The following is a 123931-nucleotide window of genomic DNA, read 5'->3' on the forward strand; positions in this document are numbered from 1 at the left end:
TGGAAAATTGGAAACAAAGCACCTACATTATCCACCTTGTTTCTGCTGGCAGAAGTTGTGTAGTTCAATTCAGAATTTGATAACACTTCTGTCTACATGCACAGGAGGCGAACAAGGCTTTGAATGATTTGCGACAAATTGCTGTGGACTTCTGCATGCAAGGCGTATGTGAATGGTCATGTGATATGCGTTTTCAGGCATGTTAGTATTGTCAGGGGCTATTTCTGACACAGTGCTTGGAATTCATACGGATGGAGATTGTTTCCATTTTAAAAAGTATCAGTGAGGGCACAGCCCGAAATGCAGTTTATCAAATGTTGATGATTACGCGGACAATCTCCTCCTATAGCAATCATAATGTTGTATTCATTCACAAGCTTTACATATGGCATACATTGTTTTGCAAAGATTTTTTTCTTCTCACTTTGTCAAAGCTATTTTTTACAGAATTTGTTCGATACAGCCACATTTCAGAAAGATCTCAGGTCTCCAGGCTTCAGATACTGTTAAGTCCTATTGATAGTCCATTAAGTAGCTTCAGCATTGCTACAGTGAAGATTGTTGATCTGACCTTAAAGAAACCCTCTCTAGTCTTCTTCTTTTTGATAGAACACTTCTCGTAAAGAGGTGATAATGTAATGTTTCCACTATAAACCTCTGCTTCCCATCGTAGCTGCTGTCTCGCTGTGAATAAATGTAATAATAGTCATAATAGTCTCCTATTTTGACGATGAGATACATGAATTAACTCAATTTCTACGAGAACATTAATAGTCCTCTATCACAAAATGTATAATGTATTTAAACTTTGTGGAATAAAATAAAGCAGAGTATGTCATGTGCGATATATCTGGCCAGTGTTTGGGATGGTGCTATGAACATCTGATAACTGACACTGAACTTTAAATCAAAACCTACACCCTTCATAGCCATAGCAGGACGTCTGCTCAAATATAAATCCAGCTTCAGATGTTCTGACAAGCGGGTTTCTACTGGCACCTTAGTTGGTTTGAGGAGCATTTCCTCAGCCTGATGATAGAATTTTGGCAGAGCAAATACTTGGGGTAAGTTGGGGTAAACCTGCAGCAGCAGCGGGGAGAGACACTGTATGAGAGAGGAAGTAAGTTCTCTCCCTCCCACCCAAACATGTCTCGGCTATCAGCTGTTGGGGTGAGTCCCAGCTGCCTTGTGTGTTGACTCTGGGGTGATAGCCATCAGCATTTGCTACATGAAAGGAGAGTAGACTGGTGTTCCTAAAAAAGCAGATGAGAAATAAAGATGGGGAGGCCATGTTAGGATGTTGGCTGCATTTCAAATCCAGATAAAGGCACTGATTTATTAAGTGTGTTTTTTCTGACCATATCAGACAGTATATAAATAAAGTCCTTTCCTGGTAAGACGTGAAAACGTTCTCGTAGGATAAGATCCTTTGAGGCCGGACAACTCTCTTGCATACCTCAGATAGGCTCCCAGCCTTCAGGGGAACATGTATTTACAATATTGCTCTTCCTGTGCTTTGATAGAGACAAAAACCTCAATACGCTTATGCATATTTGGGAAGGGAGTAAACCTGTTTGCCTCACTGTCTAAAATTACCAAGTCGGGGCTCTCTGTGCATGCCAGGAGTCCACGGAGGCAATGCTATCTGTGGTATGTCCCCCTCAAGCCGGCCTCAATGCTTTTATTCAGTCCACTAATGGCATTTTAAAAGTTCACTGCAGGTCGGAGAACAGTTTATTGGGGAATAGGGAGGGACTGGACCCAAACCAGCTGACCCTATTCTTTCGCTGCAATGAGCACAGGACACTGTCACTTAAGGCTCCCTTCTAAAATGTAGGGGACAGGCCATAAGTACAGCCTGAGTTGTAATGGATATACTTGAGTTTGTAAAGGAGAATGTGATTATATGTTTTTATGTATCAGATTAAGACTTGGCCAGATTGGTTGCGTTTGAGAGGAGAATTCAGGGCAGAAGCACGGCTTTCGTTAAAAATAAAAGCAGAAGAGCTGGAGCTACAGCACCTGAAAGGGGAAAGGAGGCTGCAGTGCTGTCCTAAAAAAAAAACTTTGGATCGTTAAGTCCATTTTCAGTGGAAGAAAAACTAATTTATGTAGCTTTAAAAAAATTATATTAATGCATCTTTTTACTTTCTGCATATCTTTTATTTCATCTACTTTTTGCCCAACAGGCAGCAATGGTGCAAATGGCCAATAACAAACAGCAATCTCTCATTAATTGCACTAACCCACTTCCATGCTATCCATCCTACATATTGCCTTTTAAAATCTGTTTGCCAAAAAGCACTTCTACCACTCACAGAAGGAATAAGAGAGGAGCGATCTCAGTGTGGAATTTGTAGCCAAGCGAGTGTTTCAGAGATGTAGAAGAACCAGAAGGTGACAATCTATAAGAGCTGCTGTTGGTAATCGTTGAGCTAACGGACTCCACGGTCATGTCAGTAAATCAATCCCTTGCTTTAATTTCCTTGTTGTCTACTGGGTTTTAATCAGCAGCATTTGGTCAGTGGAAGATATAAAACTAGAGGAGAGACAGATGCAGCATCGTCTATTCTATTACTTTGAACTTAATTAGTGTTAATGTTATAACAATTAAATATAAGCGTTAAATGACTGTAGTCTACTTCAGTCATTAAATCATGGACATGGGTGCCCTGGAGAATACATTTGTTTTTGATTTGGTGGCTTTTCATTGGTCTGTAATGCCTTTGTCCTTTCAGTAAGTGCGTTTCTTATGTTAAACAGCACTGTTGTGTTTACAGGGATCCACCTCCCCATTTCCCCACGCAGGTCAGCAACCCTTTCTCCCGCATGCTCTCTCACTCTCTCTATCTCTCTCTTTCGCTCTATCCCCCCCCCCCCTCTCTCTCTTACTCACTTTCTTGCCAATGGCCAGTTGATTCAGGGAAGTGGTTTGATTCACATGCAAATCCTGCCAGAGCTCCAGTCATTCACACAGCTAATTACACCAGTGTTGAGATGCTGACTTCGTGACATCACACCAGGACGTGTGTGCGTGTGTGCGCGCGCGTGTGTTTGTGTCAAGCCATCCAGGAAGAACTCAGAATAAGACAGGAAGTCAAGAACCTTGCCTTCAAACAAAAGGTTTAAATACATATCCACTGTATCGAAGTGAACAGACGCATGTAAGGTCAAAAGATAAATAACAATCTAATGTTTTTGTTTGGTTGTGTATATGTCAAATATACAAAATCGCAAGTAAAAATTATGTATAGTTATTCAACAGTAACAATAGTATATAACAGATATAATGTAAAAAATATCGTGATATTCCTTAGCCGGTTGAGCTTTTTCCCTTATCAACAAACACATTTTCAGTTGAAGGATATGCCAGTTTATTTGTCATATATATATATATACACACTGTATATACACTGTATACATGACTTGCTTTATTTTGAAAGTCCCAACCGGAGGTGGCCGTGTTATTATTCTGACTTGAAAATGAAGCGCAGATCGTCTGTCGGTCGGTCAGCAGCGAGCGGAGCCGCAAGAGGAGCAGCTCCAGTGCGCAGCGCCTTTACGCACAGAAAGTCCGCACGGATCCTCAGACTCGGAGTTTAGCGCAGCCACGCACGGAAGGTTTCTCTTTTATTCCCTGGGATTGAAAACATTTCCGTGGACTCTTGTTTGGACCTGCGATTAAACGAGGACCTGTTTTCACGCACTTTCTTAAATCGGCTCTCCCTCTAAGCTCCGCTCCTCGTTTGCAGAAGTGCTGAGTGTGTTTGCTGAGGACAGGGGGTCGACAGAAGGCTTTTGAACCGGAGGGGATACATGTAGCAGAGGGGTGCCGACACAAACCGAGGGTGAGAGGCTTGGACCGGAGCGTGGGGGGGGGGGATTCCGTCGTGAATGCTGTGGTGTTACGTGAGGAGTTGGGTGACAACATTCTGCGATGAGGAAGACGTATCATAAAACTTGCTCCACCGCAACCAGCACCGAGGTCCGGGCTGTGGCTCCAGCCCCCCGCAGTCTGTAGGAAGGTAAGCAGCACGGTATATGCTCCTTGTAGATGTTGGTTCGGAGCTGTTTTCTCTGCGCGACGCACGGTCACCGCCGGGCGCTTTAAATGCGTAATGAGCGTAATGGCAATGTGTCACAATGAAGTCGTGTACGGTTCTGACTTTAACCGCTTTCTCTTTGTTACGGAGGCGCAAACTAGTGTCATCTGCACTCTTTAAAGTCCTTGACCTTAAAGGGGCTGTTCTGCCCACTTCGTTATTGGCTGAAATGGCCAGGTTCCTCACGGTCTACTCGGCGGTACACCGATGGGAGTTCGAGAGTTGCCGTACTTGCACTGTAGCTCTCCCTCTACGAACGTGTTCTCACTGTTTTCTACCCCCCACCCCACCCCCTGTAGCGTGAATGCTCCGGCTACCACTGTGCGCCTGCCATCCACAACGTCTTTGTTGTGCGGCCTCTGTGCCATATGGACTGTGGACATCCTTGTGAATGAACAGATATAGGAGAATGGCCTCTGTGAAATTTTTTACAAATGTTTATTATATCCCGTGCCGTCTTAATCAACTTGTGTCACGTTGTTTCTGCGTAAATTGTGATTATTTACATCATCCCAGTTCATGAAAAAGCTCTAATTGTGTCCTGTAATTTACTGTTTTGGAAACATGTGGGATAATCACATCGCCATGGCAGTTGTCTGAAGGAGACCATTACAAGACTCCATTCAGAGCGATTGACCCGTTAAGATGGCTACTTTTTTTTTTGGCAGTGTACGGGGTCACCGGATTAGCACATGAATGTACAGAGAGAGAGAGAGAGCGGGGAGGGGGTTGAACTGAATAATGTGGCTGCAGGATCACTGGTCTGAGAGCAGCCCAAACAGTAACTGAGCTGACAGGAGCCAGACCGACATTATTTCTGACGTCCACAACTGCCTCTGGAAACATGTCAGAGCCTCACTGGTTGCGGCGTTTTCCCACTGACACATTAAAAGGAAAGTCAATGTAATATTCTGCAAAGTTCCTGGCAGATTGGTTGAGATATTTTCTCCCACAACGTATCATAAGTCAATCAGCAAGTGTTTGATAAATCTGCACTGGGTTACTGGTGTGAGAATGGTTTTAAAGTCTGTACTGAGGTGGTCTTGGAAGCATGGCTCTCCCATGAGTCCCCCTCTCCGGGTCCAAAGCAGTGTCACTTTATGGAACAAGTCACCAGTGAATGAATAAGTAATGTGATCCACTCTCAAGTGTAGTTGGGCTGGAGCTGAAAGCGTCCCAGTCTGATGTTACATAAATATCTCTTTCTCCCCTTTGCTCTCTCCTTCCCACTCTACACAAATCCTGTCAACCACTGTTTACTCCTTAAAAAGACAAGAGAGAATGGAAGTGATGTTGCCCACGTTTTTTTTTTTTTTTCAGTTAAACATTAAAAAGTTGTGTGACTATTTATTTAGACTTTTGAGTAAACCAGTTTGTGTCCTCTGCAGTCGGTGAAACTACAATAGGTACAACAGATTTTACAGTTGAAATTTAAGGGGTTAGTCCCTGTTCTATTAGCATTTGGCTAATTCTGGCAGCAGAAATTCTTCCTTTTTCGCTGGACCGTAAGACTAAACACTGCCTGTTTGTATACTTTTTTTTATTTCAACCAAGTTCAGATAGTGATCAGCATTTAACCTATGTCTGGTCTTGCGTGCACAATTAAATTCCAGCAATTCACATGAGACGGATGAACACAAACGTAGAACCAGCAAAGACTAAGCTATTCTGACTTTTGCTCTTTAGTGTTGCTAAAGCTCCAGAAACACTTATTTTTTCACTCAATAGCACACCTATCATTATAACCCTTAATGACGTTGTACGGTTAATTTGAAGAAAGAAAAATGTAAACATCCAGAGCCACGAAAGACATCATAACAATTTCACAAGCAGAGTAGGACTCCTTGTGTACTTAAAAAGTTTTGGGGGTTAAGCTTGATATTTTTGCCAGCTGTTGTTGTCATCTTCACCGGCCGTGCACCTGCCGACCTTTTTTATTTCCTAGCACGTAACTTATCATTTTGGAGAAAGCTGCATCGAGTAATTGCGCCTCAAGTGCAAGAATGAAAGGCGTTGTGTTGATGTAACAGTTGGCATAGGCTTGATTAATCTGTCAGGCATATCCAAACTGTTAGAACAACATTACAACATTCTTGAAATTTCTTGTCAGTTACACTTGTGCATATACGTCACTGCCTTTTACAGTAAAAGCTCCACTGTCCAGTTGAGGCTAGTGGACAGGAGGCTAGTTGGAAAGAAAGCATGACAAATTACCACTGTAATTTGTTAGGTCAGCTGGATGCAGGTTGAATCTTTGTTCGCAGAATGTTGCATCTGCTTTGTTACTAATTTGTCAATCCTGATTCTGAACCCCTCCAGTCATGATTAGCTGTGATTAAGTCCGAATGGCTCTGACGTCAACCCGACTTTGTATATTGCTGTATAAATAATTCATGAAAGTGGGGACAATAGCTTCAAACCACTAAGTGGAAATGTCATATGAACCAAACAAAAGGCTGTTAAATAGAAGCGTCTGTCCCAGTCCCCTACACGTCTTCCATAGAGCACAAAGGGAGGAAAAGAGGGGGAAAGAATCCAAGATGTGGCTGCAGTGTGCACCCAGCTGATCTCTCCTCTGCTCTCTCCTCGCTTGACAACCGACCTCAGCCTTTCTGCAGAGCTGCCATTGCAAGATGGGATTTTAATCTGACCATCAAGACTAGTGATGCCATGGAAAGGCTGCAGTGGTTTTGAGAGCTTCTCAGGAATGAGAGTGGAATGAGACTTCTGCTTCAAACTCGGCAAGGCCGTACTTTCTGAAATTGCTTCTGGAAACAGTTAAGTCAGATGACTCTTTAAAGTTTGTGTTGAACAGTCTCTTAATTCTAACCCTAGCCCTGGGGATAGAACCATATAGCTGTGAAGCCCATTTGCTTGTGGGCTGGTAAATCCATTCTAAAAACAAAGGATTGAAGCAGGGCTGTACATCTAACAGAGTACCCTATCAGGTCCTAGTTACGCAAGGAAACAACCCCCGTTGCCAGTGTTACAAAGCTAATCTAGAAAACTGTGACGATAATTAACCTGAAATGGTGAATCATTGTCCACTGACATCATGGTCTCCGGGATCACTAACCAACAGCATACCCCCCAGGTCTTAAACAAACTTCACAAATGATTCGTCAGCATTTATATCTCCCAGGGGACGAAGTGCCTGTCTCTTCTGAATAAAGAACCAGCATTTTAACCTCCCGCTATTTACCCCTGAGTCGTTTATGAGGCGTCTGTGATGTACTTGACTTGTATGACCAAAGTCCCCAAATCTCCCCTAATTGAAATGGTGTAGGTTACAAGGGGAAGTCAGGGGATTTAGTTACAGAGAAGGGGAAATCCCAGGCATGTGCATGAACCTTGTTGTAAATCATGAGGATAGACGAGGAGGGAAGGAGCAACGGGCCCCTGTGGGCTTACCGTATCTCTGCCAGCACTGATGTAGAGAGATCAGGATGTTTGCGAGGTGAATCACTCGAGGAAGGTCATCATCACACATCTGGTCCGACAGTGTGGGTCAGAAAGGTGCATTGCTCCAAAGGTCGCAAGCTGACTTTACCTCCAAGTTTAACTCTAGGCAGACTGTAGCAAGACGATTGTGGAGCTGGGATGTTGTGATGTGTCCTGTCAGAAGGAATGCAGTGTGAAATGCTTTCCTTCAGGTCTGTTCTGCTCCTTCTGGCTATTTGTACGCTTGTATCTCCAAGTGTCTCTCCCCATCCTAAGGCAGAGATAACTTGTAATCAGCTGGCAGGATGTCAGAAGAATAGTCCTCATGTGTTTTTTGTCTTCATGTTAAGTGCCTTTGTCTTGCTCTTTCTACCATTACCCTTGAGTTTGTGTGTCCTTATAGTTGCATGCATTTTTTTGTGCATGTCAATTGACTAATCTGCCTTACATCTGCGAAGGTAGGGAAGCTGTGTTGCCCCTGGCTAGAGTATCAAGCTGGATAAAAGGGATTTTCCAAACAACCTTTTGCCAGTCTGCTTGCTTGACAGCTACTTGATGAGTTCATCTGCCTGAGCTGCATCACTCCTCTATTTATCATAAGCTTCACTCGTCGTGGCAGAGATATCTCACCCCTCTGTGCGTTTTGCTAATGTTTATGGAGTCATTTCCTGAAGTCGTCCACCATGACAGCAGAATTTACAGAGGTCTGGCTTTTCTGCTCGGGGCGGTGTTGAAAGCTTGAGCAGACAGTAATAGGTTGTAAAGTCTCCTGGTGCGGGGCAAGGATTCTCAAGTGGTGACGGAAAATTTGTCAGACTTTAGACCTATAGATTTGTGAGTTTTTCTTTGTCAGGATTGCTCATGTAACCAGTTACGGCACGTCAGTGAGGTTTGGATAGACGACTCGAAAGTGGTTTTCAAGTCTTTCCAATGTCTGATCTGTCATCATAATCCATCAGTGCTGAGCCAAATAGAATAAGGTGCTTTGTTTACCAAAACTCAACCCTTGGTCAAGAAGTGCTACTCTAAGCAAATACAAAGAGAGACCCGGCCGGCTCTCCGCACAGTGCTGTTTGTGCTTCAAGCACTTTAAACTAACAGATCTGTTGCCAGTCGGGTTGTCAGGCTGTCAAACAGTGTCCTTAGTGTCCTTAAGCTCCTCCGCATAGGGCTGTCTGTCAGACAGGCAGGCGTCCGTCTGGGAAGCTAATGGGATTGTCTCCCTTGTTTGGCCGCCTGAGGGGCACCAAGGGTTAGAGGGATGTGACATTCTGGCCACCCAGAGTTTCTTCATAATGCAGTGGCTTAGACTTGTCAAGGACACAGGAATTTATATGAATGCAACGTCTGCTCCCTTTGGATCAAAGTACAGACCAAGTGACGGTGGCCTATATTTTAGTTTGAATCCATGCACTCAGGTGTTCAACCAAATCCTGTTCTACTTTTTGTGAGATGTTTCACAGGTTCTGTTTCCTTATCGTAATCATCGACTGTTAATCCCAAGAATTTTGCAAGACAACACTCAAGAGCAGTTGTTCGAGTCTATCATATATAATAACTCTTCTCATTGCTCTCTGGACACAACTGAAAATGAAAGAGCAGGTAGGAGGAGTATCGGTGTCAAGCACCCAGGCTTCCTTCGCTGAGGAAACTCACACATGAACACTTTCCATTTTGAAGCTGGGTGGGTCCGTTTGACTAATGAGTGTGGAGCACTGTCCTGGCTAAGCATCTGTTAGTGTTTCTCGCCAGCCTTGTTCATAGGGAAGTGTGTGTATTGGTGTGTTTGTACAGTACTGCTTTCCATCACTGTCATTGGTTCAATATTCTGCTAATTTCCATCGCCTGTTTGTGATTATACCTTCATACTTGATTCACCCAAGAGGATTGTTGAGCCTTGCAGTTGTGGCACCGACATTTTAGTGTGAGAGCTGCAGCAGAAAGCCTTGACCTTTAAACATGCTTTATGGGTAGAGGGTCTGCGAACATGCACAGGCCTTATGTGCTTTTGTAAAAAAGTCAACGGTGGTTTGCAGAACTTTAAAGGAGTTGCATGACAGATGTTCATTTTGTTCTCGGCTATTTGGGTTATGTATTTATTTATTTGATTAATGGCAAGTTTGATTGGCCCAAACAGTCTCTACATTATGATATCTTTGTTGATGGTAAAACCCTATCACCCGAGATGCAGTTCTATTTACAAAGCGATTTATTAAACTTGTTTTCACTCTAATGATTGTGTATTCTGAATTATTGTGAGTTCAAGGCACAAAAGTTACTTTCAAACCACAAATCACACTTTTATTGAGACGGTCGAATAACCACTGCTTCGGTACGTAATTGGAGACTCTTGTTCCATGAAATCTGTGCGTGTTAAACATAAGTGTAGTCCACACACAACTTTGGCCTAACAGATGTTTTGTCTTATTCCTCTGTAGGAAGATCTGTGTGCACTGTAAGTGTCGTCGTGAGGAGCATGCAATACCAACCATGCCTGTAGAGATGGAGAAGACGGTCACCAAGCTGATGTACGACTTCCAGAGGAACTCTACCTCAGACGACGACTCTGGCTGTGCCCTGGAGGAGTATGCCTGGGTACCGCCCGGACTCAAACCTGAACAGGTACCAGCATGGTTTCATTCCCTGCAATCTTAGGCCATGTTGTTTACACCAGACAGCACCAGGACCAATGACGCCTTTCTGTAAAACTGAAGGTTTTCTACGCAGTTCTGTCCGCACTGAGTCACACATGATTGTGAAGACTACACATTGGCCAAATCCCAAAATATTTTCTAAACATGCAGGAAGTGTCAAAGTGTCAAAAGTTGTCACCCACACCATAAAACTTGACTGTCCAAACACAACCTAAAATAATGAAAGCATGTAGGCATTTCATCCTATATCTCAGTGCTGTACTGAGATAGGCTCTGATCCTATTTATAATATTGTTGTGTTGTTTCTGAAGCAGGTGTTGAGAACAGACGTGCGCTACATGTCAGGTCTCTTAAAAGAGATAAAATGACAATGAAAGTCCAGGAATCTAATAACAGACACTCATTGCTTGCAGAAGCTCTGATTTCAATCCTAACGATATGATATGTTATATTTTAAATCCACATACCAAGATCAGAATTACAAAATATTATGGTGACAGGTTTCAGTTAGAAAATTAAATTAATTTAATTACATTCCAATACAGTATAAACCTACTAAAAATTCCAGGCACCAAACTGCTTGTAGTGTTCTATATTTTTTAACCCTTCATTTAGAGCTCAACCTCACTATATGATATTTCACGATTTATGCAGACAGGGCTTTCTACAGGATAATGGTTAACAAGGATTATAAAGCTCCCGCAGTCAAATTAATCTCCCTTTCATTCTGCCTGCAAACACATTTACAGTAGGTTTCATTGCCCTCACGAAGGCTCAGCTAAGCACGCATTAAATGACCCCACGCTTGTTGAAGAAAATCCCCTCTACAATGCTCATGTGGGAGGGTTTCCAGTTTTATGGGTTAATAGACACATTTATGGGGGGCTGGTTTCATTTTGGTGGTGTGTTAAAAGCAGTGAATTGGTCAATACGCGGTGTTGGCACAGCCCCCCTGTTTTCACCTCGGAGGACTAAACGCAGCTATTTTTCATCCCCCAACAGGGTTACACGTCTGACCCCGAAGTCAATTAGGTTCTCGTCCAGGGTTGATATGACCTCTGGAACATCAGGTTATAATGGAAACTGGGCTGTGCTGTACTGTAGCGGCACAATGCTCCACAAATATGAAAACAAATTGTATTGTGATAATAACAATAAGACCTGGTGGACAAATTGTGCCATTTAAGAGCATTACAGGAAATCTGTCCACAGCTATAACAATTTCTAGTTTCTCAACCTGATATGCAAGTCATTCAAGCTGTGAAAACCTGCTGTGTGACTCATCACAGAGGAGTGCACCTGATGTGCAGCTTTTCAAAGCCCGGATTTCCTGTGCATGCAGTAATAAAAGAGCGTGAATTGAGAGCAATAGAAAACACAGAGCGAATCTCCAGGATTCTTAACAGTGGGTTTAAATTTCCCCTTAGGGAGCCGGTGCCTTGGACGAGCCCTATTCAGCCATCAGTGGTGTAAAGTCACCGCTCAGTAACGGGAGATTTCTGAGCAGAATTGAGGTATTCAGTCAGAGATATCTGAGGATTATGGGGGATAACTCTGCACTTAGTTTGGACCGGTCAACTCTCCAGCGTGAGTTGTATTTCTGTCAACAGTGGCTGAATACATGAATCTTTATCACCAAACAAAGCCATTACAGAGTGTGCTGGCAATGTTATTGAGCTGCAGTATGGACGAGCCTGCCAGTATTCTCTCTCTCACTGTCTCCTCTCGCCCTCGTCCCTCCATCCATCTCAATATAAAATCTTGCATGTTGCCAAGTTACAGCTTGTTAAGTCCAAGAATGTTACTTAGCAGTGGCACTTTACTGTTTTTTGTAAATCACATAGCAATAGATTAGGTTCAGTCAAATGTGCAGACTCGTGGATCTGATTTTAATTTGCAGTTGAACATGAAGTATGTGTTTTTCAGACTGCTCACATGTGGGATATTTAAATAGAAATCAAGTGTTTTGTGCAAACTATAGCTATTTCCAGACTCTATGATGGATCCTGAGTTCGGATGTGGATAAATTAACTTTCAGAAGACAAAGGATGTCAAAGAAGGACATGAGGCTAGGTTTTGGTGTTCAAAAATGGACATCAGGACAATTAGACCCCCTTTATTCAATGCTAATGAAAACTGGCCGCTACTGACCTGGCCTCATTACAACCTGCAGCTTTGAATGAGAGATAAAAGGACAAGGCTATCCTAAGAGGTTTGTTCGGTGCATTGATTGTTTTAGGCCCCGTTCATACCTGGTATTATCTGGGATGATCCTATACTAAGTGGACAGTAAGTACTGTTCATGGCTGGCCTTCTGACGTTGTTTTTAACCAGCAGGAGGGAGCAGTGCACCTCCCTCGGGTCTAGTCTGCTGGAAATTAAGAGAAGAGGGAGAAAATTACACCAATTAAAGCTGTGTCTCAATTCAGGGGCCACCTTCTTCAGAGGCTGCATTTAAAGACAGATTACTCACTGCAGTGCGACTAGGCTGTTTCATTTCAAAGGTTCCTCCAAATGGAGCCGATTAATGCGTACTGACACCCGTCAGAAACAAAGGCTACAACAAGTGGATCCTTCCCAGGCCAACCTATCCCAGGATTCATTGCTCTTCTTTGAAAAACCTGTTACAAAGGGACCGACAGAGAGACTAAAGTGTTCAAAGCTTAACTCTTTTAAATGAAAGTGAAACTGGAAGACTGGATTTTTAGACGGATGCTGCTCCTGAACTGGGACACAGCAGACTGGATCTTTTCTGGGTCATATTCAAGGCAAACCAAATCTCTGAAGATGTTTGACACACTTGTAATCTATCTATATCTGCTCATCGTTGACAAAGCAAGTTTATGTGATTTGAACACCATTTGAATTAGTAAGTACTTCCTCGTGCTCGAAGGTTGTACGTTGAACATGGAGTTTGGCAGATTTCATTCTGACGAACACACCAAAATTAGAATGTGGCCAAACCACCTCAGAATATGATAAACGATCAGATCTCAGTGCATCACCTTTCACTTGTGATCAGATCATCCGAAATGTTAATGCTAAATGAGGAGATCTCTTGAAAAAAAAGAAATAAGTCATACTTTTGTAAATTTTGATATTTATTTTTCCTGGAAGATCAAGCCTGCTTATTTACTCACTATTTTTTTCTTACAACCAATGGTTAACAACTGTCACCAGGCTAACAAGCTAAGTTGTGGATGATGGTTAACATTTCACCAGCTAAACAAGAGCATATCCTCGTTGTAATTGTGACAACCCAGCTACGATCTTTTTTCACTTTCAAAACGTAGATTTGATCCAAAATCTGAGCTGCAGTGCTGAGCCGAACTCAAGCATCTCACTAAAGCAGAAGAGAACAGGACAAAGACTGAAAACACTGCTCTGTTCGCTGTGAAAACACCATCGTTCCCACCATGTTTGACTGTTTCTGCCATTGTTTTCTCGACAGTATAGTGTCTATGTCCACTAACCACTGTAAAGTGGCTTGCTGAGGGAATGTCCGTCCCAGTCCCTGGTGGTATCTTTACCTCTGGCTATCTGGCCATTAACAGCAATAGAAACCATCTGTGGGAAACCATTGCTCTTGTCACTCAGTTGCAAAATCCTACCATTCGCCTTCGCCTTTAAAAACACTGCTTTCAGTACAGTTCCAAATTCTGCCCTGTCTTTAGCTGTCTGCTTTCGATTACAGTTATTATCACAAGCTGCTCCTCCTGGCTCTTGCTGCAACTGTGTGTCCATTGTGTGTGTGAGTGTGTCTGTGTGTGTGTGTGTGTGTGTGTGTGTGTTATCTGTCTTTAGATCTTTCCCCTGGGGCAATGAGCCTTTCACCTCCAGATTGCAACCCTGTTGTTGATGAAAGCATGTTTCGTAATTTATCATTAGCAGTGTGTGTTTGCACGTGTCTATGTGTGCATATCTGGTAGCATGTGCATGTGTTTCTCCATAAGTGCATAAAGGTGTTCTGGGATTTATCAATCCTTGACCAAAGTCAGTCTCCTTTTCATGAACTATCCTGAGACACTCCACACCTCCTGGCGTCCTGAGGTGTGCTGCAGGACACGTAGTCCTCGTGCCTCGTCAACACTGGTGAAAACCGACCAAAGCAGGAGGCTCTCAGGAGGCTACACTAAGAACAACTCCTCTTACAAGTTCATCCCAACAATAAAATATCAAATAAGGCTTCTGTATCCACTCTGCCTTTGATACAGAGGAGAGTTTTAGAAACCAGTCGGCTCTTAGTTTTGGTCATTGGCACTGATCCTTGGTTTATCCAAGTTAATTTGTTTGTGTGTGACAAATCCTATTGCCAAGGACAAAGCTGGTGGCTTCTGCTCAGTAGATCCAATCAGGAGACAGACAGGTGATTAAAACAGGTCTTGACCTAGTCAGCAGGTATCGATCATGTTGTCTCTTTGTAAGTCTTCACGCTGCTGTATTGTGTGTCCCTCAAATAATCAAAGATTGTCATGTTTCTTAAGTACACACTTTGTTCACCCATCTAACACTTTCATTCTGTCCCGTATAACCTCTCCACACCTCCTCTCCCCCACCTCTTCTTCTCTCTGTCTTTGACCTCTGTTCCTAATTCTCCCTTGAAAACCCTGTGGCTTTCGTGGTTGGCACCCCCCCCCACTCCCCAGCCCTCACTCACATTCATATATGACTGCCTGACCTCTGATACACCCCAGCCCCCTGTTACAGTGTAATAAAAAAGACTGCAATAAATAACCCTGAGATGACGTTCATTGTCTGCCGCTGTAATGCAAAGAATGTCCAAGTGATTTGGAATGACCAGATTAGCATTAATCTTGCTGTATGCACGTGCACTGCATACATGCATACGTGTTACTCACTTATTTGTGTGTGCACGTAGACATGGGGGGAGGGGCTGCATATTTGAGATCAGTAACATATTCCCATGTCAGTGTGCAAAGATGGAGCGGTGTGGTTCCATTAAGTTTCAATGGGTGGGCCATAAATCTGTGATTCTAGTGTGTGTGTGTGTGTGTGTGTGTGTGGGGGGGGTCAAATAATATCAAACATTTGCAGGTCCCAGCTTCTCCTATTGACGACTTAACAGCTCCTTATTTTGTGTCATTGAATAGACAAAATCGATAAATGAAAAACAATAAATCAAGAGTTAAATCAATAATGAAATGAATCACTTGCTGTTCTTAAGTGTATTTTTGTTTAGTCATCCAGTCTATGTGTTGTATTTAGGTTATTGTTCTTCATCTCCTACCCTCTCTGTGCCTCTGTCTCCTACTCAGGTCCATCAGTACTACAGCTCCCTGCCCGAGGACAAGGTGCCCTATGTGAACAGCCCAGGAGAGAAATACCGCATCAAACAGCTGCTCCATCAGCTCCCGCCCCACGACAATGAGGTGAGTCCAAAACAACCAGCCCTCCCCCACCACCACCTTCATCCATCCATCTTTATCCACCCATCAATCCCCTCCCTTTCCTCTCCTCCTTCGGGGCAAAGCAGAGATAAGAGGGGGCTACGGGATGAGACAGACCAAGGAAAAATGGAGTCTGTCCTCTTAATGAGTGGGAATGAGATAGTAAGGAGTGTGCGCGACTTTGTGTGTGTGCGTGTGTGTTAAGCTGCCTCTAATTATTTTTCATCAATAAGTCATCACAGTTAATTGCGTTTTATTTAATTATTCTGTCTAAAGTCAGGTTCATGTTACCCAGTTCTGTTTGGGAGATGGGGTTATTGAGTCTTGTGGTGAATTAAAAGCTAAACAATTGCTGCAATCTCTCCCATGCTTGATGCCATTTTGTGACCATTTTCTGTCTTGCACGAGTGTAGCTTGCAGCCAACAATGTAGGAAGACTCTTAATCCTTAAACTCTGATTGGTGGATAACTGTCAACGGGCACTGCACCAAGCCTATTTGTGTCTGTAAACAAATCTGAGATGGCGGCTGTGATTTGTGTTAGCATGGAACAAGGCCGCCTCTGCACTGCATTGTTCTTTGAAATTATTAAATATTATTTTGCAGTAAATCTTGAGGATAGATCCCTCCACGACTTCAAGTTTCTGGTGCACAAACATGGCTGAAGATCTCTCTTTCTTGGAATGGAAAAGGATAGAACTAATGAAATTGAATAATCACTTCCAGCATGTTGCTCCTCCGTCCTAAACCCAGTGGGGAATATATTGAGCTGATACAGCGTATTTCCACTTGTGATGGAAACACAAAGAGGGGAAGACTCTTTAAGACTTAAAACTTAGAATGACATATTATGCCCATTTTACCACAGGGCAACATGTGTGCACGTGTGAGTGCATTGCCGCTATCGTTATCCACCCATTTATCCGGATCCACTCCAAAATGTAATGCCTTCTTCTTCGGGCCACGTCCCATCCCTTCATTCGAAATCGAAATTTGAGTGATTTTGATGTAATCCTGCTGAATAACAAGCAACATAGATTAAAACATAACCCCCTTGGCTGAGGTGGTAATGTGGAAATCCATTTACTGCTTCATTGTCAGAGTCCTGGTGTCGTGCCAGCTGACTCAGTGTCACACTATTATGACTCACAGGGATACTTGAATCAAACAGAACCATTGTAAAAGTCATTTTTAACATCTCTGCTTGTTCAGTCATGACAGACCTCTATGTCTGCTGTGGATCATCAACACCAACGTTTGACAATACATAACAGATCAAACTTGACACATGTATGTTTATGTGACGTGTTTGTGTGCAGCTACGCTACTGCAACAGCCTGGACGACGAGGAGAAGCGAGAGCTGAAGCTCTTCAGTAACCAGCGTAAGCGGGAGAACCTGGGCCGTGGCAATGTGCGTCCGTTCCCCGTGACGATGACCGGGGCGATCTGCGAACAGGTAACCACACAAAAATGTCTGATATATCATTTTTACATCATGTCCCTGTAGCAGTGAAATCTATGACAAGATCAGAGATGCTGTGAAAGCAAACAATCATTTTCACGTCTAAATGTCATTTTTTGCGCCGCGTCCTGACACACGAGTGAGTGAAATGTGACAGGAGCAAAGGTGGCTCATGAGGCCGGTGGAATGTAAGCGATAGATGGTACCAGAGATTTACTGGACGGCCGGCTGACATATCAAGTTTTGTTATGATGTACGCGAGGTGCTTGAGGATGACATATGAAGGACAGGGACACAACAGTTGTCTCCTTTTTATAACAATGCAGCGACCTTGTCAAATATATCCTCAAAAGTGTTGAACAAGAATGCTCAGGTGTCGCATGTGTGTGTATATTGTGTACTATTACGCGTCTCATTCCACAAAACAGCTGTCACACTCAGACATTCACAGTATTTGCCTCTGAGATGAAGTTACAGTTCCAGCTGAAGATTTATCACAGTGGTACCAAGTGTGCCATCAAATATTTAATGTGTTTACTTCCTGTGCTCTTGTAGTGGCCTTATGGGAACCTCGGAGTGCAATGAAGTGTTCTTTTAACAACAAACTAGCACACTTCTTCATCCGCTCGACATTTGTTACAGAGTGCATAACAGGCTTTAGCAAAGTAGAGCTTCTCTCTGTGGTGCTGCTGCCCCGGGTGGATAGGTGCTTTACAGCTTGTGCTTCTCATTCACTCGGCAGACACACACACACACACACTTTATGTGAGGGAACAGATTGTTGGGAGAGTGTGTATTGATTGAATTCCCCCACCCCCCTTTGGCTTCCTTGCAGCAGCAGGCTTTGTGCCAGTTAGATAACCTGATTGTAACTCCCCCCCCAGTCTCCCTCTTCCAGTCCCCCCCTCTAAATCTGCTTTGCCTACCTGATCCCTCACCCCTGTCTCGTTAGCACTCCCCATTGTTTATAGCGCCAGCCTCTCTACCTCTTCACCTCCATGCCGACCCGGCTCTCCCTATTATCCTCCCGTAGGCAGCATCTCTCCATTTTCATTCCTCCCCTTTGCCCCATCCTTCAACATTCTCCGAGAGTCACTTAATTTCCTCTCCCTGCCCGTGCCCTAGCAGAAACAGCGCATGCATACAAACTCAAAACACTCGTGCTCTGTTTTAGTCCAGGTTTCATGCAAAATGTTGGTAAAGACATTGACGCACTAGTCTGACAAGCTGCATCAGTGTCAGCATTGACGTTGACCCTGATAAGGATCCTGCGAAAGGAATTTTCTTTGGAAAAGGTGCATCTTCAGAGAAAAATCTCCTTTAGAGTTGAAACGATTAGTAGATCAATTTGTCACGAGAAAATGCTCCTGATTCAGCCTATCAGTGAAGACGGGATGTTTTGCTTTTGAGTCTCATGTGACAGTAAACAGAAGCGTTGAGCGGTTGATAAGATAAAACAAGATATCTGCAGACGATATCAGCCTTAAGGAAATTGTCACAGGTATTTTTGCCTGTGCTGTGACATTTAAAAGATCAAACGATCAATCATTTAAAAACATAACTAAACTAAGAAGGAGTTATTACCTTGACTGTGTGTGTAGATAAAACCTCAAACCAATAGAATAACACTTGTTTAAGACCACGCTACAGTGACTTTTGTCTTCTTTACTGATGTTTCAAGACTGTTTCGTTCACGGTGTTATATCCCAACAACCTGAAAATAATTGCTTTCCATACGTGTCAACATGGTGCCTCGCCTCCTCATTCTGTAGGGATGCTAAACAGGTGCACATTCAGAAAAAGTTTCCAGGATTTGTTTGCTTACAAACAAACATACTTACAAACAAATACCAAAGTATCATCCCACTGGCTGATGTTTATATGAAAAAGTACATAATCACAACTGCAGAAGCCTCACATTTTTTAAAGTGGTTAACAGTGTCATGTTATATTATCGCTTTCATTGCTCAACAGTGTGTTAGAAAACAAAATAACAGGGTGGTTATTATATTGCTACTCGGTATTGTCACTTCCCAAACCTGGCAAAGAAACAGTGGGATACAATAGTGACAAATACCAATAGATAGTACGTACTTGCAACCTGTTTCTCTAAACATTCTTCTTCCTCTGTCTGTTTTTTAGTGCGGGGGCCAGATAAACGGAGGCGACATTGCTGTGTTTGCGTCTCGGGCGGGTCACAGCGTGTGTTGGCACCCCGCCTGCTTTGTGTGCAGCATGTGCAATGAGCTCCTGGTGGACCTCATCTACTTTCACCAGGACGGGAAGATCTACTGCGGCCGGCACCATGCCGAGAGGCTGAAGCCGCGCTGCACCGCCTGCGATGAGGTAGATGCCCGTCTCTCACACACACACAAACACACACACGTCTGTATGGAGGTTCATTTGTTAACAGATACACTTGTCACCCTTATATATTCATTTGTAAACATTGTGCACATATATGCACATGTATATACCTTATATAAACCAAACTGCTGTGAGATGATGCTCACATGCTTCCCCACCAAGGTTGTCACAGTTTAACACGTGCAGGTTTTTTTAAAACTCTAATGGGGTCAGCTCTCAATATCCTGATCTCCAAACCATTAACACAGACTTACTCCCTCTGTAAATGGGGACGAGGACACTTTAAGTACTTCAAAAAGCACCCCGGTAATACACCAGCAGCATAATTACAACTAAATGCACCACCTTGTCCCCGCACACATTAGCCTCCTACACAAGTCAGTGAAAAATAGGATTATCTGAGGAGGTGAAAGTAGTGTGTGTGGAGGAGGGCGAGAGGGCGAAACCAGGCTTTGTGCTGTCATTCAACACACGGTGATAACCCAATTGAGCTTTATACCTCTGAGGACCCGTGATAAACGTTACTCTGTGTCTTATCTCTCCTTTCTTAGATCATCTTTGCGGATGAGTGCACAGAGGCAGAGGGGCGTCACTGGCACATGAAGCACTTCTGCTGCTTCGAGTGTGAGACGGTGCTGGGGGGGCAGCGCTACATCATGAAGGAGGGACGGCCCTACTGCTGCTCCTGCTTTGAGTCCCTCTACGCAGAGTACTGCGACTCCTGCGGGGAACATATTGGTATGCTACAGAAGCGCCCGGCATCTATCACTGTTCACACAAACTTCATTAATCACCTGTGGGTCATTGTAAGGAGCCCTTACAAAAAACATTGTAATATGCTACGATGGAGACATGGAAAAATAGAGTGGACGATAGAGTGACCTCATTTATTTTAGCAACTAACACAGATGAGAAAGTTACGACCTCAAGCACTGTTTATCACAGAATGATGTCATCCATTGCCAGAGACCTCAGTTTACAGAGCACACATATTTATACAATATACACCATACAGTGTGGAAACCTGACTCGGGTAAAGGCCGACCATAGTGATCACTTTTTACCCCCATGATCACAGATTTGTACAACAAAAAATAAACAAACCAAACTCTTAAGAACTGCAGTGTTAGAGGCAAAGCCACAGGGGCAAGGAACTGGGGGATTTTTCAGCAGGAAACCTTTATATTAGCACCTCTTGGCCCAATGCCATCTCCTGTTAAGAACTATGTGTGTGTATATATGGGTGCATATGCGTGCTTCCCCTGAAAGGATGCCCAGGTGTGATTTTGGCACATACCTCTCAACAAATTTGCTCTGTAATTATTTGTCAGGCAGGATACAGGAAAAAACGTATTTGGCCAAAAAGCACAACTGATTATAAATTGAAACCATCAGAAAACTTGCTCAAACCAGATGGCAGCCATTAGCAAATAGCTGGTTTTCTTTCCCTCTGAGACAACTTGAAACGTAGTCGAAATGCGATGTGTTTATATACTGCTGGGCAAGCTCTGTAATGAGTTTGCCCCCAAGTCTTGTGTTCATGCACAGTCATGTATTACAGCCTTTGGCTCCATATTCTCACTTAACAAGCATCTCACTTAATATGCGTCTATTATCGCATGTAGACATTTTAAATGAACGAAAGAAAAGTTATGTTTTCTTGTCGTTATGTTTATTAATTGTCTACCAAAATCTGCTGTTTTACCTAAACCCTGTGGATTCCTGTGTTTGTCTTTGCTGCAGGAATTGATCAAGGCCAGATGACGTACGATGGGCAGCACTGGCACGCCATCGAAGGCTGCTTCTGCTGTGCCCGCTGTAAACGCTCCCTGCTTGGTCGGCCCTTCTTGCCCAAGCAGGGCCAAATCTTCTGCTCGCGCTCCTGCAGTCTCGGGGAGGAACCTAACGGCTCGGACTCCTCTGACTCTGCCTTCCAGAGCGCTCGCTCCACCAGAGAGTCCAGACGTAACTCGAAAATGGGGAAGAGTGGAGGAGGTGGTGTGCAGACGGAGAGGTTTTCCGGTGAGGTGGACCCACTATCTTTACAAATGGATCTTCTGAGTCTCTCCAGCCAAACGCCTAGCTTGACTCGCGAGCCGCCGGCCTGGCAGAACCAGGAGCGAGCAGGTGACGGATATAATTATGAATCCCAGTCAAACCCAACTGCCAGCCCCACCCCTCTCCAGCTTCTCAGCCAGTGCAATGTCAGGACTTCCTATACCCCCGCCTGCTCCGGACAGAATAATCAACAGCAGGATCACAGGATCAAGGACAATGCAGCTTTAAAGAGACCCCCCATCTCAGCCTTGAAGGGCCACTCTCTGAATGAGGCGTGGTTCCAGCAGCCAGCTCCAGAGGAGTACTATCCCCCCAAACCGAGGATGCAAAAGAGTTTCACTGAGGTGTCCCATTGCTCTCAGCAGCACAACAGCTTCTCCCCCGACAAGCGCTCCATCAGTTTGCATGGCTTTCAGAGGGACAGGGACAGAGACCTAGGGCCTCCAGCAGCAGCCCAGGTGGCAAGAAGCAGGAACCCCATCAATGCACTTAACTTCCCAGAGCAACTGACCCCTCTCGAGCAGACCCCAAGAGGATCCATGGAGTCGCTGGCTTTCTCCAACGGAACAGGTGGGTGTCGTAGTCATTAGGCTTTAGTGTAGAATCAAACCTGTTGTTGTTGAATATTAAGATATTTTCTCTAACAATGGTGGGATAACAATCAAAGTTAACTTTTTGTTCGTTGCTGTTGTTCTTCAGGAAACTCAGCAGACGGAGCAGGAAGGCGTCAGGAGCACCTTTCTCGTTTCTCCATGCCAGACCTGAGCAAAGACTCTGGAATGAACGTGTCAGAGAAAAGCAACATGGGCACCCTCAACTCCTCAGGGCAGTTTCGTAGCTCTGACTCCATCCACAGCCTCACCGCCAGTCAGCCCTACATGGAAATGGATCCCCATAGGTCCTCCCAATACAAAATGCAGTACAGTGACTCTCCTGGCATGGGTAGGGGTATGAGCACGACTCACTTACCGCCTGGCTTCACCTTCCAGGAGGAAGACAGGGTAAGTTTGGTGAGCAGTGCCAATGCTGCCCGTCTGCCACCCATCAGTGAGCGTATGGTAGGTGGCGTTGGTGTTGGAGGTGTTGGAGGTGGGGGAGGAGGAGGTGTCAGGGGAGCAAGTGTCCGGATAAATGCCCCTGAAGAAACTCCCCAGAGGCGAAGGCATCACCACCACCGCTCCCGCAGATCCCGTCGCTCTCGCTCAGAGAACGCTCTCAACTTGGTGGCAGAAAGAAGAACAAGACCCCAAGAGAGACCACAGTTGTGTGTCCGAGAGGATTATGATCGTTTCCCGCCACCGAGGAGCGCCAGGGACCAGTTTGGAATCGGAAGAGGCGGAGGAGGAGGAGGGGACCGATATCAAGCTCCATTCTTTAGGCAGTGCCCCAGGACCACGTCAGACCTGACGCTGCAGAACCCTGGAGCCAGCCGACGCACTGGCTTGAACCAATACTCCTGGGATGATTATGACGACGATTGGTGCTCCACCTGCTCCTCATCCTCCGAATCAGAGGATGAAGGATACTTTCTGGGCGAGCCGATCCCCAGACCCATCCAGCTGCGCTACCTCAGCAACCAGGAGCTTGTGCACAAGTACAACCCAGGGACGGGAGGACCCAACCGCACTGGGCAGTTATACACCCACAAACGCAGGAAAAGCAAAAACTGCATCATCTCCTAACATCCTCCTAACAATGACTCTTCCTCCAGCTGGTGAACACTAACATCCTCCATCTGGAACAAGGAGAAATCTAAACTCACAGTCCATTTATTCAGTGTTGTTGAGTGTTGAATATTATGTAATTGAGAGTCAGTGATGAATTACAGTGGAAAAGCAATAGTGTTTGCATGTTTGTTCATTTAATGTCTCTCCTGAGTATTACGGCTGCTAGAGTCACATGTGCAGTTCCATCGAATCACAAAGTTAAAAGCTGATGTGCAATCTTTGATGTCAACAGCACGCGAGTGTGCAAGCTAGTCGGGTCGGTACAGTTGAGCTTTTTTCATGCAATGTGATTTGGATTTAGGATATACTGTACTATTGTATTCAGTTCATAGTGTGTACATAGAGAAAAATAATTAATAATTTCACTTTAACTTAAGGAAGTCCATGTAAATATGGTTGTAAATGAGGCCTCACATATTTTTATATTTTGTATGGATAGAATCATGTATGTATTAAATATCTATAATGTAGAGATAGAAAATGTCAACAACAAACGTATGCATGTTTTATTTGGCTGACCTGGTCCTTCATTTGGAATAAAGGAGTATTTCTGTGATTTCTTTTGAATTGATTGATGATTGGTGTTTCTCTCCAAATGTTGTCTTCTCCATCTGCTTAAAGCATAAATACATCACACTGTAGTGTAGAGGTTGATGAGTCACCCTCCACTGCCATGTTAATACTGTATATGTAATTAGGCTGTATTATGGGTGCAGTCACATTCAGACACACTGAGCTCCATTGTCCTGGAAACAGATGCAACTTCAGCTCTGGTTTAGTGCATCAGCATATTCATGTTGGAAAGTGCTGACAATGGTCTAGGGATTAATGAAATCTGGTGATGCTTTGTTCATTATCAGCCATGCACACATACACACACACAGGGCCGGCCCTGGCAATGTTAAAGCCTTAAGTGAGATCCCCCCCCCCACACACACACACACAAATTTACAGACACAGACGTTGCTCTGAGGATGGCTCTGTCATGCTGCTTTCCGACAATAACTGAACTCCAAACATTCTCCTGAAAATATCCGGAGGTGCTGTATGAGAGAACGCAAACGTCTCCGTCAATTTCTCAGCACATTCTCAAAAACAGTTTCCTGCCAGTTTCTGGTGAAACATCCAGAGAGGCCAGTGAGAGTATCCATGATGTTTCTAAAGCGAAAACAAAAGAAGAATACAAATATCTCAGGATAAAAAGGATGTGCCATACATTTAGAGGACAAAGATGTATACTGGGAGAGAACTGAGAGCTCTTTCCATTAAGAGCAAATTACAGTGTTGTTTTGCTGTAAACAAAAACACTTTGCCTTTCACAGCCTAATTCAAACCTGCGCTCTAACCAGACCTTATCCATCGCCTAAATGTTCCCAACATTTTCCTATTGTTTTGAATGTGTCTGCTTCAAATTTGAAAGTCAAAATCTGGAAAATGTCCAGATCAAATTGTCTGGTTATTTTCTATCTAAAAACAGCTTTGGTCTTGGTTTGCTACTTCCAGACTGTAATAACACATTAGCTTGTGGATGGATTGCTATGACATTCAGCAGAGACATTTTTGTCACCCTCAGAAAAATGATCCCCTGACTTTTTGTATATCACAACCATTAAGTCTTAATTTAAATTTGTGCCATAGTTTGCTTCATAACTCAATAAAATAACTGTAACTTTAAGGGTGACGTTAGCATTTATCTGCCTGCCCACACGATATCTCCTAGCATGGCTGTGGCCTGTTAATCATAACAAATATTTGCATTCACTGTATAACAGGTTGTTTCTGCAAGTGTTAAGCAGTGTCATATTGTAAATTGGATTGCCTCTGACGTCCATGTGGTCAGGGGATTATCCACACTAGCCCCCATAATCCACACATATGTTTGGAGCAAGGTGTGTGAACGCCAATCTCTTGATTAGAGGCGTCGAGGCACTAATGCTGTTGACATGATTGGCACATTAGTGTGATTACTTCACCTAACCTCAACCTTCGAGGCGTGCGCCCCAGTTTTTTTCGTGTTTACTCTGGGACGCTCCATAGATAGCTTCCAGACGCTGGAGGAAAGGAATCCTAATTTAGTCGGCTATGATACGACAACGGCAGCTGCATAAACATGTGAGATGCATTATGTCAGGCTGCTGATGGCCTGCTCCCTAAGTGTAGACTTCCCCCTGCTTTTGGTAAGTCCTCAAACCGCGGCTGCAGACTGTGCTTCACATCAGCAGAGGTTCAGAGCGTGTATCACCGTAATCATTGTCTCCAGGAGTAATGAGCCTCACCGTGAAACACACACCAGCCTCTGTCTTCAGTGTAGTAGCTCCCATTGTTCCTGACACATGAGCTTCCCTAACATCCTCATTACCGTTAACCCATATCGGTTTGTTTCCTTGTTAGTCTCTTGCCGGGGGGGGGGGGGGGGGGGGGGTATCTCCAGTGTGTAATTAAAAGTAAATGGAGGGGTGCCAAAGATCGCTGACAGCGGCGAGATAATCCTGAGACGGTGGCATTTTCAGCCAAACTCTTACTGCCCGTAAATTAGAGCCATGAGAGGTTAGGGCCTGCTGCCGCTGCTCGAAGGCTCTTCAGAAACAATGATGTTGATATGAAACATGTGGATAAAAGACAATCGCATTTACCAAGACATTTTGCCAATAATCCTGATTATAAAATGGCAAAGCATCTGGGACGACAAATCTTAGGACAAAAGTGTCAGTGCAAAGTCTAATTTCTGCTTCTGATCTCCCTCGTCTGGACTCTTCCTGTATATGACCTCTGTTTCATTTATATTCAAATTTAAAAGCAATAGTATTTTTTTACGGAATCTTGTGCTGCCTGCAATCAAGACGTCGTACGCATTTTATTATCAAAACTGAAATAACAACTGAGATTTGTAGCAGAGCTGAAGCTTTGTAAAGTCACAGAATGATCTATTCATGATTTATTCTATAATCAGTTGAAGCAGTCGTCTGTTTAGACTAGAGGTGTCAACTCAGGGTCAATTCAGAATTCAGGAAAATTCCACCACCATGACTTTAATTAGTTTCTTCTGCAGGTTGTTACATAAACTAGGATTTGTGCAAATGTCTATTTTTATTCTATCGAATTGAATTCCCTGCACTCTGCTTCCCTGAGGTCTGACAGAGTAGCTGGTGTCTGGAGAAATGACAACCATCCTTTCCTTAACTCTGAGGTATGTGTCTGTGCTGAATACACAACAACCACATCAGGTGACAGCATGAAAATAGAATAGAGGGTTCTGTAAGCTCCACTCATAACGTGTTTTCTGCTGTTACAATCTCCTGACTGCAAATGTAAGAACACTTCCAGGCACTTATAATAGTAGCAAAATGCCTAGAAATGTCCCAACCAATCAGAATGAGCCGGACACTTCTAGGCACTTTACATTAAAGCAAAATGCCTTGAAATGTCCCACACTAGTTGTTACGGAAGTGCAATACTTTGGACATTTCTAGGCACTTATCATAGTAGCAAAATGCCTACAAATGTCCCGACCAATCAGGATGAGCCGGACACTTCCAGGCACTTATCACTGAGGCAAAATTCTTGAATTGTCCCACTCTTGGTGTTAGGGAAGTACAATATGTGGGACACTTGTAGGCACTTTACATTAAAGCAAAAGGCCTACAAATGTCCCACACTAGTTGTTATGGAAGTGCAATACTTGGGACACTTCTAGACACTTATCATAGAGGACAAAGGGATCATCATCTTTCCTAGAGGTTAGCGATTAAATGAGTTGTTCATTTGTTGTGTGCATTTTATGACAACAGAGGGGTAAAACATTACTTATATATAAATAAATAAATCTCTGACTGCCCCTATGTGCTCTACCCGTGTGTAATACCTGTGATTGTAATCCACTTCATTCGCAAAATGCACCAGTTTAATTAACAACCACACATTGGTGCATACTGTGTGTGTGTGTGTATGAAGTCCAGATGTACAGCTGTCATGAGTTGAAGCCATTTGAGATGTTTTGGGAAACTCTAAAAGCCATAATTACCCGTCTTTAAGAGCAGAACGGCTGCAAATTACAGCTGCGCTCTGAGCAAACTAAGATAGCCTGATTCAATTATTCACAAATGAGGAATGCCAATGGTGTGTAATCACACACAAACACACACACACACTGACTGGGCTAGCTTGGTAAATAGAAGACCCATGACAAGACTGACTGGGGCCTTACAAGCAGTCTTCCTTCCATGTGTGTTCAATTACCATGGGAAGAATGTACCAGAACAAAACCAATGCACAAATACAGGATCACAGTTTACAACAGTCTGACTTGACACGTATGAGCCACACTGGACCAGAAAGAACGGCCAATCACCTAAAGTTGAAATTCAGGGATTTTTCAACATTTCATTACCTGCGTTTTCGGACATTTCTTTCTCGCCCCCTGAGGTGTGAATCCCCAGTTTTTAACCAGGTATCCCGATATGCCCAGGATAGTCATCCTATATGGATTCTAATCTGTCCAGGTCATAAGGGCAGTGGGGGATTTTCTGGATTTTCCTCCCTGATCGCCCGCTCACAGAATCCCTTCGGTTTAGCAATTTAGTACTATTGTGCTGTCTGGCAGGCTCACTCCTCTCCTGAGGTGGACGGGTTAATATTGTGTGACACTAACTCCACTGTCCATCTGGTCTACTCCTCTCCTTCCTCTCATCCGTTCTCCTCTCCTCTCCTCTCCTCTCCTCTCCTCTCCTTTTCTCTCCGCTCCTCTCCTCTCCTCTCCTTTTCTCTCCGCTCCTCTCCTCTCCTCTGCACAGAGGAAGGACAGTGAAAGACAGTTAAGTAGCTGTGAACAGTATTAGAATGACAGACCTTATACCCACTAATCTCAAAATGCATTTTCACCCACTTAATCGTGGCCTCTGCCCTTCCTCCTTCCTCAATGTGACCGGTCAACTATTTGTGTCCGATTCAGCTTCATTTCTCAGTCTAATCCCTGTTTCAATAGGCTTATCCTCAAGTTTCTGCAAAGTTTTACTAGAGTAATTAAAGTAGATAAGTAGGATACACAATCAGCACTATTAGTTAGAATGGATTTGACATCTTTAGAAGCCTTAATTTGGCCTGATTGTTGTCCTTCAGCCAGAGTGAGAGGAAACGACAGCATTTGCAATGTTTCTGACACGTGGTGAAATCCTGCCAGGTCTGGGTTAATCTGCCGGGTGTACCTTGGTATACCTCGACTCTGCGCTGCCAGAGGGCTCCGTCTGGTTCAGGATACAGCTCTCGCCCCCCCCCCACCCGGCAGTACGTCATTCACAGGCTCAGGTCCCAGGAGGGGTCCGTTCTGTATCACCTGTGCACAACCCCCGCAGCTAGCAGCATTTAATCCTGGACATTTGTGTCCCTTGAGCACATGACTTAAGTGCCTGTTGTGTTTATTCACTTATTCCCAGTCTTTTCATCTTTCTCCCTCTCTCCTCCCACCGCTCTCTGACTGTCTGCTTAGCAGAAGTGATGGATGGATCAATTAGTCCTGCAGCTGGAAACGAGGCATAGTGAGACCGTGATGTTGATTTTACAGCAACACATTTTCCCCTGAAGTGCCAAGACCTGCAATTATAGATGAAATAAACAATATGAAGATGTTTAGTTGATAAGTTTATTCGGCAAAGGTTTTACTTTAGCATAATATCCTTACTGATTTGCAAATAGGTTCTTTATGTGTCACGCACCATTTATGAGGCATCCAAAAAACAGGCGAACACTGTGGTAAAGATCATAACTTCAGTGTTACGATGATTTCAACAACTAGTGGGGGAGGCCACATACAGGAAAAAATATGTTAAGGATTTTAACTGACTAAGAGACCAATAAAAAGTACCACAATAAAGTCAAGCTGAACAATATAGTGCTGCTGTGAACAACAGCTAAATGTAACCGAACATGTCCAAACAGAGAGGAGAGAAGCCACTTTCACACATGGAGTCTGACCCATTCCTGGCCTCATCTCAACACAATCAGTCAAACCGGGGCAGATGGAGTCTGATGATCTGACTCCAGCCTCCAGGTAGATGCCCCTCCACATGGTTTTCAACTTTTCAAACAACGTTTAAGTGGTCGTTCAAGCCAGTTCAAGCTGTCAAGTGATGCGAACAGAGGCCTGACTGCATTTATAAACTGTGGAGAGAGTCTATTAACTCAGGAGGTTAAATGCTTTCATTGGAATTTGTTTGTTAGTCAGCAGGATTACGCAAAACTACTGGATGGATGTCCGTGAGACTTGGTGAAAGGATGAGAAAAGGTAAGAACACATTTAATTTTCGATTCCTTTAACATGGCGAGATGGGGCATTTTTTTATCACTTTCCTCGATTTATCAAAAAATACGAATAGAACTCGATGAAAAAATCGGACATGTTCAGATCAATACCTAGTGCTGGTCTGTTCCTCACATCCCACTCACACAGGGTCGGGTCAGGGCCATTTTAACCTGCGATTCCCATCGGACGTCTGCGACTCATTCTCCTCCTCTTAGACAAAGAAGAGCCTCTTTAGAAACAATGGACATTTTAAGCACGTGGCCTTTTTGTACAGCTTGTCCTCTGACACTGTTTCAGTTAATCATCATCTTCACATGGCCGACGCAGAACAGCACATGTAGAACTATTCACTGGAGAAATCAGCACAGCTCTTACATATCCAGAAATAGTCAGAGTTGACGAGGAACAACTTGAGACTTGTTAAACAGTGACTCATTAAATCTGAAACACAGCCAACGGAGTTCTCCCTTCTCTGATTTGCAGAGATTCTTCTGAGCTCAGTGTCTCCAGGTGGACAGACAAAATGTTTGAGGCCTTCGTTTCACCTTTTCTTTGCTATGCATGCGTTCAACCCTGCAGGAGGATTTCACTTTCTGCTGGATTTATATAAATACCATTATGCATTTAAAAACGCTGTTCTTATAGTATAATAATAATACAATTAATATGAGTTTTGTACAGTTACACAAGAATTGAAGGCAAACAATGGAAGCCATTAAAAGTAGTTTGAAGATCACACATTAAGACAGAAAAATGTGAAAACAAAAATTACAGATGAGAAAAAGTAAACTAAATAAAACATCATAAAAAAGATTTAAATAGTCTGTAAGATTGACGTAGGTTAAAAACTATGCAAAGTTCAGAGGGAATTTAGAGCCCAAATCCTGAGGAATCACATTTCTAAAAATGTTTATTTTTAGAGATTTTAAAAAGGATGTTAAATAGACAAAAATCTGTACGAAGTATAACCCACAAGAGACGTAAAAAAATAATGACAAATGTTGCGAGTCAGGTTGTCTTTGTTTGTGAATGTGTAGTGTATTAAAACGACAGTCTAAAGTAGATGTTCAAAACTAAGATAAATACTGATGTTAAAAGGTTTAAAATAACTGAAACTGTTTCAATTTACTACGTTTTGAGAAATTGATAGAATTTTACATAATACTAATGGAAGGTCATAAAAACGCCATGTAATTTTATAATCAAAGTTTAAATGCACCTAACAACAGTGATAACAGTAAAATGTTTACATTAGTGTCTGCTTCTTTCTGATGCGTGTCGTCAGAGGATTAACATCGCCATCTGCTGGTGTCACTTTATCATTACAGCTATTTACCAAACCCACAGAGACCCCTGCATGTTAACGCCACACAACAGAATATCAGTTACACATCATTGTGAGCAGGTGTTAAGGTGGATGAATATATACTAGTATTACCATAATATACACATTAATATTTCCCATTAAAACACAGAATGGAGGAAGGGAGTCACCAGGTCTGCAGCACCACATCATTAATGATGCTTCCTACAGTAACTCCTTCAGTTGGTCCTCCTCTGGTCAACAGAATGATCAGCACAGCTAAGATACGGCCAATCACAGCTCACATCCCCACAACGCTGAACTGTGGGCCTTGTGGATTTGGCCGCTAATGAAGCCCCTGTAGCTTCCTGCAGCTGACAGCCAGTGATAAGGAAGAGGAGACCTTCAAAGGTTTAAATGTACATCATTATAGGCAGGGAGCTACTCAAAGAGCCGACCGGGAGAGGAGGAGGACTCGCAGGCCGTGGTTTGCAGCATTCACATTTATTAGTGAGGAAAGGCGGGTCCCGGGATAGATGTGCAACAGGCAATTTGAATTATTTTTTTTTTTTAAGTATTTGAGATTATTCACAAGGCAAAACCAATTTCAATGGCTCGGTCTAAGGCTAAGCAAGTTGGTGATGACAACACAGGCGAGTCTGCCAACGCATTAAAGTTGAGTGAAAGTTGAATGCCGGAGGAATTTGGCCGTCACTGTCTAGCACAGTGCAAATCCATGGTTAATGCAGATTATGTCAAGTTGTTTTTGTTGTGGAAATAAGAATGAAGACTTGACAAGAATTGAGCTTTCCTGATTGTTTTAATACAGTAAACAGTAAAAATCACATGTCTTCCTTCACTCTCTGTAGGCAGTCATCTCCTCATTGATGACGTTTCATAAATACAAATTTGTAAGGTCAAATAAACTAAAGCTGTTACTTCAGTTTCATCTTTTTGGAATACAAAATCCTCTTAAGCATGTGTCTACTACGTTATACCGGTTTCTTTCAGTGTTTTTTTTTTTTTTGTGCTACGTGTTAAAGTTGGGTCTGCAAGAGTGGGAAGAATCACAAGTAAGAATCCTCCCTCGGGAAAGAAACCGTTAAGCTGTGCAATAAAGATGCACTCATAATGTTTATCATATAGTTTAACCCATTTGTGGGCAACAAAAAGTCAAACTCTTGCATCTCTACAGTCTGTAGCCTCTTGTATCTGCTCTGTATTATAACCTGGTCTCCTTACTCTTCTTCCCTACGAAGGATTTCCCACAGACAGTGATGGCTTCAAACTCCTCAGAGATCTCCAGCAGGGTCTTTCCTTTGGTCTCTGGCAGGACGAAGAAGATGAAGAGACAGCCCAGCAGGCAAATGCAAGCGAACAGCACAAAGCAGTAAGAGTGGAGGGTCTCCTGGGACGCAGGAAGAGAAAAGCGTCACAATGAGGTTCGTGTTCACAAGGAAACAACTCAATTGAGTCCAAAAAGCAACATTGTTATGCCTTGTATGTTGCACTGTCGTGTTTTTGTCGTCATTGAACTTGTGTGCACTTTGTATTTCTATGTACACATGTGCAGATGTTTGTCTGAGGTCGCTTGGGCCGCACCTATATGTTGGTTTGAATACTACTTGCTTGTATATGACAAATGCATCCTATACAAATAATGAATTGGCCTCAAGTGTATCTGTAAGCACAAGTTCTTTTTCTTTTCTCTGCATGAAATTCCTTTTTTCTTCACACAGTGACTTGTATACTTGTGTGGCTTGATGTCAGGTTGTACTCACAATGAGGAATGGAAAGACGAAACCCATCACAGCGAAGATAGACCAGCGCTGGATTCCCATGAGGACCAGCGCTGTCACTCGATTGGACTGAATAAACAACTCACTGTTGAGAGTTGTTGTCGCTCCCCCTGGAGGAACCAGAACCACAGAGAGGACAGGGTTCAGTGTCTGATGCCCTGAATTTAGTTTCATTTTCAACACTGTAAAACACGTACCAGGTCCTCCACAAAAGAAGATGATGAAGATGAAGATCAAACCAGTAGTAACGTAAGGAACCCAGTAACTGGAGTCCTGGAGGAAATACAAACTTGTGTATGTGAATAATTATAAAAAATTCTAGATTAATATGTTTTAGAGAAATTATTACATCGCTGATATCAAAACTAATATAGCTTTTTCCTACATGTGAGTAGGTCAGTTTTAGGTTTAATATATTTTTCAAAAAGCATTAAAAAACCATGCAGATAATTTCAATTTTGAACTGTATATGTGTAGTTGTCCTGTTTCTATCCTCAGCCCAGGACGATGGAGAACAATGACAAATTATTTGACCCTAAAAACTGTTCACCGTGACATCTGGGCATTATCAAGAGTTTTGGTGAAGACATTTTGTGGTTTGAAGTTTGTTTAAGTAAATTTTTTGTCACACTCTGATCAGCACGAAGATTCTGTTCCACTTCATTGTATCGATTCAGCTAAGAGGCAGAACTCTCACAGATGGATATGCAAACTGAATCTGTCTGCATAGTGGTCATGGATTTTTCTACAACTTGTGTGATGTGTCCCTTTTAAAACACAATGAGCATCTTCTATTCCCACATCTGGATCAGTATCTGAGGCGAGAGGGTTACCTTCAGGTTCATTGTGACAGTAACAAACACCAAGCAGGCCGACATGACTCCATAGCCCCCCCACAGCAACGGCCTCCTGCCTGTGCGCTCAATTATCAGACCCTGAGAGGGAAAAGGGGGGAAATGTGAATATATGTCGGTGAATGCACAGACATTGGTCACAGTCAGCGTGGTCACACACATACTGAGAGAGGGACTCACACAGGAGATTGAGGTGAGGATCTCACAAACTCCGAGACTAAGACTGACGTAGCGGATCTTGTCTGCCGGTATCCCGGCCTCCACGAAGATGTCAAAGGAGAAGATGCTGATCTGTGAGGGAGAGAAGCACGGATTAATTATTTTTTCAATCAACCTTTATATCATATAGGGAGGCCCTCATGTACAATGATGTTGAGTGACAGGATACAATAACATACAGTTATAGTGAATTAATTAACATAGTATATAGATATGATGCATACAAACACAGAATATAAAGCAATTGAATCTAGTTAAAGAAGATGAAGCTAAATGGCATGCAACCATGGACTTAAATTCCCAAGGGAGTGCAGGCATGAATATCCCACAGCAAAGGGGTTGCAGGTTCTCCATAGTAGCTCAGCAGTGCAATACAATAATGTATCATCTGTGTATAAATGGATGAAGTTATGTAAATAATATAGATTGTAAAAAGTTTCTTCGAGGCTTTAAACTTTATTGATCGTAAAAAGGCCAATCTAAGTTCCCTGCTCACAGCAGACATGCCGGACAGCTGGTTGCAGGTGTAGATGAGGGACATGGTGATGAGCTGCCAGCGGACCGTCCTGTCACTCAGCAGCTGCAGGGAGCTCTTTGGTGGAGCGGCTTCAATGGCAGCCTGCTCCATCAACATCTCATCCATATCGTCTTTGTAGTCAGCTGGACCCCACAGGCTCACGAGGGCTGGATTAAAAAAGAGTACAGATGTTTAACTTAACATCTGCTGTATTAGACATTTATCAAACTACGGAACCTCTGGTTAGTGGGTAACCCGCTCTACCTCCCGAGGCACACACTCCCACATTGATAGATAGCCTGTATGTTCAGGTACTCTAAAACTATAGGGAAACATACCAACCTTTTTTGCATGCCTTATCATCACCCTTCTCTATAAGTAAATATCTGGGAGCGTCAGGAAGAAAAGGCAGCGCCACGATATTAACCAGAGAGAAAACTGCAGGGACACTGAGGACGATGTTCCACAGCTCCTCACGTCCAAGGATCTCACTGAAAAAAAAAAAATGTATGTGTCTTTACTCTAGAAAATTAAATCTTTTGACATTTTCTAACACTGGTTTGAAGCAACCCCTTTTGCACAACCCATTTAATGTGGCTTCAGGAAGTTTATATACTGGAATGAGTCCTCCTGCTTATACTCAACTGAACTGACATGAAATCCAAGGAACTTTATCCAGGCCAGTTAAGAAGCTTAGAATTTGCACTGCCACAGTGACCTCAACGACATTTTATAATTGTGGATAACCGTCCACATGGTGAAGCACATGGCACAGCCACAGCTCTGACCCCACAGACCGTCTGTGGACAGACCTGAAGATGGATACATCCCATCTGATCTAGAGATGAAATCCTCCAGAAGCCACTGTATGTTATGATTGTAGCTTCAGTGCAAGTTTAGCTTTTCATCCACAGATTTTGACATCTCACACAAATTCACAATAAGCATGTACCTTAATCCAAAAAACTGTCCTGAGAGTTTGCCAAGTGACGAGAAGGTTGCTGAGGTGAGAGTGACTGTGCCTCTAATCTTTCTGGGAGCAATCTCTCCGAGGTACATCACATGTAAGCTCACTCCCAAACCTGCAAGAAATTAAGACGGTTTTGATAAACAGGCTAAAACATAATCTACCTACTAATTCCCAAAAAGTCATTTTGACATTCTGATTATTTTAAATTTCTTCATATCGGACTGACACAGACATTCATGGGAGTCAAAGGTGCTGATCTCTTTCATGGCAGCAACATTCCTAGAATAACTTCTTATTTTGTCTTCGTAATAAAAGCACTGCATTTGTTTAATTTCTGTAAAGCTGAATTACAGAGCTTCTATTTTGAAAAGTTGTGAGCTGGGGTCCGAAGATCGTGCCGGTTGCTTAACAGACTGAAATAGCCGACATGTAATGAATGAAAACATGACAGCAAAAAAATGAAAAAAATGGCTCAACTCAAACTTAAACATGAACCACACGTATGAACAGCATTAAAGCAATTTAAGTTTCAGTGATCTTTATGGCAGATAAACCAGGTAGGACAGGGTTCTCAAACTTTTGCAAGCTGGGCCCCCCCAAAGCTGGTTAGGTGTAGTTGATTTGTTTGTGTTAGTCCAGCTCCTAGCATTTTGCCACTGAGGGAGCTTTCACTAACCAGTGAAAGGTCGTCTGTCTTTTTTTTTGTTTTTTTGTCTGTGACATTGTGCCCCCCCTGGAGAGTGCTCCCCACTTTGAGAACAACTGAGGTAGGAGGAACACAATATTTTCTTACTTCATTCTGCATCATAGTCTGCACATTAAAAAAACTCTGCACACAATTTCCAGCACACAAACAATAAAAAGTGACAATATGTTTTAGAACTGTTTGAGGAGAACTCCCTAATGACTAGAAATAACTTTGAAGGGGCTGCAGAACATTCCAAACTGGCAGGTCTAAACAGACACTGCACTGGTGCACATTAATACAGTTTGACATGCTTGCGACGGAGTACATCCTGTTTTCTTACCCGATGAGAAGCCGTACAGGATCCTTGCCACAATGATCATTTCAAAGGAGTTGGCCATTTTGCTAGTCAGCATGATCCCTGCTGCAACCATGGAAAGGAAGCTGTTGAAGATCACTGCCTTTTTTCTGATGAGGGAGCACACACCCCTTCATGTCTCATAAGGACAGTCAAAAAGACGACTACATGCTGCATTAACTCTCTTTTACTCACCTCTCCATCCTGCCTGAGATGAATTCGACACAGACAGTACCACAGAGTCCCCCGACAGCATACAAGGAGACGATAAGGGACCAGATCATGGTGACGGTCTGAGCAGGCAGAGGCTCACCATGTCTGTCATACCAGCTGCTGTTGATGAAGCGCTGTATAAACTGCAGAGAGGAAGAAACAGTTTGTAGCCCGAGCTCACGGAGAGATGACAACTGACGATACTGGGGGGTACATTTGTGGAGGATTGTTGAAGCGAGAGGTGGGATGTTAGAAACCACAGAGTCAAAAGAAAAGATGTGTGTGATGGATGCAGCTCACCGGTGAGGGAGAACTTAGCTCAGTCAAGTGGTAACCAGACTGAAAACTTCCTCCAGCTCCCAGAATAATGATGAGCAAAAAACCATTGCCACGAGTCTGCAGGGGATCACAAATACAGCCGGTCACAGTGGTGATTAAACATGGAAATAATATCTGTTATTATTAACTGCTATACTAGGTGTTAAAGTTATGGTTGTTAAGATAAGATAACACATGATAAGATAAGAGAAGACAAGAGAAGAAAATGTAAGATAAGATAAGAAATGATAAGATAAGAGAAAAGAAGAAGAAGAGAAGAGAAGAGAAGAGAAGAGAAGAGAAGAGAAGAGAAGAGAAGAGAAGAGAAGAGAAAATTAGATAAAACAAGAATTTGTCCCACTATGGAAATATTAGTGTAATATTAGTTTAATACAACATTTTTTAGAACATAGTAACCATAGTACTGTAGCCTATACTTGATACTAACATGTAGCTTTCAAATTGAATAGTTAAAATAATACTGTCAACATCATTAATAATATATAAGAGAGTAACTGTGTTTTGGCCTGATATAAGGACAACTCAGTATGTATATGTCTGATTGCATATAACAATAATTGATAAACTGACGTAACATGAGGAAATCACAGCTGTTTTGGAACATGTGTTCACAGATGAGGGGTTTTCTGAGCAGGTTGTCTGCGGCACTGTGACTGAGCAGCTTACAAAATAACTGAGAAGCTGACAAAGTGCAATGATTCAGCTAAAAACGGAGGCCAGCTCAGACAAACTCACAAATGGATTTTGCCTGTTCAAAACAATTCCGTTTCCTCTGAAGATCAGTCAGAGCTACAGCATAATGATTGGTTGATAAAGGACACAATAGTTTGGTTTGGTTTATAAGACACTTTGCCTAAAAAAAATTGTTCTCACTTTTTTAAATTTCCATTGAAAGTATGTAAACATACATATATGTGACAATTATAGAAGTATTCAGAAAATGGAGAAGAGTTGAGTAAAAGCTCACCAGTTGCTGTAGAAAGGATTTCATTGTGTCTTCTCTGGTAGAGACACAGGCCCGGACTGCATAGTGGAGTCAGTTAAGTAAGTCAGGCTGGTTATCATTAACTTTTCAGTCCTACACAGAAATAATGGAACCTGCACCCTAACAGTGACTCCTCATCCGTCTATCAAATATCTGTTTTCTGCTCGGATATTATTATGCTGGACCATCAATCTGATTCAGTTTGACTTAATTAGAAACCAACATAATGTATATTGTATATATGGTGTAATGGTGCAGTAATATAATGGAGTACAAAGTTTAAGATTTTATTTGTCACATAAATTTAACACAGGGTCAAAAGTAAAATGTGTTGGACAAGAATTAAGGGACAATTAAATAAAAGCAAGTTAAAAAGAGCGATTAGTGAGAGTCAAAAACAGAACAATAAAAAACTAAGACTATACACATTCAAAGTTGCATTGACTTTAACTGTATGGAGCTTGTATGGCAGTTATTGCACCGTGTTAGTATATAAGTTCATATTTCTAAATAAATTGCAAACAGACAGGAAGAAGATGTTAAGAGGGTTGCTGGTGGTGACTCTCATGTTTGGAAGGGGAGGATGAGGTGAGGGGTATTTAGCTGCAACATCCAACTTCACCACTAGATGTCACTAAATCCTACACACTGACACTTTAAACATGTCTTCGCCTTAAAATGTAATTATTTACATCATGAGGACTTACTTTGTGTCCCCACAAGGCAGACACGGGGGCGGTGTGGCCTAGTGGTTAGAGTGGTGGCTCTCCAACAAGAAGGTTGCCGGTTCAAACCCCACTCTCTCTCATCTGCATGCCGAAGTGTCCTTGGCAAGATACTGAACCCCTAAATGGCCCCTCATAAATGTTGAGTGTACTAATTGTAAGTCGCTTTGGACAAAAGCGTCAGCCAAATGACCTGACATGACATGACACGGTCCCCATAGCGTGTAGTAATGAACATGTTTGAAGCACATGAGCTGAGCCTCTTCACTCAGACAGAAGGTGATGTTCGCCCTCTTGTCCAGTAGGTGGCAGTATATTTTAGCTTGGTGGTTCAACGCTCCGCTCTTGTTTCCTCTCGTTGACGGACACTCCGGCGGAAGCAACACGGTCCAGTGTTTCCCGGAGTCATCGTTCATTAGCAGTTACCATCGAGTAGTGGATCCCTCCTGCACAAAGAAAAGCTTCCGCTCGTGATTGCTTATACCTCTTCGACTCAAAATGCCGATGGAAAACCTGGAGGAGGAGGGTCTGCCCAAGAACCCCGACCTGCGGATAGCGCAGCTCAAGTTCCTGCTGACGATGGACGGCCACCGACAGGATGTCAAAGTGAAGACTGAGCTCATGGACGCTATCAAAGCTAACAGTGAGTTAGCATTTCCACTCCACAGTAACGGCAGCTTCAAAAAGTCTGCTCTCAACACGCTCTTTGACCTGAATGATCGCACACAAAGTTGTCTCCTGGTTGTATGATGTATTTGTAAAACGGCCGCTATAATTGACCCTCCAGCATTATGCTCGTTAGCATCGCTAGATAACGCTGCTAGCAAACGTCAATTAGCCGATAGAGCTGTTTGTCAAACTTCGTGCAACAACATTAAGTTGTTCTTCCGTATGTATAATGTACTCTAGCTGTTCGTTGAATAACTATGAAGGTGTTGATGGTGGTTCTCTCTGTGCAGACATGGCTCCGTATTATGAGACTCTGTGTAAGGACCTGAAGTGGCCGCTGGAAGCAGATCTGCTGAGCAAAATGAAGAAGGCGAACGAGGAAGAGCTGAAGCGTCTGGACGACGTGCTGGAGGACGCAGAGACGAACCTGGGAGAGAGCGAGATACGAGACGCCATGATGGCCAAAGCTGAATATCTGATCCGAATTGGAGACAAGGTACGAGCTTTCTCCAGCTGTTATTGAAGTGAAGTTCCTTAAATCAACTGACGTTGCGTGTAGATCCCCCCACTATGGGACCAGACTATAGGGAAGTGGTTGACGCTTCCTTTCTGATATAGTACAGTTGTATTTGTCAAAACAATAGTTTTCACACCATTCTGTCTTTGATAAGACACAGTTGATCACTTACATGAAATGTACGCAAGTTGAAGTAGGCGACAAATCATTGACAGTGTCTGCCTTTTTGTTGGTGTCCACAGGAGGGCGCCCTAACAGCCTTCAGGAAGACCTATGACAAGACAGTTGCTCTGGGTCACCGACTAGACATCGTCTTCTACCTGCTGAGGATCGGACTCTTCTACATGGATAGTGACCTCATCACACGCAACTCTGAGAAAGCAAAGAGGTGAAGAATCTCAAGTGTTTGGTTGGCACCATCTCCGCAAATGGCCTCCTCAGTACTTATGGAGCTTTGTTCTTTCTCTGCAGCCTCATTGAGGAGGGGGGCGACTGGGACCGAAGGAATCGCCTGAAGGTCTACCAGGGTCTTTACTGTGTGGCCATCAGGGACTTCAAGCAAGCTGCTGAGCTCTTCCTCGACACAGTGTCCACCTTCACCTCCTACGAGCTCATGGACTACAAGACATTTGTCACCTACACCGTTTACGTCTGCATGATCGCCCTCAAAAGGCCTGATCTACGTGAAAAGGTAAAAGGAGCAGTGTATGTAATCAGAAGATGCTATTGAGGAAATCTCTGTATGACACATTTTGAGGAACGTGTGTGAAATATCTGCTCAGCTGCTGTTAACTAATGTGTTCAAAACATTTCTCTGTAGGTCATAAAGGGAGCAGAGATCTTGGAGGTGCTGCACAGTCTGCCCACTATCCGCCAGTATCTTTTCTCGCTCTACGAGTGCCGCTACTCTGTTTTCTTCCAGTCCCTGGGTGAGGACCATTTTTCTTTTACCAGTGGAAATAAAATCCACATCTTGTGACTGATGTTTCACTCGCTATCGCATACATTAGTGTCTGAATGTTTGACCTTTTAGGTAGAAAAGTTCCTCAGTCTTATTTTCAAATGTACCACATGCCGCTGTTTATTTCCTGCCAAGTCACTTGACTAATCTGAATCTGTTTTATTTTTTACCACAGCCACGGTGGAGCAGGAGATGAAGAAGGACTGGCTCTTTGCGCCACATTACCGCTACTATGTGAGGGAGATGAGGATCCAGGCCTACAGCCAGCTCCTGGAGTCCTACCGCTCCCTCACCCTGGGCTACATGGCTGAGGCCTTCGGTGTCAGCACTGAATTCATCGACCAGTGAGTTACAGTGCACTACATTTATTTGCCACATTTTGAAAATTTTACAAAAGGTTAGCTTCAGGGTCACAACAGAAGTCCTAGTGTTTTCAGCACTTAAGTTAAGGCCGGCAATGCTTCTGCAACTGCGTCTGCAGCTTTTCACGCCGCTGTGGCGTAGGACTCGTCATTCATGCTTATCCAAGCGTTTCGCGTTATAACGCAATTCCCCTCCAGAACACTAGGCGGACTAACATGTTTTGTTGGAGACGACCTTAGAGACGCCTTCTTTCTTCTTCGTCGACTGTTTATTTACATCGCCACAGCGGCTCCTCATAGCCCTTTTCTGGCGGACAGATCCGCCAGTCAGTGAAGAATTATACAAGTGGTCATACTTTCTGATCTCTTCTGCCAACCGCTCTTCTATTTGGTCCATATTCTTTCTTCTAAATCTTCCGTTGTTTCTGCCGCTATTACGGGGCATGAAACAGGAAATGCGACTCCGGACGGGATGCGGTTAGCAGACCAATCACAGCCTTGCGAGCTGCATGAGGCTCTCATAGCTTCGCCTTCTAGTTAAAAAAATTGGGCGACGCACGCAAGCACATAAGAGGCTCGGAAAGGCTCTTCCGCTTGCAGGCCCGTGAAAACGCAGAAGCATCCGCCGGCTTAATTTACTTCAATAGCAGAAGACTTGAAAGATGCGTAAATCCGCCTGTCTCACTCTGATGCAGCATTTTCAGGTTGGAAATTCAGATGCAAAGATCATGACCAAATATGGTCAGTGGCCTGGTTTCAATTGGTTAAACTTCAGCTCAATACACTGGAACCAATGATCAGTTTTCTTGTTTTGTCTTTTATTCAGTCACCATCAAATAGTGTTCAAGTAAAGCATTAACATTTAAGGATTTGTTTGACATTTTGGGAAGTATAATTATTGATTTTTAGACTTATGACTACACCAACAAGCTATCATGTGTAATTGGTGAGCATTAGTTGCTTGTTATCTTTTGACAGTCAGGTGACACACTGACCTGTTTGAGGCGGTGGACTAGTGGCAGAAACTTGGATTATGGGCAGAAAAGGTCTCTGGTTCGACTCTACGGAGAAACAACAAAAAGACGAACCTGGATCTGCCCAAATATCCTAGAGGATTCTCCCTACCCTGTCTAGTGCCCCTGAGCAAGGCACCTTACTCCCCAAACATCTGCTCCCTGTGCGCCGTACATGGCTGTTCACTGCTTTGTGTGTCCTGCACCAGATGGGTTAAAAGAAGAGGTTACATTTCCCTACATGCCTGTGTTTGGGACAAATAAAATGTATCTTAATCTTTTATGACAAGCAGCGGCTGCCTGCAGTATAACATTTAAGATATTAGAGTACAGTAGTGTCTTAGTTTCGTATCTCACTCTCTGTAAATGAAATAGAATGTTTCCCAAAATGTTGAACTGGTCCTTTGAGTTGTATTTATAAATAATAAACTATCAATATATAAGTATATATGCTTAGGCCCTGCAATGGCAACAGGCACAACTTGAGATGTACTGTTTTCAGGTTGTCTAATTCATGTGACCATGATATCTGTTAGTAATTAGTTATTACCAACTAATTACTAATTTAGTGCAAATATGTACTTGACCTCAAGGTCGAACTGATGAACAGCATTTTTTTTCAAAGGTCGTTCTGACTTGAGAATGAATGTACAAATGTGTAATGGATCAAATTAAATATCTAGAGGTGGTGATATTATACATTCAAAGGTCAACTTCACTGTGACATCCTTGTTGCAAATCTCCGGTCATTGTTTAACACTATCATTAACTTTTGTTTCCTCTTCTCAGGGAACTGTCTCGGTTCATTGCGGCCGGCCGTCTTCACTGTAAGATTGATAAAGTGAATGAGATTGTGGAAACAAATAGGTATTTGACCATTCTTCTCAATACATCCACGTCGTCGCTCAGTAACCGGTACAGAACACTGAACTTTCCTGTTCTTCTTTTCAGACCTGATAGTAAAAACTGGCAGTACCAGGAAACCATCAAGAAGGGCGACCTGCTCCTCAACAGAGTCCAGAAGCTGTCGAGAGTCATCAACATGTAAACAGAGGCCATCTTCTCTCATCACAGCAAGGAGGAGTTTTTCTTGGTATACTCAAACCTGTTGTTTGTCTGACAAAGTGACTTATTACATTGTGTATATAAATAAAATTTGTTTAACTGTTTACCCTGAAGTTAGTTTTTTTTTTTCTCAAAGGAAAGACGCAGAGACATGATTTCATATAAATAGCAGTATAAATTATTTTATTTACAGAAACTTGTTACAAAACAAATATACTATACAATCTTTTTTCTTTAAATATTAATTCTAACCTATGTTTTGTTCATGAATTACATAGCAGCCAATACAAGTCCAGCTGAATATGATTCTGATAATGTATATAAAAAAAAAAAAATCTATACACACTTTTACATCGTATGAATGGTGGCTTTATATTTTTCCTCCCAGACACGAGCTGTAGTCTCACTGTCACATTCCAAGTCTATGGTGCTGATAAAAATAAAACATCCTTGCAAACGTTTCCATGTACAGGAAACAACGGTCAAGATGTCAGTGGAGATGGAGGGTAAACAAAACACTTGATTGAAGGTTCTCGTGTACAAATCCCAGTAAACGGGGGATTGGAGCCACACACTGAGGCAAACTGAAAACCTCAACGTCGCGTCTGGAAAACTTTGATTAAAAACAAAAAACACTCAGTGTTTTGTACTGGGCAGCTGATAAGCTCAGGTTTTACCACATTTAGGGTTCTTAGGCAGATTTAAAAGCAAACTCCTAAACACTTCCAACATTCAAGTAAGGTAAAACAACCCAAAGAATACTGTCCTCAAACAGACTTGGTGAAACAAATTCAGGCACTTTTCTTAAATTTGATGTTTTGTTTAAAAGCTGTGATTCAAATTACTTGTTTGGCAACAATGATGTGAGCAGCTGGACTGTCCTCCTCCTTGCAGTGACGGCTGAAAGTCCCTTCAGCCTTTATAAAAACAACACAAGTGTTTCAATCATGGTCTACAAAGTGTCTAGAGTACATGGAAACTAGTCAGCTGACGGGCACAGATTCAAGCCTGCAGGACATTTGAAAATCACAGGCGAACTGGGTCACAGAGCAAATTGTTTTTTTTCCCTTGTTGATTCATAGGCAACGTAAAATGTCTTGTAAAAGCACATGTGATTGAGACCTTGAAAAGTGAATAAAGGTTTCCTCTGTCATACAGACACATGCTACAGTGGCGACACTTCACCGCTGTTCCTTAAAGGATCTCAGTACAGGATTCATGAGATGCTTCAGCTTCTACATATAGGCGTATTGCATTATATAGACTTGGCAGTGAACCACTTCAAATAGTCCTCCGTCTTCTCCTCTGGTTTTTCTTCCTAAATAAATAACAACTTTCTCTTTTTTTCTATTGTTTTAAATTGTACCAAAAATTTTGCGTGTACGAAAAATGCCTGTGCAAAAATACATATTTCACTATTTACAATTTGTTAACAAAATATGTATTCTCAAATAGGGATACTTCAATACTTGTTTGATACAGAGGCTACGAGGAAAAAATAATCTAAATTAAGATATAAAGAAAATGGTCTCTACTTTTCCACACTATCTTGACATCAGTGGAGCTTCCATAAAAACGAGTGATGCCAAAAGTTGAAATAATATATCCTGTGAAGCCATCTCCATGAATCTCGCACCTTAAAACCAACTGGAGACCATGCGAAAATAAGAAAACATCCCAAACGTGGAATCAGGCAGGTATTGCCTCAAGACTCCGTTTTGACAAAAGGAATAGAGTATAACGCCCGCCTTTCTGTTCCACTGGGACTAATCTCTTCTCAGATCACGCTGACGTAGTTTTCGCGGCGAGGCGTCGAAACCTTTTAACATCCAGAGTTTAGGGTAGTGGTTACACAGGAGGGACAATCGTACCCACAGAAGACAAGTGATGTGCATTAAGTTTGTTCCAGTTAAGATGTACCATACCTGATTCCCTATATGGGGAAAATAAGAAAACGTTACAATTCACATCTTGCCGACAGCAGCTGTGGATGTTACACGGCTGTTTGGGTTAAAAAAAAAAAAAAAAAAGAGTAGGTAAGCTGGCTATGCACCATCACCGCACTTCATGAGCAAGCCTGGCCGACCTTTTTGTAATAAAGTAGTTGGCAAAGCTGGTAGCAGCTTTTGGCGAGCCTTGTGGACAACTAAGCAGTGCCTGTGGAGAAAGCAGTTATTTAGTGCTGTTCACAGTTGGGGGTAGGTCTGCTGTGGCTATCATTCTGCACAATGAAAAGATTCAGACAATTAACAGGTGTCCTCAATACCAACCTCGCTCTGTCTCTGACAAAAGGTTCAATCGATCGGGCACATCAGGCATCCTTTTCACATTTGAAAGCACAGCTGTCTTCATCACGTCTACAAAGACTCTTTGTAGTTCAGTGTAAAAAGCTCATAAGAAATCATAAAAAAAGTAACACTTGCATAATTACTCTGGGTTAATAAAAAGAATTGACCAGATCGTCCTTACAGGTTTCGTCTCAGGCTACTGCGTGTTACCCCGAGGTTACTCGACGTGTCGCCGCCAGAGAGGGTCCGACTGATGATAGTGAAACAACAAGGTGATTGTGTGTTGTTCAAGGTGTTGCAAGTAACAGTTTGCTGCTCCTCCTGCTCTTGTTCCAAAGGCTTCTGAGATCAGGCGCTGGGGGTGTCATTAAGTTGGATATTCCAGTAGTCCAGCAGAATCTGACATGAGAAAAATACTCCTACACACTCACGCACATTCATACACATCCTAGCGGAAGAGGCCGGTTTGCCCCCCCCCCCCCCGACCCCAGCTGCTCGGCATTGTTGACAGCTTGTTGCTCCAGCCCTTAACCTGAACCAATGAGCTTTACAGCCCCGTTCAAGAGACCCATGGCTGCTGCTGTCGTTTCTCTTATGTCCAACCAGACAGGAAGACCTCTCAGAATACTGGGACAACACTCACATGGAGAAGGGGGTGGGGGGGGTGGGGTCGCTTGGCTCGCTCATTAGACCCCTTTTGCACCATGCTGCTATCCTAACCTTATACAGTGCAACCATGCCTGACACACACACGCACACATACAAACACGCATGGCTTTGGGAGAATTAGTAAGGACCACATGACTTCACTGGGCAGTCCAGATCATCTCCACCCTGAGGATTGTGGGAAGCTGAGAGTAATGTGGGTTTGACTTTAAAAGGCCTCGTTCAGTCCAGAGCAGCGTGCCGACCGCTCCGGACTCTTCCCTGTCTGTGTGCCGGGTCCATACACTGGAGCCAGGCACCGCTGTCAGGGACGAGCCTTTGGCTGAGGAGGAAGGAGAAAAAAGGACATGATTAAAATGCTTTTAATCAGCAAAACATAATCTAGACAAATAGAAATTGGCTGTGGTGGTGCCATTCACCACTTTATACGTCAGTGGAGTTATTCTACTGGAAAAACCTTGAACGTACTCAAATGTGTTTATTTGCCACCACGCTCGATTTGTTTGATGTGGTTCCCATCTTGATTAATTTGCATCAACAGGCTAGCTCCACGTAACATTTCATAGTACGTTTAAGAACTATTTCTGTGCTGCACTTGAAATTTGGACCCAAATGATTTACTCTCTTTAGCCATGACATGTCTCCTGCTACTTTAACTGAGACTTAGGGCACGATTTTTGAATCTCAGCTCAAGGGCCGGACCAAATCCACTTTTGCTAGGTTAAAGGAGGAATACAAGGTCCAGCTCCGGGTTTCTACTATAATAAACAAACCACAGTGCAATCTCTCATTCCCTTTAATATCCAGATGCATTTGAATCTTAGTATATGAATTGACTGTCTATGTAGTTGCATATCACTGACTTGAGTATGTGCTTTGAAACGTGATTTTATTATCAGGTTTTAGTAAAGTTCACCTCCGTTAATCTCTGGAGACTGATTGTCTGAATATACAGGCTGAACCAAAGTGGTGAGTGAACATATCTACAGTGCAAGCTCTAGCACAGCACCAGTAGTACATAAAAACAATAGCAGATCATTAATCGCATAGATTTGTCTGTATAAAATAACAAAACACAAAGTTCCCATAGCCCAAGGCGACATCAAATTGCTTGTGTGGCATGACAGTTGAACTGCTGAACAGCCAAATGAAGCAGAAAAGCTGGAGATAATGAAAGTCTGGCACTGTTGATTGAATAATGATTTAACGATTATTGGGATTTCCCAGACAATTTGTTTTCGGTCCAACAAGGAACTGTTGTCTCATCAACACCATCACATACTGTGAAATGTGAAAAATCGTTTATTTCATTTAAACAGATTAATCCTCCATGGAATAGAAAGTACTGCTCTGTAGTGAATTAAAACACATCCTGGATGGTGCAGGAAACTGAACGCACCTGATGTAGATGTGAGTTGTTTGGCAGCCCTGGCGTCCCTGGAATGCTCCGACCATGTTTCCCATGGATGTTGTTAATGGCAGGTGACTTGGCCACTTTGGGTCTACCAGGTCCAGGTCCCCCTCCTCCTACTCCCAGCCCTCCTCCACTATTAATGCTGCTGGAGACAGGAGAGCTTTTGCGCTTCTTGCCCTCCAGGCGCCCGTCTGAGGAGTGATGGCTGAAGCTGGTGTGGTGGTCAGATGAGGACTGGTGGTGGACAAAGGGCCCCAGGGAAAGGGTGGAGTCACTGCTGTTCATTACCACACTCATACGCTTGATGGACTCTGCCGGGCTGCCCGAGGGAGGCCCTCGTGCAGGGGGCCCCGAAGAGCCACCTACTGAACCTCCAGGAGGCTCGGCCTTGAGGCTGAGTGAGTTGGTCCGCACAGTGGGGCCACAGTTAAGCCCCACGCTGTGGACTCCGCTGTGGGAGGAGGATAATGACGATGAGGATGAAGAGCCTAATGAACTGTGGTGGTAGGTGCTCCCTGAGCTGCTGACATTTGCACAGTTCTTCTTGAAAGAGGAGGAGGCAGAGTAGTTGGCATTGGAGGAGGAGGATTCGGAGGAGCAATGGGACGAAGAGAGGAGAGAACTGTTCTTCCTTTTCTTCCCAGCGCTGATGCTAGTGCTGCTTATGTTACTGTTAGTTCCACTGCTGCCCCCACCAGTGGCGTTGGGGACGACAGAAGCGGAGGAGACAGGAGAGATCTCCTTGGGCCTGAAGGACGATGACGACTTGGTAGTGCTGCTGCTGGAGGAGCGGGACTTGAGCGCCCGGCCTGAGGCTAGGGAAGAAACTGAAGAAGAAGATGAGGACGAGTGGGCTGAAGGCATCTGCGGCAACGAAGACACTTGTCGGGCCTGCGTAGTGCCGTAGGCCGGGTGCTCAGCCCCACCCTGTGGGGAGCTACGGGCGTTTAAGGTGGTCCCATAGGAGAGCACAGATTTGCCCTCATATGATTGGCTATAAGGAGTCTGGGGCAAGGTGGCAGGGGGGCCCAGGAAGCCTGAGGAGGGAGTGCTACCATGGGAATTTGTGCTTGTCCTATGGGTAGGTGCAACGGAGGAGGAGTTCTCCAAGGCCAATGGGATTTTCCTGCATAGAAAAAAATTTCTTACATTAGATATTCCTGTAAACAAGTCAAAATTCTGACCACAAGAGATAAGATTAATTATTTTCTCCATCTGAGTAAACATATTTTATTAGATAAGGTATTACTCTGAAGAATCTGAGCCGAGCAGACTTACTTCCACATCTGAGAGTTCACATGCTTGTCCATCATTGTGGTAATTGCACATCGAGCTTTGTCCCATCGCCGGTCAAACGAATAGAAGCCTCTTCCACACAGTCGACTTCCAAAGGTACAGTACTGGGAAAAGAGAGGTGGCACAGATCGATTCATGAATCCTTGATAGCAGTTACTGTGACAAAAAAGAAAAGATGTCTATGACACATATCAGCGATGGTAGGGATCTCTTACAGCTGCCGGTCGAGGGTGATAACCTGAATAATGACAGTCCAGTTTGTCAGTGTTTTCCTCCCGCTCCTCGTTCTCGCCCTCATCACTCGAGGGTCGGGAAATCCCATCGGGGGTAGTTTGGGGATGGTGTGGTGAGTCGTGGACTACCGCAGGGTCTCCGGGGGTGCCAACTCCGTGACTGCTGTTTAGTCTGATAGTAGAAGTGGGAAGATCATTTTCAACTGTGAAAAACTGAGAGATTTAACTGCTAAGATGCCAAAATTGTTACCATGTTTGTCTGATGCCACTATACACCATACAAGCATATACTAAAATACAGGAGCATGTGTGGTGTAAAACTTACCGTGGAAGACCAGGGCTGTTAAATTTGGGCTTGCAGAGTGGCAAAGGCTTAGTGGCGTCTGGGGCAGGGCCGTTGCCATGAGCCACCTGGTGCAGGTCATGGGCAGTGGCGAGGTGGGAGGGGGGGTGTGGGTCCCTGAGAGGGGGGTTTTGCTGGGAATGAGGGGGGTGGATTTCTCTGTCCCTTGCTCTGTTCTTGTGCTCCGCCAACAATGTGTCAAAGCGCTTCCTCCGCCCTGGCACCGCCCTTCGCTGGCTTAAGGAATGTGTCTGTTGTGACATTGGAAAGGTCAAAGGTCACTATTGTTTTCAGAGTAGAGGGTTGTTTTGGTTGGAAAAATGAGGGCCTCTGTTTTGATACATGTGATGTTTATAACTTTGCTGAAAACGATCATAACCATTCTAACATCAAGGATATGACCATGTGTATTAATAATCCTGACATAACATTGACATATACCATCATTACGTCCGCTGTATAGGGGCCGGGTGGTGATGCAGTCAGTACTGCACCACAGCAGTATGCATCTAAAGCTGATTTCAGACATGAACACCAGAAAATAGCATTTTCTGGAAGCTTTAGAAACACTGATCTTTAATTTTCTCTAACAAAGAGAGCACCTATAAAGAGGCTTGATGCTTACATGCTATTTGAAAAATGGGAAAATATTAGCATAGACTCCAGTATCACCATTTCTCTACGGCTCCTTATAGAAATAGTGAAGACATTCAAATTTATTAGATCCCACTTCAGGGATTTGTACCTTTACTAGATTTGTTTATAACAAGAAATGTAGATTACTGCCAGCTTTAGGTTTTAAATAATGAAATAATGAACAGTTACTTCAAGACTTCAATACACAGAAAATCGACTAGTTACCTTGCATGTTAGAGATCTTGTGCATGTTTTCCGAGCTGTTATATCCACAACGCCACAGTGGATATCTGCATTGAACTCACGTTCTGAAGGCAGAGCAGAAGAATGAAGAAGAACTGTTACTTACATTTTGTCAAATCAGGGGTTGGGTAGGTTAAGTTGTGTTATCATCCGTGCTTATACAAGATATAAACCATAATCTAAATAGAATTTATAACAGTACAAAACAACAATAGTGTTTATGAAACTTCTCGCTCACCGTTTACTTTCTTGCCCGGGTGGCGTCTGCTACTGGCACTGCTGCTGTCCTGCTTCTTGTCTGAGAGGACCGAGAGGTGGCCCTTTCCGTTTGGGATCTGACCCACGGTCAGTGACGGAGGCTTTGGTATGGAGGGACAGTTAAGGCCTGGTTTAAGGGCTGATGATGAGGAGGAGGAGGGGATGGTGGTAGTGTTGGAGCTCACAGTGGTGCTAGAGGAGGATGTGGAGGAGGATGAGGAGGTGGTGGTGGGGGCAGGTGGGGCCTGCACCAGCTTAGCTGACGAGTCCACCCTCAGGTGCATCTTCTCCACCTTGACAGCCGGGGTGAGGCTGGAAGAGAAGGTTACAGAGATGAAGAGGGCAGCGAGGAGGAAGCTGAGAGTTAGAAACACTGAGCCGGTGAGAAACGCATGGTAAGAGACGGAAGCACACGTATGAATGGAGCTGGGAGGACAAAACATGAAACTAATAAGATCAATTATTAATCCCAAAAATGTGTTCACATTTATATTACTTTGTCAGAAATACAGATTTTTGTAATAAATGACATCATACAGGTCTTTACCACAGCAGTAGCTATATTGTATTTAATCTGCATCTGAATGTCGATAAAGCTGTAGGGCGACGTGAACACAACCTTTAGGAGTTGGGGGAGTTCAGAGTTTTAAAAATGATCGATCTACTGTATATCAGAAAAATAACATAGAGGCCACAACAGGAGTGTGGTGATGTGTGAACCCTCGTGTTTCAATGTGTATGCTTGCACATGTAAACAAGATCCTATTGGTATATGTATCACGCACACCCATTCAATAGAGACGTTCCAAAACCATTTTTACCTTTCCGATACATGGACTTTGTGTATCAGTCGATACAGAGTACTGGTCCGGTACCAGGGAAAATACAAAAATATATAGCTGTATGCTACTAACCCAGTATGAAAGTGGTGATGCTATTATTGTAGTATGGCCTATTGCTAATGTTGGAACTGGCAACACTAGTATCACCCCTCGAAACTGAAGTCTTGCATTCGATACACGTAGCCCTTTTACTTGTGGACAGTTCAAGAATATAATATTGTCAAATAGCTGACATTTTAGCTAGCCGTGGCTAATGTTACACTACTGGAAATCACTTCTTCTTTGCTGCCCTAAAACATGTGCTTGCCAGTTACAGTACAGTGCAGCTGCTGTTTTGGAGCGTTGAAGAAGAAGTGATATTCGGGAAAGAAAACTGAAGTTTTATCAAGCTGAAATGAATAATAAAAACATGAACAGACATACAGTCATTTACTAAATAGCACATTATAAGAGATAATGGTCATTTAATGAGCGTAGCCCATCAGTGGGAAAAATTCATAATACTACACTGTATACTATATAAAGGATATATACATCACAATATCGTAAAACCCTGGCAAAACACAGAATGTAATATAGGGGTGTCACGATATCAACAATTCAGTAGTCGGTGCCAATACCAGTAAAATAACACAACTCTTGATGCCAATTTCGATACCACGGTAAAAAAACGCTTCACGTCATCCTCAAGAGCAGGGGTCGGCAACCTGCGGCTCTTCAGCCCCTCTGCAGTGGCTCCCTGTGCAGTGTTGTGCATATTTTCGCGAACGGCGAACTTAACGAATCAGTTTTCATATGTTGAACGTGAGTGAAAGTCACGTTCACGTTCATTTTTTAAATCATCATCGTATCAGGCCGTCATGAAATACTAGGAGCGGGCGATGTGTGCGTGTGTGTGTGTGCACGCGCGTTCCGAGATTGAGACTGTGTCTCTGAGTGAGTGAGCGGGGCGGGGAGCGGAGTAGTCGCTCACTGACTGACCGGCTGCTTCTTATCAGTGGAAACAGTGAAAACACAGAGTTTCTCTGGTCCCAGCTGCTCAGAGATCAGCGCTGCAGCTCCAGAAGAGGCGCAGCACCGATGCTTACAGCTGGCATCGGCGCTCACGGTTCTTACGGTGCTTCAAAAAAATGGCCATCGTCTGTGTTTTGTTATTTTAGTATCGAAAGGTATCGTAAGTATCAGTTCTCGTGACATCCCTAATGTAATAACAGTGAAACTTACTGAGTCTTGTCTGGCGGGACCATTCTGAAGGGTGGAAAGGGGGTTCTTCGCTGAGTGCCTGGCAGCTTCTCTTTGGCTGGTTTGGGGAGTTTGGGATTAGAGGTTGAGGAGGAAGTCGAAGAGGAGGACAAGCTGGATCCAGCAGTTGAGGGTCGGCCAAGGATGCCTCCAGTCGTCACCCCAGCTACAGACCCCGAGCCCAGCCCAGGCCCAAGCCCACTGCTGCTCCGGTTCCTGGCTGTCACAGGGAAGGGCGAGGTGGAGGCTGGCTTGCTGGCGGAACTATGTCTTCTCTCTGCAGTGTAGTATAAACCAGGCCGTTATTAAAACATAGTTATAGATAGATAATTGAATTCTACAAATCTAGATGATCAGCATCAGTTGTCGCAAAGCTCTGATCAAACGCTGTAACAGACGAGTCTGTGTGGGTAGATGTAGAAGTAAATGGGACACTAGTATGGAGACACAGGAAAACACGAGTACATAGAAAAGACAGTAGTGAGTAGTTTAACTAGACAACAAATAAGTAGCATTTGTGATTCATGCCAACTCGGACGGGAATAGAAACAGCTAACAGGTCAAGAGCTTAATTTCCTGCCTGAGCTTCTTGCAACAGTTGCTGTGCAGACTGATGCAAAGCAGGATGAGAGCAGAAAAGGTTAGGGTGAAACTGACATGTAGATAGAAAGACAAAAATGTATAAATAAACGCATATCACCAAGTGCTTGCCTTCAAAATGAATTATCTCACATCAAATCAAAGGTCTTATGTATTGCTCTTTAAGTAAGAGCAATGAAAATTGCACAATGAAAATAATTGAATTGACACTTCCACTACTGTTCCACAATAAGAATTATTTCAGAGTCAGGGTTTTACCTACATTGAGAATTGCGAGACGGTGCCGCCGTAAAATGTCATGCCGCCTCCTGACAAAATTCTAGTACAATGGAAAAAGCTTGTGGTGATCACGTTTGTCCTGGGCCAAATACATCAATATAAGGAGTTGATTGCTATAAAAAAGCATTGAATAGCTAGTGAATGATAGTCTCGGACTTTGAAGGGGGGTAGCGGACACCCGCACACAGGCACGCACATGATACCAGAATGCCAGAGGACACAACCTCAGGAGCACTAACTGGTTTTGAAAGTTACCATGGCGAAGTGTGGGCCTAGTTGGCAAACCTTTTACTGAGCTAACTCTGTGGTGTAGCTGGAAAGTAGGTGGGCATCCAAAGTTCAGTCTCAGCAGGTGATCTGCTGACAAGCTTGTTGCTGCAGACACAGTAAAGGGGATCCGAATACACATGCACACAGAGAGCCATCAGTCCCCAATCTCCCTCAGCCACAAAAACACACACACCTTCATCCTGCTTAGCTTTCCTCCAATTTCCCTTTTCAGGGAGGAAAAGAAAATAATGGCCCTCAGGTGCCCTCTTGTCACCTGAGTGCTTCTCTTGACACACTGATTCATGACACAGTCATCACACAACACCAGTTTTCCCTCTCACTTCTTAGTAGCAAAATACCCCCTAATGATTATTATGCCCTTATTCTGTAGTCTATGCTTTATTCTTTAAATGACTGTAACCGGAAGTGTCCCTCACATCCGGTTCAGGTAAACACCAATGACGGCTGCATGTCTTATTCCTCCGTGAAACCAGGATATTGTTGCCTGGTTATTCAAACCCTTAATGATTGCAACCCTAACACTCTCCAAAAAAAACACTCACTTAACTGAGAACTTTGAAATAATTAAATGTCCCCATCAGCCTACACAAAAACTCACACCAGGATACCCCAGCACGACACTCAGTTAGGTTCAGAGAGGCGAGCAGACACCAACGGCACCAAAAGACGAAAAAAAAAAGATCTCAAGTAAAATGTTCTGGTGGGATAAGACAGACACAAGGAATAGGGGGAGCCTTAATGTCCTGTTTCACACTCTCAAACTGTTATCATGGTGCTAAGGGGAATCCCTGCCTCTGGGAGTCAACATCAACATGTAATTGGCCTTACTGCAGTCTCTAAAGACACAATGTTCAAGCCACAGCACAGTCGAGCTGAGCTATTTATATTAAATAATAACAATGTTCTTATCGCAAAAATAATAAATAAACTGTGGTTAGTTCCTCTTTATTTAAGCTCAAGGTACATGATTCAAGCCATAGTGTTTGTTTAGCAAAGGCATCGTGTCTTAGCAGAGCAGTAAGGAGACGAGTCTTTGTTCAACATGTTCATAAATGAATGCATAAAACGGCAGCCGAGCGTCTGGCTTCCCGTTCTGCGGTGAGTGTCACCCCTGCTGGGATCAGCCGCAGCCGAAGAGCGCAAACACCTAACGGGAGACATCTGTGCTCAAAGAAGCCTGCTCAAGTCATATCGAGACCTTCTCCACAGTGCTGAGATCAGTGCCTTTGCCCTGAGTTAACGCCACATGTGGTCTTCCCATAATGACATCAGAAAGAGGAAGACCAGAGGGAAATCACAGCAAGAGCCCTGCTGCTCTGCTCGGCCACATAGAGCAGAATCACCACTGAATTTAACTTAGAGTTTCACTGTTCCAATTTGGAGCTGAATCTTTAGTTCATCCAAACAAAATGTATCTATCCAACTTCTTTGATAATTTATAAAGATTCAAAAACATTAACAAACAAAAAATGTCATTTCAAAGCAGAGAACAACTTTATCTTGTCTTATCAACCTCTCAAATGTACGCATCATCTGCTTTTCAAATATTTCTATCAATAAATTACTTGTTTACAACTTCAGCTTGAATGAGAAGTCAAGGGACCCTCATCAATCATTAGATTCAAATGTGTCACAAGAACTACTACTTATGCATAGAATAGTTTAATATTTTAAATCAGGCAACTGTTAGTTGTAACGGTAATGTAACAAAGATTAACCTTTTAATACAATACATCTATCCCTTTTTATATGCCATTTTATCTTGAAAATCAATCTTGAAGGATTTTATTTCAAATTTACAGAAGAATAACAGGTCAAATTGGTTTAGAACCAGTTAGTGTAGAAGAAGCTTTGCCTTTGAGTTTGTACATCCATCCTTTTGTATTTATCTTTAATAAGAGCTGGAAAGATACGTGTACAGCCTTTTGGCCTTGGCAGAGGTGAGCCAAATGCTGAGTGCCACTTGACTTCTTATGTATTGTTACATGACAGAAAAAGAGGAAACACGTGGTTGTTGTGCATGAGCAAATTACAAAAATAGAGGAAACAATTGTCTATAAACAGACTGTCAGATCACTATTTATCCTGGGTGCTTGTACTGCATGGATCAGATTGTGTACAGTCTGCATCAACTATACCTTGCTGTGCAAGATGAACTCGGCCACCTACTGTGACATTGTCATTATTGTTTTACTTCGAGGAACTGTAATGCCTTCCAGTATTTGTCTAAGTCTCATTTAAAATCCGCAGGCAGGTAAGAAAACTCAACTGGAAGTTGTAGTACACAATTAATAGTCTAGTCCAGACTGTACTTGTCTATATTGTTCAGCATTGTGGGAGGAGTCCTATTCTTTTGAGTGTTGACACATGTGTAAGAACAGTTCCTCTTCAAGCCATGTGCTGTTATACCTCCCTCTTGTGGCTGACTTTGACAACTGTACTTGCTGTCTAACCGGTAGGAAAAAATGCACCACTGAGATGAGTTCAGTGTCTAAAGATCAATCAATTGAATCTGAAACCGATTAAGATTTCAGATTCAGACGCTGAAAGTGAAAGATCAATAAACGATTGTAATAAGAGCTGAAATCACCAGATGTTGGTCATAATTGTGTCATGTGAAACGAATAACAATTCCTGTCCACTTGACTTTCAACGACAAACAAATCTTTATATTAAACACAAGAGGTGTCACTCCAACATTCAGCCTTACATTGACAAGGCAGCTCCTTTCTTGATGTGACTTGGGAGGTTTGTGAACACAGTCCAATTCAACGCGATTCGCAGTCATGCAATCACTACATTCAAAAATCAAGAATTCATCGCTTTACTTAACCACTTGGGTCAAAGATCCAGCTGAACTATCTCCGCAGTGGAAATGCACAGACTGAGAGGCTAACATGCACATCCCTGATTCGAAAATCTGATCTTAGCTGTAGCTGCAAAAAAAAAAAACTACTGGTAAGACTGAGAGAGCCACATCAAATATTGACAGGGAAATTGTAAACAGTGAGTCAAATAAATAAATAAATCAAAATCTGTAGAGTCCCCTCTCAGGTTGCAGTGTGGAGAAGGAGAAGTGGTGAGGGAATACACAGGTAGAAGGAAACGTTATACCACAGGGTGTGGTATTGTGGGAAATAACACCACCAGCCTTGTAGTGGTGTACAGGATGAGTATAGGGTTTCTACACATGGAACATACTTCATGTTACATCTAGGGCTTTTGTTAGGCTCCCCTAATTAAACAGGGGGTTAACCGGAGGATTCCGCACAGAGGACTGGGAGCATTGATGACCACAAATAATACAAGTATCTCAGGCATCACCGGTAGAGGATAGACAATTATGTCAACTTGGAAAGACAATGAATTTTCGTGACCTTCCGCTGATAAGGGCTGACGCCAGTGCCGATTTGCTTTAAGCAGAAACATGTGATCTCCACAGAGGAATTTAAACGTCATATCCTGCCTCCTGCATGCTTTCCCCGGATGCCACCCTTTGCCTCAACCCCTTCTGAGATTAATCTGGTGTGAGCGCGTCTGCCCGAAGAATCCCCATTGAGTCCATATCTGATAACGGCTTTACTCTCTAATGATCTATAATATTCTCAAACTATTAAAGCAAAGTTTGTTTGTTGTCAGCATGAAGTATGAATGAATATATACATGCATGTGTTTGTGTGCCTGGGATTGATGCTTACCGTAGTGTGCTTGGAAGGCTTGGGGCTTGACTACTTGACCACAGTGGCTGCACATCACCAGGTAGAAGTCGTCCTGTGCAGGACACTGGCCGAATATGGGCATATCTGTAGACAGGGGAAGAAAAAAGCAGATAGGGCACAAGTCATGAAAGGGCAAATAAAATAGACCTGTGTTCACCTAGTGCCACAGTTGGAATTTGCATCTACACCTAAGCATTTGTCATTAGCTGACCTAACACTGTAACAGCACAAGTGAGTGTAATGACAGCGTGATGGCACATTTTTTTTCAGAATCAAAAAAAAAGAAGAAAAATAGCAATGTCTCATTGTAATACAATATATGCACATAAATGTGTTAATATCCATGTAAAGAACAGTTAAAAACCAAACAGCTCATACAAGGCAAGCAAAGTCTGAATATGCAAGTGTGTATCACTCCCCAGTCTCCATTCACCGCAGAAAACATGTCCTAGTGATAAGAAACAGGAAAGGGCCAAGCCAGCAATCCAAAGGTTACTCACTGTCAAAAAGCCAGTGTCTCTCCCACACACAAATAACCACAGCCCTTACAAAATATACATAGCATGGGTATTTGTGAATATAAACATTTTCGGAAATGTCACTGAGGAAGGGATAGGGTAAGGGTTAGGGTTAGGCTAACCCCAAATGACCCATAATTTCAGAAATCTTCTATTTTTTTTCAAAGGGGAAAAAAATGTACTATCACATTGAGATGGGTATTCAGACCTTTCTATAAATGTCTTAGTTGGCGCACCTTTGACAGGGATTACAGTCTCTTCTTTTTTGGAAATGATGCAACAAGCTTTGCACACCTGGATTAGGGGATTTTCTGTCACTCTTCTCTACAGATCCTCCCTAGCTTTGTTAGGCTGGATGAGGACTGTTGTTGGACAGCCATTTCCAGGTCTCTACAGAGAAGTCTAACTAGGTTCAAGTCAGGTTTCTGCGTGCGCCACTCAAGAATATTCAAATCGTTTCCCTAAAATACTCCTGTGCTATCGTGGCTGTATGATAAGGGTCACTGTCCTGAAAGGTGAACCTTCAGTTCAGTCTGATGCCCTGAGTGTACCGTACTTTGCTCCGTTCAACTTTTCCTCAAGCCTGACCAATCACCATGTCTCTACCAATACTATTGGGCAGGTGATGAGTGGCACCTGGCTTCCTCAAGACATGACACTTAGAATCAGGGGTGTGTTTTATCAATTAATTGTTAATGGTGTTAATTAAACTTATGCAACTTCACAACACAGGAAAAAACTGAATTACCTTATTTACAAAATGTATCTATTCTATTATTTATGGCAGAATGAACGAAAACACCCCCCCCCCCCCCCCCGATTCTAAGTGTCATGTCTTGAGGAAGCCAGGTACCACTCATCACCTGCCCAACAGTATTGGTAGAGACATAATCGTTAGAGACGACAACATTTGCAACAGTGAAGGGATCAGAATACTTTCTGAACATAGTAGATTGCATATCTTTGGGTTTGGGATTGTTGGACAGACATACAAGCAATTTGAAGATATAATCACCTCACTTTTTTCCTAATATTTATTCACTATGGAAATAATTCGCTTCAGCTCTACAATCAAAACAAGACCTGTTAGTGCTTATCCTAGTTCGTCAAGTTATGAAAGTTGTACATCCGAGTGAGAATTATAGCACTGTTTTAAATATTGATTTCTAATACAATAATGCTGAGCATGGTGACCTAAAACGCCCTCCCCTTAAACCAGCTTATGCTCAACAAAAGACATGAGGTAACAGATAATTTGTGAAAATAAAAGGTCATAGCCCCCTTAACAGTCAACTCACTAATTAAAGCATGATAGCAATGATCGCTTAGAAATGGGAGGATATGGCTGATTTAATGTCTCATCTTTCTGTCAGGGGAACACAAAACCCTGTAGGTATTGCAGTTTTAGACAGATGATCCTAAAAAGCACAGGGATCAAGAACAGCAAGGTACAAAAATGTAATGTGTACAGCTCCAGCATGGCTTGATCCCCAGTGGTATGAGCCAAGCCACGCACTTCTCAAGCCACTCTATGGTAAATCAGAGGGAAGTGCCGCTCCTCGCCAGGATGTGATCAAAATTTACTCTGGCGCACAGAACCAGAAAGCGGCTAATTAAGGAGGCTAATTAAGAGAATGCCTGGGGTGTTATGAGATGAGCAGAGGAGAGGATACAAGAGGAAAGAAGTGGAGCCCTTCTCCAGGACGTACTCTACAAGGGCCTTCAAGGGTTCTTCACACATCGCTAGCAGAATCTGGAAGGATTGAGTGCCATTAAGCAAAGACCATATAAAAGGGTCTATCTGGCGGGTTCCCTCTCAGGGAGATCAGTGGCAGTCTTGTGTGGAAGATTTGACAGACCTGGTACGATTTAATGTGCTTCAATTGGCTGAAGCCACTCAGCTAAGTGTCTCCTTCAACAGCAGTGGAATGAAAAGACTTCACAGTGGCTGGGGTCCGCCACAGAGAATAGGCGAATGTCTTCACTTAATGGACAAAGGCATGTTGATGATATAGAACCTAAGTAGTAAAGCACTGCTGATGTGCACAATAATGGGTCTGATTGATATGTACAGAAAACAAATGCAGAGATGTGGTAAGGAAGGTAGTATCCACTGGTTGCCAGTTGCAGAAGCATTAGCCACTAAAGCAACGGTTGGAAGCCGCCCTCAAATTTCTTGGCAAATTATTTTCTACTCAGCATGTCCTTTTTACATCTTATTCGCTCTGTGAGCTTTCTTTTGTACAGCTGGAAAATTTAGGTTATAATGAAAGAGCCAACATATTAGCCAACTTCACATGTATTCTCTATTAAAAGTCTACCTTCTCCAGAGACAGGTCTAAAACACCAGAGTCCAATAGCCCAACTGCAATTCCTCATTAGATCACTTGCAAGGTCAAACAACTCTTATTCCCAAACTGCTGCCGTTGTTCAAGTGGAGCATTCTACAAACAGGTTGCTCGACTATAAAAGAAACCCGGCTAGATCACCTTGCCACTCTGCATTCAACACACTGGCACCAACTGAACTGGAAGAATAAAACAGCCGGTCTTAAAAAGTGGTCAAACGCCAGTGTGCCTGACCGATTCTCCGTCTCCATTTAATCTTGTGCAAGAAGCAGATGAAAAGGAGCGAGAAAGAAATGAAGTTACCATGGAGGAGAAACAAGAGATGGAGGAAAGCAAAGAAACAAGCGTGACAGAGAAAAAACACAGAGAAGCAGGCTGAGGCCTCAGCAAGACAAAGAGGAAGCGAGCAGTGGACCTGCGCTTGAGGAGGAGAAAGAGAGCCTGTGAGCACGAGACAGAGGAAGAGAGCTAGAGTCCAGTTAATTTCAGCATCCTCATCCATGGCAGTGATGAATGATCTAGATAGAACCGCAGCATCTCTGACTGCATCTGAGCAGCGCACACACACACACACACACACAAGCTGAACTGTGACACTGGGACTACACTTCCGAGCTTCCTGACTGTACAGATTAAACTGTGAAATTAAAAAGAAAAATACAAGGCGACATGATGAGTAGAATCATCAGTCTTTAATTTCAAAGCCTTTTTTCAATGTGTGTATTAGGATGGCAGTTGCATCACAGGAGGAATCTGGTGGTGAGTCATGGAGAGGTGTAGTCATACCCTTGTAATACCCCCACTAGACAGACACACACATGCAGAACAACATGCTTTGAAAACACACAGCAAGTGTTTATCAGCCCTGTGAGACAAACAACAGTCACTGATAGATGTTAAACATGATAGAGGCATGTTTTGAGCCAGTTGCGAGGCAAGTGGCATAACAACCTTGAAATGAATATGTCCACTCCATCTCTCTGCCTGCCTCTGACACCCTACTTTCATTCAAACAGTATTGATTCTGACGGCATCTCTTCGGTCAATCAACAACGAAAAATAAGTGTAGTCCAATAACCATTACCCTATTTTAAATAGTGTTCTGAGCCATGCCTACAAGACGTGATAGGACATTTGTTGCTGAAATTGTGCATCGATCTTCAGAGTGTGCATGCAAGGAAACACTGACCAATGCAAATTCTAAATTACGTACACTAAGTACCCCGACAAGGAGCCTGCTCACAAGCCTTTTCCTTTAAGGTGGCATCCTGCGTCCATTCGCAGCATCGGTTGTGCACATGCTCCGAAATCAACGCAACGCGTTTGCCAGATGCAGTAGGCACTTGACCGGTAGGGGCAGTGTAGCAGGAGTATAGGGAATGTGTGGTGTCTCAACAGAGTGCTAATCCGGCAGAGCAAATCATTAAAGGTTCTGGTGGACATTTGAAGATACTGTTTTTCATCATCAATTTCTCGCATTGGCAGAACGAGAGAAACATACTGGCCATTGTCTCGCCGTGCATGATTTATGGGCCTGACAGACCATCTATGATGGCGCCGCTGTCTCTTTTTCTGCCTTGATCTCAGAAAGAACAAAAATGTAACCTCCTTGAGTGTCACTATGTTTATTGTTTACATCATACAAATCAGGAAGTTCTACTCAGTTAGATCTGTCTGCTGTGACCTCTAGTGTTATCCTCCAGGTAACACGCGTAGAACATCGGCAAGTATGTGAACAACTACTTTTACGACGCAGATGGTTGTCTACGCGAACACGTGTTCAAACACCAAGTATATCTCCGGCCTTAGACCAACACACTGAGTCCCACAAGGCCAGTTCACACTTGACATTATAATGTTTTTCATTTGATCTGATCACAAGTGGACAGACCTAGGTACAGGTGTGTGTGCCAACTCAAGATGCATTAAGGATGAATCAGACTACACCTGGAGATGGTCTGGGCCCCACATGGCCACATACTTTATGTGTGTGAACGTTTGTGGTGTCCCGCCAAGATATCAACAATGATAAAAAAATAATTAAATAGGTAAAATGTTGTTTCATTGAAGATCTTCTCCCAGTGCACTGATTCCCTCGGCCACTCCTTGGCTAGCCCTTTTTCTCACCATCACATTGACAACAGATCTGTTTGTCATTGTTGGACGAGCTAAAAACAACACAGCACGTTGTCTTTGCAAAGAGAAATGATGTTGTTTCTTGCTTATTTACATATAGAGCAGCAAAGAGAGATCTGATCACAAGTGGTCACTGGAGACAAACGTGATGTGGAGACGCATTCTAGTGTTAGGTGTGAACTGACGTACTTAGAGCTGTGCACTTGTGATGGGTTAACCCGAGATGCATTATAAAGTGAGAACAGTTGAACAGGGCCTGAGAGAAAGAAGGAAATGATAAAGCTGGGCACACACTGATGATATTGTAGGTGTGAGCCGAAATCATGTGACCAGAAATGAAAAGTGACACCTTTCATGATGAACCATCCATTGTAAAATAAAATAATGTTTTGCCTCAATTCCTTGTCACAGCAACACTCAAAGTGACCTACGTCAATAACATCTACTCTTGTAAAATTATTTTATATGTACATGCATTCAGATTATCTGAGCACTGCCGATGTCTTTTAAAAAATCCTCGTTGTTAGTAGTGATAGTCTCTTCTTTATTGAGGTGGCCACAGCATGGTAAGTTGTAAAAGAGAGTAAAAAGAAAAAGAGGCATCTTAATCTTAGTGTCCAAATCCTCACTGCAAACAGATTGTAAGAAGCTGTGTGTGTGTTGCTGAAACATATAAAAAGCAGAAATAAACACATGTTTGGTGGTAAAGACAGTAGTCCTGTTAACTACTTGTGAACATTGGCGAAGCACGAAACGTTTCTTTGAACAAGCTGGGCTTCTATATACAAATCGCTCTATCATTATAGTAAGAAAACAGATTCATCATTCATTCATTTGAATCTGACTTAAATGAAGAAATCAGTCGTTGACTCATCCTGTCAACTGACTCATATCATCAGTCTCAGTGCTTGGCGAGCCTGGAAAATGCCTGCACGATTGTTGATACGTAATTTAACAAGGTGCCATTTTATTGTTGTAACAGATTTACCTATGTGGTGAAGCTTGCTGCAAATCCAGGCCTATCAGCAGGACAAATCAGCTAATGCTAATGGTGGTGTCTCCAAAAATAATATTGCAGCACAACGTGCTTTCAAATATCATTGTGTGGCTGAGGAGCCAGGTGATATGCACTTCTGTGAGATGTGGTCCTTTCTCTTTATTATACCATGAATGAACATTACAACTCTACAATATGTCTCAGCTTTAGAGAGAAACTGGATATGATAGAAAATACGAGGAACATAATCATCCTATCAGTTTGTTTTCAGAGTAGTCGGATTGTTTTCTTTCTTGGGTTTTTGTCCTTGATGTTTCGTTGAAGATTCTATATTTGTATGACCTGAATACATTTTATGTTGATATATCAGTTTTGTTGGTGAATACTTTGAAAAGTAATTTTAACAATTATTGATCTAAATATGTGATACAAATATTACAGCTCCTTTGTTTTTAATAAGGCAGAATGTGATATAGGAGCGTAACTTCACCAAGCATAAGACGGGGCTTTTACAGAGAAGAGTTTTAACAGTCAATTTCCATTTGGGGATCAAGTTTTTCACAAAATGTACAAGGTATTACTTATTAACATTTGAAAACTTGATGGTATCTTACAATTCTTCGGGTAACATTGTTGTTGTCTTTCAGTGTGGGGGCGCACATGGCATATGGTGGAAGGTTTCACATGTAAAATGGCAGAAATGTGTATGCTGAACAGTCAAGTCCATACCATGCAGTCTCCACACAGATTATGATTTTGTAAGTGCCATGTCTGGGCCTGCACTCACCTACAGAGACTCTAAGTTGTTAACCGTTAAGTTATTTTAGGGGCAGATGTTAATGTCTGCTGCCACACTAGACGCTGATTATATCCGGTTGTCCAGTCAATTCACAGCGCGCATGGTTTGCAGTAAGTGTGCTTTTTGACCTGACCACCCGTGTAAACTGTTTGGGTGCATATGTATATGTGAAAACCCCAGAACCAAAATACACCTTTGGCCCTGGAGTAGAAAAAACAACACTCACCTTCTCTGCACAGACGCATGGCTTCGCGATTTTTCCCGAAGTCTTTGAAACTTTCCTCCGATTCAGCACCTGAAAACGAGGCGATCCGACACACAGACAAATAAATAGTTGCACTTGCTCGCCTGCCCGTGCTGTTGCTACCAGTATCGTTTCTTCATATTCCACCAGAAAAACTGCATGCAATCCGGCCAAAAAACAGGTCGGGACTGGCAACTGTCGCGCTCCGCCTCGCCTCCCCGCGCACATTTCGGACGCCGGAGGGACTCACCGTCGTTGCCGTGGAGTTTGGTGGCGTCGACCCAGCTGCTCCAAGGCTGCCCCAGCATTATTTCTGGACTAGGCAGGGATCTCCGCTCCGCAACCGTCGCCATTGCTGTGGAGCCTTCTCCCCGCTGGAGCTGCTGCTGCTTCAGCTGCTGCCTGGCCGCTCGGCGCTGCTCCCCCCTGACGTCATCCTCGGCCCTTTCCGACATTCTTTCCGCTACAATGTAACAACACAAGAGTCAGCGGTGGTCGCGCTCTGGATAGGAGGACTTTCTCACCGAGCGACACCTCGGAGCCGTGTGGGGCCATCACACAGACAACACGTACAAATACCCCATATACACGGACTAAAGCGCTCTAAGTTCCTGGGTAGTTGGCATCTCCTACAGTGCATGCGGTGCTCTGCTACTTAGCTCGGTGGCTCATTTAAATACGCACGAATGCATAATGAACTCTGCTTCATTCAATTTGCAATAGTACTAAGTTTATATTAAAAGATATGCACATCACATACAAATATGTCATAAATACTGTAACTAGTGTGCATTGCTCCAACGAGGCCCAACAGTCCCACATTTTAATTAATTTGGTGCAGATTTTTTTTTTGGATCCGCACCATATTGCACATTACTCATTACTATGGTAAATTATCTGTATTTATCTAGAGCTTTTCTAGTCTTGATGGCCCCTCAAAGCGCTTTACTATACAGCTTTTGCCATTCACCTATTTACACGCATCATACAGTACATCAATCCCACCAGCAGCCAGTAATTTGGGAGTTTGGATTTTTCGCAAACGCAACAATTATTATTTTGTGCAATGTCAATAGATAAAATAGCTGGTAATTAATTTTGAGATTTTCCACAGTGCATGCAGTGTCAGCTTACTTAAACACGTATGTAGGCGTGATTACTATGGAAGTGAGATTACAGTCTAAGCATTGTGCTCATCCAAATACTGTCTATGAAATTGTGACGCAAAACAGTCAAGAATTTTTCAAGCAAGAAAAGTAAGCATTTAAAAATGAAAACATATCCATCAGAAGAAACAACAAAAGACAAACCACAAATTGTTTCATATCTTGAGTCCTGGAAGATGTTTCATATGCAACCAACTTATTATTACAACAAATTTTTTTACTGATTTGATCATCGATAAGAATAACTTACTGTCAGACTGAAACTGATATACAGAATGTGGCTTTCTCTATGCATGTTTATGGTGTTTACATAGATGTTTGTCCTCATACAGCACACAACTTAGGTGAAACATATTTAATGATAAAAAATGACTTGCTCTTCAAGGATGTTGAATCAGTAACTGCTATTTTGCAAGTGAAATGAAGACAGACTAAAGTTATGATGTGTAGCTTGTTTCTGTTAATCAGAATAATGTAACAATCAATGTGATTTGACTGTTGTGAACAAATTCCTCTTTTGTTTCTGTATTTTTCTAATGTGTAAAGACACAAGCTGGTGTCACAGCCTGGTTTTCTTTACTTTCACTTTCAAAATCAAAAGGTGTCATCTGCAAGAATGCTGCACATTCTAAACTGATAAAAACTGGCATGCAATAAATAAATAAATACAATTTTAACTCAACATACTAACAGGACTAAGTAGTGTCCTTGATTATGTGAATGCCATTGTGCTGACTGATCCGTTTCTGATGGCAACTCATCTGAACTTCTTAAGATATGATCAACTGTCTACTTGACAGAATAACAACGACTGTTGGAGCATGTGTGCTGTTCTTCTGATACCAAAAGAGGATGTTTAAAAACATCTCCTCCTAATAAATGTCAGAGAAGTTGAATGTATTCCCATTTGGCACGTACACTGAAGAACCTTGAGCAAAAAATGAACTTGGCCCTCTGCTGGTAGTTTCCAGTGTACAAACTTGGCTTTGACTTTAGATAAACTCTAAATTTAGAAATACAAATTAAGAAGCTTATCCCGAAGATTCCCCCAGTGATATTTGGTTAGAATATAAGTTGTTTTCGATCTGATAATGTCTTTACTTACTGCATATACATGAACCTTTGTCACAAATGATCAAATTGAGCAATAACATGTGAACAACCTTTGGTGAATTTGAAAGTCTTGCTGCATACGGTTACGACAATTAGGATGTTGAGTTTCAGAATTTAGCAAAGTTAGGCAACACTCAGGGGGACAAGCTAAACTTCTCTATATAGCTGTGCATTGACAATGAGGGGCGTTCTTTTCTATTCTAAGACTGGCTTCCGTAGGAACTGTTAAAATTGTAAATATTGTTGACATATACTTCAATAGAAACAATATTAACATAAAAAGGCAAACATAAATTTGTAACTTTTGCCAGTCAAACTAGTCACTAGAGACGGAACATCACAGGCTGGTTGTGCATTCGATCACAATAAATAAGTTCTCTGTACAATATAAGGTAGTCCAAAGGTTAAGTCTTTTAATTACTGCTTTTCAGAAACTTGTAGCAGTACTCGTTTCCTCAGGTTCTAGTGTTGTATTGGATTACATTTCAGTCACAGTTGTTATCGTTTAACAATGTCTAATAAACACATAACCATCACCTAGGCTTCAATATATCCATCCCCTTCCTCACAATATCTGAATGTTTCTGCTGATGTGTCCGAAAAACTGCATGCAATATTCCTTCAAAGACTGTTTGATAGTAGTACTACATTTACAGTTTTTTAAGTAAGACTTCATTCACAGTGAGAGTGCATTAACAGTAAAATATTGTAAATACTCAGTATAACGTTTATGGGCTGTTCCTCCACCCGTCCATCTGTGCACCCATCCGTCAAGGTCAATGAAACTAACTTCATTTTATTGCATCTGTTAAAAGCAGCCACCTGGACTAAAGATAAAGAAATTACATATTTTGATGGTCAAATTATATTATTTGGTTGTAATGAATGTAATTAATTTTTTTATTTCTTTTCTTCTCTATATGCATTTTTGAGTCTTCACAGACATTGATGCAAAATGCCACTTGAGTGTTTGGTGGAGGTTTACAACTGCCAATCAGTACTTCTCCTTTATGCCTTTTTTCATAACCACACACCAGCGTAGATATATGTTTGTTGCATACTCGTTGAAAATCAATTCCAAAGTAAGCTGGCTGAAACCAAAATGAAACCAGGAACCAAAATAAGAGTCAGTTTGGGGAAACTACAGGGCTGAGCATTTGTGGAAAACAATTACTCTATTGAACTCTAATATGTTTATAAATAAGTCAATTATAAAAAACTGTTAGCACTTCTTAAGCATTTGTGATTGTTGTAATGTATTGTATTAGAAAACAGTAAATGCCAATAGAGTGAAATAATGAGTAGTTGTGAGTCCTTACCTTGACAAAATAAGAAAAAAAGGAACTTCTTTTTAACCCTATCAGTTGATCCTCATCGGTATGGGTGATCGCTGGCTGCCACACACACTGGAGAGGAAGACTGGAAACACACACAATCACACACACGCACATACATATACATACACGCAAGCATGGAAGAAAGATGAATCAGTATCAGGTTTTTTGTTTTGCTGTATTTGGATAAAGTTTTTCAGTGAACCAGGGATTATAAGACTGTCTGGAAGGTAACATTGTCCTCCATGGACCTTATCACACTCTTCTTCACCACTGTGCACTAATCCAATCCATTAAGCAGCATCCCTAACCACCTATCCAGCCCCACATTAATCCCTTTTAAAGACTGAGACCATACCCTTTCGTCATTATTATTTTTTGTCTTAACTGATGGAATAACATACAGCAATTAATTCACAGAGGTAACCAGTGGCTTGTTTAAACAGACCACAAAGCCATACAGTATTAAGTGTTGTGTATATTTTACGACACCTTATTTTAGTTTGGATTAAATCTGCATAATACCTCTAATGTTGTTTGCCAAAAGCTTTTTCTGAAGCCATTCAAGCCCAGGAGCAAATAAACTAACTTCTCAATAAGCATCAATTCTGCAAATATTTATGTCTTGCTTAATCCAAGTGAATTTAGCGTTCCAATGGATTCTTGACCTTTACCATAACATATAACAACACAGCAAATATGTAGCTATATATGAATGCTTTTTGTATTTTGTGTTATGTTGGTTTTGTCTTGATGTCTTATCCATTTTAAGTATGTGATATCTATAGAAATGAACATGGCTTGCAAAACAACCATTTTAAAATAAACATTTATCTCCCCCTTGCTAACACTACTGCGAGTTACACAAGAAAGTAGAGCAGTAGTTTCACCCTTGCCTCAAAAATATATTTAAAGTATGCAATAGCTCAGAAATAATGTAAACAATATATACAATACTATATCCAAAAACAACTTCAAACATCTCCAAGTCGAAGACTCAATTATGTCAAGGGGTGTTTAAATGGAAAGGTTTAAAGTGTTAACCTCAAAAAGGGCAATGTATGTTATAACCAGTCACCATGTAAATGCTAAAAACTATGTAGAGCAGGGTCAGCAAAAGGCTAAAATGAAATGAGGTACATTATATTATGTCGAGAACCAAATTCTTCATACGTGCAGTCGACAGCACTGGCACGGCAGACATTTTGACTTCTCATACTTAAGAAGGGAAAAGTTCCTGTGTTACTTGTAAAATTCCTCTGCTCCATGTCGCATGCATAAGCTAAATGCAGCAGTAATTAATGTTAATAGCAGCAGAGTCAAATTCTAACTGCAGTTATATAGCACTATTAGCCTTTAGGCTGGATGCCCTAAAAACTGAATCATTATCTGCAGCTCAAAATCTAGAGAGATAATGGTTTGCACATCGCCTTTAGAGTCCATAGACAGTAAATGTGTCTATAGTGTAGTTGTGCTGCCTGGTCAAAGTCTCCATTAGAGATTGGTGTAGAGAGTGTGTCCCAAACACATAACATCTGCTCTGGATAACTGTTCAGACATGGCTCACCTAAAAGCCTGGAGTATAATAACGCATATATGTTATACTGTAAAGTCTGACATATTGTACTATAAACATGTCAGTAAGTCATAGTTTAACCTAAAGTCAGTTGTGGTTTGGGCTCTATGAAAGCTTCCAGTTGACATTCACAACTTTACAGTAGTTAGCTAACAGTATCTAGCATTGACCACCAGAAGCCAGCAGTTTGATTGGCTAGCGTTGCCCCCACCTCTGCTGCACACTGCTCTCATTAACGTACATTAACTTTGATTCAAATAGAAAATGTGTTCATCAGCTAAATATGATGTGTGAAAAAGCCAGTAAGTCCATCGGGAGCTGTGTCATGGTGACTGTGAGTCTGTGACAGGTACAGACATTACTGAGGAGCAGTGGCGGCTACATTAGCCTGCTAGCTGCAGCCTGTAGCCAGCAAGCCATGACTAGCGTTAGCAAGGAAGCTGGCAGCAGCCTGACAGCCCAGCAGAAGTCATTCACCGCCGCCACACACAGACAGTAACTTCGCTCTTACCCGGGCTGTGGATGCTGTGGACGCGACTGTGGCACCGGGCGGACGTGTATCAGCTGGATGCGCTGAGCGCAGGAGACAGAAGACGGTTGCAAAGAGCGAGGGCAGAGCTCAGCCTCTGTGGAGGTCTTCACCTGGTGCTTCCATGTCTGTTTACCAGACTGCATTCTGGGACAGATACGTCACTGCGTCACGATGCACGCGCACTCACGCACATGCGTCTCCATAATCAAATATATATATTTCCCTTAATTTTCCTGAACATTACCAAAAATGTAAATCATCGGCTATATATATACAACGCTAGGGCTATAAACAAAGCTTCTCACTGATAATGATAAAGTTGAGAGATAATATGTATACGTAAAATAAAGACATCATATATATTTTACAGATAATATAAATACATAATATATAATATAAGTAATATAAGGAGATGAACTATAATATAGCTAAGTTAATAGTCATTGCTATTATATATATATATATATATATGAACTATAGATGTTACTTTTCAAGAAAATAATAATTCATTTTTTCTTCAGGGGAGCTTTCAACAGACCTGAGGTCCTTCTCTGTGTTGTTGTTTTATTTTATTTTGAGAAAAACAACGCAGACTAATAGATATCCGCCTGTAAAGTGTATGTCAATTGTTAATTGTAAGCAATAACAACTTGTAACATTTAAGTTGAATTTTTTAGGATTTATTACAGAAGCAAGTTAAATAGTTTATTATGTTGTCATGGCATACTTTTTCTTTACTTTATATCGTCTTTTTACTGTTGAAGTTTCCCCAAAAAATGTTGTTGCTGTATTTTCATTATTCACATAAGTGAAATGAAAGCTACTGACTTGGTTTTGGCTAAAATCCATCAAAGAAAACCTTAAACAATATAAAATAATAAGGCACCATATGATGGCTTCAGCTTAAACTATTCTTAAAGTGCTTTGCAAAGTCACCACATTGACTCAAATTTATAATAGCTTATAATGATTATGAATTTTAATTTCAACCATTTAAAACATGTATATATTATTTCATTGTAAAATTTACAAAATTATCCTCGTGTATATTTATGGTTCCCATTATTTTCTTTAAACCGTCATTCATTCAGTTTTGTTAGAATAAACTAGGTATTAATAGGTAGAACCGAATACTACCCTAGATAAACTGTAAATAATTTCCTTCGAAAAGTTTCAAATAAGTAATCTGATTGAAAGGATTTTTTTTTTTTATTGTGAATTGAGACATTTTGAGCCATACTCCATATCAGCTGGTGGCGGTAATGACCCAACTTGAATGCCAACTGCCAATAAACACCGAAGAAAAAACAGACCAATCACCGCCGCAGTGTGCTTTGTTCACTTCCGGCTATTCAATAAAGTTTATCAAGCTGCTGTAGACATGGGCGCAGTTACAGATGGTAAGTTACTGTTTTATTTGTGGATTTCAGCTTTGCTAAAAGCCACCAGTAGAAACGTGTACATTTTCAAAGTAAGATCATGCATAACCAAAGTCACCCTATACACATACGTGTTAGCATGCTTTAAAAACAGCTAATAGAACAGTAGCCACGTTAGCTAGCTAACAGTTAGCCGGTGGCTGTCTAGCAAAGCTGCTGTTTATGGAAGGCTGCCTGACCCCCTCTCTCTCGGCGCTATCCCAGATGAAGTGATTCGGAAACGTCTTCTCATCGACGGGGACGGAGCTGGTGATGATCGTCGAATCAATGTGCTGCTTAAGAGTTTCACAAAATGGTGCAACTCGCCTGGGACCCCAGAGGAAGGGTAAATGAGCTCCTTGGAAGACGACTGGACATCAGCCGTGGACTTTGTCGCCTAGTATATTGATATTCATGTTTAAAACTGTGGTGAACAGCTGCTTTGCTCCGAGGCTCACAGCATCTTATTATTCTGTGTAGCTTCACGCAGAGGATGCAGAGCACACTGGCCCAGTGCGAGTTCTCCATGGGGAAGACGTTGATGGTGTATGACATGAATCTTCGGGAAATGGAGAACTATGAGAAAATCTACACTAACATAGGTATGAACTGTTATGACTCTTATCAGGAATATTTAGAACATGAACCATTATTGAAGTTTAAAAATAAGTATCACCTAAATATATATTTAATCCTCCATCACATTAATAATACCCCCCCCCCCCCCCTGCATACCCCGGGACCCCAGTTTGAGTCTGGCACTTGTCCACAACACCCCATCTCTGGACACTTTTAAAAACTCTTCAAAGTCCACCTGTTCACATAAGCCTTAATGCGCGAGTTTCACTATCCCCAAGCTAGTGTTTCTACTGTTATTTTTTGTACTTGATTTGTTTTATGTTTTACTAACTCTGCAGTGGCTTTGGGTACCTTGAGTTATTATTATCATTGTTATTGTGCAATACAAATTCTCTTAATTTTAATATTATCTGTTTCGTAATTAGAAAAACTGTAACAGCAAAATAACGTAAATGTGTGTGTTTCAAATGCGTCCCACAATGACCTCATAACAAGCTCTTTGCTCCCCATGCAGAACAAAACATCACATCGGCACATGAGAAGATAGCAGAATGCAAAAAGGAAATACAGAGGGCAAAGAGGATACGAAAAAATCGGCAGGGTAAGAATATTTTCAGGACTCTAGACTTTAAAAAATGTATGCATTTGCTATTGCCTAAACTGCTTTCGCTCCTTATAAACAGTATTGTATAGCCATTGTAAGACCCAACCACATGGAGGTGAAATCACTACTATTAAATTTTGATAGTAAAGAAGGTAGTAAAAATGTTTCTACATCTTTTTTTTGTAAGTTAAAAAACATATCTTTAAACTCGGATGTAGACATAAATATCAGTCAGTGATGGACTAGCAACCATGATCGAAGTTATTGGCAGTGATGATGAAAAATAAGTTTGTGGTATTTCAAAGTGGAAATGGAGAGATTGTTCTGAGGGCATTTAACAAAGGTTGAAATTGCAACGCTACTTTGATTATTTATTTTTTTAGCACAGAATGATGGCAACGAGGATCATTAAAATTTAGCAAAAATGTTGCATGTCCTTTATTTCTTCTTCCTCTTCAGAGTATGATGCATTAGCCAAAGTTATCCAGCAGCACCCAGACCGACACGAGACATTAAAGTAAGTCGGCCTATGTCTTGATTCATTCAAATATTGTTTAATTTGTGTCATACATCCACATAGTATGTGGTGATAATAATAATGCATAACTCCCTTTCCTTTGAACACCTACAGACAGTTGGAGGCACTTGACAAAGAACTCCAGCAACTGTCTCAAATCAAGGAGAATGTGGATGATAAGGTAAAAACAAATACAAATATGCTCTCTTCTTTTCCACCTCCGCCTTCAATCAACAGTATTATTTTACTTCAATTGTATTAAACCTCTTTTGTTTCACTCAGTTGGAGTTAAGGAAGAAGCAGTTCCACGTGCTACTGAGTACCATACAGGAACTACAGCAGACTCTTGAGAGTGAGTACACAAGGGCATGCGTGGGTACCATGTTTGTGTTGTCTTTATGTACTCTATTCTCAGTAGCTGTTGTGCTGTACAACAAACCCAGACATGTTTAATCTGTTAAGGTCACTAGGCCCTGCTAATCTTCTTTATCTTTCCTAGATGATGAAAAATCAGACAATGACGACAACAGCCAGGAGAGCCCAACAGAGAATGGTGAATGAACGTTTCGAGCTCCTGAGTAGAATGAATGCAGCGGATCGCTTTTCAATGATTTTGTAATTGTTCCCTGAATCTTTTTGTATGTATTGTTCAATAAAGTTGGCTTGTCTACGTTTTTGTTGTTCAGTTTAGTTATTTATTGATATATGCTGCATATTTCACATAGAACTGAAATTGTCTATCTCCCTTTGTTGAGAATGATTTACCAAGGTGTCCAGACCAACAAGGATTTCATGTACGCAAGACATCAAGCACATTAGACTGATGTCAATAACAAATACAAGCAATTGATAAAAAGGTAATTGGTAAAATCCAGAATGGGTTAATAGTTAACAAGTAGGATGTCATTGAATCAACTTTCCACTAATATCATCCCCTCTAGATGGTATTTTGTTTTTACAAGTTCCTATGTGAAACCACCAGGAGTAGTCAAAGTACATGTTTTTTAATTGAGTATAGTCCTGAGTAAGTTTCAAGTCCAAAGTTAACCACATCCATCAAGAAGACAGTAACAGGCATTTCTTTTACAGTAACACAAACTAAAAGTGTTTCACTGGATTGTAGTTAGGTTGAAACACATTTCTTCTGTGACAACAATTCAGTTGAGCATGAATTGATCAGTGTTTTCTTTAAGGCAGCTCTAAGAAGCATTTTGATGCAATTAAAAATGTATTAAAAGACTGGAATGTGTCGCTCGTAGTGATAAACAGAGTTATCACTTGCATCCGCATCTCCCCTTAGGTTTGGGTAATTAGTGATAAGTCACAGCTAAAGGGACCGATGTTTCTCTTAAAAAATTATGAATACTCAACTTACATTGAGAACTGAAACATTATTCTGAAAAAATTTAATATTTCTACTTTTGGATGTCTAAATAAGCTGCATACACAATAACAAAATATATTTTTTGACGATACATAACTAGAAAAAACAGATTGTCTGAGATTACCTGTAAAAGCAAGTTGTGAAATATTTTCTTTAAACAAACACTAACAAATATGAATATGTTGCTTTTGGATATGTTCCAAGAATATACGTAAATTAAGCAACATTCATATCCTGTTTCATAAAGAAAATGCATATTTTTCTGGGAATTTCGTGACCTTTCCTTGTGTATCAATATAGTGCACATTACAGGACATTAATCACAACCTGTCCACTCTACACTTCTCTGGCAACTAATTTGCAGCATTTTTCAAATGAATGTTGAAAAGTAGAGTAATACAGGCTTAACCTGCATGCTTTAAAAATTCACCAGGTACGCTCGGGCCTTCATGAGGCGTTTCTGGCGACTCTGCAAAGCATCTCTCTTGGAACCAATGTCGTGGTCCTCCTTCAGCAACAGCTCCCAATTCTCCTTATCCTGAAGCATCTGCAGCATCTCACTCTGCAGCTGGACGGCAGACTGCTGCAACATCTGGTAGCGAATAACCAGTGGTATCTGGTCAGCGAGACGCTGGCTGGCAATCTGAAATATAATAGACATATATGAGAAAAGTTTGACGGACAAAAACCGTTGGGAAAAAACTGACCTCTATCTAAACCTTACTCATCGTACACATTAACCCTCAATGAAAACTTACTCTGTAATATGATCTAAGGTGTAAGAGCAACTCCTGAAGTGTTGCATGATTATCCATGTACAACCTAGGAGCACTCTTTTTAGAACGTTTTTCTTCTTCCTCGTTCTCCTCTCTCTTTCTGTCACTCAAACTGCTGCTGTAGGTTCTGTCCTGGGAGTAAACCAACATTTCCATCTTGAACTGGGTTCTCAGCATGGACTCTGCAATGGACTCTTTTTCTTGCTTTATGGTTTCAATCCTTGCCTGGAAAATTAGATTATTAACATGCAGCATGTTACTGACGATGAAGATCAAATTATAAGAATGTCAATATGGAAGTTATAAAACACCTTGGCTGATTTTATGAGGTTAGGAAATCCAGTGAAGCTACTGCTGGCCAGCTGCAAGAACACCCTCCTAACAGCATCTGGAGGAAATGGAAATGCAGCAGCCTGATTTCCACTGAGGCAAACAGAATGCAGAAAAACACCATGCATTTGTCTTACAGTATATTCAATTATTTACCTCCAATATCCTTGAGTTTCTTAACAGCTGGTTCTTCCAGCTGTTTCATCTGCTCACTGACCATGACCTCAAACGTCTTGTAGTTGATGAAGCCTGGCAGTTCTCTTCCACGGTACCTCTCTTCATAGGCCTCCACCTTTTTCTCGATCTTAATGTTAACTATGACACATTAACAGATATTTATTTCTGAGTCCTGCTGATGGGCTATTCACCAGACAGAAATAAAACACTCACAGTTGTATCCTGTTTTGTCCAGGTGGATGCTCCACTTCCCAAACTCTCTTCTGAGCATTGAATAGACATTGAGATGGTCTCCACATCTGAGTTCCTCCCCTGCAGCCAGACTGATGGCATCCTGAGTGAAGGCTGTTACTTTCTAGAATCCACGTAAGACAGCAGAATCAGCTGTTAACAAGTTGTTCAGAAATAGTGGCTGTAAGTATTTGTGTTGCCTGGTAAATATTATGAAGCATAAGGAAGCTCGCACATCAATCAGGAATGCGATTCTCTCAGCTGGGTCGGATGGGGGTCCACTGCCGTATCTCTCCAGCTCTACCTGCGTTTGTGCCAGTTTCTCCTCGATCTGTTCTTCCAGCCGAGGGAGAGATCTCTGAAAATAACAAAGCAGGGTTAAAATGATTGTCACCAAATTAGAAAAATCATAATTTGTACTATAATTGTAACAAAACTATAAAAAAGATTCACCTCAATGTGTTTCACCAGCTGAATTGTGAGTTCCTCAGCCAGTTTAGGAACTGTGGCCTTGCCTTCATCGTACAGGGTGCTGCAGCAGGAATTAACAGAGACTGAGTACATGGTACAGAACCTGTCAACACATTACCATATAAATATTTTGTAGATTACCCCAAAAAACGTACTTACTGGAAATGTGCATGTTCTGTAAAGAAGGTTTTCTCTCTTTCTAATGCTTCCGTCAGAGACACTTTGTCTGTGATCTCCTGCTGACCCCTGCACCTGACGATCATGTAGCCCTTCTTCAGGTGGATGACCTCATTATGAACAATGTCAATCACAGACTCCTCCGATCCTTTGTCAACCTGATCAGGCTTGGTCAAAATACCTGAAAGAGACAAGAGTGAAATAACTGAGAGCTGAGTAACTTCCCCTGGAGTTGGATCAACGTAAAAAAAAAAAAAAATTGTGTTTACCCAAAGTTCTCTCTCCATCAGGATCCACCTCCTGGGCCATCTTCAAGGCCTCTGTGGTTGCAATGTCCACGATACATGGAACAACCACCAGGCTGATGGTTTCTTGTTTTGTGATGAACTTGCGGATCAGGCTCTTTATCTGAAAGTATTGATTCATGTTGTTTTTCAACCAACTACGTTGTTGTGCTTGAGAATGTTTTTATCACATAATGAATGAATATTACAGAACTACATCCACACTAATATGTTTTTGTTTGAAAACTCTGCTAGGAGCAAGCCTGGCATCCACACGGTTCTCGGAGTAACTTCAGCACGACAAACATTAACTAAGTTACAAAGTCTGTTATTTTTATCCAGATTGAGTTTTGATTGAGTCAATGGAGGTCGACCGTGTGTGAGAGCGAGGAGGAGATTAAGGGGGTTATTAATTTAACTCAGTATTAAAATATTTATCATTATTTGATGATCAGTGTTGATATTGTGACGACAAACAAATGAACTGTAGCAAGTCAGAGACATCAGCTGAGAGAGAGAAAGAGAGAGAGAGAGAGAGAGAGCGAGAGAGACACACACACATACCTTTCCCTCAGGTTCTGGTATCATAAAGAAGCTTCGCACCTCTTTTATATAATATATAATCAACTGCTCATAGCAAAGAATCTGACCTGGGTCAAATGTGATTACTAGAAGTTTCAACAGTAGAATTAAGCCCGAGGAGGTGGAGCGAGGCAAATCTCTGTATGCTCTCTATTCTCTTCTTGCGACAATGATTCACTGATGGAAAAACCCATCAATGATCTGAATGGCTTTTATATATCATCTAGGGCGGCAAGGCTCCATCTGATTGGCCAAATATATTGACATGAAGAGCGTTAATGCATGGCGCATGAAACACCATTTATAGCATTTTGCCGTCTTTTGAGATACGTCTATTGCACGGGTTGATATTGCAGTGACAATAGATTTTCAGTATATCGTGCAGCCCTGGTACAGAGATTGTTTTAGTTTAAAAATACCATTTACTTACAATGGATGTAGCCTTAAACTCTATGAGAAGTAATTTCTGAGATGTAGTATGGGGCCAAAGGTTTTAGCCTGGTTCAGCTGGATAATTCAGAGACAACAATCAGGATTCAACAAGAGTTTGTCCCTGTGAGACGTGTTGACAGAGTTTTTGTGGACCGGGTATACCTGGTGTTCAATGTTCTCTGGTTGTCCCAATACAGCCACCCTGGTGATTCCAGGCAGGTCAATGAGCGTCAGGTCTGGAACATCAGGAGAGGCGATCTCCAGGCTGATCAGGTCATCACTGATGCCCACACCGACCCCAGCCATTTTATCCTGAGCTGGAGAGAAAGGATGTGATAAATTAAAAAACTGAAGGGATGGACAATGTGATGAAAGATGAAACCTTAGAAAAGGCAATAGCTCCTTCAATTATTTGTTGTTATTAGTAACATAAAAAAGCGTGGTATACTGTACCTTCTCGAATCATTTTCTCCACATCTGCTGGGTCATCTATCTCTTCCTCGTAGTCCCTGTAGCTAATCTTTCCGTACCACACGTCTCCTGATCTCTTTCTCTTCATCTTCAGCTCAAGAGGACATCTTGTCACTATGCCTGAGTTATTAATGAGTGAATAACGAGAGAGGGGTAATGGATACATTGAAGTCCACTGGACTTGGTGAAAGTCCGATGCCACCTCAGATGACATAGACACAAATTACTTTTCGTTTACCATGATAATCTAGTCAAACTTGAAATTGCCATAGTAAATATAATAAATAAGGGTTAGGGTTAGAGAGATAGTTCACAAAAAAATTAGCCATGACATTAAAATTCGACTCGAAATGAAATGAAGTTTGACACTACTCACTTCTTCTTAATATATAACCATATAACACTTATAAACCAACTCAACAAACATTAACAACTCCGATTATTGTGGACCTAGATGATGTGGGTGGTTTGTTTCTCTCCAGCCTGCTCTTCAGGTGAGTCCATCCTTTGATTGTGCGCTGCCTCTTTCCTCATGATGCACTTTGCGGAAGTCGACATATTTACGTAATCAATGACCTCGATTTCGTCAACGCCCTGCCCCAGGCTTATATGTCTAGGTGTACAATTGTACAGGTACAATAATTACGAGCCCTTTCATGTAAAATTGGTTTATGTCCATTGTAAATCCACCAATCGACATGACTTACCATTAACAACCATTGAATAAAAAAAACGAGCATTTCCTTATATACACTAAAACCAATAACCTACACTAAACTTAATTAATACAAGCTTGTGAAGTTGATTTTTCCTGAAGCGCCCTGCCGCTCGGAGAAGGTAACTGAACATCCAACCGCTCTGCAGGTCCACGTTTCTCAAATAATGAATGAATTATCATTTTTAAGTGAACTATCCCTCCAAGTTACCAAATCAAAAGCTTCGATGTGGTGTGTGCAGAGTTATGTCACCCTTCAAACAAATGCATTATTTTGTGACACATGAGCAAACAATTGCGTTGTTCTCCAGGGATTATACGGCACCTTTTCCTCTTGGCAGGGACACCCCTGAGAGCGCCTCCAGCACTGAGCTCTTCCCCGAGCTCTGGTCTCCTATGACGGCGATGGCCGGCAGCGCCAGGTCCTTCTCTACACCCAGAGAGCGGAGCGAGTCGATGAGGTCGATGCAGGGACGCACCTTCTCCTCATACTGTTCGTTCAGACTGTTCATGGTCGGGACTCCTCGTCTGTGGCGGAGACAGAACTAAAGAAGGATACAGAGGCAGCAGCTGGTCGTGCGATGCGGATAAAGACAGAGGCTCTGCTGCTTCCGTCACATACAGTCTTTTATGTGTTGGCAGAGAGGCGGAATCACAGACTTGTAAAGTTAAGTTTCGTTTCCTTAACTTTCATAAACCTGCAACGGATGCAGGAGGTGCGTTCACATAGAAGGAAAATGATCACTCATGATATATTTACTCTGCGTTAATCTGGTCTTTATAGTATGGAAGCCCTTTCCCGCCACTGTGATGAAGAAAATACAAATCCTTTATCTCATGATTTATGACTCAGTATCTCATAATTATGTACCTGTACAATTGTACACTTAGACATAATTATCTCATAATTATGTCTGTGCGTAACGTGACGCGCACAGACAGGACATCAGGGTTAAAGTGACGGAACGATCCTGAGTTTTGATCCGTCATCATCGATTCATAACTAAATACATGCGATTATCAGTTTGTGTGAAAAGGAACACGGACGAACACACACACACACACACACACACACACATACTCTCTCACACACAAACACGCACACACACACACACACACACACACACAAACAGAAGTGATGTCTTTTGTTAGGATAGGCTTTGACCTTTTGACATAGTATGATTAAAAACATAAACAGTTTGGAAACGTCATAGTATTTGTGGCAGTAGGCTAACTAGTAGTCCAACAATATCAGCTCCATGAAGATAATATGGTAAAAAAGCTTTATATCCTGCAGCAAATATAGCAGATGAGGTTCATTCTTGTTTTGTGGAGGGAACTTTGACACAGGATTACTCAAAAACGACACATTACCAGTACTTTGAGGAAAAAACATGACAGCACATAATGACACGTTCCAAACCTGATCTGGTTGGGTTTGACTGTATATATCATCACCCAATTATGTTTAACCTTTTAGTTAATGTAATTCAACTCATTCCCACAAGGTTTACACTTCTGAACTACTTGTCTATTGGTAAAAAATTGTTTTGATTATCAAAGGAAATAAACTGTTACTTTAAAGATTATGTCATAATGTATTCGGAGAGAAAATGAAAGTTTATTTAGGTCTCATTTCCTTGACTTTCATTTCTCTTCCTTTGTGTTGGAGCTACTTTCACTTTTCATGAGACAGATGCCCAAAGCTTGAGGCCAAGCCTGCAACATGCCCGTCTATTTGATATCATGTAAAATAACGACCACTGCACTGTCATTGTTATTTTAAAGAAATTAACAAATAATCCACTGACTATTGGTAAACACAAAATACCACCAGCAAGACAACATTAATAAAGCGTTAACTAATGAATGTATTCGTGCTGCAACCAGCCTTACAAATGGATCATGAACATGTAGGTGGATCCTACTTTTTGAAATTGTAATTATTTGTAAGTGGAGAACAAGATCCTCTGTTAACTATCAACTAGAGTGATAAGTGAAAGGGCAGGAAGAGACAAAGACACGTGTCATATAACAATATCAGAAAGATGACTGACTGAAGTTATTGTGAAGTCAACTTTTTGTCATTCATCCACATACACAGTATACGGCTGAACAAAATTACGTTTAAGAAGCAGTGCAGTTTTAAACACAACATATAAAAAAAAAACACACGATATATAAACATAACAAAAATGTAACACAGGACAGAGCTATAAGTGTTTCAAGAGTATTCTAAAGGATACATATACGTAGTATATTACTGAAATACCATATTAACAAGGTCTGTCGAGGTTGGGGTAGTGGTGTGTGTAGTGGATCAGAGGCTGCAAAACCTTCTACCTGATTGCATTGGGTCAAAACATCTGTGGGAGGGGTCCTTCATGATGGAAGGATATACAACGTGTTTTGAAAAAGGATGGTGGGGAAAGAGACTGGGAGGATCCTCTCAGCTGTCTTCACTATGCATTGTAGGGTCTTGCTTTCTGCTGATTTGCAATTCCCGAACCACACAGTGATGCAGCTGGACAGGATGCTCTCCACGGTGCCTCTGCAGAAGGTGGTGAGGATGAGTGGTGGTTTATTACTATTACTATATTACTATTAATGTCATAAAAATTACCTGAGTCAACAGAAACCATCTTTCAGAAAAATCTGCTTAACCTGAACTTGGATTTTTAGTTTGGCCCATAAAATACAAATACATGACAAATACACAGTAATGTTATGCCTTCATTATCAATGTCTTGACACCCTTTTGACACAGCTTGAAATGAATGACTAATGACATTTCCTGTTGCCATCAGGGGGCTCTAGAATCTTAAGTCCTTTAATCATGTCCAGGCCCTGAAAAAGCCCCAAAAGGGAAATACAAGTTCTTCAAAATACAATAGGGCCTCCCACCGGAGGTGCTCGGGCCCTAATGAAGCAAAGAAAAGAATCTGGAGAGGAGGACAGGTGACAACATGCAGTGACGGGAGGAGGGCTCTAAGTCCCCTGTTGAAGTGTCCCATGGCAAATACAGTCATTTAGTCCAGTTGGGAACATTCCTCTTCCCCCGCTTGCCCCGCTTCCTATTCTTCCCCTAGACGGAAACACAAACAAATAGACTTTTCAACTGATCAGCTGATAAGAATCGTTGCATCATTTAGCGTGATGATGTGAACATGTACGCGTTGTATGTGAGCATACATACATAGTTATCACTGGATGACCACTCAGGGTGCAGCTGATTATGGAGTGTCCTCTCCATCTCAGCTAGGTTGTAGTATTTGGCCTGCTGGTCTTTTGACAGGGCCTTCCACTGTTGACACACAACACACATGTAACTACATAACAACTTATTAACAGCCAAACAAAGATCCCATAGTGAATTTGTGAATACTGTTAAACCAGTGTTAAAAATTCAGAAGAACAAAACTTGTCAAGATGTGAAGCATCGAAGCTGGAGGAACGTTTTTAAATGATGTCACACACGCTGCTTGATGAATGATGGCAGAAAACATTTAAATCTTACTCTCTGTCCAAGGATGGTGTTCACAGAGGCAGAGTCACCTTGTTGTAGCTCGGCCGCAACAACGGGACTCTGCTCCTTCCTGAAGATCATGAACGCGTTGGATGGCTTCTTGATATATGGCTGACTGTAGTCATGATCATGCATCCTCCTTATATGGGAAAACAGAACAAGAGAATGAACTGCCACTCTGTAAAGCTGTGGGGTAAGAAAAGTACAATGAAGTGAGCTGGGTCATGAGCCTTGCTTTGTTTTGGTCTTCCAGTTGAAAGATCTCTGCCACAGAGGATGAACCCTGTCAGACGGACTTACTGTGAAATGTTCGGAGGAGGATCAGCAGCAGTATCAGGAGCAGTATTGGTTTGAGTCCCATTAACAGCCTCTGTATTCCTACATAAACACAATCAGACAGATACATTAGATCAGCGGTCCCGAACCTTTTTTGCGTGCGACCGGTTGGATGTCAGACAATATTTCCACGGACCGGCCTTTAAGGTGTGGGTACAGAGCCTCACTACGGAGGCCCTCTGGTACAGCCTCTGGTGACATCGGTAGATATTTTGTATTTTACGAATTTTACGAATTTGTTAATATGCGACCTCAAATTAATTATGCGTAGTAAGTTACCAGCAAGACGGAGACGGACGGATACCAAAGCTCCGTCACGCACACACTGCGTTTCTGTGCACTTTGGAGAGTTTTTTTATATTCAAATAAAGAATTAATTCGTTAATTAAAAAAAATTCCACCTATGTCACTACAGATATGATGTCGGAAATGGGAACAGAGTTTTTAGTGCTGTTGTGGCAATCTCAGGGTATTCTTCCATGACTTTAATCCAGAACACCGGCAGAGTTCTTTTCTAGAACATACTTTTAAGGCCGATTTGTTGACAAATGGGTCAGAAAAATACTGTGTGGGTTTGTGTTAAGTGGAAAAAGTCAAGTGACCGAGACAAGCGTCTTGACATGCGTAAAGCATGAGTCGTAACGGAGAAGATACGGTCATTTTCAAAATAAAACACTGTTCAGAATCAGATAATAAATAAAACAGAAAAAATGTAAGTTGTTTACTCTTTGCCCGGGGTTTGGGGACCACTGCATTAGATGACCAAACAAGTGTGGTTAAACATGCAAACAGAAGCTCACAGTTGTGTGTTAATTTGAATTCATGTGTGCGATACATACACCAATCCAACAGCTTTGTTGTTGAGATGCAGACATGATGGTACGGCAGGGGCCTTAAATGGTTGCACCAGGCTGATAGGAGCTGCTACCTCCCCAGGAACTCTACATCTCTGAGACCGAAGGGTCGTGGCAGGGACAGTAGGTAAAGGTGCAGTTGAAGGGTTTGGTATCTCTGGAAACGTTTCCCCCAACATCTCCAGGGCCACACCCATCTCCTCAAGTGAAGTGGGAGGGTTGGGAGAGTTTTCAAACAATTCCTTCATCATCCTGAAGGCTGTGTCCATAACTTCCTGCCACTCCCTATCTGACATCATACTTCGGAGGTCTGCCTCAAGGTCCATCTTCGGTTGCCCTGTCTGACATTGAGTCACTGCGCTCCTGTGACAAAATGACTCATATTCCTTTCCTGTGTTATTTCATTCATGGATGGATGTTCCTATGCTATGATCTCCTCTAGTTTAGATTCCTCATCAATGTCATCAAAGGAGCCTTCCTCTCTCAAACAAGCCAGTCTCTCTCTCTCTCTCTCTCTCTCTCTCTCTCTCTCTCTCTCTCTCTCTCTCTCTCTCTCTCTCTCTCCACCAGACGGTTCAGTTCAGTGAAGATCTTCTCACTGTCCTCCACTGCTTTATCAGCATTGCCATTGATGGCCTCCTCCTCCTGCTGAAGCAGCTTCACATCTTTATCTCTGTCCTGGAGTCTCTGCTGGTTTGTTTTTCTCCTCAGCCCGAGCTCTCTCTGCCTCTCAGTCCTTTCTGTTGCAGCTTTATTTTCATCCACAAAGCAGAGATAATAGATACACTGCTGATCAGTTTGGCAGAAGATCTGCATCACATTATGTCAAGAGAGCCGATGTTCTCCCTTGAGCTTCTCCAAGGGCTCCACTAGCTTGTGCTTCTTAAATGGACATGATTGAGAAATTAGCAAATGTGACCGGCTGGTAACAAGGAAATGCACTTTTTTTCTTGTGTGCATCAGGTGAATAATTATCCAATCACTGTTGTGTAAGCATCTCACCCGGTGTTAAATATATTGAGGTAGCTCCTCTCCCCACTTTCCGCTGCCGTTTCCGGTACAGGTATGTGGCGCGCTCTGCAGCGCATTGTGCGGATTGTTCCAGGCTGTTAAATATCACTGTATTTCAGGCCCACATTGAGCGGCATACTTGCAGGAGTATGTCTTTAATCCTCAGTCATATGTGTCTTTATCGTCATTTACCTACAGTTTGCATTGTGTTTTGAGGCTGAGACCACCTGCCCTGCAATAGCACTTGTTGTTTTGACTTACCTCAATTTAATAATGCATAGTGTATTCTAATCTATAAGGTTTCTATTTTGCCAACTGTGTATATCTGTTATTGAAATATCTATTTTTATAGAAAATTAATAATAAAGAATTCTTAAAAATTAACTTCTGACCAAATAAACATTGATATATTTTATAATTTAAACACTTTTCTGTATTTACGGGGAACCCTCTGATGAAAAATTCCAAAGACACGAGTTCCATGAATGTGAATGGGGTGTCTCTGCTCCCAATACAGTGTCTACTGAAGAAATGAAGCTGCACAGCACATCATGGGATATGATCATTTGAAACATTTGTAAGTTTCTATCCACATTCAGCTCCCTCTCTTTTATTCCACATCCCATATCGTACAAAATGAAAGCACCTCACCTGACCCAGCTAAACTGATACAACAAATCTGAGTTCCTCGGACACTGACAAGGTTGTGTACATAAAGTGTTTCTTTAAAATACTGTAATTTACTGTATCTGATGACCACCAGAGGGAGCACTCTGTACTTCACATTGTGCCCGACAGAAAAAGCAGCATCAGTTTCTGCAGCAACAAACAGGTCAAAGGTCAGACTTCAAAACAAAAAGATCATAGTAGATAGAGGAGACTAATTATGGACAAATATGTGCATCTTTATTGATACATACATACATATTCACTCTTCTTTATAACAGTGATGCAAGACACATGCTTAGGTCAATAAACAGGATTGCACAAGTCATATAAATCTATACAAACAGCAACGTAGCTCCGTATTAGCTACATACAGATGAGCCCACTACTCACTATTCTTTGATTATCACAGTGGTACTGATGTGCCTTTCGGCTGGGCTTTAAACGTGTAAATGAACACAGCTCTAGACATACTTTAGAGAGGTACGACTTATGTCTATGATTTAACAGTAGGTTGATGATAGCATAGAAAAGTCATAGTCACATGTGTAGCGAAAGCGACCACTTGTAAACAGTTGTAAACACTTGAAGACGACACCATTCTTTTCAAATAAAATTACAATGTGAAAGCAGATGCAATTTAAATTAAACGATAGCAACAGAAACACAATTGCAATGTGTATTTTTGCCATAATGGCTTTAGAAACTCCACATTGATGTGTTGACATGTACCCATCATTAAAATACAGCCAGTTATATTAAAATAACATAATGCAGATTAAAATAAACCCAGAGGAATGAGTCTGGGATTTCTGGATTTGTAAACTCTCAGAGTAGCACACATACAACATCATGCACTTGAAAAGTTGAAAAGTATTACAAACACAGAGCAGTTTTTCCCTCCACCGCAGAGGGCAAACCAGTTTAAAAAAGTCTCTAAACAGTGAATGTAGATCACCAAGCAGAGACAGAAAGTGTCACTAATGTGTTTCAAACTACAAAAAATACAACATTCAGCAAACAACAATTCTGAAAGAGGACCAAACACGTTGTCTGATAATTTTGTACAATACCTAACATTACTTTACTCTATCCACAGTGGACGTCCTCTGACACCTTTTTGATGACCATCTTTTTTTTTTTTTTTAAACAAACTGAGCGGAGAGTGAAGGTTTACTCTACTCTCATCCTCTCCTTTCACCCCGTGATTGCCCTGGTTTATAATGCCGAAGTGCCACTTGTGAAACGAAAAGGCTCGGCTACATTTGATTGGAGTACGAGGTGGGACCTCCCACCTGGCTGTACTCAGATGGCTGGCCGAGATCTCCCTGGATGTTATGGCTCCCCGTCTGGTCAAAGCCTCCCTGGTTGTAGGGCTCCTGGTTAAAGGTGCCGGCCTGTTTCTCAGACGCCCCTTGTGCCAACCTGGAAGCCCCCTTGTGCCAAGCAGTCTCCTTAAAGACAAACCAGATATTTCCAGCCCATAGAACAAAGTTGAGGAACCCAAATACCTGAAGAGAATCAGAAAAAGGAAGAGCAATATGAAAGTCAGTGATGCAGACTCTCATTTATTCCAAGCGTTTGGGATGCACATGCTGACATTCTGTAAACATACCACTGAGGTGTTGAGCCCAGACCAGCGCGATCCGTGCACTGAGCCACACCTGTTGGTCTGGTCTTTGCAGGCCGTGATGAGGAGCTGCACCTCATCTGGATCAGTGGCCAGTTTCACATCAGACAGAGCCTTTGCCCAAGCAGATGAACTGACCAGCCACATGAAGGAGAACACCACTGTCACGACAAAGTCCTGGTGGCGAGGACAAGGGAGGAGAAAAACAGCAACAATTCCTTTAACAGTCACTTTGTCAAAAGATCCCCGGTCAGAGGCGATTGTATACTCACAATGAGCGGTGCTCGATTGTTCTCATGGTATTTATTCTTGAAGAAGATGTATACGATGGTCGCCATCAGAGAATACAGGAAGGCAAAGACAGCAATGGTGACGAAGAACTCTGCGGAGGAGGAATAGTCTCCATTGAGGAACACGAGTTCCCTCCTCATGCCCTCACACACAGGCGCTTCGAAGGACACCTGGTACAACCTGGCCAACACAGAGAAACTTAAAGGGGTCAATTTCAGCTCATATTAAAAATGGTGTACCATTATATGTTTTACCCAAAGTGTTCTTTAAGTTTATCCTCATCAGAAATATCAACACATTTCAACACTGGAAAGTAAAAATGTTTTATCTGACTCAACAACCACAGCGTGTCAAAAGTCTTAATTTTCAGGCACTTCTCTCCTGAAAACTCAGCTGAGATCTCTCACCAGTCGGTAACCTCTTTACAAATGCACAAAAAGGGAATTGCTTCCATTGCAATTCTGTTTCCTAATCCAACTTCAGGGAGCTGAATGGAATAGATGTTAAATTAAAGAGTCACTTTTTCCCAATTCAGAAAAAAACGTAACTTCCTACATGTTGACTACCAATCTGGAAGTCACCATATTGCTTTCAGTTATATTTGCTATACTTGCGCCATTAATATTTATTCAAGTGTAGAAGTTAAAAAAGATTATTTGATGTTGCAAACAATAATTTAGTATTTATGTCCAAGAAAGCTCAATCAACAACAACACATTTGTTGTGCAGGCAAAAAAGAAATTGAACACTGACAAGACAAATGAAGCCCACTCACCTGAAGGGATAAGCAAAGTCGATGGCGATGCTGAGGTTGCTGCTGGCCTTCTCCATGCAGTCCACACTAACCCGCAGCTGCCCAGAGTAGCCCCCACATGTGGCAAAAGCAAAAATGGCAAAAAGCTGCACAAAATAATACAGGAAAAATCAGATTACTGCTACAGTACAACTGGAACTGATAAGATAGAAGACTTGATGCAGAGAATAGTTATACTGTCACATTATCCTTACAAAACATCAACTTTCCGTGTACACTTATTCAAACACAACCACTCACGATCAGGTGCTACACACAATGAGCTCCTTCAGACCAGAGCATCAGCTCTACTGACACTATTGTTCAGGGCATGAGCACAGTGCTGGCTCTCATCTTAGAGATTTTCAGAGCAGATATTGACCTGACTCATTAGGAGGACAACAGGCCAACAAACTACTCAGATTGAGATTTTTCTTAATGTGATTACCACTCAGTTCATTTATCCTATGAGTATTTTACTAGAGACACATACAGTATATCCATAATGTAAAGGCCCTCTTAAACAAGAACAATGGCTGAACCAGAGGAATGAATACAGCAAGTACCATGAACAATTTTTTTTTCCAAAACAAGTATAATTTCTAATCAAGTATATCAAGAAACCAAATGAGTTGGAGATCTCAAGCCAAAACGAACAAAAGAAGGTAAAAAATCTCCCTAATCTACCGTTAGACAAAAATCCTAACTATGAAATAATGAAAAATTTAAACTGGATTACTGAAGACCTGCAGCCCAACCAAAAAAAAATAAATATTCACTTGACGTTTAGCTCTATCTTGCTCTTCACCACCTCCCTCAGTTGCTGAATGTCTCACCATGTTCACAAGCTAGAAGCTGACTTTGTATTCCTGCTGCTGCTTTGGACAGGTCAGCCGAAAAGCCGCTGCCTCCTGCTGCAGCATCAGTCATGACGGAGGGAGTGAACCAGAACAGTTTTTCATCTGTCCACAACCACTTAACCTTTGTGGGTTGAGGGTTTGAGGGGTTGGCCAAAACCAGTGGACATATTGCAAGGCGGGCACAGGTTGGACAACATATCTTAGGGCCAACACACAGAGACGAGAAAACATTTGCAAGCATTTGTCTGCAAACACGGGTAGAACATGCAACATACAACAACTCCAAACAAATACACCGACTGAAACATGGAACCTTCTTGCTGCCCACAGTAAAGGTTCTGGCCCAAACTGAACTTAATGATAAGTAAGAGGCTAAACACGTTGCATAGCTGAGCTAAAAAGTGTATCTATATCAATGCATAAATATAGATTTAAACATCTATATCCAATGCATGAAGTGTTGGACACCTCAAAATAGAGACACAGGCAGCGTTCAAATTGTAACTAGAGTGGCAAACAGCGAGGATCAGCAGTCACACCATTTAAAAACTTTGCTCTTGGCCATCTCAACAATTTCTCTGCTGCTAAGCCAATTTTAACACCAACTGATAGTGTTCTGGCCACATCAGCACATGGCAAAAGCAGAAGGGAGCGTGTGGGCAGAGCTGAATGAGGACAAGAGGAGTCTATAAAGTTTCAGTTTGTGCTCCCTTCGCTGTCACATAGGACTTCACAAACCAATATATACTAGGCATTATAATGACACAAACACACAATAAAACGCAGTCTTTACCTAGTTGGACCTCACAGTTTAGCTTTTATTATACATTGTAAATATTTGTAGTGTCGGTTAATATCAAAAACAGAACATTTTGAATAATTAATGTAGCTCTACATAAGACACACAAAAAACATGTGAACAAAGTGGAGCAAATATAACTGTACACATAATAGAGGGTTAGAGTGTAGAGTTTAATCCAGCTTGTAAATGCTAAAGGGATCCCAGAAGTATTCTGATTACGAAAAACACAAATTGGGAGAGACAGCCCGAGGATACACTGTGTGTGTGTGTGTGTGTGTGTGTGTGTCTCTGTCTGTGTGTGACTAGTATAATGTTTACTTCTGCTAATCTCATGTCCCTTCAGTCCTTGCTGTTTCTGCCACCTTTTTGATTATCATGAGGTGAGAGAGAAGGAAATACAGGGGAAAATATGAAAGATGGACAGAAAAGAAAAAAAATAAGGGGCGTCAACTACAGTATAACTGAAAAATAAATAACTCAAATATGTTGACAGTGACACAAAAACTAAACAGAGTGGAGGCTGAGACTGGACTATGTGCAGCTTGGACCACTTTTCACTAAATATCCTGTTCACATATGAGCACTAAGTAATAGCTCACTGGCTTCTTGTACAAGACACTTGAAAACGGGACAAAAATATACTTCATTTATTATGGTAAATATGAATTGAAATGATAGAGGCCTTGAAGTGACATCTATATATTCTGAGATTATTTGGAAAAGAAGGAAACAGTCGCATAAGAACATACAAATATAACCATGAATAAAATGTTGAGTGGTTTAGTTTTCAACAATGAATAATTTTCATTATTTTTATAAGGTCACAACATGCTTTGTCAAATTGGTAACTATAAAAGAATGCAGTGATTCATCATTTCTTTCGGAAATGTGATGGAATTTAAGTATGAAATAGCATGAAATGGAAAAGTTAATTTAAATCAGATAAATTAAATGTACCATTGATAAGCATTGTTATCATACTATTCTTTCAAATATCTTTAACTTAATAAAAGTGCATATTCTATTCTACCCTAACCTTCTCTCTCTCTCTCTCTCTCTCTCTCTCTCTCTCTCTCTCAGCCCAGTTTTCCATATAAAGCCACTCTTGCCTCAAGAGTTCTCACAAGCATGATCACCATAATCTGACCTGACGCATGGTTAGCATGAGCCTCCCCTCTCCCCTACTACAGGCAGCTGGATGCGCAGCTTGCCAGCAGCTGGAGGGGACATTTGTCTTCAGTCTCAAAGCGCCCCTCGGCCTCAAGAGGGCGCAATGAGATCGTGCAGCTGTACCCACACGCATCCTGAGAGATGTGTGTCGAGCATGTTCTTGAAGTGCGAACAGATAACAGTGTGAGCATGCCCGTCTCATGCAAGTGTCTACATTCACAGTCTCTGAGGTGTTTGATTAAGATTCATCACAAATGTGAGGCAGCACAAGAACCACAACTCATGGCATAGAGAATGTAACACTGATACACCACAGATCAATGTGTCAGTGTTGTATAACACTGGTAAACATGAGATACAGCTGCTACTTGTGATGTAAACTGGATGCTGATATTTCCATCATGGTGACCATGTATTATACACTCAGCTAGTGTAGCCCTCTCATAATACAATTATACAAGATTTATTTATCATCTGCATTATTATTATTTTCATATGCAGTGGTCTCACTCTTGTTTTTCTGTGTGATCCTTGATTTAATCATCTCTCACTCTCTGGTACATAGTGTGGCGGTTGATTCTTACCACGAATGTAATGCACTTTGGAGTCATGATTATAAAAGTGAATTTGATATAAGTGATTATAAAAATTATTTGAACAATACATAAATCTAAGGCAACACATCAGTAGTTTTTCTCCTGAACCTCAGTAAATTACAGGAAAAATCCTGCCCTGTTAATTATTTTCATTTGTATTGCAAAATCCTCTTGTAAGAGGAACTCATCAGGGGCCACAATTTGAGAGACACTATCAGACTATCAGTCCATGTGTGTCAGATTCAAGTGCAGTGGCTGCTAGTTATTTTCTGATATTTGCAACCTTCAAAACAAGCTGACACTCTATTCACAGTTTTTGAAAATAGATTACTATAGCACAGTGAAGGGAGACGACCTTAAATCGAACAATCACAAGTGTTGCACCCGAGCAAAGAGAGATATGAAAAGGTACCACTGTCTATTGTCCTAACTCTGCTCTAATTCTCATATGTTGAACCTGTGACTGCTCACAAGGGCGTTATTGTCAAATACAAGATGATTCAGATTCAAGTGTCTATTGTCAATGAACAACTGAACAACAACGCTCAAGTGTTATCTCCTGTCAGTGGTACAAAGAGACAATAGCAGTACAAAAAATAAAACAAAGATGGTTTGGGTTAACGAATAGCTCAAAGCATAATGCTGTAAATAAACCAATAACTCCAATTCCCACATGCTTCCTGCAGCCTCGGGCCTCAGGTGGAGGTTGATTAAAGCTTATCTGTGGCTGTCATTGTGAACAGCTGGAACATCTGCAGGGAAATCCTCAGTGGAGTGTTTGTTAGTGATAGGTCACAAACAAACACACAGAGGGGTGCTACACACACGCACGCTTAACAAATTCAAGTATGCAGCTGAATCACATGCAGCTCACTATGCGTGCACACTGTAGCATGTGCGTATCTCAACAAAGAAATGGTAGAAGAAAAGTGACCAGAATAAATACTCCCTTCTAATTATCACAAACAGTCTCAGATAACCCTCTCTCTCTCTCTCTCTCTCTCTCTCTCTCTCTCTCTCTCTCTCTCTCTCTCCCTCCCTCCCTCTCGCAGCTGCCTCCTCTCCCTGTGATTTTCGTTTCGGGTTTAGCCCCTCTCACTTCTAGCTAAGGCGTTTGAACAGGAGCGAGCGCGGCATCGTGGAAGGAGGGTGGGTGCTAAGCCCCACGCCCCTGTGTGTTTATCTGCCTCTCCCAGCTGGGCTCCTCGGGGAACAAGAGATACAGAGGGAGAGAGGGATGGAAGGCAAAAAGAGGGGGCAGATACAGGGAGAAATGCCAGAGTAGAGGAATGAAAACCGTCTGCAGCACAAAGAAAGCTCTGAAACATCTCCCTGTTTGCCGTCTTCTCCAACAAACATTGAGGAGCTAGGTGCTCATGTGAGATCAAAGTTTGCATCCAAGGCATATTTGCACTTCAGCCACATATGTAACAGTTCAACTTGTGCTATACGTGTAGTGGCTGTGGATAACATTGCAAAGATTCTGTCTAAGATGAAGCTGGAGGCTCTTCTGACTTGATCACCAGCAACCAGATGTACTGTCTGACTCCATTTTAAAACTAAAACAATCTCCACATCAGCCCTTTAACTCTGCATCAGTAATAATCCCCGTCCAGGACAACATATTTGAAACTGTACATCACATCACCATTCATTTACATTGGGCATGTGCGTGATTGCGATATTGTAAAATGGTAAATAGTCTGTATATATGTATAGCTTTTTTTCAAGTCTTGATATCAAATCAAAGCTCTCGCTATTCAGCAATTCACATACAATTACTCAGTGCATCTGTGTGCACTTTGTCTTGTCAGTTTCTTGAGTACAGAAAATTCTACAAAGTAAGAGTAGGGATATCCTATTTTGGACCAACGATGAGGTGGCCCTGTTACTAATGATGCATGAATACTAAGGTTTATGGCAAGCCGATTGAGTATTTATTCCATATCCTTGATATCAAGTATCAGTCCCCTCCACTAGTTTGGTCACTGTCAGCACTAGTTGGACATTTGGTCGCACTAGTTCGGTATTTTACTGAACTAGTTGAACAAAAAATCTTACTAGTCACTCTTTTTCAGCAACTAGTGGCACTTTTGTTCAACTAGTTAAACAGAAACCTTACTAGTAACACTGTATGCCGCACTAGTAGAGCCAAAGTCTCTACTAGTGGGCTTTTTGCTGCACTAGTGGCCCTTTGGACCGAACTAGTAATGCTGAAAGTGTTACTAGCTTACTAGTGAGCTGTAAAAGCTCTGACATGTAAGCTAGTCAAACATGGATTCAGCTTACTGAAATGGACTTTACTGATGTGGGGTTTTCAAAGAGACAGGGTTGGACTACTGGCCACTCCCGAGGCTCCCGAGTCCTGAGATTATACAACTCTCGAAAATATCAAAACATTAATGGAGGAGGGGGCTATATTGTAGACCTGTTTTTAGGCTTCTGTTAATATGTACCCTTATACTGAAGTATATGCTTTATTATGAAATGACTGGAGCGTGCCCAATAAAGTGAAAAACTTCCACTCCTGCATGTGTTATTCCTCCGTGAAACCAGGATATCGCTTCCCGGTTTTTCAACCGTCAATGGTGGCAACCCTAACACTTAATGTGTTTAGTGATGATCATTTCAGTGCAGTTTGTGCTGCTGCTGAAATGCCAGTAATTCATATCGGGATTGAGACGCTATCGCTCCTCTCAAGAGGAGGAAGCTTGGATGTTTCACTTTCCAGCGAGAGGAGGGAACACTATTGGATTCACGGACTGAAAACCCTGTCACCTAATAGATTAAATATTTTTACCTTTGTTTCATTGTTGTTCAAAAACGATAATGAATCTGATGCACACACACATGTACGTGTTTATTCTGTTTGGATAGTAAGCAAGGAGCTGCAGTTCACCGCAGTGAAACCTCACCAGGCTTTATAGGGTTAATATTTTGCTGGCTGGAGCTCTTGCTGGAGAGCCAATAGGAAGCTTCAAATTGAATCCCCTCATTAGCATGTGTGTCCAGAAGTGCCACTAGTAAGCTAGGGGCATTTTGGCTGCCACTAGCTTACTAGTAAGCCCTTTCAGCCTGACTAGTTTGCTAGTAAGGTCACAAAACACTGCAACTAGTAAACTTGTGCCCATTTCAAGCCCACTAGCTTACTAGTAAACATTTTGCACCCTCCTAGTTTGCTAGTAAGGTGCAAAATAGGTGTTTACTAGTAAACTAGTGGTTTTTCTGACCCTACTAGTTTACTAGTACACATTTTGCACCTTACTAGTTTGCTAGTAAGGTCAAAATAGGCTTTTTACTAGTAAACTAGTGGTTTTTTTGGCTGCACTAGTTTACTAGTGTGCATTTGGGCTCCCACTAGTTTACTAGTGCAGAAAATTGGAGGCCACTAGTTTACTAGTAAGCTGAATCCATGTTTGACTAGCTTACATGTCAGAGCTTTTACAGCTCACTAGTAAGCTAGTAACACTTTCAGCATTACTAGTTCGGTCCAAAGGGCCACTAGTGCAGCAAAAAGCCCACTAGTAGAGACTTTGGCTCTACTAGTGCGGCATACAGTGTTACTAGTAAGGTTTCTGTTTAACTAGTTGAACAAAAGTGCCACTAGTTGCTGAAACAGAGTGACTAGTACGATTTTTTGTTCAACTAGTTCAGTAAAATGCCGAACTAGTGCAACCAAATGTCCAACTAGTGCTGACAATGACCGAACTAGTGGAGGGGACTAAAACTTGATATCAAGGATATGGAATAAATACTCAATCGGCTTGCCATAAAGGTTTGCATTCACAGCTGGTAGTGAAGACATGACTGATAAGATCAGGAGGATGCCTGGATCTGCGGAATGAGCAATATAAGTCAGTAAAATATTCAAACTAACAAGACAAAATCGAGGAGCTGTTTGAACAAGAGGACGTGATAAGAGAAGAGGAAAGCGACCGAGGTAGAGCAGCGAGTGAGGAGGCGAGGATCACGCCAACTGGCAGATGAGCTAAAAGGTGCATTCACTGATGAGCTGCACTTGACATTTCTGTAAAACCTCCTCGCAAGTGCACGCACATGCACGGCCACACGCACACACACAAGGACACACACATGCACGCACACACGCACAGACACACACGTACACCGTCCACCTGGTCTATTCAAGTCGATAGGAGTCCTTGCAGTGTCAAGTGGCTTCCTCAGGGGGAGAAAAGGGCCTCAGATGATCAGCCCCTCTCTGACTGAGAGAGAGGGAAAAATCTAGGACACTCTTTTTGAAGACAGAAAATAAGAGACGGATGAAACATGAAACATATTGAGAAGGGAGGCGTATGTCTTTCAAAGTGCTTATCCTGCGAACTGTACAACCAAACTACTAAGTATGTCCAAGTTTTTTCGTTGCAGTCACAACAATGTCAACATTTTTAAATCAATTTTCTGATATTTTCTAACAAGGCTCAGAAGGCAGAGCGAGTCGTTCACTAACCGGAGGGTCGACGGTTCAATCCCAGTCTCTCCCATTCCCCATGCTGAATTACCCTAGGGCAAGATACTGAGCCCCAACTTGCCTGACGACTGTTCGGAGAGATTGACGGGTGAAAGAGTGAATGTTAAAACTGTGTTGTGAGTGGTCCTCAAGATGAAGAAACACAAGTGTTACATAAATACAAACCATTTAAATAATTTTTCATTACTTCTGCCAAGGTGATCATGTCTTTGTCCCTGTCCATTTCTTTGTGTGCTATAGTTCTTTCCAAGAATGTTCTTCCTTACTTTGCACTTGCTACCTCTATTGTAGAGACAAATATATATAAGCTGCGATAATTGGCCATGTGCTCCAAGTGGTAACATTGGCAACCAGCCCAATAACAATCAATAAAAGTCTTACAGGACACTTCTAATATATCTGCTTATTTGTGAAATATATACAGTCACAATACAATTTTAAGTGATGAATGTTTTGTTTACCACAGAGGAACAGGCAGCTGGCTTTGTTAGCTAACAAGTTTCCCCAGAAGTAGATTCCAGCACAGTTGTTAGCAGCAGTTGGTCCAGGCGGCCAGAGTTTGATCTGACAGAATCAGATAACTCAGAAAACATTTTGTTTAGGTGTTTGAACGGGTTATGCATTTTCTGAATCGCTATGACACGTTTGTGAGCTCAAATTGATCATGACCTATAGGCGAAAGGGCCACAATGACGAGACTCATTAAAAACAATATGGATCTAAAAAAATGGAACGTACAGTGGACCCTGACTGTGCTGCTAAACACTACATGTGTGTGTTTGAGTGTTCAAGGACTGAGATGAGAGTGTGAGCTCTGTGTGTGTGTGTGTGTGTGTGTGTGTGTGTGTGTGTGTGTGTGTGTATGTATGTGAACATGGAGTATAAAATATCTCGCTCTCTCCACCCAGGCAGAAGCAGAAGCATTAAACACACATACACACAGGATTTAGAAAATGCAAGATCAGACACTGATCTGGGGATACAGTACTTCAGTGATATTGATCTTGGCTGAAAATCCCACGTCTTCACACAAAGAGGTGACATCCTGGAGCCTTCATGTGAGAGCTAAAATCAGCAGCTCATTTAGCAGTGGCTAATCCCTCCCTGTACAAGGAGCACTTTTTGCCTGGTGCAGCCCAAATTCATATTTCCCTCTCTCTCTGCTTCTCTCGCTCTGTAAGCCTGACTGACCACTAGCAAGTAGAACAAATCTCCATGTATTTTTGTGACAGTGTCCCTTCTTAGTGCTCCTATTCCCCCCATGGGGTTTGCATGGCTGCAAAATCAGGGGATACAGCTGGAGCCCGCTCAGGGATAGACACCTCACTTAAAAAACTAGGTACACCCAATGGAAATTTAACTCTATCCCAACATGTGTGCGTGGGTGTTTCCATGAGGTGATTGACTTATGCTATGACTATAATTCTGTGCAAGAATCTACATTTTGAGACTATTATGTCAGATCCTAACTCGCTTCGTAAAGGGAATATCAAGTATGTTCAGTACAGTTCAACCAATACGGCTGACTTTGTCCAAGGCTTCCCCTTTATGGTTTTTGTTCTACATGCTCTTGTCCATGTACACTTAGCCTCTCAACGCCTGTTCTCTCCTATGCACTGTGCTTGCAGCCATGCAGGCCCGGCCCGAGGCATAAGCGATACAAGCGGGCGCTTGGGGCCTCCTGACCGCCAGGGGGCCCCCTATCGGAAAAAAAAATTATAATTAAAAATAATTTAAAATAATAATAATATTAAATAACTTAAACAAGTGACCTGATTGAATGAAATAAAGAATACATCTATACAAGAAAATTCTGATTTTACGATCAATATATCTGCCAGCGTACAAGTCATGCATATCAACTGCGTGCTCAATCTGCTGACAGATAATTCGCGGTCATAGACAGACACTGCATAATACTCAAGGTTAAGTTGGAAGGGACATATATAAGCATGTCATCTAAAAGGACGTATCTCTCTGGTGCCCAAAAACGGAAAAAGAAAAGGACAGAAGATGAGAAAAAAGAGCAAGATAAAGGTATGATTGCATGATTATTTAAAATATGTGTTGAACTCATTTGAGGGAGGAGCAGCTCAAGCTATCATAGGAGTTAGCCAGCTAGCTAGCGAGTTAATGTCATCTTATATTTGACATCACATGAGCTATATTCATCAACAGTGTATGTATCTCATTAATATACATTTATCTAGGTGTATATGTCAACGATATTGGCAGTGTTTAGGATGTGTAATCAAACATGTACTGCTAGCTCTTGCCAGGCTTAATCTAACGTTAGCTCGCTGACTGAGGTGGACATTAGCACTAGTAGCTAGCTACATGAAAACAGTACTGTTTTATAAATGTGACATAGTGGTGAGTCTGACAGCGACTAAGTGCAGAGTCTTAGTCCGTGAGATATCGGTTTATATTGGAGGAAACAGCCAAAGGTGAACTTAACCTTCTAGGTGTAAGGGATGCAAGCTAGCATTGCTGTGCTTGTGCACGTTAGTAAAAGTGACATCTCAGCCAAAGATGGAGCACAATGTGCGCTCTGCTCTAAGATCTTTGTTGAGAGATGGCCTATTGGTCTTTATGAGAAAACACCATGTTGAAGTGAGGAGACGTCTGTGATAAAAATATACTTATATTGTATTAATATTATATTTAGGATGTTAAGTGTTCACCACACTGCAATTAGGCTGTGCCTTATTTTGCCTCACTAGAATAGGAATGGTTAGGTGTGGAATTGTTTGTTGATGAGTGAAAGTAATGATGGCAAAATAAACTAATTTTTCTTAAACTCACTATCAACTATGCACTTTTGCAATGTTATTTTTTCAGGAACACTGTTGAAGTATTTTGGAGCACAACCAACTGTACCTGCCCCCGATTTGTCATCAAGTGTCAGTGCCTCCACAGCTGATGATACAGCAGGTGAGGTTTTTCTTGATGGCAAATGGCTACATAGTCTTTTAATATGACATGACACATTTAAAAAAAAATAATTACATTTTTTTTATTTGTTGATTTATTTATTTTATCTTTGCAGGTTCACCCCCAGCAGACTTACAGTCACCTGAAAGTGAGGAAGAACTTTTACCCATTGAGGAACAGTTACCAGCATTGACAGTCACTGATACACCGACTTCAACCTCTGCCGGCATAACAGGTCAGTTAATCTAACAGTTTTTGTTTTATGTTGCCTTACTTAACTGTGAAATATCTTGTGTTATGTTATGATTCTATTTTTGTATCTAATGTCCCTACAGGTCCTTCTGCAGCATCCACTGCTATGGATGTCCCATACACTCCCTCAACAAGCACCAGCTATCAAGGTGGATCAACAGCTCCTCCAACTGACCCAGCTGAATGGTCAGCATTCCTGTCTGACTCAGAAAGGACTGATCTGGTAAGAAGAGGGCCAGTGCAAATTAGTGACACCTTCACCTTCCCCAAAAAATCTAATGGTCGAAGCTTTCATTACCATTATACGTGTCGACAATTAGTTAATGGGGTTTAAAAGGTTAATTGAATACTGAGTCACTTTCATTATTTAATCTATGTATCTATGTAACGTTCTATTTTTTATTATATTCATGCTTGTCTATTTTGGTTTTATTTTGTAATTGGAAATTGCTAACTTAATACGCATTTGCACAGTTGCAAATTATTTATTTAATATGTTTGTGATCGTTTGTTTGGAATACAGAGGCACTATCATTATTTATTTTTTATTTTTTAATGTTATTTTTGATAATACTAATGTTTGTGTATTTTGATTTCAGTTTAAGATTGCACATTTACAAATCTGTTGAAAGATCTGTTTTATTAAACTGATACTTTAAAATAAAATACAAATGCTGTTGTATTTAATTATTTTACAATTTAACTTCAGTAAACCACACTTGATGCTTTACTTTGAATATGAAAGTTTAAAATAAATCTGTGATCTAAGTGCCCTCTAAGGTTAAAAGGTGACTGTTTTGGTGTAAATAATGACTATAATAATACAGGGGTCTATCAAGGGACAAAAGTCTAGAATATTTTTGGCATGAGAGCAACTGAATGAGCCTTCCAGGCCCAAGAGGTCAAGGGGCACTGAAGCCCAAGCCTAAGTCACCATCTCAATAAGTCAAAAAGCAAAATGCTATGAATATGCTTAAATTTAGGTATTTCCCTTCTCCAGCTGGCCATATAAAAAATACAGGAAATCACATCTACGTAATTCAGTATTAATACAATTGATAATGTCAATTAATTCATTTTCAAATCATTGTAGTGTGACATTTTTGTCAATAATCGTCGAGCGCAAATGACTCCGCTAGTGGGAGGGGGGGCCCCAATATCAAATTCTGCTTAGGGCCCCCGAAAGGCTTGGGCCGGCCCTGCAGCCATGCGTGTGCGTATCAGTCTGTGTGTGTTTGTGTGTGTATGCGTGTTGTCTTATTTGATCAGACATGTCCACCTACAGGAATAGACAGGCTAACCTTTTCCCTGTCTGAGTCACAAATGGAGGACAATCATCTCAGGGTTCAGAGGGAGATAGAGGTCCAGGTCTGAACTGATGGTTCAGGAAAGGCCACGTCACATCGAAAGTGTTCATCAGCTACAACTCATTCCTGATATGCAACCAACCCAATCAAGCGTATTTTAACATCATAACATTACAAGAGAAAAAGCATTCATACTTACGTTTATGGTCAATTTAGAGGGTCCAATTAACCTCACCCCAATCTGCAAGTCTTTTGACAATGAGAGGAAGCTGAGTACCCAGAGGAAACCCACACAAATGCTGTCTACTGATTAAGTGTATATAAAAGTCCATGCTCACAGTCACCTGCCTGACACAGGTGGTCAGAGATTTTTTTTTTAATGAACAGTCGAAGCTTTGATGCCATCTTTTGAATAATAATTTAAGAGGTGTAGTTTTTTTCCTCAAGCATCAGCCCTCTTGTCAAAAAGAGAGTTATTTCAGATTATTGACCTGACAAGTGCCTTGCGATTGCTGTCAGCAGCTCTCTGCATCTCCCTCCTTTTATTTATTTTACTTTGCTGTGTGTGTGTGTGTGTCTGTCTGTGTGTGTGTGTCTATGTGTGTGTGTTTGTGTGCCTAGCCCTCTGCATTACCATTATTGTGAATATTGTGCAACCCTTTGTGAAAACTCCTTGTAGCACATTACCAAGGGGATAGGTCCATAACAGAAACACAAAATGTGCCAGAGAAAGAGAGAGAGATTGTTTTTTTCTTAGAAGACATAAGAAGACGTACATCTAATTTAACAAATAGCACTGGATCAAAAATCGATTTCATCTGATATTCATTTTGTGTAACATTTGAAAATTAGGGTTCCATGCCCAATGTGCATTTGCTTTTTAAAAAACAAAAGATGTCTGTGCTAATGAGAAAAATATATTAGTAATAGGTCTCACATATTTACTGTATACAATGCCATTATAACACAGCACATCGAACAAAAACAAAAACATTGTGAATTGTGTGTTGTGATCGGCTGATGATTTATCTTAGGAAGAGCTGCTCTTCTGTGGAACTTAAAACCATTCTTAATGATTTAACAGTGGTACAGTCAGTTGCAGGGAGAGAGAACATCAACCAGCAAAGTTTCAGTGCGGCTGATACTGACTTTTAATAATCTAAGGTTGATTTAATCAATTTATAATGGTCATTTAATCCAGAGAAAGCAACCTTCAGCGTTGGCTGTCAGGTTGTATTAATCGAATCCGACCTGCATAATTTAAACATGGTCTTTGCAAACCAACTCAGGTCCAAACTGTGTTGAAAACCCTTGTGACAAATGACCTTCTATTGTTGTACAGGTTCATCTGGCACACACACAAACAAACCCTCTGCCCAAACCGAGCAAACTAAAGCGGAGTACAGTAGGTACTGAGGATGACATCATAAGACAGTGGGTCAGTCGTGAGTTTGGGATGAGAGTCAGACTCAAGTCAGACTCATTGGTTGTGACTCATCAGTCTGAGTGTAGTACAGGAAGCCACAGAGTCGATACAGTACTTGCTAATTTACACGACAATGCTTCAGTGCATAACAAATGCATGTATACTATCTGCATCATGTGCTCAATCAACTGAACAATTTTTGCTCTCTCTCTCTCTCTCTCTCTCTCTCTCTCTCCTTCCATCATTTCTCAAACACACACACACACACACAAAGAAAAACAAACACATGCACGCTCGCACACTGCAGTGAAGAGTTTGGGCGCATCTCAAAGGACAGCTTCTGCATGAGTTGGTCCATGGTGGAGAGGAGGAGCCCTTACAGCTGTTTGGAGCAGAATATGCCAGCCACTGACAGTGTGCCAAACGGGGCAAGAACTGCATACACACACACACACAGACACACACAGGGAGAGATCGAGAGAGAGAGAGAGAGAGAGACATAGAACCCTCGGAGAGAATCTCCTGCAGACATAGTTGATTATGAAATTGCCTTGTCCATCTTCAGGCTCAGTCCTGACTGACGCTCTAAAAAACCCACTCGTCTCCTGCAACATCCTAACCAAAGTTAAAAAAACCTTTTTCTTCCATGTTCGATCACATGACCAGTCAGCCTCACAGACGAGGGTTCATTGTTATTAGCAAGGTAAATGTCAATCGTCGCCGGAACAAAAGCCTTTCGTGCTCGGAGCTGTGTAAACAAACCACAAGGACAGACATGTGTTTTTCTTTGCTGGTGATGTAATGTGGAAAGAGATTCACTGCAGGCCTTTAGGTAATGAAGCATGATTGTTATAAACCCACAATACAGTGTTTTCATGGCTGCATGTATCTCAGGCTGTTTGAATGTTTATCTTAAAAATAAACAGGGATCAATTGATTAATATATGGATACATTGTAGGTCAATGTGATATTATGTGAGACTATCGAACACATCATTATATACGATGCTTTCAGACTGAAACACTGAAGTCTGGACTTTTTCCTGAAATCCTCCGGAGGGGGTGTGTGTTAGCACGCAAATGTCCGAGGCAGATGCTCTGGACTTTTCCTGCCAGCCCCTCAGTAAAATGTCCAGAGAATGTTTCAATGAGCCAGTGTGAGAATTCAGAAGGATAATGTCCGGAAAAGTACACAGACGCAAAACTTAAAAAATGAAATCTCAGTGCCTATAATCTCCAAATAGTTACGATTGATTGTGAAACATTTTTTTGACTGATTCTTGGAAGTAAACTCACTTGTCAATCAAACACACACCTACATACTGAAGAGTTCTCCTGATGTCTAGTCTGTATCTTGGAAAACCCTTGTTATTTTGCCTTCCTTGCCCATAACCACTGTTTCTCCTCCGCTCAGCATCACCTGCCTGTCTATGTTTCCCTGCCCCACTGAGCGAGTACTTCGGCTGCATTAACCCTGGAATCATTCAGCTCAAAGGATTGGCCTCTGTGGGAGTCTGGAACACCCCTGTTGTTTGTATATATTTGCTTGATATATTTAATAAGATATTATTATGATGCTTTTGATGAGCTGCTAATAGAATATTCCATTCATATTCCCATACTCTCAGCTTAGTTGGATTTTTTCCACATTAATATTAAGTCCTACAACTTGTTTACACTCAAACGCCTGGCCGCGAGGTCAATGTTGAAAAACCTGTGAAAACTCCAATATGATGTTATAATGTGATTAAGATGTATAGTATACATATAATGTGTTGGAAGTGTTGGAAAAGTCCATGTGTCTTAATTAGGTAATAACTTATTGTGAGTATGATCTTATTCCGGTTATGGTAATGACAAAACGTTCATGGCAGTCTTATTTTCTCACTATAAGAATAATGGTGTCCATGTTAACGTCCATCCAATGTCAGACTGATTACCTTTAAAGTTAAGTATAAATACATGTCTTTTTACTTCAGCTTGTGTGAATGGTTGCAATGCTAAAGTATTAAAATTACATTCTAACATATATTTTTATTGTCATTGCAGGATCATCCAGGCAGGAATACTGCAACTCTTTTTCTTGAAATGGCCCTGCACCTTAGTGAGCTCTGTCAGGTGATTGGTGGATCAGTATGTCACTGGATGTCACAGGACAGTGTTCAGTCATGCTCATACAATCAGACATGCTGCCCTCTGCCACACACACACACACGCACACAACATGAAGACACACAGAGGGAGCTATGACCGAGTGTTATCTACATCATACAGATGGTGCTCTGGATCGTCCGCTTTCTTCTTTGGCTCTGACCCACAAATATCACAGCAAATCTGGTCATACACACAAAACAGATGCACTCGGGAGCTCACCTCACCTTCAGACATCTGCCCCATCTCAGCTAAAAGATCACGTGTCTGATGACAGTGGGTTTGAGGGAGAAGGTTTACTCCCCTTTGCATGCAAAAGAAAATAAATCTGCTTTTTTTTCTGGGGCGAAGAGTCTCTGCAAATTTGATGGCTTTTATAAAAGTGAAGGAGACAAGCACACTCACACACACACACACACACACACACACACACACACACACACACACATAAAACCGAATACCCTCAATGGCTAATTTCTCTAAACTCACATCAAAGAAAATCGCTTATCTCTTTTTCTGCTCAGGCGTCTCTGCACTGTACAATAAACACGAGAGTCCACAGACGTCCCCCACACAGACAGAGGTAGTAAAGCTTTGATTCAGTCAGAGCGAGGACACCCCGTTCTCACAGTTCTTCCCCCTTATATATCATTTCACTCGGGGGAAACTAGGACAATATTCTTGGTGGACTGGCACACAAAACGAAGGGGGTTTGGCGCATTAACGCATCCAAAATACCCACAATTGAAACGCTTCATAGCGGGTTTCCAGTGCCATCTAGTTCCCAGGGAGCTGTGGATCCTTACATAAACTTGAGCCATTCCCTCATGGTGAAGCTGGTTTTGGGAATCAGGCGCCCTCACCGTGTGCAGGCGCACTAACAACGACATTTACGCGCAAAAGCCAGCGGATGAGATGAACTTTAAATTTCGCCACAGAGGGTCAGGAATTTATCAAGACAAGCACGTAGATATTCATCACATCATATACGTTATATTATATAATATGATTTATTCATGTGTTTACATTGCACAGTGAAGTTATTCAATGCAGAACAATTGGAAGTTCAACTCACCCATTCCAAAATCCTAATAAATCCCAGAGGTAATTTCAGCACCTGAAACGTCCCCACGGATACAAGCTGCAGGAGACACAGAGGGAGGAAAGCAGCGCTCTCGTTTCTATTATCAATTAATGACACGTTGGGCAATTTAGCGCATTATTACGCACAACTCCGCGTCAAAACCACCTTTCATTAGGTTCAATTACGCACCTGATTGGCAGTGTCCATTTCAGAAGGTGGTGATTTCTGTTCCTCACTTGGTTGACTGGATGTAAACAATCTCAAACCAGAAGCCAAGACCAGATTGATGAGGAGACCGTGGCGCGTAACAGACAGGAGGCTCTCGGCTCTGTTTCCGACTCTGAGCGGAGAAAGCCGAGCGCTCTTCGTTTTTTTTCTTCTGGGGGACAGACTTTGCTGTGGGCACAGGCTGGGATTGTTTGACGCCTTCATGTTTTTTTCCCCCATTTTAGGGAACAAATATATAATTTTATTTTGGTATCTGTTTTCAACTACCAATACATCAGCATGAAATTAAGATAATTAAGCTAATAACATTCATAATAGCTGCAGCCAGAAAAAAATCGATTAAACAAAAATAATGTTAATTTAGTATTTTTGATGCAAGCGTGAGATGACTTCTTGCTCTCTGCTCATGACACAGAAATAAGAGAAAAGAGCGTGATAAGAAAGATTTACAAAGGTTATATCACAGATATTTAGCAACGTGTTGGAGAAATCTACCAAAATTACCATGATAACAAGCTAGCCCTTATAATACCACTGTGAACCTCAAGAGCTGATAGCGTATCAAGCTGATGCAATTTCATGTGTAAAATAATCGGGCAAATCTGTTTTTAATTTGTTATTTAATGCTATAAAACGTGCAAGATGGCGGTAGACATATCCGTGATATTTCAGCTTTAGTTTTGTAGAATGGGAGGAAGTGGAGACTTGTCATCCATCTTTATATAGTCTATGGTTTGGAAACATGTCAACAACATGAGAGAGAGAGAGAGAGAGAGAGAGAGACTGGATCTTACTGCAGGTCAGATAGAGAGCGAAGGGGGCTTCCTTGAGTCTGCTACACTGATGACAATTCTTGTAGAGCCAAGTGCAAACTGCTCTGACAGCGTGACTAATTTTACAGCATCGCCCCTATCGCCTCTTCGTTTATAATCTTTCATTTCCCCCTCTCCCTCTAATACACACACACACATTCGTCCACACGCAAGTAAACACACTCCCTACCCTAAGGGTTCTGTCCATGCGATTAAGGAATCATTGATTTTGATTGGCTAATATTTTCACCATAGGAAATCAGGAGGAGTTATTACATGTTTGCTTCTTCTTTTACCTTTGTGGGGGTAGCCCATGTGAGAATCTAGCCTGCGATGCCAGGAATCAGCATGTCTAGGCGGAACAAGTCCACATGGTGGTGACTCCATGTTCCTCTCTCAGATCATGGGTCACCGCCTGGCCACCAGACTCTCGCCAGTGAGCTCCCCTCCAGGTCTGGCTCTAGGAGGGGGCCTCGCTTTGTCCATTCAGGGAGAGGTTTCACCTGTTTAATCAGCATTCTTTTCCACTGGAAGCGTTGCTCCTTGGTGTTGAAAGGTGGCAGTTGAGGTTTTCTGTTGGAGGTCTAACAGCACGCCCAACAGGGACAAGACCCTGTGGTAGACCCAGATCTCGCTTGAGGGACAACATATACCATCTGGCTGAAGAAAGCCTCAGGCTCCCCCAGGAAATGCTGGGAAGCAAAGCTAGGGAGAGGGACACCTGGGATACCCTTCTTAGGGGGCTACCTCCGGCCCTAAACCCGAGCCTTGATAAGTGGAAGGACAACGGGCTGACGAAAGGACAACGGGAGAGAGTCTCAAAGTCAGCAAGCTGACTGAGTAACATCAGTAAATGTTATGCAGCAATACTTTTCTACTCCCCCTCTATGCATACCTCATAGCTTTGACTCAGTCTCCTCTCTGTGAATATTTAACTATTTGAATAACAAGTCACTGTGAACATAACCAATAGTGAAGAGCTGCTGCCACATCTTAATTCATCCTGGTAAAAGAAAATCTACAGATAGACACAAAGCACCTGAGGGGCTCTTAGATGATGTACCCTCATAATCTCTCAACCTTTCTAACTAAACTATTTAAAATAGAGTTTCAAATATGTACAACTGGTATTTAGCTGCAAAACCAACTTCCTGTCCATTCCCTGTCACAAGCCTGTTACTGTATGTGGATGTGCTGAAGCGAGCTCATTTCCTTGCTTGAGGGGGGAAACTGGGAATAACCTGTAACTTACACAGACAAGTGTCACAATGCATTTCAAGACAGTGAATGTGTACTGCAGACTCAGGCAGGGACACACCTGGGTATCGTAGTTAAAGTTCAGTGTGTGTATGTGTGTGTGTGTGGAAAGCTCAGCGCACAAGAAGAAATGCAGCAGTGGATAATAAGCATGGAGGAAGATGCAGAGTATGGTTGAGGATGCATATTCTCTCTGCAGGACATGCATGCATTTTTGGCCCTGAAGCCTCATCACACACATCCCAGGGCAGCAGAGCAACAGTATTGGAGCAATCTCCATTCTTCTTCTTCTTCTGGTTAAGCCTCTTTCATATTGTGACACACAGATGAATTATAGCACAGAGACTAGGTCAGCCCCCTCATCTCCTCCAACAATGCAACACGCCGGGACCCCACAACAATTACTGCTGAGCTGGAGCTGCTGCCGGAGCATGTTCACATCCTCTGGTGCTGATGCAGTTTCAAATGCAACATTGGTGCCTGAAATGTAGACTTTTGAATTGTTAAAAGTATATATTATCCTCAAAATGTCGAGATGAAGACATTTAGCTGAACAACGACAAAAAATATTTGAGGCTCAGGCAAACCTGAACATGCTCTGCTTATTATCCTCAGTCTATGTCACAGTTTGATGGATTCATATTTTTCACTCTCGTTCGTTAATTAAACCTATCCTCATACGCCTGTGACGACCCAGAGCAATGAAACGTGATTAGATACAGGAACAAAAGACGAGCTTTGGAAATGTTTCTGGGTAAAATGGCATTAGCACTGGTCTCATTCTGCACCGGCTAGACAGCGTACATAATCAGGATTAACTTTAGCATGATAGAGAGAGTGGGGGGGAGGAGAGAGAATTCATCCTCAAAGTCGTTTTTAGACAGAGTAAGATAGCAACACCGGTGTGGTTTTTGTCATTTGATGAAGACACAAGAAGCACTTTTGTTTCCATGACAAGTGAAGCTGCTTTAGTACTATCAGTGGCAGCAGGATTTACCAGTGTTCAGACATTTAGGCTAAAAACGTGGTGTAAATGACGCCATTTGGAGTCGAATATGAATGTTGGGACTCACTGACATTTGGATGACACCAATCATCCAAATGGCATTTTATTTATTTTCAGTCTGTTTTTTTTTTACGTTTAAAGAATCATCACCAGTTACTACAATTGGATTGGATCTGCCTGCAATGCTGTTTGCACTGGAAACTCCAAAAGTGTTTTGTGGACTAAAACACTTCACCCACAGCTCCATCAGCATAGTGGTGACTAGATAATGAGTGCATTTTCATTTTTGGGTCAACTATCCCTTTCAGGGGACGGTAGGGAAAATCAACATGTGACAGCTAATGTTGATGTGGTTTGTTTGGCACACAGTGCTCCGAGGTGCTGACCAGTTGGAGCAGGTTGTATCTATAAGCATGCAGCTGTGAGCATAATAACAAGTGATTTATGGAAACTCCCAGCCTCACAGAGGTGCAAGTGGCTGTAGACACTACGTCTTGTTTGAACCCATCTACTTCAAGATCCTCAAACTTTGTGGAAGTATTAAGTAGATGCAAACCACTTTCAATGACCACAGGAGCCTGCCTCTTGTCTTATGACGCATGTAAGGAAAATATCCAGCTGTTACAGTGGATACATGTGAAGCAGCTCACAAGAATTGGTAAATTAACAATGAGGATGACTGGTTAATATGGTTGGTATGACTGTGCTGTAGATTTTGTAACGGACAGAAGGATTTTCTTCACGCTCTCACACTTTGGTGTGTGCTGATTAGTGAGAACGTGTTCAAGCTCACAAGGGCTTGAATAAATGTTCAGTCCAGAGTGAAATGATCATAGCTTGTAGGCAATAACAGCAACTTTCATATCCAGTAACACAGGCTAATGTATAAAGCACAAGAATGCAGGAATAATTAGGCGTTGACACTGTTATTGTTACACTCTCCTTGGTGTGTAAACATCACCGGCCCATTTTACTGCCCAGGATCCATTGTCAGTCAGCAGTTCTGCGACTAACGCAAAGGGAAATTAAGGATGATAACAGATTTATGCAATGTGTTGCTAGGCAACTAATCCAGCAGGCACTGGGTAACAGAGGCTGTATTTTGTGACAATAACGGCCAATTATGGGCTGCCTGTACTGTAGTGAATGGTTTCCACTCAGTTCACTGTTTACACGTCTCGATTGCTGCAGTGCTGGTGCACAATGTTTACTGGTGCACAGCGTTAACTGGATGTGAACATGAATCACACTATCTCAGTCTGCATAAAAAAACAAATCCATCCCATGAGCAATGTTCATACCTTCAGGCCGTCGGTCAGAGGGAACTGACGTTACATAACATGTATATGTGCTGCTGTAGGTTTTGCCATTGGTATTCTTTGTGTTCTTACATTATTTTATATGATGATTATGGGGCAGATACAAACCTGTATCATTATAGTATCTGAGGCTCTGACCAAATTTCTTTGCACATACCATAATGAACTATTATGGGATTTATAGCGCCCTCTGTAGTCATTTTAAGAGCCTAACACTTCACATTTATATTTATATTTATATAAATATAAATATTTATTTATTTATATAAATATATATATTTATATATATATATATATATATTTACAGTAGTAGCACAATAGCCTCCATTTTACCTTGTCTTACAATGCACTCGAAGTTAGAAATGAAAAAGCACCTGGAAAAAACAATCTGAGGAAGATATTGTGCATTGAACATTATGGTCTCAAAGAAAACGAGAAGAGCACTCAATAGAGTGGATACATTCACCAAGGGCCAACTGTCCCCTTAAGATACCACCTTCAAATCCTGCAAACTAACAGAGAGACAGTCAAATTAAAATGTATTATCAATACAGGATGGGAAATATACTGATGTAAACAACAGCAACGTATTTTCGTTTCTGTAAAAAAATCTGGAAAGCTGCATACATAATCCCATCGTGATAATGTGAGATCATAAAACTCTAAATCAACATATTTCATGCATTATTGTAGTGATTCAGTCAAAAACGTTTAAATACTAAATCCTCCTTGTGTCCTAAAGACAAAGTAACTGTGTGATGTTTTTTTAAAAGCTTTTGGTTTAAACAGCCCAAACAGTTAAAAAAAGATCTTGTCCCTATACTACATTGTAAACATATTAAAAAACTAGAAGTTTTCTACACACACACACATTAAATAGAATGTAGATAATTTATTCTTATATGAATGTAATACATATCAACATTTGACATCTGATAATTAAAAATAGGTCTGCATTTTATTACATTTTAAAGTGCAGTGCTGTTTATACAAACTAAAAAATAAAATGTTGTAAGCTCTAATGCATCATTGGAAATTGGACATTACAGGGAAGAATCACACAGACAAAAACAGCACACCGTGCTTACATTTATCTTTAATATTCAAGCTCTACAGCTGGCTCCCTAATCACTGACATCACTGTGGGTGTCCTCCATCTGCTGTCAAAGGCTGCACATATGTTGTGACATCGTTAACTGGGGTGCTGTCAGAGAACCATCACAACAGTGGTTTTCAACCCTGTGAGTAAATGTATTGCATTGTTTTAGGCAAAACAAATTAACTCTTCTATACAAGACAGATATAACCAACAAAGAACAAGGTCGCAACAATAAAAACCACCTGGAGTGCACCCTTTGAACTGGCTGTTCTTTGCTTATAAATGTGTTTCACTGCTCCATGTCATTTTCATTCTGCAGAGTTTTCATTGCCAGGCCCCACAGTGTCACGCTGGAGATAAACTGCCCCTCAGAGGACCGGTAGGAGCCACTACTGGTTCTGCCAGAAGATGCAAGTGAACTGCAGTGATTGTCCGCAGGAGGCAGGTAGGGCCTTCCCGCCAGATCTCTGCCCATCTCCACCGACATGTCATTCTCCACATACGGACCGTACACCACCTCCTGAGACAGGTGGTGTTTGCCCAGCTTTGTGTGGTCTGCGGCTGCGCTTTTCTCCTGGTGGTTGGAGGAGAGGAGGTGATGTGGTACCAGGGAGCGGAGCTCTGGAAGGGGGGTGGGGGTGGAGGCTGGGCTGAGTTGCATGCTGGGGGAAGCAGTGTCTATATGTGGTGGTGGCGGCTGTGGTGGTGAAGGAGGAGGTGGTAAGGGTTTGTTGGGCCCTGCGTGGGGCATCATGGTGGAGAAATTCTGCTCACTGGCAGAGGCAGGAGATTTACTGTGGACGTCAGGTTTGGAGAACGAGGCTGCTCCGTCTGAGCTACACGCCGCCCGCTCAGAGGTATCTGTGACCGGGCTGGCGTCTGGAGCACCCTTGCAGTGCATGTTGCTGTGTCTCCTCAACATGGCAGAGCGGGTGAAGCTCTTGCCACAGGCGTTACAGATATAGGGTTTTTCCCCAGTGTGAGAACGTATGTGACGCTGCAGGTCCCCTGAGCCAACAAAGCACTTCCCTGCATTAAAGATACAAATGAAGTTTAAAACAAATTGCACAGTTTATCTATGGTCCATACAGAGATACTTATTAAGACAAGGTAGGGGGTGAGCCTTACAGGGTGAGTTTAAGATATGCTCTCAATCATTCTTACTTGAGCCCGACGATACAGATTGTTGAAGGGCCGATGCTTATACCAACATTAGAGAGTATATATATATATATATATATATATATATATATATAAATAAAGGGGAATTGGCAATGATTCCTAATATCCTTTCATCAATCCCTTATGACAAAGAAATGTAACTGAAGTTTGATATTTGTCATGTTAATGTTAACTTTACCATAAATAACTATAAATGAAAAGAGAACAATTTAAAATGTAGAACTTGAATTGAGAAAATATGTATTTTTTTCCAAGTATAAACATAACTGCCCATATTTTTTGCACTTTATATTCTGTTAAATCAACACTGATACCAATATATCTGTGAAAAGCTCTTATTTTTAAACTCTCAGTTAGAAAATAAACTTTTCTGAGAAACCAATTTATTAAGAAACAATAAATGATTGACCCTGCTGCAGGAAATGATTAAATATCTGACATTCATATCTGTTGGCTAGAGGTACCTCATACTGCTTGGTAAAATAATTTTCAATAAATAACTTGAAAAATACTACATTTATGTTCCTGTTAAGCTAGTTTCACTTTTAACAGACCAGTGTGAGGAAAAAGATATGAATGAAAAAGAAATATGAATAATGGCAAACAGAACAGACTAAGCCGTCACACTAAGTTAAGGCTTTTGAACAAGGTTATAATTTTCAATGCTAAATAAAATTATTTAATATTTTTAACACAACTACGTCTCTATTAAAACCTGCAAAATCAAGATGTCGAAACCAGTTTCCCACTAGAAATACACGGCTCCTTACCACATGTGGCACAGCTGTGTGGTTTTTCTCCAGCGTGGCGTGTCTTGTGCTTCAGAAGCTTTCTGTGCGTGTTGAAAGATTTTCCACACTGGTCACAAGTGAACGTCTTGTCTGTGGCATGAGTCCTCTTGTGCTCCTTGAGATTACTCAAGTTGTTAAACCCTGAGGGAAAGAGATGTTGCAGAGAGCTAAACAACAATCTCAAGAACGCAAGTTTATGGTTTATCTTGTAAAAAAATATTTGAGAGAGGTCTCATACCTCGACCACATATATCACAGAGATGTGGCTTCTCTCCTGTGTGGACCACTTTGTGACGGTGGACATCACCTGATGCTGTAAAGCTGAACATCACAGACAAACATTATATTAATGGGGCATTAAGTATCTAAAACTTCTATACAGGTGAAAGAGAAATGGGGGGAAATGGGAATTTAAATGAGAAAATTAGATAAATAGGAGATTCTTCACCTTTTTCCACATAACTCACAGATGTACGGTTTCTCTCCAGAGTGTCGCCGCAAATGAGTCTGTAAATTTCCAGCCTGTAAAGAAATTACTTAAATATATCAATATAATCTGGGCACCTAAGAATAACTTTGCTAAATTAGAATTATACACCAAACTGTACCTGTGAGAAGTATCTCCCACAAACATTACACTGGAAGGGCTTCTCACCTGCAACAACAAACATAGACTTTGGCTCGAAAAATATTGATACCATAAATCATACAGAATCGTTGGCTTAACTGATATGTGCTATTTTGTCATTATTAACTGTAAATACCAGTATGAGAGCGCTTGTGCAGTTCCAGGTTGCTTGGGTGCTTAAAAATCTTCCCACACACATCACAACAGTACTGCTTGTGTCCCGTCTGCTGCTGCGGCTTCAGACTTTGCTCTTCTTGGGTCACAGGTGGAGGACTGGGTTGTCGTGGCTCTGTCGCCGTCTCAGGAACCTTCCCCTCGCCTGCAGTTACTTCCTCAGTCGGAGCAGCTGGCGTTTCAGTCTGGACAACAGCCTCCTCTTGATGACTCTCTTTGGGTAAGCTGAGGACGGGCTCGCTGACCGACTCAGCACACATCTCCTCCAAAGCTTTCTGAGACCTCAGGTAGTTGTATTTTTTCAGGTAAACAGCCTTCTTGGGGCGCACTGGCCCGTTGAACATGGGGTCTGCTGATTCACAGTTTGGAGCGTTTAAATTGTCTGAGGGTGTGAGAGAGGAGACGGGGTTCTTCTCCACTGCCACAGATGTGCTGGGAGGATTAGGCTGAGCTTTGTTCCCTGAGCATACAGGTGTGTTGTTGCCTCCCTGGTTTACCCCGAGCTGACACTGCTGCTCCTCCACCACCACCAAAGGACCTGGGCCTTGATTTGCTGCATTAATTGTCTGAATTGCACTTTCTTTGAAGTACTGTTTACTATAGAAGTTACGGAGCTTGTAGCCATGGACTAGTTGTTTTTCTATAGGTGCCTGAGTGACGCCAGTTGTGTCATAGTTAGAGCTGCTGTTAGACCCAGAAATTGGCAGCCTTTTGGGGTGGTCCAGGTCAGTGCCGAGGCCAGGCCTCTGGGCTTCAGAGGGACAGTGGAGGTCGACATCGTGAGGAAGACTGCTTCCCAAGAGGCAGTCGTGCTCAGAGCTCAGCATGCCTGGGAGGGAAAACGATGGGATCTCCACTGGTGGAGGACAAGGCTTGAGGAAAGCGTTGCACATGCTCTGCACGTTTGGAACCTGTAAGCACTGAGCAATGTCCAGGAGCGCTTGTACGTTATCTTGATTGATGTCGAGGTGAGAAGTGTACATGTAGTCCAATATGTGGCCGATGCCACTGACATCCTGGATAACCAAGTTAAACACCTCGTTTTTTTGACTGGGGGAACTTTGGAATATAGACCTGAAAAGATCAAACAGTGAAAAGTGGGTATTCACACATATTCAGGTGCCTGGAGATTAACTATCGAAGGTGCTCAGAGCTGGTGTTAACATCCATCCTGAGAATTCAAACACAAGAGGACATACTTCCCACCTGGAATTAAAATGATTCCTGAATGTGCCTCCTGTGACCACTTGTGATCGGATATAACTTTCCACTCTATATGCAAATAATCATGTATGTAATTTCTGTTTGTGAACACCAAATGGTTTACTTTTAACCCATTATGAATTTATAGATGTGTCAAAGCGAGCATTAGATACAGGGAGTGGCACAGCATGGAGAATCAATGCACAGCATGGAGCTTTACTGTGGAATAGGATACAACCCATTTGGGGGGGAAATACACATAGTTATGTGTCAATTAGTAACAAGTTGTACTTGTTGTGAAACTGTCACGTTTCCTATGTGGCTCAGGATGCATTTGCATTCAAACAGCTGAAAAATATGACCACTTCCGAAAATGGTCTGAGAGATCGGGTCTTGGGACTCAATGAAGACAAGTTTGGAGTGAGCTTTGCAATGACCACTTGTTATTGGATCCCTCAGGAAGGAGGTTTCCACCAGGTCTGAACGTGGTCATATAAACGCACCTGAAGTAGGAGCTGAAAGCTGCCAGGACATTTTTGTGGGCTTTGAAGCAGACGCCTTTGACCACCAGCATGCAGTCACACAGCAGCCCCTGAATCCTCTGCTCCTGGAGCTGCTGCAGGAGGTACGAGCTGTGGCTGGACAGAGTGTCCATGGTCACTTAGCTCCGACTGCTCCTTCCAAAAAACACACACACGCACGCACACACACACACGCGCACACACGCACACACACACACACACACACACACACACACACACACACACAGTTATTAATTATCCCTCTGATCTGCTAACTGTTGAAATGCAAACTGGTAAAAACCACAAAGTCATGCAAAGAGTTCTGCCAACATTGTTCCAAAAGTTAATGTTCACACATAAACTATAAATCGTACAGGTCATAAAGCCAGGCAGAAATCTGTGTCTGTGCTATGAGACCACCCATGCAAAAATTGGACGAGCGTCCCAAACAGGCGAACAGAAAGCTAAGCTAACAAACTAGCCCCAGGGATGAGAGATGTCAGTCTAAACTAAGAACTGTCTCCCCCACACTGGAAGTCTGATGTTGGTCGTTCACATCAGTGACACAGATCAGCCCAGACCCGGGTCCAGACCTGTGTTGTAGCAGCAGCATTAGGTTTCCACCTCTTATTTGGATGATGGGTCACTTCTCGAGTGCGAGGATTTTGCGTCACTTCCGGGTGCAGCTTATTTTTCCAACCGCTGAAACACGAAACGGGGGCGAAAAAAAGCATAGTGTCGGAAGATGATTGTGTGACATGCTTTAACTTGACAAGAAAACGAGGCTTACCTGCTAAACGAGTCTGTACACAACATTTCAGTGAAAGGGCGTTTGGATGGTAATAGACTTCATTGGTATCAGAACCTTTATTTGATTGCATTTGCCCACGGAAGACTATTAATTCGGCCACAGCGTGTCTCCGCCGTCACGTGTGTTTTGGAAAGTTTCCGCGGATGGAAGAGTGCAGGCGTGTCGCAGTTTTAAATGAGATTTAGAAGCAGAACTAGTTTAACGCAGAGACTCGTTTATATGTGTCGATAAACCTCCTGCTATTTACAGCTGTTAGCTTAGCGTAACACTGGTCAGGTTTGGATAACGATACTCGTCTTTCTGTGGCTAACTTTAGCTAGCCCTGCGGATAGAGCGGCGTCGCATGAGGATTGCACCGGATTTGTTTTGAGTTGGGATCATTTAGGTCTATTAGAAAATGGTGTTTTTCACCTGTAACGCCTGCGGTGAGTCCCTGAAGAAAGCTCAGGTTGATAAGCATGTGAACATGTGCCGGGGCTGCCAGGTCCTGTCCTGCATCGACTGTGGAAAAGATTTCTGGTAACGACCGAGTGTTTCCTGCCTTCCCCCTGTTCCTGTTTACTCACCACTCACATTGTTACAGAAGCAGTTTAATTTGTGCTCTGCTGTTTCTCTGTGAACAGGGGCGATGACTACAAGAACCACCTTAAATGCATCAGTGAAGATCAGAAGTATGGAGGCAAGGGCTTCGAGGCAAAGGCAAACAAGGGAGATGTGAAGCAGCAGCAATGGATTCAGGTGAGATGCAAAGAAATGATCTCCCATCTATGTGATGAAATAATAAAAGTAGTGTTTGTGTCCGTGCTATTTTTAAGTCTAACTTGACATTTCTCTGGACTGTAGAAAGTGAACGAGGCCATGGACAAACCCGATATCAGTGCGAAGCTAAGGGACGTGCTCAAACAAGTCAGCGTGTACGACAATGTCCCAAGAAAGAAGGCCAAGTTTCAGGTCAGAGCTTCTTCCACCTGCACCAGCAGTTTCTTACTTTATTGAGCACACTGTCTGGTGGCCAGGAGCGTCATTGTTTTCATGTTGTGTCTGTCCCTCAGAACTGGATGAGGAACAGTCTTAAAATAACCAACACCAACCTTCACGATGAAGTGTGGAACATCCTTGCTGCAGCTGACAGTGTAAGTTCAGCTGCTCTAAGTTTACTATTGTTGCTTCTATAGCTGAATACCTGTGCATATTTATTCTGTCAGCACAGAGTGGGTAAGGTTCACTGTTCAAATCCAGATTAAATGCAACAATTGGCTCTAAAATCAATGTAAACATATCGCATTAATATTTATATATTTTTTGCATCAAGGTAATATCAGATGTTGGTTAATAGTTAAACTCAATTGGAATGACTTTCTAATTTGTAAATGAACAGGTTGCCAAAAATAAAAGGATTCTTCAAATCCAAAAATCAAAATCGCGATTGAAATTCGATTAATTGCACAGCCCTTCATGACAGCCATAGTCTCTTTAAGATATTAAAAGATGGTTGATACGTAGTTTGGATCTGAAGCCATTAGATAAGGAAAAGACAAGTCCTCCTTTATGTAATTTTCCTTCTGCTGTTTGGTGTAATAAGTTATCTCAAGGTATAGAAAAAATAAGGTTTCCTGTGTCTTCAACATCTAAGTTATTTTTCAATCACAACCTGACAGGCTCCAGAGGTCCCCCAGCAGACTAAAAAAGAGGCAGCACCTGAAGTCCAGACGCAAAATAATGGGAATGAAGAGCAAAATGGAGAGCCAGGTGTTGAGAAGAAGAAGCTGAACAAAAAGGAGCGTAAAGAGGCCCGTCAGCAGAAGAACAAGAAAGCTCAGAAAAACACAGAAAAAACAGACACACAAGAGGGAGAGGGAGTCCAGACAGGCAAAAATAAGAAAAAGGACAAAAAGAGAAAGCGCAGCAATGAAGAAGATGAAGAGCAGAACGGGCACAACGCTGAAAATGAGACGTCAAACAAGAAAATGAAGAGTAAGTTGTCTGTGAAGATTCTCATGTGGTTATTCAGGAAGGGTTGAAACGAGGGCAGCTGGCCTAAAACTTCTCCTATTTCACCCTTCGTCCGAGAGGCTTCTTCGAGTAAGTAAAGGGAAACACTGAATCCTGCAACAGAGGACAATATCACATAACTGCCTACATCCCTTTTCCAGGAGATTTGTAACCATTCCTTGATTAAGACCCCACAGAGATTTTAGAGGTTAAAGTCCTTGGGCTCCCCTGCACCAAGTCAGAACTGAAAAATTATTTGGATGAGAGATGAAATGTTTTCAGTATCTAAAACTAAATCCAGTTGTCCCCCATTCCATCTATGTCAAGAATTAAGGTCTTAAGGAAACGCTCAAATACTGATGTCCATCTGTAAAAATTGGGCACTTTTGATTATGTATTTTAAAAAGTTTATAATTTTGACACATTCCTTCTCATCAGGCTATTTTTTAGTTGAAGTGTAGGTTTTTTTATTTCAGGATGCAATTACAACTCAACATTTCTTCCTCCTCTTTCCCAGTTGTTGAAACAGCAGAGTCTGCTGACGAACACATGTCAGAGGACACTGAGGACCAAAAAGCCCCCAAAGGTAACGTGGTTTGGTTCATATATTTGAACAATGCCTGGTTAGAGATACATGATGGCATTACACATTGAAGCCACCAGGGGTCAGTGTCGTTGTTTCTTTGTTAGAGAAATGACCATCAGTGAAAACTCTCCACACTAGAAGACAATTGATGGTTCTGATCATCTTACAGGCAAATTCAACTGGAAAGGGAATATCAAGGCTGTGCTGAAAGACTCGGTTGACCAGGAACTTCCAGTGAAGAAACTCAGGAAGAAGGTGAGACTTGTGTGACATGGGTGCATTGTGAAAGTCCAAATAATCTCCCTTCCCAACCACTTCCTTGAAGAAATTTTTTTTGTTTGAGAACAACTTTATTTATAACAGACGATTATGACAAAGTTTTCCATTAAAACAAAATAACACGTCTTGAGCAAAGATGTTTTCCGTTCATATAGAGGGAACATTTAAGTCATCACTTAAAGGAAAGAACAACAAAACAGATTTGATAAAGAATTAAACTAACAGAACTGAAATGTAGAAATAAAGTGAGGGATACAAGTGGAGAAAATCTTGTATAGAGAGAAAATATTGTATCCGTTCTACAGTCAAGGGATTGAATACTGATGAGGATAAAGTGAACTTAACGTTCAATCAGCTTGTTGATCGCTGTGACTCGTGACTGGATAGTTGTGACAGAAGAAATCAGAAGCTCAAAGAATTGCAGGGCGGCATATTCTTTCTCTTCAATCTTTTCTTAAAGGATTGTGTGATGTTTCCTATACTTAAGGAGATAACTTAGGAAGCTTTTGCTTATCCACTAGAGAATTCGAATAGCTCTTATAATGGCGGTCGCTGATATACTTCCGGGTCATTTCACTCAGTTAGGAAGGTTCCTATGCAAAATGGACGATTCGAATGCACCCATGGAGTGTTTTACTCTGTAATTCTTTGTTTGCATTGCATCCCATCTACTTTCTAAACCCTGCATGTTCCTCTGAACTTATCTTTTTGTTACATTTTTTTTTCTTTTGTAATTTGCAGATTTTGGCCGCCTACTATTCGTTCACTGCTGATGGAAATTTTAAAACTGAAGAGGAGGTTCTGGCTCTATTCAACAAGAAGATCACAAAAAATCCCACATTTAGAGTTTTGAAAGACAGAGTTAAACTTGTAAAGTAGACTTGTGTATCTCACACCTATGGCGTGAAATATATGTTGTTCATAGACTTTTAAATTTAAAGGAGTTTCTTGTCTGTCGTCCTCCTGGGGATGTTTTTATACAGATGGCATAATCTTCAAGATTAAACCATTTTATAAGCGATAAATGTGTCTTGTTTCTGATTTCATTGGAGCCGGTAGGCTTAACAAACTATCCCAGAACGCGGCTTTGTTCTTTAACGTATAAAATGACAATTGTGATAGACAATGAATCTCTTCTACATTCCAAGGCCACAGTAAGGCTGGGAAATGGCACCTTATCTGCGGGATTGGATGTTGGAGTGGGGGAAGGGAAACAGGAGAGGTGCACCCAAGGTGAATTTGACTCTCACACGGGACGAAGCTAATGCACATTCCTCGGCACCCCGAACGGGGTTCACTTGGCTGTGGACACAGAAGCTCCATAGAAGCAAGATGCTTGGTGTCAGCATCAGGTGAAGTTTTAATGCTGTCTGATTTTCAGCCGCTAGAATGAGCAGCCTCTTTACCCGTGTACACACACAGACACACATACACACACACACACGGGAGGGCTACAGGAGGAAATCTGCCCAGCTTTATGAAGCTCTGCTAATCCCTGCAGGTTCAACACTGATGCTCATTCATCACACTCCTTACCTGTAATTGTATATTAGATACTTTGGGTATTAGTCAAGCTGTTACTCAGGTTTGCTAGTATTAAGATGGTGTTTTCTAGTCTGCCATTGGACTAATCCAGACCCCACAGGATTCTCAGATTGTGAAATTGAGCCTGTCTCCACTGTCACAAAGCAAATCTGGGTCTCCACATCAGTCTCATTTCTGCCATTAAATATGTCATGATAAACTGTGGCCACTAACATTTGATATGAAGGGTCAGTTTGATCATTGAGCTTTGAACTTAATGGCAGCCATAATTAGTTGAATGACTTTTCGAAGTAAATAGGTAGGCTATCTGGGATATTAAACACAATCAGAGGCACTAGTGCTTGAAAGAAACTATCTTTGTAACAAAAAGTTTAACTTGATTTTCTTGCCTGTTTAACCAGTCCGTGTAACCAGTCCTTTCTACTTGTGGAACTGTTGGTATCAATAATTATTGAATTGAACCAAAAGGGATAACGTTATGTATTTAGATTTACATTTTCTCTGTTTGCCATATAGTTACTCAACGGTTATCATCCTGCCATTGTTGTCTTGGTTTGTCTCACTATACTGTTGACTTAACGCAACTGAAATATTTTTACTGAGTACACCTACTGGGTGCTGCTTGTGCTCTGATCTGGTGGTGATACAAATTATCATGTAGTTCTGCTCCTAAGCATCGGGCATCTATGGATGAGTTTTATCTGGTACATCTGCTCGGTAACAAGACCCCGTCCCTGAGTGAAGAGTTACTGATGACTCAGTTGCCTCAATCTGTTTGTGGAGCGGGAGTTGTTTGTTTCCTTATAGTTGAATACAGAGAAATTATTCCACCCAATTGATATACAAAAAATATTCCAATATCAATGACACCTTAGTCTTAAAAAAAAAGCTGAACCTTCATTATTACAAGACTATTATATTACTTTACAATTATTTTTTAGTCTAATAAATTGGCATAAAAGCTGTTTAGCTGTTGACAAGTGAGGGATCAACCTCCACTTGAGGTATTATTCACTTTTCTTTACAACACACATCTTAGCCTTTTCTTGGAAAGTTTTTAATTGGGAGTAAAATGGGACAATGGTATCGGCAGTGTCAGATTCTTGTCAGCACTGTGTAAAGGTAGACGTTCAAGATAAACTCTGGAACGGAGCCAGCTACTATGCATTCTACAGAGTTGTTGAGGAATGGGCGCAAATACACTTGGTCAGAACTCTTTTGTACAAATATCCGCAGTTACCCTTTTAAGCTTATATAAATTTCCCCAGCCTGGTGGTACAGTTTTTTAATGCTAATGGTATCAAGTTGATTCTTTAGGAGGAACTATAAAAAAAACATGAACTTTGGAACCTGATGATGTATTGGCAGTGACCAATATATCATCTGACATACACTCCTGATCAAAATCTTAAGACCAGTTAAAAAATTGCATGAATTTGCATTTTGCACTGTTGGATCTTAGGAAGGTTCTAAGTAGAGCTTCAAAATGCAAAAAGAAGAAATGGGAACAAGAGCCCAAAAGTTGTGAGCAGGCAATTTATTGAAAACAACAATTTAACTCAAATAGGCTTTTCATCAGCTGATCAAAAGTTTAAGACCACAGCCTTTAAAAGCCAAAATCTGTGCAAAAATTTGGATTCCATGTCATTTCCTGTCAAGTAATCACACTGTGAAGATCTCTTGATGGCAAAGGCAAAAAAGCTCACCGTCTTTGAACGTGGTAGGATTGTTGAACTGCATAAACAAGGCCTCTCACAACGTGCCATCGCTGCTGAGGTTGGACGCAGTAAGACAGTCATTTTGCATTTCTTAAAAGATCCTCAGGGTTATGGAACAAAAAAATCAAGTGGTAGACCCAAAAAAATCTCACCGGCGCTGAGCCGGAGGATCCGAATGGCTGTCCGTCAAGACACGGGACGATCCTCGTCCCAAATTAAGGCCATTACTGGTGCTGATTGCAGCCCAATAACCATCAGACGGCATCTGCAAAGGAAGGGCTTCAAAAACAAGAAACGTCTTCAAAGGCCACGTCTCCTTCAACGCCACAAAATTGCCCATTTAGACTTTGCAAGGGAGCACCAAACATGGGACATTCAAAGGTGGAAGAAAGTTTTATTCTCTGATGAGAAAATGTTTTACCTTGATGGTCCTGATGGCTTCCAACTTAACTGGCATGACAAGGAAATGCCACCTGAGATGTTTTCTATGTGGCACAGTGGAGGGGGCGCCATCATGATCTGGGGTGCTTTATCCTTCAATGGAACAATGGAACTCCAGGTTGTGCGGGGGGGTCAAACCGCAGCTGGCTATGTGGAGATGTTGCAGCGGGCATCCCTCATGACTGAGGGCCCTCGTCTGTGTGGTAACGACTGGGTTTTTCAGCAGAACAACGCTCCAATTCACAATGCCCGTCTGACCAAGACTTTTTTCCAGGAGAATAACATCACTCTTTTGGACCATCCTACGTGTTCCCCTGATCTTAATCCAATTGAGAAAATTTAGGGATGGATGGCAAGGGAAGTTTACAAAAAATGGACTTCAGTTCCAGACAGTGGATGCCCTTCGTTAAGCCATCTTCACCACTTGGCGCAACATTCGCACTAGCCTTTTGGAAACACTTGCATCAAGCATGCCAAAACGAATTTTTGAAGTGATCAACCATAATGGTGGAGCTACTCATTACTGAGTCAGTTTTTGACACTTTAATGTTTACTGTTTTAGGAGGTTTTTATTTATTTTTTTAGCTGTGGTCTTAAACTTTTGATCAGCTGATGAACAGCCTACTTCAGTTAAATTGTTGTTTTCAATAAATTGCCTGCTCACAACTTTTTGGCTCTTGTTCCCATTTCTTCTTTTTGCATTTTGAAACTCTACTTAGAACCTTCCTAAGATTCAACAGTGCTAAATGCAAATTCATGCAATTTTTTAACTGGTCTTAAGATTTTGATTAGGAGTGTATATGTTAAAAAATGTCGATACCAAATCCCCAT

The 123931-nt window shown here is 41.9% G+C and overlaps 9 protein-coding genes and 1 long non-coding RNA gene across 11 annotated transcripts; 4 read left to right on the plus strand and 6 right to left on the minus strand.

Moving 5' to 3' along the window:
• The first annotated feature begins 3874 nt into the window (after positions 1 to 3874).
• Positions 3875 to 23769, plus strand: prickle2b (prickle homolog 2b). Its single transcript, XM_062397247.1, has 8 exons — positions 3875 to 4025; positions 9983 to 10166; positions 15475 to 15588; positions 16925 to 17062; positions 19211 to 19414; positions 19987 to 20173; positions 21179 to 22063; positions 22193 to 23769. The coding sequence occupies exons 2-8, from the start codon at positions 10035 to 10037 to the stop codon at positions 23173 to 23175; spliced, it is 2643 nt and encodes an 880-aa protein (XP_062253231.1). The 5' UTR covers positions 3875 to 4025; positions 9983 to 10034; the 3' UTR covers positions 23176 to 23769.
• A 7850-nt stretch (positions 23770 to 31619) lies between these two features.
• Positions 31620 to 37800, minus strand: slc2a9l1 (solute carrier family 2 member 9, like 1). Its single transcript, XM_062411451.1, has 12 exons — positions 37740 to 37800; positions 36734 to 36829; positions 36416 to 36576; positions 36206 to 36330; positions 35160 to 35289; positions 34550 to 34698; positions 34187 to 34374; positions 33652 to 33762; positions 33451 to 33552; positions 32815 to 32890; positions 32600 to 32727; positions 31620 to 32226 (listed from the first exon to the last, which is right to left on the minus strand). Exons 1-12 carry the CDS (start codon positions 37761 to 37763, stop codon positions 32041 to 32043), a joined length of 1476 nt encoding a protein of 491 aa, XP_062267435.1. The 5' UTR covers positions 37764 to 37800; the 3' UTR covers positions 31620 to 32040.
• A 1059-nt stretch (positions 37801 to 38859) lies between these two features.
• On the plus strand, positions 38860 to 43173 carry psmd6 (proteasome 26S subunit, non-ATPase 6). The gene is made up of 8 exons (XM_062397264.1): positions 38860 to 39125; positions 39442 to 39647; positions 39911 to 40056; positions 40140 to 40359; positions 40489 to 40597; positions 40805 to 40973; positions 42794 to 42871; positions 42956 to 43173. The coding sequence occupies exons 1-8, from the start codon at positions 38981 to 38983 to the stop codon at positions 43050 to 43052; spliced, it is 1170 nt and encodes a 389-aa protein (XP_062253248.1). The 5' UTR covers positions 38860 to 38980; the 3' UTR covers positions 43053 to 43173.
• A 51-nt stretch (positions 43174 to 43224) lies between these two features.
• LOC133961898 (ataxin-7) lies at positions 43225 to 70295 on the minus strand. The gene is made up of 13 exons (XM_062397276.1): positions 70162 to 70295; positions 68060 to 68159; positions 64712 to 64924; positions 64444 to 64512; positions 57399 to 57503; positions 52513 to 52807; positions 50427 to 50758; positions 50171 to 50253; positions 49292 to 49560; positions 48949 to 49138; positions 48716 to 48837; positions 47423 to 48563; positions 43225 to 46345 (listed from the first exon to the last, which is right to left on the minus strand). Exons 3-13 carry the CDS (start codon positions 64914 to 64916, stop codon positions 46328 to 46330), a joined length of 2829 nt encoding a protein of 942 aa, XP_062253260.1. The 5' UTR covers positions 64917 to 64924; positions 68060 to 68159; positions 70162 to 70295; the 3' UTR covers positions 43225 to 46327.
• Positions 70296 to 71470: 1175 nt separating this feature from the next.
• thoc7 (THO complex 7) lies at positions 71471 to 73974 on the plus strand. Of its 2 annotated transcripts, XM_062397348.1 has the most exons (9): positions 71471 to 71582; positions 71826 to 71946; positions 72081 to 72202; positions 72694 to 72780; positions 73243 to 73300; positions 73415 to 73481; positions 73583 to 73652; positions 73800 to 73872; positions 73909 to 73974. In XM_062397348.1, the coding sequence occupies exons 1-8, from the start codon at positions 71564 to 71566 to the stop codon at positions 73859 to 73861; spliced, it is 606 nt and encodes a 201-aa protein (XP_062253332.1). In that variant the 5' UTR covers positions 71471 to 71563; the 3' UTR covers positions 73862 to 73872; positions 73909 to 73974. The 2 variants fall into 2 exon arrangements, with proteins under 2 accessions (XP_062253332.1, XP_062253324.1); XM_062397340.1 differs by having other exon boundaries at positions 73800 to 73974.
• Positions 73975 to 74288: 314 nt separating this feature from the next.
• Positions 74289 to 80079, minus strand: LOC133961910 (interferon-induced GTP-binding protein Mx-like). Its single transcript, XM_062397316.1, has 12 exons — positions 79656 to 80079; positions 78598 to 78735; positions 78307 to 78461; positions 77116 to 77254; positions 76829 to 77027; positions 76652 to 76730; positions 76434 to 76556; positions 76181 to 76322; positions 75947 to 76105; positions 75772 to 75848; positions 75443 to 75685; positions 74289 to 75327 (listed from the first exon to the last, which is right to left on the minus strand). Exons 1-12 carry the CDS (start codon positions 79840 to 79842, stop codon positions 75103 to 75105), a joined length of 1866 nt encoding a protein of 621 aa, XP_062253300.1. The 5' UTR covers positions 79843 to 80079; the 3' UTR covers positions 74289 to 75102.
• Positions 80080 to 81879: 1800 nt separating this feature from the next.
• LOC133961943 (uncharacterized) lies at positions 81880 to 85182 on the minus strand. The gene is made up of 4 exons (XR_009922061.1): positions 83157 to 85182; positions 82848 to 82995; positions 82527 to 82634; positions 81880 to 82415 (listed from the first exon to the last, which is right to left on the minus strand). It is a non-coding gene; the product is annotated as an uncharacterized LOC133961943 (long non-coding RNA).
• Positions 85183 to 85749: 567 nt separating this feature from the next.
• On the minus strand, positions 85750 to 105832 carry synpra (synaptoporin a). Its single transcript, XM_062397329.1, has 6 exons — positions 105698 to 105832; positions 105500 to 105565; positions 88420 to 88544; positions 87626 to 87824; positions 87339 to 87530; positions 85750 to 87234 (listed from the first exon to the last, which is right to left on the minus strand). Exons 1-6 carry the CDS (start codon positions 105713 to 105715, stop codon positions 86983 to 86985), a joined length of 852 nt encoding a protein of 283 aa, XP_062253313.1. The 5' UTR covers positions 105716 to 105832; the 3' UTR covers positions 85750 to 86982.
• A 5022-nt stretch (positions 105833 to 110854) lies between these two features.
• Positions 110855 to 116381, minus strand: zbtb49 (zinc finger and BTB domain containing 49). The gene is made up of 8 exons (XM_062397367.1): positions 116322 to 116381; positions 115711 to 115878; positions 113967 to 115078; positions 113811 to 113857; positions 113651 to 113724; positions 113441 to 113523; positions 113182 to 113343; positions 110855 to 112258 (listed from the first exon to the last, which is right to left on the minus strand). Exons 2-8 carry the CDS (start codon positions 115860 to 115862, stop codon positions 111519 to 111521), a joined length of 2370 nt encoding a protein of 789 aa, XP_062253351.1. The 5' UTR covers positions 115863 to 115878; positions 116322 to 116381; the 3' UTR covers positions 110855 to 111518.
• A 95-nt stretch (positions 116382 to 116476) lies between these two features.
• On the plus strand, positions 116477 to 120421 carry lyar (Ly1 antibody reactive homolog (mouse)). Its single transcript, XM_062397379.1, has 8 exons — positions 116477 to 117058; positions 117163 to 117277; positions 117383 to 117490; positions 117592 to 117672; positions 118198 to 118513; positions 119049 to 119117; positions 119287 to 119372; positions 120138 to 120421. Exons 1-8 carry the CDS (start codon positions 116937 to 116939, stop codon positions 120273 to 120275), a joined length of 1035 nt encoding a protein of 344 aa, XP_062253363.1. The 5' UTR covers positions 116477 to 116936; the 3' UTR covers positions 120276 to 120421.
• Positions 120422 to 123931: the final 3510 nt, after the last annotated feature.

Source organism: Platichthys flesus, chromosome 2 (genome assembly GCF_949316205.1).
Source record: "Platichthys flesus chromosome 2, fPlaFle2.1, whole genome shotgun sequence".
NCBI lineage: Eukaryota > Metazoa > Chordata > Actinopteri > Pleuronectiformes > Pleuronectidae > Platichthys > Platichthys flesus.

Coding starts and splice junctions, on each gene's coding strand:
- prickle2b (XM_062397247.1), top strand. CDS start 10,035: ATGCCTGTAGAGATGGAGAAGACGGTCACCAAGCTGATGTACGACTTC. Junction 15,589..16,924: donor TCCCGCCCCACGACAATGAG/GTGAGTCCAAAA, acceptor GTTTGTGTGCAG/CTACGCTACTGCAACAGCCT. Junction 17,063..19,210: donor CCGGGGCGATCTGCGAACAG/GTAACCACACAA, acceptor TCTGTTTTTTAG/TGCGGGGGCCAGATAAACGG.
- slc2a9l1 (XM_062411451.1), bottom strand. CDS start 37,763: ATGAAATCCTTTCTACAGCAACTG. Junction 34,375..34,549: donor TGATAAGGCATGCAAAAAAG/GTTGGTATGTTT, acceptor TTTTTAATCCAG/CCCTCGTGAGCCTGTGGGGT. Junction 32,891..33,450: donor CTGTCACAATGAACCTGAAG/GTAACCCTCTCG, acceptor TATTTCCTCCAG/GACTCCAGTTACTGGGTTCC.
- psmd6 (XM_062397264.1), top strand. CDS start 38,981: ATGCCGATGGAAAACCTGGAGGAGGAGGGTCTGCCCAAGAACCCCGAC. Junction 39,126..39,441: donor GGACGCTATCAAAGCTAACA/GTGAGTTAGCAT, acceptor CTCTCTGTGCAG/ACATGGCTCCGTATTATGAG. Junction 40,360..40,488: donor GGCCTGATCTACGTGAAAAG/GTAAAAGGAGCA, acceptor ATTTCTCTGTAG/GTCATAAAGGGAGCAGAGAT.
- LOC133961898 (XM_062397276.1), bottom strand. CDS start 64,916: ATGTCGGAAAGGGCCGAGGATGACGTCAGGGGGGAGCAGCGCCGAGCG. Junction 50,759..52,512: donor GTCCCGCCAGACAAGACTCA/GTAAGTTTCACT, acceptor CTTCTCTTCCAG/CCTCACCCCGGCTGTCAAGG. Junction 50,254..50,426: donor CCCGGGCAAGAAAGTAAACG/GTGAGCGAGAAG, acceptor CTCTGCCTTCAG/AACGTGAGTTCAATGCAGAT.
- thoc7 (XM_062397340.1), top strand. Junction 71,947..72,080: donor CCTGGGACCCCAGAGGAAGG/GTAAATGAGCTC, acceptor TATTCTGTGTAG/CTTCACGCAGAGGATGCAGA. Junction 73,482..73,582: donor AGGAGAATGTGGATGATAAG/GTAAAAACAAAT, acceptor TGTTTCACTCAG/TTGGAGTTAAGGAAGAAGCA.
- LOC133961910 (XM_062397316.1), bottom strand. CDS start 79,842: ATGAACAGTCTGAACGAACAGTATGAGGAGAAGGTGCGTCCCTGCATC. Junction 78,736..79,655: donor GTCCCTGCCAAGAGGAAAAG/GTGCCGTATAAT, acceptor TTAATAACTCAG/GCATAGTGACAAGATGTCCT. Junction 76,323..76,433: donor GAATCGCATTCCTGATTGAT/GTGCGAGCTTCC, acceptor CGTGGATTCTAG/AAAGTAACAGCCTTCACTCA.
- synpra (XM_062397329.1), bottom strand. Junction 88,545..105,499: donor TTATTAGGATTTTGGAATGG/GTGAGTTGAACT, acceptor TATTTTGTGCAG/CTTTTTGCCATTTTTGCTTT. Junction 87,825..88,419: donor GACTTTGCTTATCCCTTCAG/GTGAGTGGGCTT, acceptor TGTGTTGGCCAG/GTTGTACCAGGTGTCCTTCG.
- zbtb49 (XM_062397367.1), bottom strand. CDS start 115,862: ATGGACACTCTGTCCAGCCACAGCTCGTACCTCCTGCAGCAGCTCCAG. Junction 115,079..115,710: donor GCTTTCAGCTCCTACTTCAG/GTGCGTTTATAT, acceptor TGATCTTTTCAG/GTCTATATTCCAAAGTTCCC. Junction 113,858..113,966: donor GCACAAGCGCTCTCATACTG/GTATTTACAGTT, acceptor TTGTTGTTGCAG/GTGAGAAGCCCTTCCAGTGT.
- lyar (XM_062397379.1), top strand. CDS start 116,937: ATGGTGTTTTTCACCTGTAACGCCTGCGGTGAGTCCCTGAAGAAAGCT. Junction 117,278..117,382: donor AGCAGCAGCAATGGATTCAG/GTGAGATGCAAA, acceptor TCTGGACTGTAG/AAAGTGAACGAGGCCATGGA. Junction 119,118..119,286: donor GGACCAAAAAGCCCCCAAAG/GTAACGTGGTTT, acceptor ATCATCTTACAG/GCAAATTCAACTGGAAAGGG.